At 40.1% G+C, this 121,441-nt stretch overlaps 7 protein-coding genes across 13 annotated transcripts; 5 read left to right on the top strand and 2 right to left on the bottom strand.

Moving 5' to 3' along the window:
- Positions 1-404: 404 nt before the first annotated feature.
- On the top strand, positions 405-10,029 carry LOC122765445 (SID1 transmembrane family member 2-like). The gene is made up of 19 exons (XM_044020072.1): positions 405-1,251; positions 1,335-1,456; positions 2,772-2,936; positions 3,055-3,100; positions 3,470-3,571; positions 3,776-3,859; positions 3,962-4,127; positions 4,484-4,577; positions 5,035-5,093; positions 5,325-5,351; positions 6,153-6,191; positions 6,284-6,361; positions 6,498-6,560; positions 6,894-7,009; positions 7,130-7,203; positions 7,681-7,747; positions 7,829-7,902; positions 8,012-8,346; positions 9,971-10,029. The coding sequence occupies exons 1-19, from the start codon at positions 1,000-1,002 to the stop codon at positions 10,027-10,029; spliced, it is 2,022 nt and encodes a 673-aa protein (XP_043876007.1). The 5' UTR covers positions 405-999.
- Positions 10,030-22,661: 12,632 nt separating this feature from the next.
- On the bottom strand, positions 22,662-51,954 carry LOC122766367 (solute carrier family 12 member 7-like). Of its 5 annotated transcripts, none has more exons than XM_044021190.1 (27): positions 51,140-51,954; positions 44,239-44,333; positions 43,610-43,744; positions 37,777-37,923; positions 34,718-34,772; positions 33,998-34,128; positions 33,787-33,911; positions 33,596-33,700; positions 32,035-32,246; positions 31,398-31,565; positions 31,125-31,223; positions 30,636-30,693; positions 30,352-30,526; positions 30,085-30,203; positions 29,889-29,987; positions 29,607-29,726; positions 29,051-29,155; positions 28,661-28,829; positions 28,387-28,582; positions 27,755-27,921; positions 27,061-27,192; positions 26,862-26,969; positions 26,572-26,661; positions 25,664-25,833; positions 24,285-24,299; positions 23,851-23,984; positions 22,662-23,650 (listed from the first exon to the last, which is right to left on the bottom strand). In XM_044021190.1, exons 1-27 carry the CDS (start codon positions 51,273-51,275, stop codon positions 23,559-23,561), a joined length of 3,357 nt encoding a protein of 1,118 aa, XP_043877125.1. In that variant the 5' UTR covers positions 51,276-51,954; the 3' UTR covers positions 22,662-23,558. The 5 variants fall into 5 exon arrangements, with proteins under 5 accessions (XP_043877125.1, XP_043877093.1, XP_043877082.1 ...); XM_044021158.1 differs by lacking the exon at positions 26,572-26,661 and having other exon boundaries at positions 51,140-51,380; positions 51,475-51,953; XM_044021147.1 differs by lacking the exon at positions 26,572-26,661 and having other exon boundaries at positions 51,140-51,953.
- A 13,017-nt stretch (positions 51,955-64,971) lies between these two features.
- Positions 64,972-79,636, bottom strand: LOC122766446 (cysteine-rich secretory protein LCCL domain-containing 1-like). Of its 2 annotated transcripts, none has more exons than XM_044021315.1 (15): positions 79,553-79,636; positions 75,100-75,413; positions 70,636-70,754; positions 70,377-70,509; positions 70,150-70,265; positions 69,754-69,854; positions 69,073-69,237; positions 68,922-68,982; positions 68,582-68,648; positions 68,317-68,447; positions 67,509-67,552; positions 67,334-67,406; positions 66,995-67,064; positions 66,722-66,855; positions 64,972-66,137 (listed from the first exon to the last, which is right to left on the bottom strand). In XM_044021315.1, exons 2-15 carry the CDS (start codon positions 75,364-75,366, stop codon positions 66,086-66,088), a joined length of 1,533 nt encoding a protein of 510 aa, XP_043877250.1. In that variant the 5' UTR covers positions 75,367-75,413; positions 79,553-79,636; the 3' UTR covers positions 64,972-66,085. The 2 variants fall into 2 exon arrangements, with proteins under 2 accessions (XP_043877250.1, XP_043877238.1); XM_044021303.1 differs by lacking the exon at positions 79,553-79,636 and adding an exon at positions 77,187-77,427.
- Positions 79,637-79,997: 361 nt separating this feature from the next.
- LOC122766416 (neuropilin and tolloid-like protein 1) lies at positions 79,998-87,079 on the top strand. Its single transcript, XM_044021255.1, has 10 exons — positions 79,998-80,142; positions 80,243-80,308; positions 80,735-80,869; positions 81,411-81,659; positions 83,743-83,784; positions 84,231-84,358; positions 84,501-84,729; positions 85,585-85,698; positions 85,774-85,918; positions 86,067-87,079. Exons 1-10 carry the CDS (start codon positions 80,115-80,117, stop codon positions 86,581-86,583), a joined length of 1,653 nt encoding a protein of 550 aa, XP_043877190.1. The 5' UTR covers positions 79,998-80,114; the 3' UTR covers positions 86,584-87,079.
- An 853-nt stretch (positions 87,080-87,932) lies between these two features.
- Positions 87,933-90,660, top strand: atpsckmt (fATP synthase c subunit lysine N-methyltransferase). Its single transcript, XM_044021468.1, has 4 exons — positions 87,933-88,338; positions 88,839-88,976; positions 89,677-89,727; positions 89,832-90,660. The coding sequence occupies exons 1-4, from the start codon at positions 88,051-88,053 to the stop codon at positions 90,027-90,029; spliced, it is 675 nt and encodes a 224-aa protein (XP_043877403.1). The 5' UTR covers positions 87,933-88,050; the 3' UTR covers positions 90,030-90,660.
- A 275-nt stretch (positions 90,661-90,935) lies between these two features.
- LOC122766394 (E3 ubiquitin-protein ligase MARCHF6-like) lies at positions 90,936-110,357 on the top strand. Of its 2 annotated transcripts, none has more exons than XM_044021231.1 (26): positions 90,936-91,189; positions 93,562-93,658; positions 93,760-93,833; positions 94,113-94,256; positions 94,803-94,875; positions 95,293-95,473; positions 96,262-96,490; positions 96,742-96,803; positions 97,470-97,502; positions 98,094-98,145; positions 98,369-98,427; positions 98,511-98,591; positions 99,648-99,716; positions 99,838-99,912; positions 100,105-100,239; positions 100,328-100,447; positions 101,109-101,209; positions 101,396-101,533; positions 101,832-102,033; positions 102,855-102,924; positions 103,034-103,215; positions 103,303-103,437; positions 103,932-104,021; positions 104,402-104,534; positions 106,698-106,833; positions 107,864-110,357. In XM_044021231.1, the coding sequence occupies exons 1-26, from the start codon at positions 91,171-91,173 to the stop codon at positions 107,946-107,948; spliced, it is 2,775 nt and encodes a 924-aa protein (XP_043877166.1). In that variant the 5' UTR covers positions 90,936-91,170; the 3' UTR covers positions 107,949-110,357. The 2 variants fall into 2 exon arrangements, with proteins under 2 accessions (XP_043877166.1, XP_043877156.1); XM_044021221.1 differs by having other exon boundaries at positions 93,559-93,658.
- A 1,731-nt stretch (positions 110,358-112,088) lies between these two features.
- ankrd33bb (ankyrin repeat domain 33Bb) lies at positions 112,089-121,070 on the top strand. The gene is made up of 5 exons (XM_044021268.1): positions 112,089-113,551; positions 115,199-115,328; positions 116,820-116,960; positions 119,597-119,760; positions 119,858-121,070. The coding sequence occupies exons 1-5, from the start codon at positions 113,066-113,068 to the stop codon at positions 120,512-120,514; spliced, it is 1,578 nt and encodes a 525-aa protein (XP_043877203.1). The 5' UTR covers positions 112,089-113,065; the 3' UTR covers positions 120,515-121,070.
- Positions 121,071-121,441: the final 371 nt, after the last annotated feature.

The raw sequence follows: 121,441 nt of genomic DNA, 5'->3' as shown, positions 1-121,441 counted from the left end.
TGTACTGCACTTTGGTCACCCTGCTATAAATGTACTTTATAAATAAAATTGGATTGGATATACATAGACAAATGTTAACACGTTACCAAGCTATGTACAACATGGAAAAAGCAATGCACAGGACTGTCTTTATGAGAAATTCCACTGATATACTGTATGTATTGCACAGACAGTTAATTCATCCTGTAGGAAACACAGAGGTTTACTCACTATCCATAAACTACGGATATAAGATGACATCAAACATGACTATAAACGTTATTAATGATGGACCTTTAGACCCCTGCTCTGATCATTTTTTTTGAATTATTGATCTGACAGAACAAGATCATAACCTGCACTCATACAGGGCAGCTGCATGACGTCATGACGTCTCTCTCAGTTTGTTTACTGTCTGAGCGTGGTTGTAGCAGTGGTGGCAGTATGGGGCGCTATCGGGACAGATTTGCCACACTGTAAACACACACACAGCCCGAGAAGCATTTCAACACGATGTCGTGGAACCGTGACAGCTGCCTGACGTGTAAACAAAATTAGTGCCGTTTTTAATTTTTCACGCGTTCCGCGACGCTGGACCTGAACTCGGGACTGACAACACGGACGGAGCTGCCTCACCAGCATCCACATCAACAATGCTAACGTTAGCACCGTTAGCTAGCTGCCTGCCAGGCTTATAATGTGCTTTCACATGAAGAAAGACAGGGTGTCGCTGTCAGGTTGTCTTGAAACTTGCGTTATCGCTTGATTTGCTGACAGCACAGTGTTTGTTACGGGTGTGAATAGGACGAGGGACGAGCCTTTGGTCAAAGTAAACACCCTGTTATCGCCCTAGCTTGTCTTTTAGCTCCTGCTGTTATTGTTTAAATCACCAGTGGAAGTGACACAGTTGAGCTAGCCAACAGGACGTCTGAATGGGGTGGAGTTTCTATTAGTGTCGCCGCACAGGCTGGAATAACTCGAGGTGTCGTTTGTCAGTACGGGAAGACTGTGTCAGACAAAATGTTATTAAGAAGTTGCTGGAAATCTCGTCATAAAAACAGCGCTGGACCTGCTCCTTGTTGTTGTATCCGACCTGGATTGACAGCCTTGCTCTGGTTATGTTTGACCCAGTTAGTGTGCGGCACTGGGGCAGTGATGGAGACCAAGAACGTGGTCCAAAAAGATGCAGAGTTTGATGTGACGTACAACGACACGGTTACAAGCGAAAATCAGACCATCTATGCTTTCAATCACACCATATCCAGGAATAAGGTGAGTTTGCGTGTTCGAAATTGTTTCTCATATAATAACATTGAGTCAATTGTGATCTCTTATTTCCCTTCTTATGGTTTCAGACGGAGGGAGTACGTGTGACTGTGGATGTGTTGTCACAGGGTTTGGAGAGTCCTATTTTGTTTGTGGTGCGGCAGAAGCAAGCTGTACTGTCATTCCAAGTCCCCCTCATCCTTAGAGGCCTGTGAGTCTTCCCTCTTTATAACATAATTCACTTGTAAACATGAATTGCCTTGAATCATATAACTTCTTCTTGATTCTAAACCAGTTCAAAAGAATGTAGCTTTTCTCTCACTCCTTTAAAGTCACTCAACTAAATCTTTTATAGTCCTGCAACATTGAATAAAACACTTGTGGACTCCAAACAGTCCAACGGTATTTACAGTTTGTTATACGAGAGAACCACTGTAATGCTTCATTGCCCTCTGTTTGCCACAGCAACAGCCCCATAACATTAAATCACCTGATACCTTACTCTCAGTATAATACTTTGACCTTATACCTTATTCTCAGTATATATATATATATATATGTATATATATATATATATATATATATATATATATGTTGTAGAATAGGGCAAAGGTTGGTTCTGGTATAAGCTATGCTTTGTGTATCATGAGAGAGCCATTTTGTAGTCAGAAAACAAGAGGGACACACACATTTAGCTTTGAGTATAGATTAGCTGTATATATTGGCATTTTGTTTAAATGTCTACACTGAAAAGAATCAGTTGCTATTTTTCTCCAAAACGGGGGCAAGGCTCATGTCTGTGAAGCCCAGTTTTATGATTAGTTCTTTACTGTATGCTAGATACAGTATTTACAGTAATATTCCCAGGCTCCTGTTTGAGAACACTTCTTAGTTCAGGTCATGTGATGGAGCTTTGGTTAATTATCTGTGTGAGGATTTACTCAATCAATGAGTAAATCTCAATTATTTGAGAAACCTTCAGTAGCCCGGGATTGCACCTTGGCACTTATAGGACAGTCACACCTAATCAGGTGGGATGTCATAACAGGTTAAAAGTTCAGTTCTGATTATTAGCCATTAACCAACTGCCAATCTGGGATGTGACCTGTGTCTCCGACTTGCTCGAGATATTCTCTGTGGTTGTGTAACATGGGAGTAACCTCACTGTAATGTTACATATGCAGTCCCACAGACTTTGTGCTTTTGCAAATAAACTTTGGACTTTCACTTCCTCAACTGAAGAGCCCAAGTTGTTGTTAGTGATTGAAATTACATCGGTTTCACCTAGCTATGACATGGCTCTATTAAAGGACTAGTACCACATTGTATAGAGTTTGCTTTTCATTGACTTTCCTCTGAAGTATTGGAGATACATTATGTTTTTGGGCCAGCAGATTCTTAAACAGCAATCATTTGGAAGATGTTATTGTCGTATAATAAATAATGTGATAGAAAATGAAAATGTAAAAAGTCAGATATTGTTTGTTTGTCAACCTCCTCCTCTCTCTTTGTCTTTGTGTTTTTAGCTACCAGAGGAAGTATCCTTACAATCATGTGGGCAGGACGTTGTGTCAGCCTCCAACACGGGCCGCCTCTGAAACACAGTACTTTTTTGTGGATGTGTCTACCTTGTCCAGCCTAGGCACAAACTACCAGCTTAGGGTTAGCCGGGTTGAAAGCTTCACCCTTCAGTGAGTGATATTTGATAAAATCACATAAACACACCCTGCTGTAAGTGCATCAATGTAGGTGGTGATCAACAAGTGACCTGCTGGTATGACAGCTATGTTATTTGTACTTTGATTTCAGGACAGACAAGAAATTCAGCTTCACCGCCTCACCATCCCAACCTCAGGTATCATTCACTAACTTTGGGTGTTTTTAGAAAGTGTGAGCTGTGTTTACAAGCTAGTTTAGTCATGGACTCAGATAAAAAGATGAGAAGCTGAGCAAAGTAGGCAATAAAAAAAGGTGGTGCATGATTGAAGGGAATTTCAGTTTTTACACAATTCAGCACGTTGTTACTGTTTTTGCTGACGTTTTTTCATCTGCTTTCTGCTTTCCCACACTTGTGATTCAGTTTTTATTTGAAGCTTTCAAATACGCATTGTCACTTTGAAATGAATGTTATTTTTGTCGAGAGGTAATGCAAGATACATCCCAGTCCCCTCTAAATACCCTTCCTTTTTCTTTCCTGCATGTTCTCTCTCTCTCTCCCTCTCAGTACTTTAAGTACGTGTTTCCAGATGGCGTGGACACTGTGATAGTTAAGGTCAACTCTGACATGAACTTCCCCTGCTCCGTGATGTCTGTCCAGGACATCCAGGTACATTTATCCCACTCTCTGTCTCCACAGCCAGACATCTGCTGTCCTCAAATGGCCCAGATGATGGTGGTCAGCATGTAGTAGTTCCTGTCGACCACACAAGGACATAAATGGGTTTCTGTGATGGTGTTGATACCCTGTTGATCTCTAGTTCTCTCCTTCCTTCAATCTTTTGATGTTCCATTTTTCTTATTTCATTTTCAGTGCCCTGTCTATGACCTGGACAACAATGTAGCCTTCACTGGGATGTACCAGACCATCACCAAAAAAGGTGCTATCACTGTGCAGGTACTGTTTCTGCAATTTGCCACATTACAGAAGGTTTTGAGTCAGAACATGGCATGACCACACGGACGGAGTCATATTATGTTTTTTCATGTCTCTTTCTAGAGAAAAGATTTTCCCAGCTACAGTTTCTATGTGGTGGTAGTGGTAAAAACAGAGGACGAGGCATGTGGTGGTCCGCTGCGCTACTACCCTCTGCAGCCTGATGAGCTGATTGACGCCGGCAACCGCAGCAAAGTCCTCGATGTGATCGTCTTCCCTGCCATCAACTGTAAGAAAATTACGACATGTGTATTGTTGCATTCAGTAAATGTTTGAACAAAGGTGGGCTAAATTTCTTTATCAAATCATCTGAGATTGAAAAGCCAACACAACTGTCCAGGCAGTGTTTCCTCAATTTATCTGCAGGGCAATGCCTCGTTGTCAGCAAAAATATTCATCCAATCTGTAGGCAAAATCAACATTGAACCCATTATTCTCCAGTAGCTACATCCAAAACTCTGAAAGTCATTTTATATGAGTTATATGTCCGTATGCTGAAGTGTTGCATTATGTCCTCAATGTATGGTCATGTCGTATTAGCATGTGAATTCAGCCTTAAATATGTCTCTCCCCCCCACTCTGCAGCCAATGTATATGTGATGGGAATGCTGTTCTGTCTGGGCATCTTCCTTTCCTTCTACGTACTCACCTTCCTGGTAGCCTGTCTGGAGAACAAACGGTAAGATTTTTGCTCCGCAGAGTTATTAGCATTTAGTTACCATTCACAATTCGCATATAGATGAATCCAGCAAAGAGAAGTGAGCAAGTTCTGTTTGCAAGCTCGTGAGATACAGTTGGAATTTTTTGGCTGTTGTCGTAACAGCTGTCTGACTATTACATTTGAATCATGTTATTCTACCTTTGTAATGGATTTCCATCGGTAATGGGGGATTTATCGACACAAACTCTTCTGACTTTTAAAACGACCTATCTGGAGTTTTCTGTCTCTGCCCTATACAACCATGACATCTCCTTTTACAGCCTTACAGTATGTCTCAGACTGATAATCTGCCCCATTTAACCCGGAGGTTTAACTGTTGGAGTTGGAGAATTCATTAAGCTGCTTAAGAAGAACAACACTATGCTGAATATGCATGATTTTCATTTGCATGATTTTCCTCTTTCTGTTTCTGCAGAATGAAAAAGAAGAGAGATGAGTTTGAGAACCCTGCTGACATGTCGCCTGCTGAGACAGGTAACCCAGCAACTAGCTATGATGGACCGGCCTATTAGGGGGTCTTTGGGGGGTGGGGGGGAGGTGTATGGAACATACCATTGTTCATAGTATAAATACCACTTTACAGTAGATAACATGTACTATGTTGTTTTACCTTTTAACTCTTAATCTTAGTGTGTTATCCTTACGTGTATGTGTACTAAATATTTCTTTCGCACTCTCTCCCTCTCATGCTAATACGTGGTTCAGCCTCTCTGCTTGGAAAGAATGGAGATGGTATTACAAGACGGTTCCTCCCTTTGTCCTCTTGCTACCTTTCTTTCAGGCTGTGTGACATGTCTGCAGACGCCCTGCATGCTTTACTCACACACGATCACTGCCCTGCAGTAGAACATTTGTAGAAAAGTGGCTTGTGGTGCTTTGTGGACCTAATTAAGTGGCATTAGTCCGCGATAGGGAAGCTTGCATCATAGAGATACAGATACACATGACAAACTAAGGTGTACTTGTTAGGTAGGACTGACTTCAAACTACTGTTTTCCCATTTTTGTATGATAACATCAAAATGTTAGGTTTGCACTGTAGCTCTCTACAACATGATTGACTCCATATTTCCTGAGATAATGTGTGCACCGTTGTGTTTCTTCAGCCTCTCAGTATCTGTGTCTCTTCACTGCAGTGTGCGCTGATATAGTTTGATTTTAAACTGCAGGACATTCACACTCTCACTACAGCAGCTCAGCACAACAAAGCAGCTTTAACACTCACATTTTCACTCCACCGCTAAGCTTTTTTTTTTTTAACATGTTCTTTTAAGCAATTTGAGCCTGAAACAAACAGTTCTTTAGACTCTAAATGTCTATTTTCTTTTTGTCCTCTGCATGTGTTGATGTCGTCTCAACTCCCTCGTGTTTATGTGCTAACAATTTAGCTGCATTGGTGTCTTAGTGTGCAGCAGTGAGTTACTAACCAGTTGGTGGTGTGGTAGCATCAGGGCTTGTTTGTACAAGTGCATTTCATTAACATGTTCTCAGCTCACCCGCCGTTTTAACTGTGTCTCTTCACATGTCTCCACAGGAAAGACTCCTGCCTCGCAGTATGAATACGGCTCTTTTGGTGAGTTTTGAGCAGTTTTTATTTTACGTCATTATTTTTGAAGCAATTTAATGAATAATCTTTTTTCTTTCTTTTTTTTTTCCCCACAACAGCTGACAACGGCAGCACGCTGAGCTCTGAGGCCATCACTGACAGTGCCACGTCTACTGATAACAATTACGGATACATGGGTATGTGCAAACATTGACACAGGTGTTTTCTCTGGCCTGCCACTCTCACTCCTTTTGCAGTATTTCTCCACAGCCTGGCTTGCAGTTGCCGTCGTTGCGAGCTGCTCACTGGCCCTTCTGTGTCTTCGTTTATCAGGACAGGAGTTTTTCAAACGTCGACCAATCGTCAGTCAGCTTCACCACATAGCCGTCCGCATTGGTGACTCACTGCCACGTAATTTGCTGAACCACTTCAGAGATTAAGTGCACCAAGCAAATCAGCACTATGTGAATCATTGATCATTAAACAGTGACGTTGAGAACAGGTCAGATTCCTGATCTGATTATGCTGAAATGAACAGCAAGACAAAATTGACAGTGCAAGGATCAAAGTACCAAGAATCATTTAAATTTCTGGTTTGATTTGTTGTTAAATTGCCTCTTTTGAAAATGTGCTGTTAGATCTGCCTAAATTGTTTAACTTTAACGTTAACTTTTCTTTTTGGTGCCATGTCCCCTCTTCTCTTCTCCTGTTCCTTGATCCGTTTATCAGAGCGATCGCTGGACAGCATTGGGCGCAGCAGGCAAGAATCTCTGAGCTCTGTGGAGGAGGACGACTACGACACGCTGGATGACATCAACTCAGACAAAAACATAGTTCGCACCAAGGTGGCGTTCAAACCTAACGCACAATAACACCAGCTATTAGACATGTGGTGATTTGCTCATGAAATAACGGCTTTCACCTGTTGACTGTCGGTAACATGAAGTACCTTTTTGTGATTACAGAAATTTCTGTGTGTGTCTGACCTGGCCCGCAAAGACAAGAGGATCCTCAGCAAGAAATACCAAATCTACTTCTGGTGAGGACACTGGTTAGATTAAGAAATACCATTACTTTATTACAAAGATGTCTTTATGTCCCTGTTTATGTTTTATTGAGCCGAGGTTAATGTATAAGTCACAGTTGATGACATTTTTGAACCAAGTTGTAAGAATTACAACTTCCATTACCCAAGTATCTACTACTGGGGCCTTAGCAAACCAGAAGAGAGAGTGTCATTCATTCTTCATTTGCGTAGTGAGCTGTAGCTTCAAATCATGACATTTTCAGCTCTCTGGCTGGTTTGTCGGACTGCTGTAGAAACATGGCACAGAAGATGGCTGCCTCTATAAACGCTAATGTGTTATATATTCCACTTCTACATACTTATTTGTACTTTCCTCTTCCTGAGAGTAATACATCTTGTACTCTGTCCCTGATACAAATCAAGGTAATAAACTAAAAATAAACTAAGGAAAATCAATCAGAAAGTCTAATAATATAATCTTCTCTTCAGGAACATTGCCACCATTGCTGTGTTCTACGCGTTGCCAGTCGTCCAGTTGGTCATCACCTATCAAACGGTATGAGAAGTAAACTGTTCCTGCATTTATTGTTTATTTATGTGCAGTAGCTGGATATTACAGCGGTCCTCTATTCTGCAGGTAGTCAATGTGACAGGAAACCAGGACATTTGCTACTATAACTTCCTGTGTGCCCACCCTATGGGAGCTCTAAGGTATGCATTTAAATTCTGAACAATTTGTTCCCACAGCTCACATCTAATTTAACGATGTACTCATGTTCCAGTTATGTCGTGACTCACTTGTGATTGTTGTCTCACACAGTGCATTCAACAACATACTCAGTAACCTTGGTTACGTGATGTTGGGACTTCTTTTCCTTCTCATTGTCCTCAAAAGAGACATTGTCCACAATCGAGCGCTGGTCCGCAATGATCTCAACGCACTGGTAAGTGCTCAGTGTGATGGAATTAAGCCTAAAAATGATAAGGACCAGAAAAAAAATGGCTTCACAGGAAGGAGTCAGTGTCTGAGTCATTTTACTGAAGAAAAAGAAAAGGAACAGTCAGTTCAAAGATTTGACAAAGGTCATGTTTTGTTTGTACACAGTCCCAGCTGTGTGCGTTCACTTATTTTAATCTTTTCCTGTTTACCTCATCGTGTGTGTGTGTGTGTGTGTGTGTGCATGCTCAACCTTCTCTCTTTAAATTCGCGTGTGGTTTTCCTCGAAGTGGGAACTCTAACAACACACGCGCTTTAGAGTCAGTGTGTTTATAAAAAAGGAACTTTTCCCTCTTCTTTTTCTCTTCTGTTCTTAAAAGGCATTGCACCATTTAAAAAAATGCCTTTGTGAAACCCACACATGAAACCCCAGAAAATGACTCTAAACATGCAGCCTGTGGGGCCAAATGAGGCCCTTCAATCAATCCCACGTGGCCCGCCACTTAAATGTCTGTTTGAATGTATTTATGTATTTTTAATTTCGCATCATAAATGTTTGAAATTATGTGAGATTGAATTAATTTTAAGGTATTTTTTTTTCACTTTACTGCACCCCCTAATGACCAGACTACACTGGACAGAGTTTGAGAGCCCTGTAGTATACATGCCAGGCCTGTATGTGGCGCTGTATTGCTACAACAACAACAATACACAATATAAAAATTAATGGAGAAGAAGAAGTGGATTATGCATATAAGATGTGAGAGGAAGAGGCGGGACTATGATGTCATCTTTTCCCCAAATGGTTACACACAAAAACAAGGGTAGTGGGAGTTTTGTGTTTTTTTAGGGCCCCTAAAACATAAGTTCTATGTGAATGAAACGTCAATAAGATACAAAACTCTTAGTGTCACAACGTCTCAGTCATCATTCAAAGCTGTATTTGCTTTCAGATCATAAATGTAAACACACATTTTAAAGCTTTGGTGTGGACGTCCACAGCCCTCCAAACCTCTTCATTATTAATTAAGATTAATGCCGAATTGAGACAGGAAGGAAAACTCAAAGTGGTTAAAGCAATTAGTTTGACCTGGAACACACAAACCCTGTGTTTCCCTGCTCCTCTTCACGAGTCACCACGTCATCTCATTAACTTTCTAAACACAATTTGATCTCTGCTCAGAGTTTAACTACACTGACTGAATTATCAGAACATGGAGGACAGTCTGGACGCAGCGGATGGATTTGGGCTGTACTGTACCACTTTCCCGCCTTCAGATTTTTACGATTTGACTGGCACTATGTCAGTTTTTTGAGACTGGAAGTTTACTGACGTCACCTGCAATGAAACATTTCCTTTGTTCACTACTTAAACGTAGGTTATAAGATGGGGTTGTGTGATTTTCATTTTCACCAGCTATATAAACACACCTGAGCAAAAGTTGGATTGAACTTGTGAAATTTGGAAATTTCACAAGTTCACTTGGCTTGTTTTTAGGAAACAAAATCAAAAACAAAAACTCTCTATTTTGTGACTTCTGCACCATTACTTTGATTAAAGATGCTGGCGCAGCATGGACTAAGGGTTAAAGAAGGTTATAAGGGGTTCACTTAACATTCTCATTTCCACTTACCACTCAGTAAAATATTAAACACGTCATCATGTCCTGATTGTCAAAATACAGAATAAAGCCTGTGTGTGCGTCTAAATCACAAGTTATTCCCTTCATAAGCTCCTTGTTGGCTTCCTGCTTATTCCCAAACTACTTTTTATTTTGTTCTGAACATATTAAGGCATGTTGGCGTGTCGACCATAAACACCTCTGTGCCTGCTTGTAACAGGAAGCCCCTTCTGCCCCACGCTGCCTCATGTTAGCACAAACAAAGCTTCAGGGCCTTAACAGTAAATTCACGCTCAAAATTATCCCAGTATCACACAATACTTTATCCAATCAGGAGCAAGGACGTCACCAAACACAATCATGAGGTGATTGAGAGAAGAGGGAGAGGAAGCTAATGGCAGCAATCGACAGGAAGTTAGCAAAAAGTTAGCAGCTTAGCAAACATTTAAGCAGCTTTGTGGATTGGATCTTATGCTGAAATGGCTGAACTTATCGTAACATAACTGAGGCCTTAGCAACTCTCGCTCAAGTCTCGCTCTGAATTCTCATGAGACTTAGTTGTTGCAGGATAATGAAGTGGCAAATGTGAAGGGTTTGGAATCTACTGAGAGATATGATTTACTATGTTATTATGGCTGAAAATGATGTGGAAACTGAAGATGAGCTGTTTGAATGCAAAGGCCTTTCCTGTTTGTTTGTTTGGTGGTGATGTTACTTGTCTTTTCTGTGACTCAGTGCCCACAAAGCCAGCATGTCTGTGTTGTCAAGAGTGTGGATGCCGGAGGTGTCCATTCATGCCTCACAAGATGATTTTTACTGGACCAAATCCACAAGTTAATGCTCACCTACACGCCCACATTTGGAAACATAGGGGTGTTGCGTTGAAAAATCACACTATTTTTCTGTAATATGATAAGAATAAATAGAGTAACATCTTGCAATGGGAGGCCAACAGCCACAATGTTACACTTACCATGGTGTTGGTTGGCCTTTGAGTTATTTCGGAAAGCAACACTTGATTATGGGACGGCGTTTAGTTGTAACCAGTTTGTTCACGTGTAAATCAGGTAATAAACACGTCATTAAAATAACAAGTGTAACGTTTGCACATAAATGACAATGACTGCCCCGGGAGCTCCACAAGTCAAAGGGAAGTCTTTGTTTCTGGCCCCAAAAAGCATGAGATAGTGTGGAACAGATAGACAATGATGATGATTCATGGTGAAACTTTTCATATGGTAACCACGGTAACATGGTACCCAAACAACAACAACAGCTGCCCAGCCTGGGGGGGGAAGGGGGCAGCGCAATGTTTCCTTTCTAAAGGACCGTGACTGTATGAGCAGTAAATCTGATGCTGTCCATCTTCTGATATTGGTCAATTTTTTTTCTGCAACCACACTAGAGCTTTTACTCTGGAATCCAAACACACACACACACACACACACACACACACACACACAGTGAGAACTACCACATCACCTCATGGAATACATGACACCATCTACAACGGAAAAGAGGGAGGAAAAAACAAAACAAAAGAAACATTGATTCTTGAATGTAAAGTTTCCAGGCAGAGATTTTTTTTTAAAATTCACATTAAAATCCAATAGAGCTGACCGTTAACACACCTTTTACAGTTGGCCCATTGTGTCCAGCTGTGGTCAAATCAAAGTCACTTTAGCTCATTGAGCACATTCCAGACAGGATGCCGCTGCTGTGAGAGCCGAGCGTTCAGACCTCCAATATACTGAAGACATTTAGGTAGAAGATCTATGACACGCTCCACTGCCAACTCTGCACACTCATAAAACACGGAATGGAACATGGTGAGAGTTTCAGTGGAGTGGCAGAGATGAAGTAAGGTCAGTGGTGGAAACAGTTGAGAGGATTGTGCGTAAAGACCTATTCGGATAGTACTAGTTTTACATGGCGAGGTGGAGTAAAGCAATTTTACCACCGATCTGTAATATTAATGGACAATTCGTACGAGACAAGAAATCTCAATTGGGAGTGGAAATTCGGTGTAAATCGATCCGTCTGTCCCAGGAGCCCTTTGCTTGTGGAACCACTGCTACGACCACCTGTGAATGCTCCAAAGAACATGTTCTGTCACCCTACTCAGTACCCAGGGCACCAGCAAGGGCACGGGCAAGGGGGGGTAGCAAACCCGGTGATCTCTGACCCGGCTACGCGCAAACAACTTCACCCCGACTTCCCAGACACCAAGTGGTGCTCTATTTATGCGCCGCTGTCACCTCCTGACGTCATGTGCGTACTACGCTGCTTCTTGTTATCACAAGTGCGGACACACATCGACATAGCGCCATGCTCTATGGCAAACCTCGAGTGTTTTCCAACATATGACGAACACCATTCCAAACTAAAAGAAGGTTGAAAGCGCATGTCAGAGGTACGGAGCTTCTGATTGGTTCAGGTAAGTGTCTATAGTTCCACCATCACCTACGACTCCTTGACCATTTCCACATAACATACAACATACACTGGAGTGCTGCAACTGGCGGAGGAGCCCAGAATTGAATCCTGCCTGAATACTGCTAAAGAGACAGCTACACTGTGCAGCGCACGTCACCAGGATGGAGAACCACCGCTTTCCCAAGGTCGCTGGTTGATTCCTTATTGTCCAAAATTGCATGACTCTCGTCGGAATAGTACTTGAGACTATGTGTAGTTAAACATCACAGGCATCTGCATGTGAATCAAGTGAAGAAAAGGCTACTAACTATGATGTTTTTGACATCAAGTGCTAAAGAATAATGTGACTTGGTTTTAAACTGTCTGCACAAACATCTAATCCCAAAACATCAAAACATGCTCCTACTGGGCTCAGCTCACAATCACTGATATTGGCTAAACATAGAATCCATTTAGAATCCATTCAGCGCAACTCAACCAGCTGTAAATGGAGAGTGAAGTTTCCTGGAGGTAAGAGTGTGTTTGAGGGGACATGGTGAAATTTGGTGTGTGAACAACAGTCAGGAAGAATTCCTGTGTTTCAGCTCAAGCTGCAGCTTCTCTGCAAAGGTAAACCCACAAAGAAGGAGATCTTTTGGTTTAAAAACCTGAATTTGCCACAGACTGATACTAGTGTCATAAAACATAAAAAAAACCCACAATTTTCACAATAAAGGCTCTGAAGGAAAGCAAACAATTTAAATTACATTATTTTTAAAATATTATTTTTGAATTAATCTACCGGGCCGGATATTAATGCTGGCGGGCCAGTTTTGGCCCATGGGCCACCAGTTGCTGACCAATGCAATAAAAACCAATGTGGCAAAAGAAAAAGATTATTAGATTTGTTTGACTAAAAGACTAAAAGACAACCACGACAAAAACATGGTGACTGAATTTATGGTGTGAAAGACACAAAATGGCGCTTGTCATGGTACCGTCAGCCTGGTGTTGTTTTGGTCTGTGACATAAAAAGTCAACTGGAAAACGCATTCTAACAACCTAAAAGTGGACACCTAGAGTACTGGAGGCGGCAAAACTAGAGCATGGTAACTTGATAAGATACAGTATTATTTAAAAAGTATCACATGTTTTGTGAGTATGACTGGTCCTATCGCTACTTGTGGTACGTGTGGGTTTGCCCACAGCAAAAACATGTACAACATACTGTATACACCTAGTGTTTTTGGAGGATAAAATAAGTAAATTTTGTAGTGTACCAAAAAAAATTGGATGCAGCTTTGCTTTAGCAATTTGCAGCTGAGATGATTTGCTTAAGGCTACACTCATAGACATGTATGATATTTAAAGCTGGTTCGGGGATTTCAGCTGTTACAGTCACTATTGTGTCTTCGCCATTCATCGTTGCCGGTGGCAACGAGTTCAACTATGTTCAACAGAAAATTCCTTTGTGAGAGAGGAAACTGTTTGTTTGCGCTGAATCTGGTAAAATAACAAGAAAAAGTAAGAAAACATTTTTTTTTTGCCACAAACACACCTGCACACATACAGACATTAAAGTGGCACAGGATCAAGAATGTTCTCAAGGTCCGTCTTCAAAGCTCAGTTTTAACCCCCTCTTCATGCACACACTATACACTTAATTTCTCACCCTGGTGCAGCGTTTGACTTGTCTGCCACTTCCACACACACACACAAACACACTGGATAAAGAGGGCAAAGGAAGCAGAGTCCGTTGCCAAACAAAAACACTCTCTCTCCTACAGAGAAGAGTCACACAGCGGGGGGGGGGAGTGAGTGAAAACCACAGACAGACGTGTGAAAATGGAGATGGAAACAGGCTTTGACCTGCAAAGAGCAAAGGATGGAGCTCTACATGTAGCTTTTTTGTGCTTTTCAAAATAAGACCACATTATTTGGTGTTGGAAAAGGATTTGAACGGCTCGTTCACTTTAGAGACTGCGACATAGCAGCAATTATGATAACAGCAAAGATACGAGAAATTGAAATAAGTCATAAGATAGTTTTTACAATTATAAAATGCATCTGCTGTGTTGCATGCAGCAACAGTAATAAATGTGAACCACTTTAATAATAAAGCCTTCAAAATATCAAGTCGCTGTTGAATTTTGGAGCTTGAGGACAAAAAAGCCACCAATTGGTACATTCCACCGACACAAATAGACTTGACAGGCTCATAAACATGAGCTCAACTTAAGCCGTAGACTGCAAACAAAAATGGACTTCCAATAGTCCATTTCCAAAGATCAGGAAGTAGGGCAATAGTAGCAGATAGCCTCCAGGGGGCGACTCAAAAAGCTTGGTTTGAAGGGAAGTCTGTGTGAAAATGACCTTCTCATTTGATTTGTAATGCCAGTGGATGTTTTCCTGAGGAGTTAATGGACTAACTCAATAGTTTTTATCTCTTCTTCAATACAACATGGTGTCAATATTTATGTTCCTATTTAGAAGAACCTAGATACGATAATGCCTGAGTGGATAACACTAAGATTCACAGCTGATATTGTACAACTGTCAACAAAAACTTGACAAAAACTGTCACAGCGCCGGTCAAATTTGCAGAAAATGGGAGTTTCTTGTGCTCTGTGTGACTTTGTCCATTTTTATATACAGTCTATTACTCTAGCCAATCAGAGAGCAGGACATTGTGATGGCAGTAAGCAGATGCCTAAAACAATAACACAACATCTGTTCAACAAAGAGAAGAAGGAGACGGAGAAGGGAAAGTGCATAATTTCCCAGTTTGAACTGTAACTTTTTAAATTGCTTAGTGTGAACAGCTTAATCCCACCAATCTGCCGGAATAAGGCAATAATCACATAATCACTTGGTCACACTGATGGAGGGAGGAACAAATCTGGTTAATTTAAAATAACAGCTCGGGTATGTTACCAAAATGGCTGCAGAGTGATAGTGACCAATTGCAGGCAAATTAGCATTCCGTTAAATTTGCGCTAAATTTAAATGTAAACCATTTGAACTGCAGATTCACAAGACTTTATAACTATATCAACTATTAAGCTAACACCAGCATGACACGTTGAGAACAGATAAGAAGCAGTTTGGGTTGTAAGGTAGCTACAGACATGCAAACACATTTTTAAAGCTTTTATTTTTCCTTTTTTCAGTGGATGATGAAAAACCACCTCTTAAACTACTTACTACACATCAGTTATCATTAACTTTCCTTAATTAGGCTAGGACTGCCAGTGTTGTTTTGCAGTTACACGATGCTAATAGGCTAGTTTTGCGTTTGCATTTGACCCGATAATCCTTAAACAAGTCAACTTCACCAAGGAAAGAGGGAAAATAGGAAAATGCCATTTCTTTTAATAGAGGAGATTTTTGTGTTTGACGTAAACACATTATCCTACATACATGGAGATCATTCAGTGTCAAACAGTTCTTATAGGATTCAATCTAATCAGAGATTATCACCTGGGAGAATAAGGAAGTCTGCATGATCAAATTTGTATTATTTACCTTAGATAAGCCATAGATTTGCATTCTTGACAAATATTTAGAATTGTATCTGGTCAAATAGTGATATACTGAATTAAAATGTCAAAACAAAAAATGTCATTGCCTTCCATGGTCATCGTGAATTCTAAAACCACTGTCAGGTCCATACTATCAATGTGAGGAAGATTCACGTATCACTCATTAATTTCTGTGCTCTTTTAAGTCTTTCATTGAACCATCTGAACTGTGTAATGTGTTTATAGTTAATGTATGGAAGGAAGAAGTGCAGAATTAACATGAACATTACCTGCTATAACCTGCAGGGAAGCAGCCAGCCAGCACAGAAGAGCCAGATGCAGGGCAAGAGACCACCTGAGGAGACACATCAGTCACTGAAGCTGCACTTAAAAGTTCTGACTTGGAGAAAATATTAAACTTTGGTATAAAGACATTCATTTAAATTAACTCTTGTTTGAAAGTCCTCCTGAGTGAATGAGGAAATTGGATTTAGCGAAACAGCTGCTAAATTACAGTTCTCCTCTGAGGTGGAACTGAAAAGTGCTTAATGAAGGTGTCAGGTCTTTTGAAATGTTGGTCCCTTTTTCGTTTACATTCAAAAAAATGAATACATGTATTAAATTGTCTTACCCTTGAAACATCTTAGCAAATGTGTGAATGAAAATCCAGGTTTGGACGTGAACTCCAAGTGCATGTGTGTGACGAAATTCAGGCAAACTCCGTGTCCCTCTGCCCCACTGAGCAGACCTGAAAATACACTGCTCTCTCTCTCTCTCTCTCTCGCTCTCTCACTCTCTCTCCCAGTACAAAGACTCTCTCAGTTATGGTCTAAGTCACTGTAAGACCCACGAAGTTGGGAAATTCGACTCCCTTGAAAGGAAAAAAAAAAGGGACCCCTCCACCCTCTTTCACCCAGTGGACCCTCCAATCCTCTTTCAGTCACTGTCTTTTAATAATTTAATATAATGTATGTTATTATTACATTCTACTCATTCAAGAAAAATCTACCCATTTATCCCCCAGTGCACTTATATGTATTCATTTCTAATTTACTAGAGATATTTTGTGTGATTTTATCTTCCAAAAGTTTTATTTTAAATCTAAACCTTCAATAAACACCAATGTGAGAACCGGGTCCCATCAACATTTAGAATTTAGAATGTCCTAAACTATGTAAGAGCTGCTCTCACAGCGCTCTCTGCTGGACAACTGGGCCATTTCTTCAAACATTCTGATGGACTTCTAGGCTATGTATGTTGAACTCATGCTGTTGTTTTTTAAGATTTAAGAGTTTGAAAACCCGTCTGAATATCAGATAAAAAGTGACACCCTTAGTTTACACTAACTTCTGTCTTAACTATGTATGCACTAACATAATTTATGTTTTATATCTTTTATTTATTATTCTGTATGCACTTTGGTCCACTGTGGTTGTTTTCAAGTGCTTTACAAATAATGTTGGATTGGATTAACACCAAATTCATGGGATATTGCCTTCAAACTGGAGTTGGCACGGGGGGGGTGTAGGGCCTCCTTGGAACTTCTTTTCCAGGGCTTCCAAACACCTTAAAAACACCGCCCCTCATCTAATTTTAAACCATGTAGTTTAATTTCATTTTGTTTCGTTTTTTGCACACACCAATTGATTAAAATCCAGAAGGAAAAATAATATAAGAATGTTAAAAAAAAAAATAAAGAAAAAAACCAGCAACTAAAAAGTAACAAAGACTAAAACCAAGTTAGGGAAGTGTAATGGGTAAAATAACATAATATATTAATTAACATGTAAAAAATATTTAAAAGTCACAAAAAAGTTTAAAAAGAAAAATACACACATCTTCATAGTTACAGAAATATACAAACAGCAGCTACAAAATATTGGCCATTGTTCCCAGAGATTGAAGAAAATAGCTGATTATCTGTTCATTATCTGTAACCTACTCATTGTTGAGTTGTCTTTCTGTGGCTTAACGGCCCTAAAATCCTCATTTATATGGTCTACATGTTGATTTCCCCGACCCCCTTTTCAGGTAAAATTCTCCAGAATTGTCCACTTACTGCTGGACTTTCTTTCCCAAACAAACAGACAAAGCTTCTGGGGCTTAACAAAGTCTCATGGAGTCACAGTGAAATTACCCATGTTGGGATGTTCACACCCTGCTATTAGCAGATGGTGGAATGATAATGGGATGAAGAGAAAGAGAGGTGTCCTCCCTTTCCTCCTCCTCCCCCTCCATCCTCTGTCCCTCTTGTGTCTTTACAGATTGCATTCCCTCCCTAATCTACTTGTGTTTTCCCTCATTAGCTCTCCTCCCATATTAAGCTCTCAGATCATTTCTCTTCAAATTCCAATTAAAGGGGGAAGCTGTTGAGGGGGAATCAAATTCACAGAAACTATTTTTTAGCTTAGGAGTTAAGGTTTGTTCTTCTTCTTTGAAGTGTAGTTTTATGAGGTACTGACATAATACAGTATGTTTACGTGCACAATTAAATCAAGCTAAGGCCATAGTCCGACTAAGACAGGCCACCAAAGTTGTTGTCCAAAGAGAGATGCCGCCGTCATCAATACGTCGCCTCCTTCTACTTCCGGGTCGCCAAGTCCAACTCCAGTCCGATCAAATGTATACATACACGAGTAATTGGACTATGAATTGTATTATCCAGGTATGTTAGTCCGACTAAGACAAACTTGATTTTAGTGGGACTAACGTGTTTACATGATATTAAGAAAACCGAAATATTGTCTTGGTCTGACTAAAACTGGACTTTTAACAAACACACTGACTGACTTTGTATGTAAACTTGCTGCACAAAAAATTGGCATCATGTCCTGTATCTGATCACCAGGGGGCGCCCCCAATAGTGTGTGGAGAAAAAAATAACAGTAGTTGGTAGGAGGGGGGCCCCCGAATCAAATTCAGCTCAGCACCTCATAAAGGCATGGGCCGGCCCTGGTTCCAGTCATCCATCACATCAAGTCCAGTGACAGCAGTGAGTCACTATAATTAATTTTGTGGGCAACTGATGCAAATCAACCATGATACTAATCAGTGGAAGGTTGAGCCTCAGTTTGTGCCGAGTGAGTTTGCCAATGTGTTCTGAAGCAGATCACAGGATTTAAGGGAATTCTTACATGATTATCACAGAAAATAATCAGCCATTCCCTCAGATTTCTCCGCTTAGTGCTAAAAATATCTGACTGAATTGAATCACAATGGCTCCAGTAGTTGCTGAGGATAGTTTAGTGTGAACCAAAAGTGATGACTGATTTTCTTTCTAGAGAAGGATTCACTGTACTGTATATACATAAACCCTTTTCATTGAAGCTTTTGAGGATTATCTAGTTTAAATCTTAACCTGGCTTGTGATAAGTACATCATTGTGCACTTGTGAACAAGCGTCAATATGATCTGGTGAATGACCAAACCTATTCAGTGTGTCTGACTGCAAAAGCAGCATTTTTTGGGAAAATGATAGACGGTGTGTGGCAGTGTCAAAGAGCCTCTGTGTGGGGGCCGGTCATGAGGCTTGTCTTGGGGAGATGATGTCACATCCAAAGGGCCCCTGAGGACACATACATGTTCTCTTTCTACGCGAAACAGCTATTTAAATAAACTTACCAAGGTCTGCCATGAAGGGAAGACACACCTACAACATGTTCAAACTTCTTTGGTGAAACAAAGCAAAAGTGTTGATATTGGGGGTTTTGGGGGGGTTGTTGGCCAAAAAACAAGATTTTCATTGAGGAAACAATGAAGAAGTGGTTCCCAAACACTGGGTTGGCACCCACAGGGTCGCAGGACTTTTTTGGGGGGGTCCTCAAACAAATGTGCTGAATTTGTTCAATCTTTTTTGTCAAGATTTATGTCTATATAATGAAGTAATAAACACATTTTGGAAATAATTTAGTTACCAATTAAAAATTATATGAAATTAGTCAATTATTCGGTCCCCTTAGTAGTATGTTTGGGAAACACTGCAATAAAGTGTCTAATTTAGAGTCTCAGTGTGTGTTTTTCAAATGAAATAAACAGGACAGATTACACACAGCAGACACACACTTAAAAGTCAGATTTTAGTCAAACTAAGACTATAATTTGGTTTTCTTAATGTCATGTTAACACATTAGTCCAACTAAAATCGAGCTAGTCTTAGTCAGACTAACAAACTGGGATAATTCATTGCCCAATTACTCCTGCATGTAAACGCTTAGTCAGACTGGAGTCGGACTTGGTCGTTCTGTGCATGCACGAAAAAAGTTGTTTAGACTGAGATCAGAGGAGCATCAGAGCGGCTAGTTTGTTGTTGTTTGTCCTGCGTGTGCTGACAAACAGGAAGCCATTTATTCAGGGCCAAGTTTCCAGACATCTTTGTATTACAGCATGTTCTTTGTTCTTTTGTGAGTATAAAGAGACAATGATGAGTTCAGAATTAAACACAATTTTGGAAAGTGAGGCTTCAGGGTCAGTTATGTAAGAGGTGACAACAGTCCAGCTCAGTCATGAGCAGTCACACAGGAACGGTTTCTATTTGAAAATATTGAAGACATGAAGATCAAACAAACAATAACAGAATCTTTTTATGTAATGTGAGCAAAATGAAGGGGGAGTGTTGGCTGTTAGTAGTTGTAGTTATGGAGTAGCATTTGTTTTATGTGTATATATACATATGCTCCTCAGTGTTTCCAGATTTTGATTTTAAAACACTGATAGCTTGTTTGACATCTTTTCTGTGAAAATGAAATGAAACTTAAATCAAAATACAAACATTTCACCTAAAGAAGGAGCAGTGCCAACAATACGTATATAACTGTCTTTGGGTGCTTGTTTTGTCATTTAGCATTAGTGATAGCCTGCTACAGGCTAAGCTACATGCTAAGCTACACGCTAAGCTCGTGTTTCACTTGCATGTGTGTTTATCATCTCTGTAACCACAACGTTATCCAAGTTATGGGTGTCCTGCAGCAGTCTTTCACTTGTCACAGTGTCTTCTGACTCTGGGTCAGACTCCGGATCAAATGTGTAAGGGATTACAGCATTACTCAATGTTTTGATAATGCTAGCGGTGCATCTGCCTTTCCAGAGGGGGAGCTGCAGATCTGAGAGCTGACATGCCAATTACGTCACTTCCAGGTAACAGGCCAATCGAGAATGTCTGGACCTCGAGAAAACTTGTCTCAAAATGAAAGAAATTTCCAATCACCATTCTTGCGTTTTCACGTTCACAACCAGTACGCAACTTTTGGAAAACATGCTTCATGTCTTCTGTTGTCACTGTTAGCTTAGCAAGCTTCTTTTTTGGGAAAGGTTTGGACACTTTTACACTTTATATTTGTAAACCACATCAGTGAGTCTCTACAAACCTTTTCTTTTAACAGACTCATGCTGTAATAATATAAACACTATCTGCTCTAGAGTTCATGTATTAAAGTCAATGCAAAGATGCTAATGTCAATGTTAGCTAAAATAGCAAAAAATAAGCTAATTCCGCTTTAGGAGACAGACTGGACCTTTTGTTTCAGCGCGTGCCAAAAGAACAGGAAGGTAAATTAGAGCTAAGACGAGAAGAAAGCAATCAGAGAACTAACAGTGCTTTAAATCTGCCAGAATCAAACAGTCATTCAGCTTCATTTCCTTTGTATGATGACTTCCTGCTTGGATATTTCCGGTCCTTTTGTCTATGTGCGTGTTGAGACGAGTGTTTTTGTGACATGTTATGGGTGGTTTGAATCAACACTTCACTATGGGTGATCCTGAAAGCTATATTTACTACCCGATAAAGTGACAATCAACTATTTTTCTACCAATTTATAACTTTAAATTCGTCTTAACATTGAAATCAATCAAATCCTTTTTTCCTTTGGACAGGTAGCAGTAGCCATTTTGTGCATTGTGACTTACCACAGGAGCATTACCACTTGTAAACAGTTTTGTATCACGAGAACATTATTCTTTTTCTCTATACACACACATTATAAACAGTATGTGCTTGTTCAAACATATGAATTACAATTTTACTTACAATGATGATTTTAAGATATCGGGACTATAGGAAAATTTGAAAATAATGAATTGTTCAGCCCTGTTCTGATCAATTCCACTTTGTTTCTTTATTTTGTGCTTTAGCAACTGCAAAAATTTATTTTGATTAATTTCTGAAAATAAAAAATTATCTAGGCAAGCAAATTTGCACTAGAAAAATAAAATGAATCATCAAAGATATCACAGCTTAATTTAAACTTTACTACCAGTAACAAGCTAAAACTTGTTAATGGTTCTTGAACAAACAGGAACACCCTTTGTACTCCATACAAACAGTGCTACTTTACTGTTAAAAGCACCGTTTCACAGAAAATCAGTCACACACATTGTTATCAACTGATATTGCTAGCAATGGCTAGCCTAGGATATGTTTGTGTCCATGTTTTTTTCCAACTTCTCTCTGAAACTTGTTCATGTCGTCAAACTGTTGAACATCCAGGGTGGTTTTAGCAATAGAATCCACTCCTGAAAAGTTTTGTGGGCACCAATTTTCTTGCCGTCTTGCTTTACTAGCGCAATGTTGCCGTTTTGCGTCCTCGTATTGTCTGTTAGTCTTGATGTAAAATCAAGATGTCAAAGTGAAGGATATCTTGATGTCACTTCCTGTGTGCAGTACGGGAACGTCAATAGGCGACATGAGAGTCGGAACATTGCTATACTGCGAAACATAAAAAAGATGCTTTTCTATTATACAGTTGTAGCTCTACTCGACTCGCAAAGCAGTTGTTTTCGGTGTACTGAATTATTAAAATGAGTTAATTAATTTTTTCCGTACGTCCTGCATGGCTGTAGCGCAGACTGAAATATGTCTGAACGGGTTGTTCAGACAGATTTGTGACTAAATACACCAGACTCCTCTTTGCGATGCGATTTTAGACATTTCCTTGCTAAATGTTGGAGATTAACGGATGTTTTCAGGATTTTTATGTCTTTTTAACTGATCTACAGTTTGGCATTGCGCGGTTTGATTCTTGTGTCGGACGTTGTGCTTATGACTCTTCCGATGACGTCACTCTCTGACCAATTAGTTTGATGATGTCACATTTTAGTATCGCTTAAAAAACTCGCCAGAGCACATACCAAAAAAAGGTCCAGGTACCAGGTACTATCCCTAATGGAAAAGCAAAAAAAAAAACAACCAAAACACTAGAACTGTATAAAGGAAAAGCACCAAAAGAGTCATATGGTGCTGAGAGGCTTAACGGACATATGTTTATATTTAAAAGTGGCACACTGCAGTGTTGATTCCTTTGGATCAATAGTGTCACATTTACCCGACGCTGCCCTCACAAACATCAGTTTTCCTCTGACATCTCACTCTATAAAAGATTATGATTTAAAAATCAAGTTTAACTGGTTTCCTCTACTGTGCTGAAATAAAGACTCTCGACTACTTGTATTTCAGCGTTCCTCATCAAAATCAATAAGCTAATCCAGTAGCTACGGAAAGGCTATGAAATGCTAAAAGTAACTACAAGGTGGAGGTTCATCTCAGAACATCTCAGGGCGACTTCACAGTTGTCATCTCACAATCTAGAGATGAGAAGGAGCTCAGGAACCTCCAGGAGGACACGATGCAGAGAGACAAGTCACTGAGTCCAGGCGGTGGAGCAGGAGGCTTCACCAGTCCTTCACAGCCACCGTAGTTCTCTAGAATGTTCCACACTATGTGGGCTTCCTGTCTCCTGACAAGTGTGAGGGCGTTTGTACTGAATTTCGTCTGCCACTTGTCTCTGTCCATGTCCCAGCTTGAAGCCATGGACAACGCCCTCCTGCCCTCTGGGTTCCCACCGCCCCAACCGCGTTAACATGTTTAAGAACATATAGATGCTACGAGTAGATGGTGATGACCTCCCGACCTCCTCCACGAACCAAGAGGACACGATCCAAACCCTCCATCAGAACCTCCAAGAACTCCATGTCTGAAATACACGTGCTGGTTAAGGAGACAATTACAGAGGAACTGAGTACAACTTACTGGCATTTCTCCATCTACTAAAAACCAAGTCTATGAAAGTATAACTGAATACTGCAAAGTCTCTGTGACAATATCTTCTTGTTCTAGTTCAAATCAAGAAACGTCGACATACAAAGGCATTTTCATTGGTTTGACAAAGGATACAGTTCTCGTCTCCTTTCTTGCTCTTCGGCGGTCCGGGCATGTTGAGCAACACTAGCTCTGACGTCTGGGAATTCTTGACGACGACCTCGTTGAGCTTCACGGCGGTGTGCATCCTCCGAACGTTGGACTGGCTCCTACATTTAAACCACACACATGTTAAAAAAACAGCTTCAGTATGTACAGTAGCTGTAATGCATCGGTTTGGAGGATCCAATCCAAATGGAATGTGATCGGGAATCTGATGAGGCTGTGGACAAACACGGGGGAATGACACACACACAGCTTTGGAGACGACGGTGGCATACGGAGCAGAGGGCGAATGGAACGAGCGACACCAGCAAAACCCAGCAGAGGTGATTCTCACGCATTCTCAACATGCTCATGCACACAAGCGAGTTCATGCACAAGCAAAAGTGAAGGATAAAGTGACTTACAGATTCTCCCACTCCCTGGAGGAAGACAAAAAACCACAGCAAATAAACAACAGTGTATACAAATCCATACAAAAACAACACTGAATATGACACACATCCTTGGTGAGATGAGGATCGATTTCAGGCAAAGAGTGCAGTACAGTATATAGTTGAGTATTCACGTTATAAGCAGAAAGTGATGTCACACTGCTTCTCTGCTTGTTGTCAGGATCCCTGAACCATTAGCTGCAGGAAACACCTGTGTATGAATACACAGCATTCACATTGGGCTGTTTGCCGTGTTCACGAGCCAATTTGAACAATCGCCGTCATGTTCACAAGCTGAAGACTTTTCTGAAGGCTCAGAGTTCAGGATGTCCCATAAACGATGTGTATATACAGTATATGCAAGTATATGTTGTGATTACGGGTTTACAAATTCTCCTTGATTGCATGAGTTCAGTATCCAGATTTGCTTCTCACAAAAACTAATGCAAGCTCTTTTTTGTACCTTTTTGTACCTTCAGACAAGTAGAAAAACAAGACCAGGCTTAATATTGTTATAATATATTATATTGTTCTGGTGTTTCCACTCTATGAACCCCAAAAGGCCTCAGAAATGACCCTGAGCTCGGACTTCTCCTTTTGGACTTATGATGTTTGAAGTTTGTGCTCAATTGCAATGACCAGTCTATTTGCCTTTCAAGTGTACGTTAACCTAAGAATATACGTATTTGCTGTTAGATATCGGCATTAGACTGAAATTTGTGTCTCTCCCACAACTTCTTATTCTCGCTTTCATCTGCCTCCATCTTCTCCTCTCCCTTGTGTCCCCTTCTGTTACACCAACTGTCTCCATGTCCTCCTTTACAACATCCATGATCCTTCTCTTCCACCACAAATGCTGTGTTTCCATCATGGTACAGTACGGTTTGGAATGGTAAAGAGCGCTGGGTCAGGCTTACTTGGTAGACGGGGTGTGGGCTGTTTAGTGTGATGCCATACTGGTGCGAACACAACAAAACAGAGAACAATGGAGGACATCCAGCAGCTCTTTTTTCCTGACGTCAAGCGTTTGTCTCGACTTCCATGGAATATTAACACCAATCAAAGGGAGTAACGTCCAGTCAGTTGACTGTCGTGACCGTAACACACCGTATTTCACGTATTTGCCAAAGAATGATATGGATGGGACTGGTTGTTTTGGTACTATTCCTGATGGAAACGCAAAAAAAACCGTACCGTACCAAACCGAACTGTTCCACTCGGTGGACACACAAGGTTAAAGTCAGTAAAGGAAATCCCCGTCTTATGCTGCCTCATCTGGTATGTTTGTGTTACTTAAATAAACCCTTTACTGCCACTTTAAGAGACATTACAACTGAGCTGGATCCACTTACGGTTTCATATTAAACAGGTCCTTCACTGCCATGCTCTCTCGCTGTCTGTTCCTCTCGTTGATCAGCTTGTCTTTGGTCCAGGTCATGTGGACGCGATCGGGTGTGGTCCCCGCGGCTTTGTCGTTGGCTGTAGAGTGAGACGCCGTGTTACGGTCGTGGATCAACTGGGCCTGATAACAGAAAAAAAAAACACAGGTCACAAGATTAAGACAGGGCAGCTTGTCTTTAAAAATATAATGGCGATGTTATCAGAGCGGTGAGGTGAGATGCAATGAGATGGCAGTGAAAGACGAGGCAGTATTACATGAACAGAGACACACATTGAAGTTAAAATGATAGTTTGGTTTGGTTTCCAAATCAGATTTTTAGCAACTTAAGAAAAGGTTAGAATCTAATCAAGTCTATATCATCTTTATATTAGGAATATTGCTGCGTTCCACATGTACTCGGAAGTCGGAATTCCCAAGGTCTCAACTCGGAATTCTCGGAAACTGGGATCAAATGGAAAATAAGATTATTTTCTGGGAAATAATTTTTCATGCTTTTGCCTAAAAAGAATAACCTTGCTTGACTTTTTGGAATTTTTTTCCCTCATTTTAAGACAAATTTTGAACGTAGCAAAATATACAGTGCAAGCTTGTTTTTTGCAGATTCTTTTTCTTAATACAAGGACATTTTAAATCAATTTAAGAATAGACTTTTTACTGTATATTGGCCTCTACTACACTGATTCTGGTGCACAGATAAAGACCTATGAGCTTCAGTGAACAGAGGAAAAGAATCTTCAGCCTATTTGCCCTTGTACTGGTCATGAAAAGTTGGTGATGGCGAAGAAATGAAGGTCATGAAAAATGGACAAATGGCTAGATGGCGGCCATGGTCGAGGGCTGTTAGTTCGCCGTGGCTACCTCGTCCTCTGGTATGCTCAGCGCGTTGAAGGTAGGCGGCGACTTCTTCCTCCTAATGGAGCTGCGTGAAACGTCTGAGATGCTCTGAATCTGAGCCCGTCGTCCAGTTGTGGGGGGGGGGTTGTGAGGGGACGTTGGGGAAGAATTCAAAAGGTCAACATGGGCAGAGGTGATGCTACGCCTTCGCTCGAGTTAAGTTTCTATTTTTTGCTGCACACTGTTAAAAGAATACAGGCAAGGACCTCATCCTATGATCGAATAAATGTGCTGTGAAATGTGTGTCACGGTACCTCTCTCTCCCTCTCAGTGCGAGACAGCTGCATCTGCTTGAGCATCTGCGACCTCTGCTCCATCCTCAGCGTCTTCTCGTAGGTGAAGGCCGAGATGTCGCTGTCGTGCTGCAAAGGCGACGGAGAGGAAAACGATGAGGAGACGTAAACCACTGAGAGACGCCGTGTGACCGCGTGACAACATGAACGACTCGCTCACCATTTCCACCACCTCCACCTCCGCGTCCAGACGTAAATGGTAGAGGAACATCTGCAGGTCTTTCTTCATCTGGATGGAGTTGTCGTCCATCTGGGCGACTGTGAAGATTCTCATTTTGCAATTCCTCCACACCTGAAGATGATTATTTTACGTTTACTTTAATACAAATACATTTGCTTTATTAACATGTGAAGGTCCCGTGTGGCAGAAATTGAGATTTATTTAACCATCAGTGTGTTTGTATAGGTGTATAATTCTAACCCTAACACTGTGATTTTCTACTTCTGAAACTCAGAGCAACCTCACCAACCCCAACACGGGATTCCAAGATGGCTGCCACTACTACGGTTTAATTTTTAAACTGTGTGCAAAATACCATGTAAAGCGTTGTTATCGACCAGTTGTGCTAATAATGGCTCGCTTGAGCTACATTTGCACTTCCGACATTCCAACTGGAACACGTTGAACTTGGGGGGTGACATCACTCCCAGTTCCAACATCCGAGTTCCAATGTTAATGGAACAAAGAATGACATTCTGTCTGCTATGTGAAGGCCACCGTAGTTTTCCGACACCAGTTGGAAAGTGAAGGATGAATCTTCCGTTTGTTGCAGTCTGCAGTCTCACCACTAGATGTCACTAATTGTCATACACTGGACCCTTCAGATTCGACTCTCCCACACACATCAACGCACCTTGTGTTGACTGATTAAGAATGGCAGCAACATGAGGAGACCGCCGTCGTGAACAATCCACCACACGTCGATGTTTCCCTCCAGGCGATCCGTGTTGCTGGGGAAGTGGTCGATGTTCTTAGCGACCAGCAGAGCCTGCTGCGCCGAGGTCGTCTCTCTCACCGTTTCTGGGGGGGAAATTAAAGCTGGGCTAGGCAACATGCTATTTATTTGGCATTAATAAACCTTTGAACATAATGTAAACAACTACTGACACATTTTTTTGGTGATATATCATTGTCCCTCCTCGCGCAGTACGATAATCGATAAGTCAGGGCAAATATCAATATTTGAATTAACAACATTAAGGCACTCTTACGTAAACAGTTTCACTAGCCGGGCGTCACTACTTCACTACACTTTTAACTTCTCATGTCAACGTTTTGTTTTCTCACACAGACACCGTGATGATGATATCGATTATCGCAGAATCATTGTATCGTGATATTATTGGTATCGTGGACCATGTATCGCGTATTGTATCGTGAGGTCGCCTGTGAGTCCCACACCTAATTAAAAATGTTCTGATTAACCATCTCATTGGGAAGAGGAGTTTATTTTCTCTTTGTCAGACTCCTGTGTGGTTCACATACCTATGAAATTCCTCCTCGCAGAAGAGCCCAGGGCCTGTTTCCAGCCCGCTGGCCAGGCCATGAGGACGGCGTTGTGTTTCATTCCTCCCAGTCCTGCTGACTGGATGAGCAGGGAGAAACCGTCTCGCAGGTTGGACGACACCACCACGTGGGAAAAACCCTTGGTTTTCTCTGCAGCCATGGCAGCTTTCATGTTCTGCAGGAGGCAAATGGAGGCTTTAGTTCAGCCAAGTTCACGGCATGTGAGTAAAATACACAGTAAATGAACAAAAACCTGTTCTCCAGTCTTGGCCTCATTGCCCCGGGTCATGTAGGTTCCCTCCAGGACCGAGCAGACGATAGTCAGTCCCTTCCCGGCTTTGAGCTGCGTCGTGAACGTCAGGAGACGCGGATGTTTCACCGCCAGGTCTGAGTCCAGTTTACACAGCACCAGCACCTGAGGCCTGAAGAAAGACAGGAATGTAAAAAGGACAATTAATAATAATAATTAAATTAAATGTCTATATGTATATATATATTATTTTTATATTGTTTTAGGGAATAATGTATTTTGTATTATCAAGGTTTGTATTGTACCAGTATCACCATTACACTGTACAATCAGTTTTAAAATCACAGTGACAAGTTTAAGACAAAAAAAGTGTCTAAATGACAATAAACACACCTCCAGTTTTTAGTGTGTAGTGGAACTTCCTCTAGGCGGATGAGAGCATAGCGTGCTGCGTTCAAGGACAGGCCTCGGATTCCGTCTCCCCACTCCTTCTCTGCTCTGCAAACAAAAAGAAAGAAAATAAAAAGAAAACATGATTTACTTTATTAACGGCTGCTGAATTCGACACTTAAATAACAACTAAAGGCAGTGAGGGCAAATCTAAAGCACGTTGTTCTCATCTGTGACATCAAGAAATCAACAAACTGTGTAAAATCTGTGTATATGTATTCTATTTAAATCAGGTTCCCATCAGTTGTTTTTATGATTTATTGCTCTACGGCAATAAATCATAAAGTAAATAGTAAATTATTAGCATTAGTATACAGAGTAGTTCATGTGGTAAAACTACCACATGACATTTATATGTATATACATGACTGATATTTTATATCAATTACATGGATAATATTGAACAGAACTTCAACATTTATTAACTTATAACACAAATCCAATTGTAATATCTGTTCTGTTTCTGATTTGCATTGATCCCTTGAGCCGTCATACTCACCCTCTGTACTCTATATACTTGTAGATGCATCCTGCGATCACCATGGCAACCAGGGCGTAGTACCAGGACGAGACGAACATAAGGGAGAGACACAGGCTCATCCCCAAAAAGGACAGAGTCCTAGAGGACACACGCAGAAACAGAAGCTGAAGCGACTGATCAAAACATTAAGATCAGAAATGATGTATTAAATTAAGTTAAAGTTCATTTATGTAGCTTTTGTGAGTCTGGATTAGAGGAAGAACATGTTGGAGACAAAGTTGAGTTGGACGTTGTTCTTACCAGTGATAGAACTTGAAGCGAGGTCTCCAGTTGGGCGTACGGAGTAAAGTCTGAACGGCACAGGCCAAGTTCACAAACAGGTAACACATGAGGAAGAATCTGAGCGGACAAGAGTAAAGAAAGTTTATGACAATTGTTTTCATTTTTATTTCAGTGGTTAACTGGTTTAAATGCTGATTTTTTTGTTTTTTTGTACATGGAGAGAATGGGGGCGACAGCGTCCAGAGACGCGATGAGGACTCCGATCTCACAGATCCCGACTGTCAGTAACAGAGCCCACGTCGGCTCACCGTTGGCTTTTCCATGACCAAAGACCTGAGAGACACAGAGGACAAACTGTCTATCAAGACAAAGAAAAGGCTCCATGTATTTTTTCTGACTGCAGTCTTACTGAAGTCAATATGTAGAACTAATGTAGTGAACATGTGTTTGGGTAAGATTGGACTATGTTTGAAAAACTGACCTGTAAGAACGGGATGAGGCCGTCCCGAGCAATAGCCTGCAACAGCCGGGGGGCGCCAGTGAGGCTCTGAAGCCCCGCCCCACAGCAGGAGAAAAAGGAGCCGATCACAATCACCCAGGGTGACGGCCACGCCAGAACACCAATCACTGGGTTTTTCTTCACCGAGAAACCAAACCTGAAACACACACAGTTGAATTACGTGTGCTGCGTCCATACACATACACACGTTTTACGATGCTAATGTTTGTTTTTCGATATATTTTTACAGTGAAGATCAGACGTACTTGTCTCTCAGCACCACTCCTTCAATACAGGCTCCAAACAGGACCACGCAGGACAGGTCTGAGCAGGACGTTAAGAAGAAAAGACTCAGCACAGCTGACCTGAGTTTGTTCTATCAACTAGTATTAGTACATATTAGAGTATTAGTACGAATATTAGGGCCAAATTGAAGAGAAAAAAATACTTAATATTATGAGAATAAAGGTCAGTGTTTACGACAGAACTTACATTCCAACACTTTTGCAAGCAATTTGCACAGCTCTCAATATTTATTTGAATGTATATACTATTTAGATACATTAAATAGTTAAACACTATTTATCTTTAACTCGTCTGTGTGTTGTAAAACTGCCCTGTGTGCCTTTAATTGCCCACTGGGAACAAATAAAGTTGTTGTTTTTAATTGAATTGAATAGAAAGGGTCCTAAAGAGGTAACAAATGCAAGAACACACACACATACACACACTACAAGAGAGAGTGCAAAGGATACAGATAAAGGAGGTGGTGAGAATAGCCATTATGGTTCCAATTGGGATCGACTTCTGGGCATTTCTGAGGTCACCTGACCGATTAGAACCAGCCATTATACCTGAAGACACACAGAGAGAGGGAGAGAGTTTCCCACAGTATCAATAAACTCATCCATCTCACATTAGCAAACAACTGTATCTGAATTCAAAGTTACACCAAAATGTGACACTTTCGACAACAACGTCATCCAAATCTGACCTTTTTACTTTCTCAGTGACCTCGGCTCAGTTACCTGTGACCGACGGGAAGTAAATCCCCACCAGCAGAGTGAAGTATGTGCTGATGTCGTTGAAGACATAATGTTTATTATATGTGTCCACAGCTTCCTGAGCTGGTGCTGACGGCTGGCTTTTCTTCTCTATCAACATACCAGCCGGACCGTAGGTGCTCCACAGGTTATCTAACACACACACACACAGAGGGAGAAGAATGAATTAGGAGAACATAAGAGTCAGGCTATATCCACAATAATCCATCCAACAAGTGTTTTAGCTCTGAAACTATGTGAGACAGAACATAAACATTCAAGTACAGTGGGCAGGCGCGTGTCAACAGTGTTAACAGGAAGCTGATTATCTCCAATGAAATCGACCATTCCTTGCTCCACAAAAAGGGAAACCATTGCCGTTGTATTCTAATTTTAGCGTGGCATCGAAATAACCGAGCAGTGTGTCTGCCTCCACGACACTAGGTGGTGACACATCCCCTTTTAGCTTGTTGGCAGTTTCCGGTTCAGCTTGCAGCTAGTTGATAGCAGGTCCGACACTAAAATTTGTTTTGTTTTTTATTGTCTGCTGTGATAAAGTGGATAATTTACTGCATCTAAAGGTGAAACTCCCATTTATGCCGGCTCAGGATTTCCTTCTCACCTTTGATAACTCCACTCAGAAGACCCGGTATGGCCCGTATCTCCGTCAGGTTGTTCAAGTTGAAGTATTCGTCGCAGGTAGCATTGGAGAGTTGACTGTCACAGAAGAGTGGCCACAGCTCGGTGGTCATCGTCTTGTTTTTCACCATCTCCGTCTTTGCACACGTTTCAAACTTTTCGTTCTTCAGTGAGCGGTTGCCCAACAAACAGACGCTGGAACGAGACGGAGACAAGTGTGGTGTGGTTAGACGTGTGCTGCTGTATCTCAATCTGAACTTCTCTCTAATCTGAAAGTGCTGCTTTATGCCTGTAAAGGACTTTTCGAGGTCTTTCAAGGACCAGTTCCCTCAAATTCAAGGACAGAATGTGCTGACACAGATTAAGATGGGAGGGCAACTTTTATTGAGTTTTGTCTAGACAGCCAGAGGCAACAGCAACATTGCCCTAGCTAGACAACTGCGAACCAGCTGGAGTTTCACTAAAATCACAAAGAGGTGTCTATGAAAAACTTTCAGAAGTAAATTCTACTGCTCGAAAAACGTTCAATCGTCAATCAATTTGACAAGATAAATGTGTCTTGCCCCCGCCTGTCCCTGCTCTACCACTGCATATACACAAATGCTACCTCACTTAGGTCTGATAGCAGGGGTTAATTTAAGCCGGATCCTGCCGGAACAAGATCCGTCACCTCTTAATTTTGGCCTCCCTGTGTTCCGGTACTTATTTGGGCAGATCCAGTACCTCTCACAAAAAAAAAACATATGTATAGAACTTGGAGGGCCGTATGTTATCTCAAGGATAAAACTGGATATAACAAGTTAATTGAGGAGTTGAAGGTGCTTTATGCACAGTACTGGCCCGAGGACGCAGGTGCACGATATGGAGGGACTGAGGTTGAGTCACATTGCCAACCCGCGCGCAGTCGTATGATCGGGCATACAGATGAGCTGATGGAGTTAATTGTTGCTGTCAACAGCATTCCCATTGCAAGTGCTGAATGTGAGCGCGGATTTTCTCAAATGAACTTGATTTGCACTCCCAGGCGTGCCTCTTTGCTCACATTCACCATATCAACTTTACTCTTCCTAAATCTTGTTGGACCCCCTCTGGCCAAATTCAATCCAGTCCCGTACGTGAGGTCGTGGGTAGCCAAAGGACACAGAACTGCCACAGACACATGCAGTAAAACCCGAAAAAAAGAGGAGGAGGAAAATCCGGACATGCTCGTGATGTGGGGTGTTTTGGACAACTAAATATGGTGAGCATACTGTCTATTAATAGGCCGCTGTACCAATCTTTGAATAATAATAATGGAAGATATGTGTGATTTATTAAAAGCCCTTTTTTTTTTACACATTAGACCTGTTGAGAAATTAATTGCTGACTGTATACTGAAGGCCCCCTTGTGGTGATGTGGGCCATGGATATTATGTGAAAGTCCCTTCAGTGTCGCAAGTGGGCCCATTTGCAAATGTCATATCATTTCTGTTTACGGAGACCAAACATCATCAAACATTGCACATTAGAGCGTTAAAGCTTGAAAACATGTCGCGGTAACTCACTGAAACTCGGGTGGTTCGATGATGGTCTTGATGACTCCTGCGTACGTGGCCATGATTGAGAGAACCACGCAGGCCAGAAACACCAGAGCCAGTTTGTTCACATACCTGCAGAGAAACAAGGAGGAACGGGAGTGAGTTCATCTGCTGGAACGTAAATACACGATGTACGTATTATGTGCGTGTTAACGTACTTCACCCCGACAAACACCACCAGTGCCATAAGGACCAAGCAGCCCGTGCCATACACGCGCATGTTATTGCGCATGGCTGCATCCTCGCCATCTTTAAACACTGTCGCTGTTGGAATGATGTACGTCTGCCAGTGAGGAGATAGAAAAATAGTGTGAAATTATCGTAAAAGGAGCAGCAGAAGGATCAACTTATGCCCACGTGAAAACACACCAGCAGGATCTCTATGGTTCCCAGGATGTACATGGATCCAGCGAAGGTCGTTCCCAGGTAGAAACAGAGTCCAACTGCTCCTCCAAACTCAGGACCCAAAGATCTGGAGATCATGTAGTACGCGCCACCAGCTGTGGAGACATAAATCCCACTTAGACTGTTTCCAGATTCATTGTTTGGTATTTTAAGATTCTGAAAAAAATAGCTTTCTTAAAAACGTTGAAAAACGACAATGAGGAGAACGGAGGAGTGTCAAATTTGTCTTGTGGTCGTCTCCAGACGTATCTGCTGAACCCAGAATCCCCCGCTCTCTACAATAACATTGTGATTATCAAATCATCTCTTGGCTCTTTCAGAAATACTCAAATAAATTATTGTGTGTACTGTGTGTGTCGTGCCAGAGTATTGCCCACATTTTCCCAGAGGAAATCTCTGGCACAATTTCTGTTAGCCTTTGAAATTACAGGGTATTATAACAAAGCTTTTATATATTTTTTTTCTAAAATAATTTGTGTTCAACTGCACATAAAAACTCAAGGACTTGGGGTAAAACTGCATTTATTCATTTGATATTACTTGGTTTTATGTCTATAAGTCTTCATTGCTAGGAGCTTATGTTTACATCAGCGTGGGTTTATCTACGTTTGTCAAATGCTTTTTTAAATTGTCTTGGTCTTAAATGCAATTGTGGGAAATAAAATGCAACATCTCATAATGTACCTGGAACCACGCCATTGGTTGCTATGGCACTCATTGATATGGCTGTGAGCAAAGTCTGCAAAGAGAGAAAGAGGACAAATGTTAGGTTAAGGGAGGAAAAACTGGAAAGACATTGATTGTGTCGGTTATTAGTAGGACTGGTGTGGCAGACATGGTTTTTGAGGCTCGCTCTAAATAGACACGGGTCACTGAAAGTGCTTGAAATGTGTGCACCCATTATTATATTATCATTATAAGGGTCTCAAAACCTTTCAGTCAAGATTTATATGTATATGTTTTAAACAATATACGTAAAAAAAATTAAGGTTTGAATAATTTACCAAACATTTCTTTGAAACGATTTGTTCACAAAATCAAACTTACTCTACTTTGTTGTCCTTGGGCTAAAATGTGTGGCTTCTGTAGTTCAGGTTTGTAGAAATCATGTGTGATGTCATGTGATGGGGAATGCACAGTGCATGTGCATGTTGGGGGGCGTGGCCTCAACAGCCCTGCGGTAGTGCTATGTGCCTGTGATTGAGCAATAGCATGAAATCTGATTGTTTTAGCAAAAATGAAATCAAATTTGTATTAATTAATTCCAATGGAAAGTTTCCAGAATATTGCAACCCTACTCTTTCACAAATGTTATCCAGGGTTCCCACAGGTCCTTGAAATCCTTGAAAGCTTGTGAATTTGGAAAAAAACAACAACAACATTTAAGTTACTTAAGTAGACACAGGTCATTGAAAGTGCTTGAATTATATGCAAAGAAGTTAAGTTGATGTTTAGGTAAATGTCTCCCTTGTTTGTTACGACGCCACCTACTGTTAGGAGTTGTAATTACGAGTGGTGTTGTGGCCATTGTCTGTCTCTTCCGTTGCAGAACAATGAGCGGGTAACGTTTAGCATGAGAGAGCAAATGATGTGATGCCTGGGAAATGCAAATTCCAAAAATCTCTGGTTCACCAAAGAAAATGACAAAGACTGACCAAGACTCCAAAGACAATCACTTGTCCAGATTCAGCGTGCTGCAAATCAATAAAAGTGGACGCCGTGGACGCCATGGACGAAGAGCCCCATCTTAAGCTGTGTCAGCACATTTGGTCATTGAACTTGAGGGAATTGGTCCTGGAAAATGTAATGTCAACCAAGATGTGGGAACCCTGGGGAGATTTTCTCCGCCACCATTTAAGAACCAAATGGTGGAATAACTTTTGTAAGAATGGTGTTTGGACTTCAGCGAGTTGTAGAATCACCGTCTAGTTGCATGTAAGCAACGACTCCACACCTTTACTGAAACACTTTTTCCCTTGAATTTGTCGCCCAACTGTATATAGTAAAAAAAGAGCATTGTCTGAGGGAGGGGATTCTTCATATCACATCACATGAGTGATGAGCATTTAAGTTCAAACTTTTTCAAACAGTCAGCTCTCTGTTCTGTTTGGCCATCTGGAGCTGCTGACGTACGAGTTGTAAATAAGACACCAATTTTTTTTTTTTGTTGCTTGTTTTGGGGGAATCTCCCCTGAACTCACACGTTGAAGATTAATGTCACTGTTAATCAACCCACCACAGTGTCAGGAGAGAGAGAGAGAGAGAGAGAGAGAGAGAGAGAGAGAGAGAGAGAGAGAGTATGTGGTTGTTTGCTGGTCTCTATTTCTTTTTAATACACCGTAAAATCGCAGACTCAACCTCAGATATATTATTGCTCCATTCAGGCGTTTGATACAAAACAGCCTGAGGGGAATGTTGTTGATTTGTGTTTTAACAAACATCAATCACAGAACCAGTGACTCAATATCACGTTTGCCTGTCCTGACACCAAAATTCAAAATATCAGTCCAATACAGTCATTTTACACCTTTTAAACTACATTTGTGCATTTACCACCTAGTCATTTCAAGCTATTTCAAAACAGATATTCTTATCCTATAAACAGGGTCCCCACACCTTGGTTGACATCAAAGTCAATGACCGTTCCAGGACAAATTCTCTCAAATTCTAGCACCGAATTTGCTATCACAGCTTAAAATGCAAGGCCAACTTGATTTCGATCATGGTGTCCACTTTTATTGATTTGCAGCACGCGCTACATCTGGAAGCATGTGATAGGATTTTTGGATTGTATAGATTAAAAAAAAGAAAAGTGTCTTTCTGATATCCGATCAAGTGATTTTTAAAATTATCGGACAGAACGATCGGTTTTAGTGCATGGTCCCTATATATGCAAATGAGACACAGGCAAACACACACCCACTTCTTCCAGGGGGTTTCTGATTTGTCCTCTTTACAGCGCTCACTCGCTCAGCTCCATTCCTCTCCCCCTCCCTCCACTAGTTCTCTGACAGTATCAACATGGCAGCGTGCGCAGAAAACAGCAAGAGTGCCGTCACAGGAAGAGACGTCCTACATAAGGATCGAGCCGAACACTGCCCAACTGCGAATCATTTAAAAGCACTTGGGGACAGCACTGCTGATCGCCACCGCTGATCGCCAGCGGCACACGGCGGGCTGAATAAACTGCCGCTCTATGTGACTGTATCAGACTGAGTCTGTGCTCCGGTCATGGAGGACATACTGAACAAATATTTTTAATTAGGACGTGTCAGAATGGTCAGTTATGAGCTCTATGTGACCTTTTCTTAACAATGTGTGTATTTGTACGTCGGTGAAATACGTTCGCTGACTAAATACGGCAACTGCTGGCCTGCACTCTCGCAGGGACAAAGTGGAGCTAAGGTGGAGCTCTCCAAGTAAACTTACTGGTGGGGCGGTAACATTCGCGGTGAAATGCGCATGCTGCCGTCATAAGCGCAGGGAATTCAACATCGAGTGTTTTATCGCCTATACTTACACTAAGGGGGACCACGAAAACATGACTGAGTATTGTTTTTCCACACTTTGGCGACTGGTAGTGCCATCCGGAGTCCCAAATATAAGTATTAAAATGGTTAAAAAGTTGATTTTGCATAATATGTCCCCTTTAAAACTACTTAACAATCCTAAAAAGGTCTGAACTGGATCTTCCCGCTCATCATTGTCAGCGAGTGTTGTTGGTGGATTTATAAAAGACTCACGCAGATGCAGCACATGCTGACGATGGCGAAGGAGCCCAGGATTCCCGCCGTACCAACAATCCAGGTGAGTCGCAGGAAGAGAATGACGCCCAGGATGTTCTGCATGCACGGCAGGTAAACTCCAATGAAGGTTCCCATCTGGGGGACCTGGAGGTGGATAAACAAACAACCAACAAAGTACATGAGATCTTTAGTTGTTAGCCCTCACTGAACACCAGCAAAACACCATCTTTATACAACGATAATAAAATACAGTTCCAGGACGATTACAGCATCTCCCTATTGCCTGTCATAAAACAATAATACACTGTGTTCCACGGTGTTTATGAACCGATTGTGCTCTATTACTGGTGTACAAAATGTCAGGAAAATAACCTTGTTTTGTGCAAAAGTGAGCCACAAAACTTTGACCAAAACAGTGTCAGCAGTTTAAATCTTTTTTGTTGTTGTCATGTCTCGTGTTCAGCTTAGCAAGGAAATGCTACTGGAAAAAGAAAGAGGAAAATGTGTCCAAAATGTCCAAAACATTGTGACGTACCAACTTGTATTGACCAGCTCTGGCTGCTGAGACCTCATATGAACCTCAGTGTTTTCTCTGCTTTTCCTAACACAGAGTGAAAACTGAGGACTTTGCCCTTAAACTATAGATAGATAGATAGATAGATAGATAGATAGATAGATAGATAGATAGATGGATAGATGGATAGATGCATTTTTAAATCTCTATTAATCTACGTTATAGAAGAATATTGACTTTTAAGATTGTAAAAAGTACAGTAGGCTGTGGTAAACAATAACACCATTACATGAATTGACTATGGTTTCTTTGATTAAATAATAAAAGTAATATGTTCCACAACATAGAGCTGTCGCCAAAAAAGCTCTGTCTCATCTAATTTTGTAGCCACAATGTAGGCAAAAGTATAAAAGCAGTTTGTTGTCCGACCTCAGAACTCCGGCTGGAGTGTGAGGCTTTAAGAGAACAATTAAGACACTTAATTTAAAAAAATTTAAAATGAATTCTGAATACACAGGGAGCCGGTGTAAGGATGCCAGTACAGGTGTAATATGTTCCCTGAGTTAAGCTCCGGTTAATTTTGAACAAGCAGTAAACGAAGGAGTGAAGACTGATTCAGACTTACATACAAAGGTATAATATAATAATCTAAGTGAGAGGTGATAAAGGCATAAATTACCCTCTTACGATCAGCCGTCACTGTAGTTCACTCCTACAGCACCAGCTTTAAGCTGCAAACTAACAGTAGTAATAATTACAGTGTTCATATCAAAGTCTACAAAACAAGCGCGTACGTACCATTTTTCTAAATAAAACCACTTTGTCCCGGGACGTGTCCACTGCTCTGCACTGATGTGAGGGATTGGGACACCCACATCCTTTTCTTTTACTTTTGCTACTCATCCTCTTCTTGCCTCAGCGTTAACTCCCCCTCACTGACGCAGTATTGTCTCTGCGGCTCCGTCTTCAGTCTCAAACCTCACATTTCCCTCTGTTCACTCACTCATGAAGGAGGAAAAAAAGAAAATAACAGAGCTACCAGTCTGGGGGCGGGTGTTAGTAAAACACCATCAATGCTTCTACACAGTCCAAGGTCCTACTGTCTCTTTTTCAAAGATTCTTCATGTTTGCTGCCAAGAAAACCCACAGAGAATGGACGTGTTGTTTTTCACAATGGTTTCATATGATCAGACATGCTGAAATAACTGTTGTATGTGCAGTTACTGTCACCAGGCATGCAGCTTACAATATGAGTTTTTTTTTTTATTATTATCATAATTATTATTATTATTATCAATAGTAATAATCATAGTAATTATCATTATAATTATTATTATTATTGTTATCATTATTATTATTAAGATGAATATTATTATTAATAATAATAATCTTGTGGGGTGGTTGGCTTTCAGTGTCAGCTCAGCAGAGAGGATACAAAAGAAAACCCAAAAAGAAAAAGCCACCACATGGAAGTAATTCAGATTCCATGGGGCACTGGGCAGGCTGACGAGGATGAGGATGATGATGATTCTGTTCTACACTGCTTTATACAGGTTTTGTTTTTATTATTTATTTAAAAACAGCTGATGAGTGTTGTGTGGCATGTGTGGCACCTAATATACAGAAAAGTCCAATTCAGCAGAAGACACTAGCTTGTGTTAGTATTATTCCTCATGTTACGTGACAAACAACTGCCTCTACTTTTCTTTAAAAAAGGAAAACACCCCGACTGACTCTTCCTGCTGACTGTGGAGCACAAACACTGTCACTATTTGTGTTTCCTTGGGCTTATTGCACTTATTTTAATTTGAAATGATCACATAAATCTAAACCCAAAGTCTATAAAGTGAATTTATTTTGTATTTGTGTGGTTTTTAATCAGGATGCACTGATAAAAGTTGCTTTACATCGTCAATATGGACACAAAAACTGTTACTGCAATTGCGAAATAACAGTTTAGTTTAGTTTTTGCACATTTGACTTATATGTGAACATAAAAAGATAAAACCTTTACGAATAACTCTTTAAAAAAGGACAGAACAATATAAAAATATAATACAAATAGTGGCAAAGTAATAAAGTTTAAGAAAAGGAATTTAACAAAAATAGAATTGAAATTAATAACAACAAATTAAAATCTCAAAAAGATTAGTTTACAGAAGATTAGTAGACAGATTAATTTAAATTTAGTATTCAGTCAGAGAGCTATCAAATAAATCTCAAGAAATCTCACACACTTTTCCAACCTTGAAAACAACAGCCTTACATTTCAAGCACTTTCAAGGATTTCCATGCAGCACCGGTACAAAGTCAGCGCCTCAGGTTCAGACACTCTAGACTACACTGACCCTCAGCGTGAACCTGACCGACAGGGACCACCTCCACTGTCCGCCTCCGTGCAGCCTCTGGCAGAGCAGCTTCCTGTTTCACAGACACTGTTGTGTTGTGTTCAGGAAGCAGTTCACTCGCCAAAGTCAATTCTTGCTTTTTCAATCTGCGGCCGTGTGAAGGCGAGCGTGTAGGAAAACATCTCCATCTGCAACAAGTTCACAGCTGCACTTTGTATTTGAGCAAAAGATGAAGATTTTTACGACTTAAACATGAATGTAACTTGTCAAGTACATGAGATTTCAGGCTTTTTGGCCTCCTAAATATATGGGGGTTAAATTAAGATTTTTTGACATAGATAGACTGTAGATATACTGGTGAGATAAATAGTTTTTTGTTAATATAAAATGTTTAGGAGGCAACACTTTAGAACAATTAACACTGAGATTCCTAAGTTTTTTTTATTGATAAAACAATTTTAGTTATAAATTCCTCCTTCAAGGAGCCGAGCTCTGAATTGCGGTGAAATTACGTACGCAAGTACAACAGTACAGTATCACAGACCCGGTGATCTTCATCTTTATTTACAGTTATTTATTTTCCTTCACTGCAAGAATGAACAGCATGTTCAAACACTGTCAAGAAAGACTATTTTCACTTAAATTTACAATATTCACTTACACTCATGTAATTAAATAAAATATAACAAAATGTTGCCGTATTGTTATGACAAAGGATCAAAATTCAAATGATATTCTGAATTGCCCAGAGTTACTTTATGTCTTTAGTATTACAGGAAATAAAAGCATCTACTCATAATAACTTGATAACAAATCTCAAGATGTGAGACCGATTTATTTATTTCCTCACAATGAATTGGTTCTTCAAATTTATTTTAAGAACAGTTTTTTTTGTAATATGATCAAAAAGATCAACATCTGAAGCTGGGACCCACTTTTTTATAGATTTTATAGATGTGAGCAAATGTGCGTATAGTGTAGCAACTCGTTTACAGCCACATCTATAACAACATTTTGAATTGTAAATTAAATGTCAGTCAGTCAGTCATCATCTAACCGCTTTATCCTCCACCAGAGAGTTGCGGGGGGTGCTGTGCCAATCTCAGCTACATCGGGCGATAGGCGGGGTACACCCTGCACAGTTCGCCAGTCCATCGCAGGGCCACACACACAGATAGAGACAAACAACCATTCACTCTCACACTCACTCCTATGGTCAATTTAGAGTGTCCAATTTACCTATTCCCCACACTGCATGTTGCATGTAAATGTATGTTACTTAAAACATATACACATAAATCTTAACTAACGATTGGAAAAATTAAAAAATCAAAATAAATTGAGACCTATCTGTGGGTCCCGACCCAGAATTTGGGAATCAGTAATCTTAAAGAAACTCTATAATACTAATTTCCAATCTATTTTACCCATTCAATTTTACATAAACTATGAATTTTGATGTGTTAATATTCAAATTAAATAAGGAATTATACAATATACAGTGTGGATTGGGCAAATTACTTGTAATATCGAGTAAAATATTATATTACTGAACGCATTCATCACACTAACCTCTACTGTGACGCCTGAACGTGATTCTCTTGAACAAAACCGTCTGATGTCAGATGGTAGTGATGGTGATTTCAGCTGATTCTCCAGGTTCAGGTCAGTAAGTTTTATGCCCAAACCAAATATTTGTCGTTGCCAGAAAAGTAACAGGACATTTAAAAGCCCTTGATCAGAGCGAGGCTGTTGTATCTACTGTAGCTTTGAGCTTCGAGCTCGTCACTCGTTTGCAGCTCAGTGATTTCGTGTTGTACATTTACCGGCCACATCAGCTGGTTCCACACTAAAAGGCTCTACGGCATCATCTTAACACAGTTCCTTTTGTTGGCTCCTGAAGTCCTTAAAGCCTCTCGTCATGTGCCTGAAGCAGATCTTCAGACTCACCAGTGTGTGCGTGTGTGTGATTGTTTGTTTGTCATAGCAGGCTTGTGTTTGAGGAGAGCAGAGAAATGCACAGTGTTTGCAACAAAACGCACAAATCTCTGCGCTGACCCCCCCCCCGTCTGACTGAAGTTTGGGTTTGTTTCGCTCACCACAGAGCGTGCTTGTGTAACGCTGCCTCTGTCAGAATGTGGTCTCATGAAAAATCTGTGTGAAGGACACCAATCTTTGTGAATTTTTTTTGTCCTCTTTCCAGCTCTAATGACTGAGGACGTCCATGCACACGAGACACGTATGTCAACGAAATGATTGTAACGTGACAAACTGCACTGACTTTTCCCCAAAGGAACCACGCTGACGGACATGTGGCTACTTTTTCTTGTTTATTACAGATGATTATTTTATCTTTAACATTTGTTAACATTTATCCAGAGTGTCCAGTTAAAATTGAGCGGCCAGTGGGGATTGGGTATCTTTTAAACATGTGATTAACTACTGATTAACTGTCATTAAGACAACATTAATCATTTGAAAGCCTTGAAACACCCAGGCAGGCAAAAGTGAGGCCACTTTTTCCTGTTTGTTGCAGATAAGAATTGTGTTTTGTTGTTTGTTGGGTGAATTGAATGCAAATTCCATTACGTTCCTGTCACTGAAGCAGAACTTGCGTTTTTCCATGGTAACAGGATGTGAATCCCCGCAGGCATGGTTGTGAAATTTAACATTTGGGAAATCTCAAAGAGAATGATTGGAGAAAGGATTTCCTTCTTCCTTATTTGAATCGTGAGCTTCAGCTTTAAAACATGTGTCCTGGCTGACGTGTCCGTTCGGTCTGCTTTAGAAACATGGCAGCACAGATGGCAGCCCATTAGTAGCACATTCAATTTGTGTCAATAAACCCTCCTTTAAGGACCTTTAAGAGTTTCATCAAAGACTGTAAAACCTGCAGGAAATTCCTGCTCAAAAGCCAAAATAAGTTAGTGTATCACTGTTTCAGTTAACTTTTAAAAGAAGTCCTTACCATGACCGTGACCCTCCTGACCCCATCCTCGTTCTCCGCCTCCTCCTCGTGCTCACGGACGCCCTGGGTCAGGTTGGTGTAGTTGGCGAGTTTGTTGAGCAGAGACGACACCATGGGGTTACTGTCCATTTCCTCCTGCAGAGAGAGCACGAAATCAATGTTAATAAAAGGATAATAATAATATTTTAGTTCTATTTTATCTCATATAAATAGATATGGTTTCATTTGTGTGACTATAACCCTCAATAGCCTTCTAAAAATGTTCTTAAGTACTTCTAACCTGTGCTTTTATCTTTAGTACAGAATACAGTAGATCTTCACTGTCCTTTTATTATAAAACAAAATATGAGGAAACAGTTTAGCAGCTCTGTGATATCGGCAGCAGATGGAATACATCGATAAAAATCAGTTTAGAGCAAAAACATGTGACACATTGACACCGCGCCGGTTTCTTCACAACAATTACTCATTATTAGCTTTATTCTACCCTAAAACATAAGCGACATACTGTGTGATTAGTTCCATACAATACAATTATCTTCTTGATACCATTAAAGACATACAACATGAATTTTCTTTTCATCAGTCAAAGAGGACATTGTGTTTTTTATACATGCAGTTGGACTTACCTCAAACAGGGCCATGTTCTTCCCTTCATAATAAGGTTCTTCATCGTTCTCCGAGTTGTTGATGAATGGACTGGACTCACCCTGGACGTCATCGCCTAATGAGACATGAAGGACAAATACACATAATTCATGATGTGTCATTTTGTATGTAAATTGTCCTAAACTTCAATTCAGATGAGGTTTTCAGTCTCCATGAGGACTACGGTTTGATTCTGATTCGGACGTGTATTATCTCAGCCACATCTTAACAGATGAGGATGAATTTTTGTCATGTTTATGAAAGATGGTAACAGCTATAAGCAGGTAAAGTTCTATACAGATCCACAAAGATCTTCTGGAATCCAGAAGATGGAAACAGTGTTTATAAGCCTTGGTTCATCCTACACCTTAATTAACTTGACACAATAATGCTTTATAATCCAAAGTACAGTTGTAAACCTTTGCAGCTTCTTGTTAAACGTTGGCACGAGGACATTAATTTGTCTCTCAAAGGACAAAGGTTTCAGTTTTCGGACGACGGGCAAATTCAAGATCTGCCCACAGAGTTTTACAGACGGAACATAGATTAACATTAAAAAAATATGTCTTTCAAACTGCTCCTTTGGTTTAGTTTTATGTTGCCCCCGTGGCTGTCAGCCTTTTAGATATGGTATATTATGACACTAGGTCACACTGTTGTCGGCTCGTCTTTATGGCCTCGAAGAATACGAGGCCTGACAGTGGTGCAGGGATCAGCGAGGAGCCGTTGATAAGAAAGACAAGAAGTGTGCTGTGTGGACGCACATGACGCGGTGGAGATGGAAAATGTGGCGTGCAGTGATGAGCGGGGGAGATTATTGAACCCTCTGTATTTTTTATTCAAAGGAGAATCTGACACCTGGTGAGCAGAGGTTAAGCTCAGTGGTCCGTTACACTATGTGTAATCACTTTATTTCACATCCATCATCATAAACTGTAGATTCAACTGATCTGGGGGACATGGGTGACATAAAAGACCCCGGCACTGACTGACTGGAAATACCCTAACATATTCTTCATAGAGAATAAATGACTTATTTATTTCTTTACCTTGTGACACTGGCTGATGTGCGAGTACATTAACAGTAAAAGAACAAGATTTGTTTGATAACGGGGGTCAGAGAAAGTTTTAGTGAGTTCTGATCTGCACAGTTCAGTGTTTTAGTCTGATAAAGGGAGGTAAACGCTTTTACATACTTTACCGAAATAGCATAATTCCAACCTGAATAGCAAAATTTCAACTACACTACAAGGCAATCTAAAAACTTTATCTAAATTAATAAGAGATAAACTGGTGTTGTTGATACTTTTCCAGTCAGGTTTGCCTGTCAGCAGGGACACAAGGAAAAACATGGATTTTAACCATTAAATAAAAGGCTTTTCAGAAATTTCAAAAAAGTTGTTTGAGTCTATGATATCTTAAGAGAATGTCAACAGCTGGATCTCATCATTCTTCTGTCTGAAAACTAAAGAACTTAAGTGTAAAGTGCTCACGCTCCTGCACCAAATTCCATTGAGAAAATAAGCATTTTAAGCTGACAGCAACAAAGGAGCTGCTGGTCTGCTGCTGCCTCCTTGGGTAAGTTTGTGTCACTTAGGTAAATCTGAACAAAGGATTTGAAACACCAAAGTCATAAAATAAAACAATTTAACTTTCTCATGGAGGCAGCAGTGGATGAACAACTCCAGTGCACTGTGATGTAAAATCGCTGATTTTCTCTATGGGGTCTGGTGAGAGGTGTACAAACTTTAGTTTTCAGATAAATAAGGCTGTTTAACTGTAAAAATCTACACCAGGTTTTCATTGTCAGGTTCCTTAACTATATTACACCTTTGTGCGTATAAGCAACACAAATATTTAAATACAAACAAATTAACACACATCTGAAATCCTCTTGGGATAAATAAAAGTGTTAAAAATCACAGTCATTGTTATCGTTTACCTAAATTTCCCAGAGGGATTAATAAAATATTTCTAAATGTTTTGCTTGCACAAATTTCCAAAGAGGTTTCTTCATGCAGTTCCCATCTTAGCCAGCAGATGTCCATATATCATCATGTACAACGGCACAGCGTCATGGACGCTCAGCTCATGAATCCACTACATCACTGTATGTGCAACATCCAAATCACTTAACACGCCACTAAATGATTAACACACATAAATGCAGGAAACTGCCATGAACTGTCAACACAGACTACACTATATGGACAAAGGCATTTGGTCGCCTGACTATTACACCAACAGGGATTGTAATGACATATTCAAATACATTTACAGTGCTTTAATATGGAGTTGGTCTCAATGTTGCAGCGATAACAGCCTCCACTATTCTTGGAAGACTTTCCTCAAGATTTTCCGCTAGTTTTTCTATGGTGAATTTGTGTCCATTCAATCTGTATAGCATTTATGAAGTCAGGCATTCTTCTCGCCTTGACCTGGCTCACAGGCTCTGTTTTAGGTCATTTCAAAGGTCATCCCAAAGTGTAGAGGAAACTAAATAGAGCTCAGCCACTGCTAATTTGATTATTTACGCCTGTGTTTTTGCTGCTAACAACCTCTCAAAATCACTGCCAAGCAAATGGTCCATAACCTATTTTTAAAAGGAAACTCACAAATGATGACACAGTTGTCACCAGTGGAGAGGGTGTGTTTCTTTTGCCTGTATTTGGTTTTTGTCAACTGTCTTTGGTGTAAAACAAGGAAAACCTGTTGAGCTGTAAACACGACGTCTACTGACTAAGGAAACCTTGCACGATTTTTGAAGTACAGTAAAAAAAAGAAACTGCTACTGCCATTCCGAGCGGCTTGCCAAAACTATGAAGTAACATTATTATTACGTGACACAACTATGTCAAAATGAGTCCATCAGATGTAATAAAAGTAAGTCAAAGGCCACAGAGCCAATGTTATGTCACAGCTAATCCAATACTCTAATGGTAAAAATTATGATTGAATAAATCAGCTGGTGTCAAACCAGATTAATGAGGCTTTACACCAGTGATAAACAAAGTAAACAAATGGGTTTCCCACAAGTGCTTCCTTAAGAGCAGAACCAGAGGGATCATTAACTTCCTTTTCAACTTTACTGTGGATAAAAAGTGTTTTGTCTCATTTATCACAACACGCTCACTCTCTCACACCAGATTCCATGGAGAAAATTTTAGCTCACTGAGACACAACAGCTGTTGGTCTACGGCTGCCTTGTTTGTAAAGTTTGTGTCACTGAGGTAAAACAGAACAAAGGATTTCAAAAACAGAAGTCGCAAAATAACACATTTGAACTTACTGATGGAGGCAGCAGTGGATAAACAAACTCCTATATGCCATCATGTAAAGTTGTTGATTTTCTCTATGGAATTTGGTGCAGGGAGATTTACAGTCAGATTTATAACCAAATTGAATTTTAAGTAATTTTATAGGTTCTTCCCGACTTCCTTGACATGCTTGACAGAATTTTGAAATGGTTTCACTAAACACAAAGATGGGTAAGAGGGAGAAAATTGTACATTCCTGAAGGGAGCTTGCCTTCCTTCTTCCTTATGTGTATACATGCTTGGGGAAAAAAGCAATACTACTTACTTATAAGTAGTCTTACTGTTTTAAATAGGTAAACCAATAGTAATGCTACAGTACAGGCAGAAAGTGAGGCAGCATGAAACCTGATGCTGGCGACAGGATACTGCTTTGGAAAATGATGGTTCTGCGATGTTATTGTTTATACAGATGGCATCATGTCTACTCAGCAGCACTGTATTTGCATGTGGCTGAGTGTCTTTTACTACACTGCTTTTTCTACATCTATCAAATAAAGAAGGTGCCATTGTTCTGCAAGTTACCAAAGTCCTAATTAAAAGTTGGTCTTTGGCATTTTAATTATAGTGACAATTAGACTAATAAGACAAAAACAACATGCCATGCAAACCTCATGATAAATCATCCATTCAGAGATCAACCAATCTTCAAATAATGATTCTTATTAATGAATAGAACACATCATCAGAGGAGTTGAATGATGTCTGATGTCCTAGAACATTCCAGCAGGTTGTAAAGGCTGTATGAACACTGATTTACTGCTTGTTAATACTTGACTAGTGAGATCAGTTTTTCCTACCATTTTAATATCCCTAGTACTGGGCTGACAGGATTGACCTACTTTCAGGATTAGAGTTAGTCTGATTAATCATTTGGGTCAACTAAATCTGGCCGATACTTGATCATTTCATATTTTTGGCATTGAACAGTTATTATCGTTTAAATTGCCAATTATTACAAATAACACTTTTTTTTCAGAAATGTTGACTATGTCATCAGAAACTTTCTTCTTTTTAGTTTATTTGACAAAATGTCATTTTTGATTAACTGCATTTATTGTATTTAATATTTACTTTTTTTAATTGAATACACTATCAATAAACAGTCATATTTTATCTGATGAAGAAAAACAAATAAAACTGTTGAAACAGCTGTTCACCAGAGAAAAGAAAGAATGGGGAAAAAGAGAAGAACCAGGCAGATCACTGACAGTACTGCCATAATAAAAGATCAGTGTTAGATATGTAGACACAAAGCCAAATTTAGCCTTGTTTTGCACATCATTTCCTATGTCAGCTCTCATGTGTCTCTGTGACAGCATGTTTTCATGATGAGTCAGAGTAGTCGTGGCTCCTCCTGGTGAAAAATTGTCTTGTGTGAAATCACAGCAACTAAAATCCCTCCACATCGATCATAAAACTCCAGGCAAGTCCAGGTCACGGTGTTGAATCTTAGCCAGATATATTAAAACTCCAGTTTATGGCCTCTCCTTGCTAGAAAATTAAGTTTATTTACCACTTACTCTTCCACACCAAAGTCCATAAGGAAAGTCAGCAGTTTTAGCTTTATAGGTCTTCTGTGGCCTAATTTACTAAATTGTGTCACATAGGAGAGTCCAAACAAAGGATTTAAAACACTGAAGTCTCAAGATAAGACTTTTGAACTTTCTGCTGAGGGCAGCAGAGGATCAACTCCAGTGTGCTGTGATGTAAAATCATTCTTTTGCTCTATGGACTTTGGCTCAGGGAGAGAGCAGTTGAGGCTGTCTATTAGCAAGAAAAGGCAGCAGATATTCTTTAGATATCTTTAGTAGGTAAAGCTTTTATTTGGTGAGCCTTACATCAACAGTTAGTTCAACCTACGTTTGTAGCTTGACTGCACTGTTTCATAGCACACCTGTCCTTGTCCCAGTAATAGCAGGGGATCAATTGAGTGATTGAAGTTGGCTCCTCTATGCTACCCCCTTTCAGCTTGTTAATATTAGGCGGTTTCCGGTTTAGCTAGTAGCTAGTCTTTGCAAGTTGAGCGCCGCGCCATTTTGAGTCTTTCTACCAGTCTGGATTTCACCATGATTGTCTCACTCTTTGTCGCTTCCTCTTTTGTGTATGTGTTGTTCTTCTGTTATTTGATGGCCAAAGCTATTACACTTATCTTAGAATTAGTACAACAATACAGTAAACTTGGGACACACAGAGCATCTACAACAGCTGTAGCCTCATGCTAAATTGGAAATCACCTAATACTGACAAGCTGAAAGGTGGTGTTTGACCAAGAGGTGGACACACTTCACCCAACAAAGCCAGGTTTCAACTGAGTGGACAGTTTGGTCCATATTTTGGCCTGGTAGTGTATATGGTTTGGTCCATATATGGTTTGGTCCATATATTTTGGCCTTTCCATTGGGAATAGTACCAAAATAACCAGCCCCAACCGTTTAATTTTTAGCACCCTTACCATGGGGTACCAGAGTAAAATAGTACGGTATAGTCTGACAGTCAGCTGATTGGGCGACAGAAAAACCATAACTCCCTTGCGACCGTTCCTTCAACGCCTGCACTCTATTCTCATACAAGGCTTTGACGTCTTGTTGAGACAAACAGCCACAAATTTAGCAGGAAACAAAAGAGCTGCAGGTTGTCCTCCTTTGTCCCGTTTGACATCATTGTCGTTTTTGTTGTCATCGCACCTGTATGATATCACACTACGTATCTTGCTGACCACACTCCGCTTATCAAGTAAAGAAACTGTACTCAGTCGTAATGCAAGCCTGACCCAGAGCTTTACCATTCCAAACTCAACTGTGCCATGACGGAAACCACTAATGCTTGTATACAGGGAAAAGGCCAGAAGTGAAATTGAATGGCGTAGCTCGACGTAACTGTGCATTAAAACATACTTAGTGTTGATAATGAGTCAACACTTTATAAGAAAACAAATCAAAAAACCTGACCTATCCCGTAAAGTTTCAAGGTTAGTTTCTTTCTCTGAGCTTTTGTACCTAGGATCTTAAATCAGGTTTGTCCTGGTTGAGCTTTAAAGTCTGTGACATCCAGTCTGTATCTAAAACACAGCTATGAATGAGTCAAAGCCTGCGTTTCTCAACCTCAGTGGTTTTCATCATTGTAGGGTTTGTACTTTTGCACTGGAAAGACCCCCAGAGCCTGACTATCAATCAGGGCTTCACTGTCATTACTAACAACAATAGCATATAGTTCCTCCTGTCCTACCCCTCCCTACCACACTCACCAAGCTGCCAGCAAGTTCTAGCTGGTTGAGCGGTTGAAAAAGTCAGCATGTGTGTGTGTGTTTTTGTTCGTGTGTTCTGTGAAGCATGTGCCTGCTGTGGCATGCGTGAGACTGACGACTGTTTGTGTCACTCGCTTCCGTTTGCACACGAGCAGTTTCACAGTGACGTATCCAATACAAGCGTAACATTTTAATCCATAACTTGGGTCCCAGTGCATGCTGGTCCATGGACTCCACCTCCAACAGGACCCCAACCAGGAAGAAGGTGCTAAAAGCTGACCTTTCTGGGCAGATATGTTGTCTCTCTGTGTAAACTCCTACCTTGTGAGTTGTCCTCATTAGCGTCCTCCCGAAATATTTTGTCCAGACTGACAGGTTTGGCGTCTCCAGCTGCTCCCGCACCGTTGCTGCCGCCCTCTGCATCCTCCACTGGTACTACAGTGAAGTTAGTGGGCATCTTTGGGTCTTTAATTCCCTCTTAGGACCAGAGAAGAGGACTCCAGTTGTGAGGACCTGGGTGGCTCTGACTGCTAAGCTTCCACTCCCCCCCAAAAAAAGGAATCTACATGGAGACAAATTAAAGTAGTACATCCATATTGAGGCCTTGGTGAAGAAGCAAGAAGCAGGATTCAGTTTGACCACAACATGGAACTCACGTTGAATCTGTTGGTTCCTTTGCTTTGTGTAATGTGATCCTGTGGGCTCTAACCTCAGGGTGAAAAGTGCCGCCTCCTGCACATGGGGCAGGCCAGAGTCCTCCAGTATGTGTGTGTCCTTTCTCATTCACACACACACACACACACACTCTCTCTCACTCTCCTCGTTCCTTTCCCTCCCTTTTCTCCCCACTGCTTCAAGACTATTGCCCCATGTGATTGTCTGTTTACCATATGAAAGGAGCTGCAGTCCATACATGGAAAACCCTGCAGCTCCTCCCTCGACTCTGTCTCGCTCACACCTTCCTGATGCCAAAAGTCACACAAACAAACTCCAAACCGATAAAAAAACCAAAAACAAAGACATAACCCAGCTTTGAGCTCACCCTGTCTGCTCAGTTATCTCTCTTCTCTCCTCAGACAGGTAGTAGTTTCCGTCTCCACTTTGCTCCAGGTCAAAAAAACATGGGTGTTACCTTTCCCACAGTGCATTGTGGGTAGCAGTAAGGTGTTAATGTTCTACACACACGTGCATACACTCGCACACACATATTGTGCCAGAAAAGGAAACACCTTGAAAATCCAAGGACACTGTAGCTTTCCTCCATGTTCTGAACACCAGTGTGGTTTACAATAGACGGTGGGAAGGATTGAGCTTGAAGTAACAATAGGGACAAGTAAACAAGATTGTTTTAAGTTTGTGGGAATGATCGGTTTTACTGGCATGGCTACGTAAAAGGTTTAAAGAGACGGAGTTTATCTTGATGAAATGGAAGCTATAACGGGGCAAGAATTATTTACTTTATTCTTTATTTTATTATTTATAAAATAAACAAAGGAGGAATATTTCCACAGTAGAGGATGTGAGCACTATACAATAGTGTCATTACTAGAAGTAGTATAAGTAGTAGGGGTGGGTCAAAATATCTATTTGGTGATTTATCGTCGTCCTTCCTCCTGCAATACTATAATCATTATGCCAGGGCTAATATTTTAATTAACAAATAAAGGTGCTTTAAATTTAACAGTCCCTGCCAGTTTCACTCACGAGGGAAACTGTCTAAAGCGGGATAATGGCAAAGAAAGCTACGTCAAGAGATGCTCCATCCACGCTCAATACATAGACTTTATGCACTTTGTTGTGAAGAAATAGAGAAATCCTGCACTTTTAACGTTTTTTGTGATGTATCTCTGTATGATTGTCTTGCAATACATTGATTATCACATAATCTTGATTTTATTGGTATCGTGGACCATGTATCGTATCATGAGGCACCCCCATAGTTTTCGAATTTTATCCAACAGTATATATTCTTAAACGCAGCGTAATCAAGAAAATAATGTTTTAAGTAAACATTTCTAACATGACAGAATTTCTTAACTTGTGATTTCTTCAATTTTGCACCCTTTCTTTTTTTTTTAAAAAAAAAAAGACATTTTTAAAAAGAGATTTTTGGTACCCTGTATGCGAAAGACATCGTACTCAATTGTAAGTCGCCTTGGATAAAAGCGTCTGCTAAATGACATGTAATGTAATGTAAAGTATTCTAGCCAAGCAAATCTGGCTGACTCCATTGGTAGATCATTTAAACCAATTAAAGACTATTAGGTGTATTTATTTAGGGTGTACTGCTGACTATTCAAATTATCTCAGGGTTTTTTCTGCAGCTAGCAAATATTTGCTATCTGCTTTCCTGTAGTTAGATTAGCTAAATTAAGGTTAACTTCTGCATTACGTAACCACAGCTTCTACTCTTTGTTTCCAGTAACTTTGCCTTAACAATTTTAGGCTAACTTCTTTCCCAGTGTTTTAGCTAGTTTAGCTACGTTGTGTATAACATTTAGTGGTTTCCTTTCACAGTTTGGTCTGTCTGTTCCTTTATTTGTGTTCTTTGACAGTTTAGAAATAGCTGAACTGGTATTTAACACTAAACTCACTTGACTATAGTGAACTTATAAGAAATGGAATGTAGTAAATCATCTCTTTTATGTTTGGGAAAAACCCAGGCTGCGCATATGGTGTTGGCCAGGTGTCGTCTCTATGGACAGAGTTTTCATTCCCAGGCCTATCAAAATTGCTGCGTCATGGAATACTTTCATAAAGTGTACGACATACCATTAAAAATACAAATGAATACAAAAAAAAAGAAAACATGGCTCTTGTTTAACCCGGCAGATAGAAGATAATCTCTCAGCCACAGAAACCGCATTACTGGATTCCACACAAAGAAAAGGACCTGTTTATTCAGCTTTGTTGGTAGTGGTGAATAAAATAATGTAAGTATGTTTTATTTTCATTTCTCCTCTTTTTCCTCCTCCTCACTGGCTTCATTTTACACACTGTGCTTCACTTGATTCCTATGGGTGTGTCTTTAGTAGTTGTTTTTAATTACTTCTCCACAAAAGTATGGAACTATGCCACTACCCACCATTTGAATTTGGATTATTTTTTGATTATTATGTATCTTATCTGTGCTGTTTGTCCTTTACTTTTCATATTTCACTGTCCTCACTTGTCCTGTAATCACTTTATTATGGTTGTATTTAATATTCCCTACAAAATATGGCCATGTAATGGTGCATAGGGTACCAGCAGGGGGAGCTGAAGACTAAATATTCCAGCCCAAGTAGAAACTGAGTTGATGTCAAACACTAGGCAGAAAATTACAAAATATTTCTTTTAGCAGTGATTGACAATAAGGTAAAGTAATGAGACAGAAGGGTTTATGGACTAATAACTGTCCTATTAAATGTTAATGTATATTTACATGTACAGGAGAAATAAAAAATGCAATACCTGAAATTACATGAATTTATGTGAATAAAAAAGTTGTTTTTTTTCTTTTCTTGGCCCGAGACTGAACTATACCATAGCTTCACCTTCCAAAACAAAACTGCCATTTTATTCTCCTCAGATGGCTTAAGTGTGAATGTAAAAAAAAAAGTGAAAGCGAGAGAGTTGGAGGTGAAACCCAATCCCTTCAGCAAACAGCAAAAAGGTCAGTGCTGACGCAGACCCAGGAACAGGCCGACCTCCTTCAAGACTATATTCTTACGTGGCCAGATTCTATTTGTAGCATTTTTACCTGTTTACAGACCCCCCCACCCCCCACCCACCAACCAACCAACCAGCCCCTACTCCCCCTCTCGAAAACCAGGTAGCTGCACAAACATGCTGCAGGGTTTGGCCGACCTCTTGTGTCATCACACGTTTTAACTGCCTACTCTGTGCTGTCAGGCCAAAAACTGCAACATCAGGGCAAAGGGACTTTATGTTTATCACGACTAACGTGCACTCATTCACTTCAGAGCGTCGACTTCACCTCCTTAATTTCTGCAGACTGCAGTGGTCTGTTGGGTTTCCCCCCGTTGGACGTTACCTAAGTTAGAGGTTGTAAAAACAAAGTGGATTGAAATTGGACTTTTACAAGAGGCTGAGGGGCCTCTTTATAAGCTTCATAAAGTTGTGCTATGATATAAAAACTCAAATTTAAGTTCTTGGTTAAATCATGATGTTAATCATAATGCTCCTGGCAAAGCTGAGGAAAAATAAGAACTTAATAACTATGACCCTTAGTGAGGACACCCATAGCCCCTTACCCATGACTTAACTTTAACAGACACCTAATTCTAAAACAAAATCTTAACTCAAAAACAAAAAAAAACACAAAAACTTAACTACTGGCCTAATCCTAATCCTAACCTCATCCTAATTTATACATGTCGTCACCTTTTTGTCCCCATAATGTGACTGTGTAAAGAGATTTAGGACCCCACAACATAAGGAATACCGGGTTACACACACACACACACACAAACAAAGGTCTGAGCAGCTATTCTTAAAACACTGCATTGACTTCCATTCATGTGCACAGCCTAAATAAAGCTTTGTGACCCTGACCTTGACTAGAATTAACGGTTAATAATTAAAATCTTAGCCCTTAACTTAACCACTTCCTCAGAAATAAGGTTCTGGCTCATTAGGGCCAGGTTTTGGTCTCCATGAGGACTACTAGTCCTGACAAGGTCGATGTTTATGACAGAAAAGGTTCTACAGCAGGGGTGTCAAACATACGGCCCAGGGTCCAGAACCGGCCCGCTAGAGAGTCCAATCCGGCCCACAGGATGAATTTGTTAAAATTTCACACTAATCTAAATGTGATGTCAAATGCTCCAGATACCCGTGACTAAATATTTGTGCCTTTATAGATCCAGTGTGCTGTGTAAATAGTAAATTTAGGCATGATATTGTTGAAATTGCACTTATATTTCTCAAGAAATGTCATGTTTTGTAAAATTATCCTTCATTAAATGTAAAACAAAGGAGTTGTTCATAGGTTATTATTCTATTATTTTGTTATTTTGTTATTTTTACTGGTCCGGCCCCCTTGAGATCAAATTGTGCTGTATGTGGCCCCTGAACAAAAATGAGTTTGACACCCCTGTTCTACAGTAAATAGGTAACACACATTGAAGTAAAACACAAAGCAGTAATACTACTATTCTTAGTAGTACTCCACTACTACTACTACTATTTTCACACCAGTACATCATCATTACATCACTATTTTCACCTTCGCTATTCCAAGAGGATGCCAGAGTCTTGACATATTAGATCCTTTTGTGTCAAACCCTCATTAGCCAAGGAAAAAGCTCTGTAAAACACCCACAAAAAACATTTTCATCCATTCTCAACACAGCTCCAACACCAAGCAAGTAAACTAGCACATATTTACAAGAACACATTGGCGAAGTGCAACCATTCATCAATCATCTATCTCTGACAACAGAAGAAGCAGCAAAACACTGTAAATCAAACATGTACAACGTCTTACCTTTGTTGATTTATCATCATTATTCACATTTCAATTAAAAGTCTCACTTTTCTGTTTTAATTCTTGGTTTTCTAAATGGCAATAGCTTTTAGCATTACTGTTAGCAAGAGTGTACTGTCTTAAAATGTCCCAACATGAGTGAGGACAAGCCATGACAATATCTCCTTCCTTCTTGAGAGTTTAAATTATATTAGTGTCACAGGAAACTTGAAATTCATCAGATGAACACAGACACACTTTTAAACAAAATAAAAATAAAATAAAGTTAAAACATCTTAATATAAAAGAAACAGATGTAATTTAAATCTTTGTAGAATGAATACACATAATGAAAACATTTTCAGCCATCCATTAATTAATAAATATACCGTACACTACTGAGGATAATTTACAGTATTGATATTGTCTCAATCCCGTCCATTTTTAGGTATTACTGCTCAGAACACCCAGCGTTTTTATTTATTTACTATTTTCCTGAAGTCACGCTCTCATGAAAACTAGATATTGTTTCATTAAACTGTGGGAAAAAAAATTAATAAAACAAATGTTGTCATAACTATTAAGATGAAAATAGTCTCATCGTTAGTTTGTGTACTCAAGTCTGCCGGCGACTTCAGGGCACCAGAAGTCAGACAACTATATTAGGTCCAAGTGGAAAATTTCAATGGGGGTTCTATGGCGGTGGAGGGACCGAGAGTGGAGGACGAGGGGGTAAGAAGAAAGTCTGTGGACTGTGTGGGACTGTGGGGAACGACGACCCTCTGCCACACTCTGCTGGCACTGAGGGTCTGCATGTGGGTTACCAACAAAACAGGAGGAGAGGGAAAGATGCCAAGGCCATAATTTGACTTTGGGATCAGTCATGAATGTGTTTGGTCAGAGGGAGGGAGGTGTGGAGCCAGTAAAGTAAAGACAGACATTCTCATCTTCATACATTATATGAAAGAAATTACAACTGTGGAGTAAAGAGTGAAAACAGTTTCTTTTCCGTCTTAGATGATGGAAATAAAGCAGAGAAAAGAACAGGAAGAACAGCAGAGCAGTCCACTGTGAGGCTGCAGTACCACTGATGGAGGAAGAGGGAGACAGAGAGCAGGACTGTAGCTAAAGCAGCTCCATGTTTTTGTACATTATGTTGTTAAACTGCAAAAAATATAAATTCTCTACATGTATGTGAAACAAGAGGTTTGACATTGAAGTGTTTACGTTTATATTCTATACATTCCATACAAACCAGTAGGTGTGTGGCTTTGAAACACTTGGTGACTGTTTGAATCATTCATATTCAGTAAAGTGGTTGGTAACATATTTTCAGATTTTTTTTCCTCACACAAAGTACAGAAGTGAGAATTGTATCACTTTACACAGAGGTCTCAAACCCGCAGCCCGAGGACCACATGTGCCCCCCAAATCAATTTCATGTGGCCCGCTACCCGCTATTTCTGTCTGTTTTTGTTATAAATAGAGATAAAATTGACATAATTAATGTTTTTTTGAGCTATTTATCGTTCCATAACAAAACAAATACATTTTTAATGAAATTAAATATCACTACTGAATATGAATATGATATTGATATAATCCATCCATCCATTATCTACTGCTTTACCGGTCAGGGGGGGTGCTGTGCCAATCTCAGCTGACATAGGGCGATAGGCAGGGTACACCCTGGACCGTTCACCAGTCCATCAAAGGCCACATATAGAGACAAACCATTCACTCTCACATTCACACCTATGGTCAATTTAGACTGACCAATTTACCTGCCTGTTTTTGGACTGTGGGAGGAAGCCGGAGAAAACACACACACACACACGGGGAGAACAGGCAAACTCCATGCTTAAAGGCCCTTGTTCCAACTGCGGCTCAAACCCGGGTCTTCTTGCTGCAAAGGCAAGTTTGCTAACCACTAAACCAACCATGTGGCCCTTGATACAAGTTCAAGCTTATATTGCCCACCTTACTGAACAATTGTTTTTCCCCCAATCTCTTGGGACAAAAAAAAAAAAGTGAAAACAGACCATCCTTACATGTACAGTAAAAAATAAAAATGAAAAATTTAGTTACTTGATTTAAAGAAATGAATAGTCATCATCATCTAACCGCTTTATCCTCTACCAGAGGGTCGCGGGGGGTGCTGTGCCAATCTCAGCTACATCGGGCGATAGGCGGGGTACACCCTGGACAGTTCGCCAGTCCATCGCAGGGCCACACACAGCTAGAGACAAACAACCATTCACTCTCACACTCACTCCTATGGTCAATTTAGAGTGTCCAATTCACCTAATCCCCACATTGCATGTTTTTGGACTGTGGGAGGAAGCCGGAGAACCCGGAGAGAACCCACGCACACACGGGGAGAACATGCAAACTCCATGCAGAAAGGCCCTACACCACCGTGTGGCTCTTGATATAAGTTCAAGCTTATATTGCCCACCTTACTGAACAATTGTTTTTCCCCCAATCTCTTGGGACAAAAAAAAAGGTGAAAACAGACCATCCTTACATGTACAGTAAAAAATAAAAATTTAGTTACTTGATTTAAAGAAATGAATAGTAAAGGACAAAATGAAGGTGAGCAGTTGAGAAATAGGAGTCTGAAATCAATTTAACTTCATGCAGGGGGGATAGATTATACGTTACAAGCCAAAAAAACAGGTATTTGCCATCTTAAAACACAAGCTGAACATTTAGGTCTTTTGCAGACCAGGGCTGCGTGGTGTAAGATGTGCCACTTTGAACTGTCAGACTCCACTGGTCACAGTCCAGCACAAGTGTTTGTGCAGGGAGTTGAGAATCGCGTGAATGAGTGAGATATCTATGTCTGATACTGTATATTTCTGTCACCTTTCATCACCCACTCACTCTCTGGCAGAGTGTGCCGAGCTGTTGGCAGTGACCTTGTTTCCTACATGTACCACCTGGAAGCACAAAAAAAATGTAAACACTTTCTTGAGTTTTGCAGAGCTGCAACTCGCAATTATAAAAAATAATATCGAAAATGGTGAAAAACATTAATTGGTGATCGTCAAACCTTACCAAACCATGTTTCTACAGCAACATGAACGGACAAACCAGAGCCAGAACATGGATTTTGCATTGTGAAGTGGACGTTTACGACATAAATAAACAAGGAAAACATCCTTTCTGATACGTGAAGGCTGGGTCTAGTAGTTCTCAAAGAAAATGAGAAAATATTGAACTCTTCTTCTTTTCCTTTTGGCTGCTCCCTTCAGGGGTCGCCACAGCGAATCAACCTCCCTCTGCCCTTCTCTGTATTTCTCTACCAGCATTCTTAAAGCAAATACTGCATCTGTAGTAGTCTTTCTAGGCATGAAACCATACTGTTGCTCACAAATGCTGACTTCTGCTCTCAGTCTAGTCTTTCCCATAACTGCATTGTATGGCTCATCAACTTTATTGTTCTACAGTTACTGCAATCCTGAACATCTCCCTTATTCTTAAAAATGGGCACCATCAAACTTCTTCTCTATTCCTCAGGCATCCCCTCACTCTCTAAGATCCTGTTGAATAGTCTAACCAGAAACTCTACTGCCTCCTCTCCTAGACACTTCCATACCTCCACAGGTATATCATCGGGACCAACTGCCTTTCCATTCTTCATCCTCTTCAGTGCCCCCCTAACTTCAGCTTTACTAACCTCTGCTACTTCATGGTTCACAGTAGTCACCTCTTCTACCCTTTGCTTTCTTTCATTTTCCTCATTCATTAGTACTCTTTCCATCTTCCCATTACTTCTGTGGCACCTGTCAACACATGTCCCTCTCTATCCTTAATCACCCGAACCTGCTGGACGTCTTTCCCGTCTCTATCTCTCTGTTTTGCCAACCTGTATAAATCATTCTCTCCCTCCTGACTTTCCCACCTAGGATACAAGTCATCATACACCCTTTGTTTGGCCTTTGCCACCTCTACCTTTACCTTGTTCTGCATCTCCCTGTACTCCTGTCAGCTTTTTGTCTCCTCAGTGTCCCACTTTTTCTGATTTTCCTCCAAGTACCACCAGAGGAAGCTTGCGTACCACTAGGGGTACACGTCCCACAGTTTGAGAACCATGGTACGTCAGCATTTAGAGTCATTTTGTGGGCTTTGTGGATGAAGGACTTTCACTATGCAATATTTTTTCCATCTAAACTGTCTTCCTGTAACTCATTCCACATAATCAGACCGTGGACTGAACAGGTGGGACTTCTGTGACTTTGAGCGGCATCTGTGTCGTGTCATGAGAAAGTGAAGTGAAATGGTCTCCGCAGTTAAAAATACGCCTCCAACCGACAGAAAACCCAGCGTTGGGGAGATAATCACCACGTTTGGCCACCAAAACACAGCTGCTAACTATGTCAAAATAATAATAACGTCTAAATCTATGAGCTGCGGAGGGCTGAGAGCAGGAAGTCGAACCACTCACTCACACACACTCTCTCCTGTCTGCAGCCATTGTTAGCCCACATGCACAGTGTGTGTCCGCCCAGGAGCTAACCGCTTGCTATAAAGCGTAAGAGTGATTGCACGAGTTATATTTAGGAGAGCGGCTCACTTCTACACACACATAACGACACATCCAGCTGTGGAGGTGTATTCATACACAAACACACACACACACACGCACACACACACACACTCTATACACCGGTGTGTCTCTGGCACGACCAGCTGGGTCCAAATTTCAAACATATCTCAAAAACTCCCCGTAATTGCTACGTTCGTTTTGACGTTTTCCATATTTTTCTGACCAACACACACAATCAAAAAAGGTTTTATCGCTAAAACTGGCAGCGCAGCGGTGTGTCGTTAGACTTACACAAACACCAGCCGGGACTATTTATTCATTGGCTATGAAAAGACTCACACGTTCCCTTGCAGCTAAATGTCATGGATTAAGTTCTCCAGGTCTGTAACTAGCATTATTTAAAGACGCATGAGATGACAGTTATGACTTTCGGGCGCAAAATATAGAAGCGGATTCGGAGCAGGGGGACTCAGTTTAGTCTGGTCTGAGTGAGGGCTTTTACCAAAGTATCTAATGTATGCAGTGACTGGCTGAGAAGTGTGGTTCACATAGGGCACGGTACGTTCTTGACCTCAGCGGGGGCTGTTTTCAAATTGTCAGGTTATATTGTGCTAAGTTCAGTTCTTTAAGGTCATGCAAGCCAAGTTTCCTTTCTAGTCAGGGGGCCTGGAATGTCGTGCAGTGCACCTGGGCCTCTTTAAATTATACGTTGCCATGCGTAAAAGGTATGAAATGTATTATGCAGACATAAAACGACCATGATGTGTCATCAGTGATTAAGGGAACATGGTAAACTGAAGACACTGGCTTCACATATGCTGTGTTTCCATCATTGTTCCTTGGTCAGGCTTGGGTTTTGACTGAGAACAATACCTTTACATGGAAGGCTGGGTGTGGGATGTGCCCGAAATTCGTACTGAACAACACTGAACTTGGACAGCCTCAGTACCCCTCTCAACAAGGAATTGACCATAGGAGAAGACAAACAAGGGTTTGTGGTGGAGAGGAGTTAAAATATGAACGGATGAAATAGGAGGTTGACAGTGATGGGGACGAGACCGCCTACGCCGAGTCCGAGTCAAGACCGAGTCTTTGAAGGGTCGAGACCGAGTCCGTTAGTTTTCGAATACAGTCAAGACCGAGTCTTTGAGGAAGCAAGTCCGAGTCGAGACCAAGACCATAAAAACATGTCAGTTTTCTTATTCATGATTTAGTATCACCCCAGTTAATAATCAACAGTTAGGCCTACAGACTAAGCTAGATTGGGAATTGTTTAGAGGAGCAGTCTTAATGTCTTAATATGGACTATGCTTTTACTATCATTAAAAAAATCCCTACCACATGCATCATCTTCTGCCTATTTTTATAAACTGCTTCAACAGTGCTGCTCTGTCATCAACATGTTAAGCCCACCCTGACTTTTTTAATCATAGTTAGGACATAACATGAACATAAAAAAATGCGTTGGTCTCGAGGACTCGGTCTGGAGTCCTTCTCCTCCCACTGTGGTCCCACTCCGAGTCAAGACCGAGTCTTTGAAGGAACGAGTCTGAGACGAGTCAGAGAAAGCAAAAAACAGTCTCGAGTCCAGTCAGACTCGAGTACTACATCACTGGAGGTTGATGACAGACATGCTGGAGCAGAACTTCACGTCTGACTGATGTCTTGGGGACTTTATGTTGGGAAACTGAATTCTCGTCATCTGCTTCATTTTGCCACTGGCCACAATTCTTGCCTATGTTTTAATTGCCCAATTTTAACATTATGGTGATACTGGAAACTCCACCAAAAGTGCAGAACTATCCCTTTAGTTAAGAAACTGGATTCCTGAGAGCCAATGTAAAGCCATTGTTTGATTGACAGCCTTAAGAAGGGAATGCTTTTTTGCTACTATGGACTTTTTGGCAAAGTGGGTGGTAATTTGTGTGACCAGACAAGCTGTCTGTGTGTCTGTCTGACTGTTGGTGTTATGATTCACACACTGGGTTTCATGCTGATGGAGAGCTGTCTGTCCACTCTCGGTGTTTATACTGCCGTTTGACTGACACTGTGGCTGACTGACTGTTTTCTCAATGACAGACTGACTAACTGACCCCAGCAGGTTACAGGAGACTGGTGCCAATGGTCGCCTCCGCAACAGACTCCTGTGAATTTTGACAGCGCTGCAATGTTTTCCTTTTTTCTGTACATCAACAACATAGAGAGACGGACAACCATTCACTCTCACATTCACACCTAGAGTGTCCAATTAACCGCAGGTTTTCGGACTGAAGCAAGTAATAATGGACTGTTAAAAAGTTTCTTCGATTGTTAGGGCACAAAATCTGAAATAATTATGTTATAACATTTTAAGAATCAGTCAAAACGTCAAACAAATGTTCATGTGTTCACCTTTGTGAGTTTGTGTGTGTGTGATGGTTATTCACGTGTGTAAACTTATAGGTGACTGACGTGAACGCCTCAGCTGGCGCCTCACCACATCTGTGCCCCATCCGGAGGAAGGAGAGGAAATGCATCCTGGGAAGCTGAGAGATGAGATAAACAAAACACAGAGTTGCTCTTTGTTCAGTCAGTCGCTGGCACGGCGACTGAGTGTGAGCACTTAAGAATCCCTTAACTCTCAGAAGGGACATTTAAGGTTATTTAAACTTAACAAATAGTAAGTTATTTACTGTATGACTTGAGAAGCATTTAAACACGGTTAACGCTTAAGATATCATGTTAATTCATACGATGAGGCGGAAAATTGTGTATTTATTCCTAGAAAACAAGATTTTGTAGCTATTGAATCCATGAGAGGTTTAGCTTAAAAATGTTGCTCACAGTAGCTTAACATGTAACTGTAAAGAGAGTTAGATTCTTCAGAGTGATGCTAACTATAGCTATAAAAAGAGTCAACTTATTTAGAGTGATGCTAACAGTAGTTAAACCTACAAAGAATTTACTTCCTCAAAATGTTGCTAACAGTAGCTTAACATGCAACTGTAAAGAGAGTTAACTTCTTCAGAATTATGCTAACAGTAGCTAAATATAAAGAGAATTAGCTTCATCAAATTGACGCTCACAGTGGCTAAACATAACTATAAAAAGAGTTAGCTTCTTCAGAGTGATGCTAACAGTAGCTTAACATATAACTATAGAGAGCTAACTTCTTCAAAGTGATAGGAACAGTAGCAGTTTAAACATGACTGCTAGCCTCATCAGTTTGATGCTGACATCAGATAAATACTTTTATGAGGCGTTAGCTTATTCAAAGTAAAGCTATTAGTAGGAACACATTTGACTATAACAAGTGCTAGCATTGTCAAAGTCATAGGACACAGAAGCTTATCATGCAACTACAACAAGTGTTAGCTTCTCCAGAGCTACGCCAACAGTTGCTTAACTGTAAACCAGTGATAGCTTGAGTCACTATAGTTCTGTTAGCAGCAGCAGCAGCAGCAGCAATATCTGCTTTGTCATATCAACAACTCCAAAGGTAGTATTTTAGACTTTTGGTCCAAAGCCTGACAAAAATTAATTTTAGCTGAGATTGACAGGAAGTGAATAGTTTGTGTGTTAAATCCAGTTGGTAAATTGTAATGACATCTGCTGCTCTGACTGCCAACATTTACTGAATGCAAGAGGATAAGATCTGCTCCCTGGACCTGAAATAAGCAGATTTCTCTTCCGCTGTTCCCCCACAGTTCCTGGAAATACCCACAGCTTTCGAGAAAGACAAAAATTTAACTTCAAATGTTTCGGCCCACAGCTGAATTTGAGACAGCGGGAAGCAGCAGGGTCTGATATTTAAAATGAGGCCAATCGACCGCACTGTACTATATATCTGAAACCAACTTCATTCAAAAGATAGAAAGACAGATAGATAAACGCATACAAATTATATTAATACACATTAAAACTTTATTTCAAAGTATATTTATGAAGATTCTGCCATGCACATTCCTGGCCAGCCAGGATCCATATTTATATAAATCTATATTTATATAATGTGTGTGTGTGTGTGTGTGTATGTGTGTGATATGTATGTATGTATGGATGGATGGATGGATGTATATATATATATATATATATATATATATATATATATATATATATATATATGTATATGTACATATACATATATATACATACACACACACACACACATATATATACATATATAAAAAAGCTAGGACCTGTTCCATACATAATATTTACAAGCATATGAATATAACAAGTTATTTGTCTTCTACAAAAAAATTAAGATCTTGTGTGATAAGAACATGTTTTATTGTTTCAACATCTACTCATGTTATTATATTACTGCTTGTTTGATTTGTAAAGCTGGAAATGGAAAAGAGTTCAACATTATTTACATCACTATGTACAGAAATATACAGTCTGTATTTTCACCACCTGTTTTGTTGCTGTACTGTAAATAGAGATGAAGAAAGTTAGTATTTCACTGGTTCTCTACCAAAATAAAGCCTCATGGGATTGTTCTTTTAACTTTTAGGTCATTGTCGAAAAAAATTTGTTGAAGATGTGTAGAATCGTGGACACTGTCAATTTTCATCGTACTGTCAATTTTCATCGTACACTATCACTTCACCAAAATGTTGTTTTTTGTTGATTAAAAATATGTTAAAGTAATATTTTTGTCATCCATTTTCTGTTCAACTGGTTACTAAAGTTTATTTAAATTAAACTTAGAAAGTTTAGAAAGAAATATCATAATTTTTAAAGTTTGTTTTCTTTTTTTAAGTTTTGTGTTTATTTGTGACCTATAAGTATTCATGATATTATGTAATCTTTTCCCTTTGGGGTTGCATTACATGCATTTTTAGACAGTGTCCTCACTTTTATGGAAATGTTTTTTTTTTTACATTTACTCCACGTCTGATTTAATTCCGGTCAGAAGCTGTTATAATATTAAATTATGGAGTGATTTTAATCTGGTGGCATTACGACATGATGTGTGGTGGCCTGATGTGATTATTATGGCCGACTCTAGAGAGACGTAAGAAGAGAGAGATCCAAGATCATCACTCACCGGGAAATTCTTCTCAAAGCTAAGTTTGGAGTCATGACCAAAGTTAAAAGTGAAGCCTTGATGAAAGTCATGTTACAGTTTTAGTGTCAGAGGCTGAGGCTTATTTACTGTAGCACTGATGTAATTGCAGGTTGTACGAGTGTAATGAGTGGGTTTGCTGGTTGTTCAGTGGCCATGTTTGATGGTTCTCTGGCCTTTAAGAGTGGTTTTTCACATGACTGCGAACACTCTGAAGGCTTTTCCTCCCGATGGATTCAGTAAACTGGATGGAGAAGAGCAAGAAAAAGAGACAGAGAGTGAGTGGTACACTAAGGTTTTGTGATATAAAGATGTAATTTGGGCATATAATATGCTCCATTTGTAGTTGGATCCCAGAATTTCCAAGTTGAGAGCAACCTCACACACCTTGACATGGGATTCCGAGATGGCTGCCACCCTAAAAACACTGCTACTTATTTATTCCACAGTAAATCACTTGTTCACATAGTACTGTTTAATTTCCAACGGTAGTCATGTTGCTACACTGTCTGTGTGCACAAAATACCACGGAGAGTGTTATCGACTGGAATCGATAACAATGGCTAGTCTGAGAAACTTTTGACGACATTTCAACTGAAGCACGGCAAACTTAAGGTGGGTTACTCTCAGTTCCAATTTAGCCCCTACCACTAAGTTCTCATGTCGTGTGTCCCCATACTTGTTGAGACACAGGGGGTACGGAGAAGTGTTTGGGCTAACTAGCAAACTAGAAACTAACAAATTAAGCTAATGTTAGTTAGCAAGCTGTGTAGCTATGCCGGACACAACAAAAGTAACTGGGATTGGGCTTCAAATATGTAATTGTACCTCTCTGAGGTGACGCCATTCTGTGAACTGCCACTGTACTGCTGTCGTTTGTCCACTGGCATCACATCGAGGTAACCTCCAGACTCGTTCTGGATCACTCCAGCGTGAATGGCCGCTCTACAGATACTGGATTTCTGTACAAGAACACAACAGTAACATGTCCGTTTGTCTGGTATGTGTCGGCAGACATTTAAAAAAAAAAACCTTAAACCATACCTTTAATTACAAACAACTATTTACAATGAATTTCAATTAACAATTCCAGATACTCACATCTGAGTAATAGTTTGTCCCAATGACACGGATTCGACTTTCACGCAAACAGTTTCTGGGACAATACAACCTAAAAAAAGATATTTACATACAATTTATTTTTGAAAATTGGACTATTAATAATATAATAGCAGTGTCTAAATGTCTGTTGACAAAGTATATCTCTAAAAACATTGCTTGATCGATGACGTCAAAGTGTCTTGGACAAGACCAGGTAAATAACCTCTATTATAAAGCCAGTCAATGTGGTTAAACTTCAAAAGTGAGATGTTTACAGTCAACATGAACCTTCCACAGCTGTTCCACACATGAATGAACTTGAGGCGGACAGATCGTTACCTGGGACAGTGTCTTACAGGTTTCTTGAACGGGCAGAAAAGAGCCACAGTGGTTTCACATGTTACTGCTTTGACTGAGTGAAAGAAGAAGAAGAAGAAGATGCAGCAAAATTACTCTAAAAGTGTCATCCCTTCTGGGTCATTGTTGCAGTCAGATGTGATTGTGTGAATCTTACCTGGCACTGTTTCTACTTTGAAGGAATTTGCACTTCTGTTTTTCCTATGAAATATAAGAAAAGCCATGAATCATTACTTAAACAGCTCCAATTAAGAAAGCAAATATACTGTCTATATAAGGTAACTAAGACACATAGTAAGTGCCAATTGTTTAGTGCAGTTCTTCACAGCAAACAAGCTTGAGAGGCGTCTGTCAGCAACAGATTTTAGCCACTTAACAAAAAAACTCAACTAATTAATATAATTAATAATAATTAATATTAAAATAATTAATATATATATATATAATATCTGCCCATGTTTACGATATCTGAAGAATACTTTAAACCCCATTCTTCTCCCTTTTAGTCTTTTCCAACATAAAAACCCAAGTTCATCTCACTTTGTAAACCTCTTTCATTCCTGCACCAAATTGTTGTTGATCCACTGCTGCCTCCAACAGTAAGTTTAAGTGAGTCTTTTTTGTGACTCGGATTTACATAAGTCACACAAACCTACAAAACAAGGCAGCGGTCGACTAGCAGCTTGTGCGTTCCAGTGAGTTGAAAACTGAGATTATCTCAATAGGCTTTGTTGCAGGATAAATGGTTTGCAAACTGCATTTTCCTGTTAAAAGAGGTTGTCTAATGACAAGATCAAGTGGCAAATATATTCTGTATATACCACAGACTTGAATCGATTGAAGGGGCAATCATCGTACAGTCAGCACTGACTATGCGTCAGTATTTTATACAGCCACACTTCAATAAAGCCTGAACTATCACTTTAAAAATATCAAAACAACTAAACACAGAAACGGTGTCATACCCTAGAGACTGAATACCATTCTTGTATGATTTGGTGAATTGCTGTTTTCTGCCCAGTCTGGTCACATCCAGCCATCCACCGTCGTCGTCAATAACACCTGAATGTAACGCGGCTCCACACACGCTGGACTGCTGCAGGAGAGACAGGAAGACGTGAATGTTAATGTAGAAAAAGTGACTTCATTCTGTCACCACGCAGATGTACAGCAGCTTAGATCATACAGTGAACGAAAATAGAGACGTAGCTGTTGCTCGTGAACATTTACCATGTCATAATATCCAGTTCCAACTACTTTTCCGTGTCTGTGGAAGCAGCCAGGTGGACACTCATATCTAAAATCCAGATAAAGTAGAAAAGTGAACAAACTACAGTGCTGCAATAATGAACTGCTTATTAACCTTTTTTTAGTATGTTTCAGTACTTTTTTGAACAAAATATTCTACAAATGTTGCTTCTTTGTCGTGAACATGATCTGGTTTCTTGATATATACTTGGTTTATATTAAATGAATAAGTATGAAAAACATAACATTTTGAGGTTGATGTATATACACACACCATCTGATCATTTTCGTGTAAAATACAGTTGCAGTGTGTGTCTTTTACCTGTTACAGGTTGTCCCCTTGCACTGGTCTCTCAGTTTGGTCTCACACTCCACCTGTTGAGCTAAAAAAAAAAAAAAGAACATTTAACAAATGTTCCTAATAATGTGAACATTCCCGATTTGCCGCACTCAGAGCTGCAGTATATCCTTACACATCTGCTCTGTGCTGACAACCGGGTTTCTTCCCTGGGCGTCAGAGGGCGATGGATCTGGCGTCTGAGTCCTGGGTTCTGGATCTCTGTCCTTCACTGGCTCGGGTTCAGGCTCGATGTAGTTCTCCTCGATCTCAGGAGGCGGACGCCTGTCCACGCCGCCATCTGAAAGTGTGGATTCCGTGTTAGCAGGACCTTTTGTTGTTGTGTGGAATCCATGGTGCAATGCATATTAAAGGGATAGTCCCTCCTAGAATAATTTGTCTATATTGATGTGTTTGAATGCACCAAAGTCCATTGAGAAAATCTGAGTTTTTAGGTCATTGGGACATGCAAGCTTGTCTACTGCTGCCTTGTTTGGAACGTTTGTGTAATTTAACTAAACCTCATTGAAGTATTTCAAACGCTAGTTTGAAATACGCAAGTCACAAAAAAACATTTGAAAAAAGGCAGCAGTAGATCAACAACTCCTGTGTGCTGTGATGTAAAATTGCTGGTTTTCTATATGGACTTTGGTGCAGGAGAGTAATCGGGTCACAGAGCAAGGAAAAACTTCAGTTTTCTGTTGGAAAAGACTGTTTTTATGGCGAGATGAAGCAGCCAACAAGTTTTTTTTCAAGACACTGTAGATTAAGTATAATCTATAAAAGATATAATGCACTTGATGTGGCACAAACTCACCCTTGTAGCAGAGGTTGTCCCTGCAGCCTCCAGCATAGCTGGCCGGACAAGCAGAGCAAGGAGTTCCATATTTATATGGAGCATGACCCCACCAGTTACCTCTGAAAAATACAGGGTAAATAAAAACAATAAGACTAATTTAAAAAATACAAAGTACACAGCAGTTTCATCTGTGCTGACGATGAACCATTTTTCCTTATATAGGAAATTTTTTGGCATAAACACTGACTTTGTCAGGACCAGTAGTCTTTATGGAGACCAAAATCTGGTCCCTAATGAGGCAGAACCTAATTTCTGAGGAACTGGTTAAGTTTAGGACTAAGACTTGAATTGTGGTTAGGTTAAGGTTGGGGATAAGGGTTTGTGTAGGGTGTCCAAATGTGTGTGAAAACTTACGGTGGAGAGTAGTTGCAGACCAGATAAACAGCTTTGGCCCAGATCATCCCCCACACGTTCATGTTGTAACACACATTGATGGCACAGCCAATGCGATTACTGGTCGCCCACACCAACTGGAATCCAGATAACCCATAATGATTTACATTATGCTGAGAGATCATGTCCAATCCCGGCAAAAATATGTTGCCTACCCTTAGCTTTAAAAGGTAAAAGGTGCCGTTTACCTGAGTGTAGTGAGTGCATACAGGTCCTGAACATCTGAAAGGACAGTGTGGGTTACACTCCTGGGAGTAGGGATAGCTGTAATGCCTCACCTCATCATACCAGGCCTGCACATGGTAGGTAGGAGGGCGGTCCCTAAAGTGAAAGAAAAGGTGTCACATTTTATATATGTACTTTAATTTCAAAAACACTTTTACATTGGACATTTACGTAATGTGAAACAGTTTTCAGTGATTGTCAAGACTAGAAAAGTGCCCCCACCTGCCCCAGTGAGCTCCAAGATTTTGGCCTATTTGAGTCAACATGTGGCTCGGTCCGTGTTCCCAGCGGCAGGCGTGTGCCCAGTGCTCCGCACTCCTCTCCAGCTCATAATCCCATATCTAAAGAGAGCAAACACACACACATGCGGAGAAAGACGTAGGTTCTGAAAGGTCAGCGTGGGTAAACGCTTATTCCTTTCAGCACACAGTTTAGTTTATCAGCTCTATAGCAGATTAGATTCCTGTGAGTCCAGCGCAGCTTTTCCTGCACCAGATGTTTGCAGACCTGTGACTCCACACTCTGGATTCATCTTCTGATTTAAGTGGGAAAAGTGGCCACTTACCATGTTTGTGGCTTTGGTCGCTGCTCATTACACTTTTCCAGATATCTCATCATTCCCTGCGCTAACCATAAATACGCGGGGCAAAGTGAGCCTGAAAGATCAACCTGCTCTTTACTTTAAAGGGATAGTTCAGCTCTTTTAACATGTGGTTTTATGAGGTGCTGACACACAGTCAGCGACCAGCCTGAGACGTGGAAAGCTCACTAACAACGTGGCCGCCAGTGAGATGCAAGGAAAAACTAATTTCAGCTACTTCATAAAATCTATGCCTGCTAAAGTTTATATCATAATAAACAGCCTTTTCCAACTGGAAAACCTAAAGTTTGCAAACCACTCACTCCCACACCAAAGTCCATAAAGAAAATCAGTGATTTTACCACAAGGGGACACAGCAACTGCTGGTCTTCTGCTGCTTCTTTTGTGCTACTTATGTTAGCCCAGATAAAGGATTTCAAACCCAGAAATCGGAAAAATGTCATATTTTAACTTATTTATGGGTGCAGCAGTGGATCCACAACTTCTGTCTGCTGTGATGTAAAAATCACTGATTTTCTGAATGGAATTTGGTGCAGGAAGAGAGCCATTTAACGTTTCTGCAAACATATTCGTATTTAATCTGGCATATATTTGTTGTCGTCTATTGTTAAGTGACTATGATATGCTTTTTCTTGTGTCCCCCACTGGCAGCAAAGTCAGCGCTAACCATGCGTCGGTACCTCATACAACCAGACTTCAAAAAAAAACCTGAAATCACCCTTTAAAGCACTGCGGTTGTATGCACACTGCCTGCAAATTTAACACACTATAGCCAAAACGAGGCCTCACCCATTAAACACACACGTAGCCTCTCTAACACACAGACACGTATATGAGAGAAGAGAAACAGTGAGGTATCACCACCACATCAGTGGCAGCTTTGTGCTTCTATTCAGTGCGGTTGTTTAAAAAGTGTGTTTCCAGTAAGAAAAGCTGCCAAAACAGAGAGTCCCTGTTTGGGAGCTTGATGACGTCTTTACTCTTCAAACTCAATTAAAGTGAAAATACCTGAAAACTATTCACAAAAGGAGAACGTAGGTATATATAATCAGATGTTACTGCTGTGTTGGTAGAAGAATAGCTGCAGTGTGTGCGCACGCCGCTGTTTAACACACGGTTTAGTCGCATTTCACACGTCAAAACTAATCGGATAATGTTTAAATGTGGTGCTGCAACTGCTCTGACCGACCACCATAATGTCTTCCATATGTTTAAGTAAGGCCAACACACTGTGTTAGTGTGAGTGTTGCACTGTTTTCCCATTCACTTACTCTTCATGTTTGGTTGGAGATGTGATTATTTGGACATTTTAATCCAGCTGGGACTCAGACACTGTGGCTCTGTGGTGTTTTCAGTCCATCACAATCATTCAATTACCATATACACATTGCGTGGAATTTGATTACCATTCTCTGTGTTTAGGGTTCACCCGGAAGATGGCACGAGTGTCTAATGGTGTGTTAACACCTCCTTCCACTGGCTTCCTTTTCATTTTAGGATTGATTTTCAAATTTTATTCTGGGTTTTTAAAGTTTTTTAAAGGATCGTCTGAGCTCCTCCATCTTAACACTGCACAAGTACAGCTTATGTACTTAGCTTCTGCATCAATATGCGAATCACCCTCCTCTAGGTGGCTTGTGTTTTTGGGTTGCTGTAAGAAAAATGGCGTCACAAGATGGACGCCTCGTAAAGCAAGGTCCTTGCAGGAGTAATCGGACTATGAATCGCATTATCCGATTAAGACTCGCTTGATTTGAGTTGGACTAACGCATTTACATGACATTAAGAAAATTGAATTATTGTCTTAGTCTGACTAAAGTCAGACTTTCAACATGCATGCAAGCGCACCGATTGATTTGGTTGTTCGTCTTTGTGCTTTGCCCTACGACAGACTGACGACCTCTGCAGGGTAAACCCACCTTTTCACCCTATGTCAGCTGGGATTGGCTCCAGCACTCACCACTGAACCACTGTTAAACTCTTAGATTCCTTTGCACCAAGCAAAAAAAAAACATCAAAGAATGACCGTCTGACCATTCCACCAGCCCAGTTACGAAACTCTCACTTGCAACAATCTTCAGCAGGGACTAATAATCTCTGCCAGCTCATTATTCTCTCAGCGTTCTTGTTATTCTTCATCCTTAATTATCCGGCAGAGGGGCAGATGGACGACCCATCAGCTTTTGGAGAGAGAGGTCACAGTAACTACCACCGGGCTCTCGTTTGCATTCCAAATCCCATTAAGTTCCCCAAGTGCAAACCTGTTTCCAGCCATCTGCCATGCAGGACCCTCTCTGCTACAGAGCATTGGGGTTTATAATCTGGTTGACGTACATTTGTGTAATCCATATTCAGTGTAGTAAAGAAAGCCCCTGTGATCATGTTTGAACTGAGTGGAGTGCAGGCCCTTCTGGCCTCCGGAAGATCCTGCGATCTGAAAACCAAATACTTGGCCGTCATCAGTTCCCTGCCTCGCCGCATCATTATCATCAGTAATAGTATCCCTCGCTGGAGAAACACAGGATTAGTGTACATAACATACATTTACACTAGCATGCCCTGCACTTCAAAGATCAGGGCTCGACATGTTTGAAATAGATTCACCGCCGTGGCACCCAAAAATGAGATGCATGGAGGATCAAACAAAAGATAACATCGGCCTCGGCCAGAGTTCGAGTGAGCCACGGCGGACGGAGGAGAGATGGAGGTGGAGGAAGGGAGGGAGAGTGGAGAAGAGGGGAAAAAAAGCAGTGAAGAAGAAAAGGAGTGATAGAGTGAGGAGACGCAGGGCAGGAAGAGAAGGAGGGAGGGGAGGGATAGTTGAGGTAGAGGGCAGGACAACACTGTGGGGGTGAAATCTGGAGCCAGGCCAGAGTCAGCGATGTCAAAGCCTGCCAGATGATAGACCTTCTTTCCCTCCATATTCTGCTGGCTTCAGTTGATAGACCTCCACTGGCACAGTCACATAGATGCTTTACTCACATCCAAGACTCAGGACTTAAGTGTCAAACCACTCAAATATAGCCAAAGTCACTTCCCTGTGTTGAATCTGTACCATTGTAGACATTCAGCCACAAGGACATACGCTCCTCACCCAGATTATTCATCCAAATGTAGTTTTTATATTTGCTTTAGAACAAAAATAATAATTTATCGTTTAAGAATCTGTGACCCATCCATCTTCTACCACTTTATCGATCGAGAAATGTGGGGTCACACTGGACAGCAGACAAACACAGGGCCACATAGAGACAAACAACCATCCACTCTCACGGTCAATTTAGAGTGTCCAATTTGCCAAATCTGCATGTTTTTGGACTGTGGGAGGAAACCTGGAGAAAGCCCATACACTGGGAGAACATGCAAACTACATGCAGGTCTTCTTGGTGCAAAAGCAAGAGTGCTGACCATTACACCAACCATGTGGCCAAATCTGTGATCCCTTACTATCAAATATACACTCATCAGCCACTTTATCAGATATGCAGGATGTCTAACAAAATGAGTGGCACTCAGTGTGGTCTTCTGTTGCTCATCTGCATCGAGGTCTGACGTGTTGTGCATTCAGAGTCTTTTGGTTGTAACTAGTGATTATTTGACCTACTTTTGTGAGGTGTGGCTGCCTTTCTATGCTTTCAAACTGCTGTGCACTGGACATCAGCTCACTTCATCTTTGTTGGACCAATCTCTAGAAACCCTTGAGATGCCTTCCAGCACAATGAACCAAAATCCCTCAACTCTGTAAAGTGATATAAAAGCAGAACTCCTTGGCCTTGGAGGTAATACCGGCTTTCTGCTGTTGGTAGTAAGGTCAGTTGTAAATTGTAACTTGGTTGAAAACATATAATTTGGTCGACGTCTTGAAGTTTTGCTTATGTTTTTGGTTTTTGGACGCCCCCAAAAAAATCCCTCTCAAAACATTAAAATGTGGAGTATCGCTTTTCCTTCATCCCCATGTTCACTCCTCACGTGTTTAGCATTCCAGAGCTTAACAAGCCTGCCATGTTTAGTTACAATCACTGAAGTATGATTGGACAGGGTTAGGTTGTATTCCAGTGAAGATTGTACGAGTCGACAGCACTCACCATGTACTCCATGTTGGAAGCAGGAGGGTGGACCTGACCGCGCAGCTTGTTGTGCAGGTCCAGAATGAGGTGCATGTCTCCCTCGCTGATGGCCCTCCTCCCTCGTGACCTCGCCGTCCACCACTCCTCGTCCCTGTCCCTGTACTTGTCCAGGAGGGACTCGAGACGTGTGGAGTTGGTGAGGACCATGGTCAGGACGGTCTGGTTCAAGTACAGGAACAAGCTTGCCGCTCTAACCAAACCCAGGACAGGAAGAGGACTCTTCATGACGGGGAAAAGAACCGACCACTACAGAATGAAGAGGACTTTTATAACTGCAAAAGAACCAGAGAGAATGCATGCTGGAGATGAAAATGATAATATAATACAGCTTTATTTCTTAAGACACTTAAGAGAGTGAAGTAAAATATATATATATGTATATGTATATATATATATATATATATATATATATATATATATATATATATATATATATATATATATAGATATATATATATATACACATATATACATATATATATACATATACTTTGGTGTGGGCAGTAAACAGTTTATACACAAACAAGTTTCCTAAATACTAAAACTAAATGACTAAAAGTATGTCATGCAACCACACTTCAAAAGCACTTGTGGCCAAAGACGCATTTCTATTCACACCGTCTAAAGAATGTAACCCACTTCTGAATGTGGTCTGATCCCAATCATTTCACAGATACACCTGTCCACTCAAGACAGATAAGACCATGTCTGAATGGAATGGAGTCTTATTATCCTTTAATCTTCTTCCTGTAGAGCTCCGGTAGCTGATGTAATACAACCAAAACAACTCCATTTTGGCAGGAAGTGGTGCTATTCACATATATAGACATAACAGACAGCATATACCCACATATAGTGATTCTACTTGTAGAGTGATCTAGTCATAGCAAGTACTGATGTGAATCACAAGTCCAGATTTAATGCTTTCTGATCAGTAGTTAAGGGGATACTTAAGGGAAAACAACTTAAATTGAAAGTGCATGTTATTGTTGTGAAGGTGCATTGGACTAAAATCTAAAGCCTTACTCTATTTTAAGACAAGCTATGGCATTTCTATGCTATGCTATGCAACTTAAATATGTTGTTAATTTTACATGCTTTTATTGTGACGAGGGATCATTTCCATACTCATGAAATCACCCGTAGGTATTTGGAAGTTTTAGATATATACACAGAAGAGGATTAGGGCCACATGTGTTTATTTTCTTGAAAAAATAATGAAAAAAAAAAGACAGATTTTCTGGCCTTAATCTCACAAATTTGGCTTATTTATTTAGCTCTTTTGTTTCTAAAATGTGTGGTCCTAGTCCTCTAGATGTATTCAGCCACTGGTACCGTTCATCTTTCAAAAGCTTTTCCTGCCAACATGGCGCTGTGAGCAAACATGTCACATGACGTCCGAAGTGCTACAGCAAATGATACTGACATTAGAGTTTGCAGTGTGAGTGCATCTACAGGTCACTGCATCACTGCATACAGTGGCACCAGTGTCATCTCTTGCTTTTATTTATATATGTATATGTATGTATATATATATATATATATATATATATATATATATATATATATATGTGTGTGTGTGTGTGTGTGTGAGTTACTATGGTGCATCACTGCAGGGTGGCAGGCAGGATATGAATTTATATGAAAAACACTTTCTCAATGAATAAAATGCATTATATTATTTGACACTACAAACAAAAAAATATATAAAATGAAGGTACAATAAATGGAAAACAAAAGACACAACTAAGAAATTTGTTTTTGAATGTGTCACATAAATATTCCCAAAGTAATATGTTGATTTTTTATTATTATTTATTTTTCAAATAGTAAATATTCTTCCACTAACTTCTAAATTAACCCGTAAATATTAACCTGTAACACATTGGAGTGCAAAATATACCAATATGCACTTTGTAAAATAGCAAATTCTTAGAGTTTTTCTTCTAAATGCTCTGTGGCTCCTTGAATTGCATTTTAATATATGATATTATTTTTTAATAGAATTTTAAAACAAAACACACACAGGCAGTGTTGAAATGTACCTTTAAAATCCGTCAAGCTGGTCAGAAATAAATCCCAGGTGTAATATTCCAGATGCAGATGATTACAGCGACAGTTTTCCTTCCATCTATATCTCACACAGCGCGTGCTCACTCTCTCCTCACTGTGAACATCCACGCAGTGAGGACACGACACGAGAGTCCACACGGGTCTATTATATAGAGACCTGTGGAATTCCTCAGGTCTAGTGGCGCACTGCTGGCTGCAACGCTGCTCACTTTTTGCGCTTATATGCCAAAATTTCCGCTTAGCAACGCGCAACGCGACGCACCACGCCTCCATCTCCAAAACCCCACCACTGCAGCTCCACACACACATACACACACACACGCACACATACACACACACACAAAGAGTGATGTGATGTAACGTGTGAGGGTGAAACCTGTGTGGGTATCAGGACAGTAAAGACTCGTGCTGCAAATATTTGGCTGTTTCCAAGCACTTTACAATCTTCAGGACTCCAGAGGGGATTTTCATTTGTCCATGTGCAGACTATACTGGTGCGTGAGAAAATCACTGCACATTAACAACATTACCATATACAGTGTCAATTGATTATTAGTGTTGGGTTAATTATATGGTAATCCTTTCCTTATAGAAAGGGGACTTATGTTATTTCTAATGCAGGTTTCAGTTTCCAGCTCACTATGTGATTAATGTGATAATATCAGAGTATTACCGTGATATTCCCAAATAATGAATATAAAGTACATAGTGATGGTGCACGTATGAAAGTGTGTGTACATGAATGGACTGAACTTCTGTGACAATTTGTTTTGATGAAACACCAAAAGCAGCAACATTAGAAGCAACAACACAAACAATAGAGGCAACAACAGCAGCAGCAGCAGCATCACAACAGTTGAAGCAACAGTAAATGCAACAGTTGAAGCAACAGCACCAACAACAGTAGAAGCAGCAGCACCAACAACAGTAGAAGCAGCAGCAAAATAGAAACAGCAGCAACAGAAGCAACAGTAACAACAGTAGAAGCAACAACACCAGCAACAATAGAAGCAGCAGCATCACCAACAACAGTAGAATCAGCAACAAAATAGAATCAGCAGCAACAATAGAAGCAATATATCACTGTCATTTCACATAGTGAAATTAAGTGCAATATCTCAAATGCACTCCTGTTTTACACTGTAAATATAAAGCCCATTCTGTAAATATTCAGGTTATTTAATTCATATATACACTGTACAGATAATTCTAGTTTTTAATCACCTTAATAGTCTATATGTTCTATTATGCATGAAGTGCATGCTTATTATTTATTATAAAAACATAATTTAACACTGCTATTTCAGAGTTATCTTATCATTATAGTGTCATTATAATGATCTGTTAAATTGGCAAGAACAAAACCAGTTCACCAAAAAGTATTTTTTCCCTCATACTACTGTCATTTTAAATGATTATGTTACTATTTTTTATGCTTTGGTACTAAAACAATCTACACTATGATTCAATGACTTCTCTCTGTAACTTCACTAATGATGGACTGAGCATGTGCTGCCCCCTCTTGGACACAGCAGGAAATATCCTCAGTAGCACATCCATGCACCATGATAAAGGTCCAGTAAAATGTCAGTGTTTCTAATTTTCACAGAATGAGCCTTTCATTTTGATATCAGGAGCTGTGTCAGCTCTACAGAGGTGCCCATTTTGGACTATCTGTTGCATTTTGATGCTAACTTAAGGCTACATATTATTTTCAGGTATTCAGCTGCAACGTGTTGTGAAACTTCACCAGTAAATGTTGAGAAATTGTACACACTGGTTCCTTAAATTAAGGGAATTGAATATGTTTAAATAGTTTTTGCTCTTGCCAAAAAACACATTCTTCCACGTTGGAATTAGCATAATCTAAGATAGCATACAGAGAGAGAAGCTGCTAACTTGTGACACCACACACTCTCAAAATGTTTGTTCCTCGATTAAACCGCGATTAAACTTCACATTAAGTCGATCAAACACTCTAGACCGAGTGATATTTCACTAAAAAACACATTCCAACATTTAAATTGTGACTGTTGCAAGAATGTAGATGGTTTTACACCAAAACGATCTCAAAATGTGTTTGAATTTGAGCAAAAACACCACAGGGACTCACGCAGTAAACCATCTGACCCAACAAGACCCAGTTGACGATCTCTGTTTAGCTCACGTGTTTTTAAACCAGTAAAATCATCTCACAGTTGTCTAGATCTCAGCGATTATTTGCGTATTTTTCCACGTGAGTAAACCATTTTAACAAACAAATACGATCTGCGATCACCTGTAGTGTTTACTTGCAGTCTCGTGGACAGGTGTGTGTGTGTGCGGGTGAAAGACTCACCTGTTACTGCACTGACGATACATCATTATCATAAATTATTACTCATACAAAAACATGAACGTTTAGGGTCTCGCGCAGCGCAAGTGTCACTGTCTCCACTCACTGCCACAATTTGCGTTGATTGACAGATGTTTAAATTTAGACATAGCGCCGTTTTTCCTGACGCTAGAATCCCATTAGCTGAACAAGGGACACGTGACTGGGGGCGGGGTTAATAGGTCAAAGTGAAGTTTATTTTGACAGAAATATATAAAGAATTGTTAAAAAGTAAATGTAATTTAATGTAATATGAGCAGACGTTTTTGAAAAATAAAAATGCAGAATTAAGAATGATAGACAAATAAGGAACCAATCACATTTCAGTTGGCCCCGCCTCTAGACCCGCCCACGTGTACTCGCAAAGGATTAATGGGGCACAGACTGTGTTAAATGCAGATTTCTCAGAGAGTGGGATCAAAATGTCTGAGAGAACATCACAGGATTCTCTCTGGAACGTGACTTTATTCATTTTTATTTATTTAAAGTAATTGAATGTCTTAATTTGTGAGACAGAGCTGCAGAAATGCTGCACAAACTTCTACTGCTCATTGGTAAGTTCACAATTTTTTTATGTTTAATCATCACTCAATGATAACTCACAACTATTCGAAAATAAATGATCCTAATAATAATATGATTCTCTTCTTTCAGTTTTAGCAGCCAGCCTGGTCTCACCTCAGCCGTCTGCTGCCACAGCTACCAAAACAAAAACTCAAGGTATCATCTCTACATCACACACTGTTGTATTAATTAATAACACATTTATTAAAATTGTTTAATATATACTTTTTAAGTAATAATTATTATTATTGGGGCTGCAAAAAACGAATCGATTAAATGTTTAATAATTGATTACTAAACAACTATTTTGATAGTCGATGAATCGGTTTGAGTGCTTTTTTATACCATTTTTAAAAAATATATATAAACAACAAATTAATTAATCCAGAAATTATTGACCATAACAACAAATAGTTACAAATTGTATAGAAGATGATCAAATGTATCAATACAGATACATCAAACTATGACCTTGATTCTATATTATGATTATTTTATCTTCAATTCCTGCAAAATGACAATAATTTCACCTTAAGTTTATATACTGAATGTTTTGTTCATTTTTCTTCTTCTGGTTCCCAGTGAAGAACAACTCAGGTGTGACTCCAGCAGACAAGTGTGGGACATGGGTGAAAGAGCCTGACGGAGGTTACTTCACTTCACCCAACTATCCTGAGAGATACCCACCTGACAGAGAGTGTGTCTACATTATAGAAGGTATTGACGGGAAATATCCCGTCAAATTATTCTTAAGCGATTTGGTCGTGACGACACATTTCAGACCCAATTATGAACGTTGGGTACGATGAACAGAGATTGTAGAGTAACATAACTGAAGGACGTAGATTTGACGTATTTCCCTGCCTATTCTGAGATCTACGACGTGCTCCTCGGTGTTGACCAATAGGAATGCCCTACATACAGTGCTTAACATACAGACATGAACAGAATACAGAATTGTTCAACTTTTTCTGAAAAAAAAATCGCACTTACACGATGGCCTATCTGCGTCCAGACTTGTACCGCCACCTAATGGTGAAGTAGGATACTACAGAAACCTGACGCGGGAGTATACCAGGGTATTGCGCGTCACATTGCGGGGTTTAGCAGCTTGAATACATGATGCTGCATTACTGCCATCTACTGGATTTAGAAAACTCCTACATTACGCAGTCCGTCATATTCTTTTCATCACAACTTTAACTTTTGTTCCTCCTGGTTTCCTTCATCTTCCGTTGACCTCGCGTGTTTCCTCCAGCTTCTCCTCGCCAGTGCATCGACTTGTTCTTCGAGGAGAAATATTCCATCGAGCCGTCGTGGGAGTGCAAGTTTGACCACATCGAGGTTCGGGACGGACCCTTTGGCTTCTCGCCCATCATCGGCCGCTACTGTGGACAGGAAAGTCCGGCCTACGTGCGCTCCAGTGGGAGGTACCTGTACATCAAGTTTGTGGCTGACGGGGAACTGGAGGCCACTGGCTTCTCTGCTCGGTACAACTTCACACAAGGTGAGTGAGGGAGGTTAAAGGGATAGTTCAGGGTTTTGTTTGGCTTTGGTGAAAACATGAAAACATTGTGAGGATTTCTTTATTAGTATATTAATAAATATTTCTAACAAGTTTTACATCATTTGAGTCATTGTTTTCATAGTATCTTACCTACTTTTAATGTCACAACTTAAGTATTTGAAAAGTATCCCTTTTGGACACTTATGTCCCTTTATTTTATGTTTTCTTGAGCCTTCTCATGAATTTGACTGTCCTTACAGGATTTTTTTCCCCTAATATTTTTTCCTTGAGGTTTCAGTTGTCCTGAAAAAGCCCTTTTAAAGTTGTCAGCACCAGCCAGAATGTCCTCACTCCCTATGGTTTATACATTTCTTGGTCCTCACAAAGCTACACATACAAAAACACCCACACACGGAGTTAATGAAAGCTTGTTTTCAGGGGAATTCAGCTTGTCAATGCTGAGCCACCGCAGCAGCAGCAGCCGCAGCTTAAGAGACTCCAAGTCAGAGGGTTTATTTATGAACAGCAGATTTTTTTTATAGGGCACCTTCAACTGACAACAGTCAGAGATTAAACTGCATCTGTCCCATCCTTCACTCCTGTCTCTATTTACCATGATGGAGCCTCATTATGTCGTGTTTTTTTTTATTCCTTAAAGGATTCGTTCAGTTTCAGACGACACTTTTTTAGATACGCAAAGGCAGAGTCAAGGCTATTTGAAGTCATTTTGTGACTTAATAGACGAGCAGTAAAAGTCTCTCATTTCTCATTTGTATTTTATAGCCATAGTCATCATCAATTCATTGGTTTAAGTGTTTTTTAAAGAATTAAAACTAGTTTTCAGCTGCTTAATTTCCTGATTTCTTTGCTCCGTAAAACAAATACATAATAAATAACCTGACAATCTGACAATGTATAGACCCAATAATCAAAATGATTGTTTAATAGATTATGAAAATAATCTTTAGTTGCAATTTAACAAAAGAAAAGTGTCAAAGGTATAAAATAAAAATAAAAAAATCTTCAATTTGAAAAATGATGGTAGTAGCAGACATATTTTTGTACAAAACTCATACATAACTTAAGTAATAGAAGCCGGAATGCAATGAAAACATACACACAGAGAGAGAGAGAGTGGATGAATGGGAATAATCTGTATCTGGTCGAGTCTGAAGCAGAAGCAGTTCAGAAATGAGAGGATTAATCTGAATCTTTGTTGATTTGACTCGTCTTACATCACACCTTCTGGAAACTCTTCATTTTTAAACGCAGTTACACATTGCTTCTTTTTAAAGCCAAACATGTTGTGCTTTGTTTGTCTTGTTTGTTTGCTATATACAGATTATAAAACCAAATCATATTTATATGGTTTTATAATCTGCTCCTGTATTGGGGCTTTTATGACACATAAAGGATTTTTTCCTTCGCCAGATATTAACGTGTGTGTTTGTAAGATACAATAAAAAAATAATGAAAGAAAATCTTCTTGATTTTGATCACTAGGTTGTTGAGGTCTAATCTGTCTTGAACTAAGCTGCCAAATCAGGATTTATAATCCACCTAGCAAGTAAATTCATCAGCACAAAGGTTTAGAGCACAATATCTTTTCCCTTTCTGTGTGTGTGTGTGTGTGATGTACGAGATGAAGGTTTTGGAGTGTTTGAATGAGGGCAGAGTGAATAGGTTGAGATTATATAAACCTCAGTCAGCCGTGTTTTTGTCTGTTTTTAATAGAAATCTAAATCTAAATATTTTTGAGAATCAAAGGTCAGAGATTTTCGTTTTATCTCCACCATTTTCATCAACACACAGCATATGGGACGTTTTTCTACTGTTGTATTTATTACATATTTAATATAACTTGACAACAATACACATTATAAAATAATAGAGAAAAAGAATGAGAATAATCTAAAAACAAATTTTACATTCTATTCATTTGAAATTTAAAAATGTCTTGGGAATAAATTAAATGTGGGTGATAATGTTGAAACCATCTAAAAAGAAAATGGAGGAAGGAAAAAAACGGTTGAAAATGCTAACGTAGCATTCCCAGCTAGTAAATGCTATATTTTTCTTTCAGATCCCGACTTCCAAGACCTTGGTGCACTCCCTGCTCTACCACGTGAGTCTGTAACTGATACTTGTAATATAAGAGTTTAGGAGAATCTCCAAAAGTTTTGTGTCAGTTTTTTTATTTAATCCCTGCAAAACAGATGTTTATAGAGCCCAAAAACACTCTTTTTCTGGAAAATGAGTCTGTTTTCATGTTTACAACCAAGCGAAACAGCACCACATACAGGCCTGGCATGCATACTACAGTGTTTAGTCATTTTGGGTGAAGACATTTCTTCAAACGATGCACAACTTGCATAGTTGAAGTGTGTGTCATATTTCAGCAGATAAGACATTTTTAAATTTGTGTTCATAGTTTTATCAGATTGCCTGAAATGAAATGGTCCTTTTGTGTCTCTGTTATCAACCCAAATTATCTCCACAACTTAAGAGTCATGATATCATGATTTGAGATCTTTATGATTAAGTTTTCATGCAAAAGATTTGTCTCCCCAGCTTGTGAGTTTGAGCTGAGCGGTCCAGAGGGATTCATCGAGTCGGCTCAGATCGCCAGGGACGGTCAGGTGCAGCAGACTGAGGCTGTGGACTGCAGGTGGTACGTCAGGGCTCCACCCAGAGCTAGGGTATGGATATCTGTCACAAAGCTGTTGTTGATATACTTTACTTTGCTTCTTCTCCTCTGGTCAAGACATATTTGAGAGGGGTAGTGAGGCTTTTTAGGTTCAGACTAAATAAAGGTAAATGTGGTTCCAATTTCCCCCACAGATCTACATGCGTTTTCTGGAGTACGAGATGCACAACTCCAACGAGTGCAAGCGCAACTTTGTCGCCATCTATGATGGCAGCAGCTCCGTTGAGCACCTGAAGAATAAGTTCTGCTCCACGGTGGCCAACGATGTCATGCTGGTGTCGTCCGTGGGTGTGGTGAGACTTTGGGCAGACGAGGGGAGCAGGAAGAGCAAGTTCAGGATCCTCTTCACCACCTTTCATGAGCGTGAGTGAAGGCCTTTCAGTGGTTTTTGGGGTTGCACAAATGGTGTGTTCCAGTTGTAGATGGAAGTCAGGTTTGGAGGGCCATTCCAGTTGATAGAACACTCCCTCAGCTTGGAAAGTTGAATCAACTCCACAAACCATGACACAGGAGCATACAATGGTTGCCATTCATTATTAGTAATAACATGTTATATGCGAGTTCCTGGGTTGGATCCTAAGAAGGTCAACAAAGTCACTACCAAATCAACTGCATCCTGCAGAGTGAAATGATCCTGCTGAAATGAGACGGTCTAGCCCATAGAGAGCATCACCAATTCTTCCAATTGTGCTCAAAGAATTCTGGATGTCGTCGGCCATGAAGGATACGTCGGGTGGATCCTTCTCAGCCGATCATTATCCCAGAATTCTTTGCGTGCCAATGGAAGAACTGGCAAAGGATACACCTCTGACGTATCCTTCAAACAAACATTGGCTGCATTTGAAGGAGTCAACGAATCAAATTATAATAGCACAGCCTACGTCGCAGCACTGTTTCGATGAATGCACATCCCGGAAGATCCAGCCTGTGGATTGGGCATTGCCAACATTGGCCCAAAATACGTTTGCACCCATGGTTGTTTAAGATTTCTCAAATGAAACACGGTCAACTAGGAGGTGACGTCACTCCCAGTTCCAATTTCTGATGTAATTGGAACGCACCACAAGCTCTCAGTGAGAGATGAGCTTCATCTATGGGAAGAAACCTGCAAATAGCACCTCTAGAGGAGGAAATACGTTAATGCTCAATTCTGTCAGAGAAACAAAACGCAACTAGTGTTAAGAACATCTTTATCCCGTCTTTGCTTTTGTTTTCCAGCTCCATGTGAAGGAGACACCTTCTTCTGCCACAGTAACATGTGCATCAACCACACACTGGTCTGCAACGGCGTCCAGAACTGTGTTTACCCCTGGGATGAAAATCACTGCAAAGGTAACCTGACACACCTTCAAACATATCGTGTATTTGTCACATGTCTTTTAATTCTATGCATTTCCCCCTCACCAGAGAAGAGGAAAGCCAGCATCCTGCACACACTGGACAACACCAACCTCACCATCATTGGAGTGACTTGTGGTCTGGTCGTCATCCTGCTCATCATCTCTGTCGTCATCCAGATTAAACAGCCGCGTAAGAAATACGTAATCCGCAGGTGAGATGTTACAAAGGTCACTACGAAATATTTTTCTTGTGAAAGGAAGTAGAAGGTACAATACCCAACATGTCACCTGCAGGTGTAAACATTTTATAGACACAAACATCAGCTTTTTACTGTGCTTAACTGCTTTTGTTGTCTTCAGAGATGACTTCGACTCCGCCCTCCTGCACCCTGAATTCGAGCCTCCTCACTACGAGCTCTGTACTCTGCGCCGCGCCCCGTCAGGTGACATGAACGACGCCGCCATGGCAGAGGACTTTGAAAAGTTCCAAAAGCTCCGCCGCTCCTCCAGCAAATGCATCCGTGACCATCACTGTGGCTCTCATCATGGCAGCGTGCACGGTAGCCGCAGCAACCTGAGCATGAGGGACACCACTATTACCAACGACGGGGGCACTCTTGTGCCGCCGGCAATGGCGGGCCAGCAGTCGCCACGACTTGCCCACCACACAGCTGCTGCAGCAGGTCAGCGGAGCATCCTGGTGATGAAGCACAGTTATTCTCAGGACGGGGCAGAGAGGTACCGAGCAGAGGAGGAGGATCTGATGATGGAGGACGGTCCCACCACCAGCCAGCACCACATGCACCCCCATCAGATCCACCACGGCATGTCAGGGATGGATCACACCGTCCACCGTACACTCTCTAATGACTTTTAATGGGCGGCAACATGGACATGAAGTACATGAAAATAGACGAGACACAAATGGAACTGCACTCAAACCATCTCAAGGCCCTTGAAAGTGCTTGCATTGTGTGCAAGAAAGAAGTTAACTTGATCTTTACGTACATTTCTCCCGTTTGTTATGACGCCATCTACTGTTTCATGCCCTGCATTGCTTGATGTATGTAGACTAGGCCTACACAGGACCAACGTTGAGTCATAATTACTAGCCATGAGATTTCGTGCAGAACGAGTAATGTAATGTTAAGCAAGAGAGAGCAAATAATGTGATTCACGTGAAATTCACGTTTCATGTTTGGCTTAAAACACTTTGTTTTAGTAATTTTGTGTATAAATTATGTATTGCAGTGATAAAATCTTGGACGTTATTCCCCCATTAGGCTTAAAAGGAACCAAACTGAGACTTATATCAAACTAATTTTCCTCTTGTTGTTTAAAATTGTTCAATTGTTTATTTTTTGTTGTTTGAGAGTGATTTATGATGTTTATTTGTGCATGGATGGTCCAGCTTTTTGTTCATTAAATATCTCTATTAGTCATTTATCTATTTCATTAAATTATTTTCCTTTTTCATTTACCCGTAATTTCTGTGTGGTGTCAGCCTTTCACACAATGTGGAAGGCTGACAAAGTTATTCAACGAAAGGTCATGATAATGACAAATATGTCAAAATTGTGAGATAAGTCAAATTTAAAAGAAAAGAGGACAGATATAGAGAAGAAAGAGAGAATGTAATGGAGTGGGTGGTGTAGGAGTTTTCTTACTCCAGAAGATGGCAGTAATGCAACATGGATACAAGCCCCATAGAAGAAGAGGAGGAAGCAAAAGAAAACTAATAAGAGATTAGTTTTATTAATTACCAGTTAAAATGTATAATGTGATAAAATGTCCAAACAAATAGTTAAATAGTGGGAATTACGAGTTGAAACGTAATAATTATGAGATATAAAGTCCAAATAATTAGATATATGGTGGGAATTATGAGTTGAAAAGTCAGAATTATGAAATCAAATGTCCAAAGAAAGAGATACATTCTGGGATTTATAAGCTGAAAAGTCAACTATGAGACCAAAAGTCGAAAATATATAAGTCTAAGTTGTGAGATAACAGTTACATATTGTGATAAAATGTAGAAACTAGATCAAATGTTGCTGGATAAATCATAATTCCACTTAAAAAACAACAACTAGATTATTAGGTTAGGTTAGATTATAATAGATTATCAAGGCCACGATTCTATATTTTCCCTGTCTGTCGAATAAGCAAAATTTCGACTGGGCAAATGAAGAGCGGAACCATCGTTCTATTCGTTGTAATCCACTCGGGCTTCTGACAGCGTTGCACAGGTCGACTGTCAACGTTAGGACGTCGGGGTTTTCGTCGCTACGTCTTTGTTAGTTGTTTAAACATTGAGTTCAGTAATATGTGATTTTTTTTAATCATGTCACAGCAGGAGCTTTTTGGCAACTCCGCCGCAGAACCTCGCGGTGACAGCGCTCCTGCCGTCGGGAGCAAGAGCAAAAGCCGCCTGGGTCTCATCGTCACCGGGGTGGTGGGAGGCTCGCTGGTCGCCCTGTACGCAGTTGCGACACCGTTTGTTGTCCCCGCACTGAGAAAAATATGCCTCCCGTTCGTTCCGGCGACCACCGCTCAGGTGGAGAACGTGCTAACGGTGCTGAGAGCCAGGACAGGTTCTCTGGTGGACATCGGCAGTGGAGACGGGAGGATAGTAAGTGTTTCAGCTGTTATCCATTTAAAGTTGACTAGAGGTAGACCGATTAGTCGCTGATATTAGTAATCGACATTGGCCAATTGTTATAATAGAATATGGCACATTTTTGTTCTCAGAAACTTGATAACTGATGCTATGTCAGTTTATTTTTGATTTTCTACATTACTATTTATTGTATGTGTTTAGTTTATTAACCTCTTGTGTAATAGGGACAGATAATATAAGATGATTCTTCTTTCTGCTGTTTGTTCATATTTTGGGGATTTTCTTCTGTGTGCGTGTATTTGCTTTGTTCGAAGGTTTACAATAAAATGAATTAATAAATAAAACATTTTATTGAAAATTCTACTGCAGTGCAGACTTGTACATTGCAGAGACTTTCTGTAAGTGTTGTTCAATAACTAACTGGTTACTGAAGTTAAGCAATTTATTCATTATGATATGTTATTTAAAGTTGACAATCTGAGTTGCATTTGTTGTCCTCTTTTCTGTTGCAGGTGATAGCAGCAGCCAAACGTGGCTTTCAGGCCTCAGGCTTTGAACTCAATCCCTGGCTTGTGTGGTTTTCTCGCTACAAGGCATGGAGAGAGGGAGTTCACTGTTCCACCACATTCCACATCTCAGACTTGTGGAAGGTCAGTGATACCTCATTAGTACACACAGTATATTTATTATTATTATTCTGGAAATTACACATTACTCTGATTTTAGGAACTTGGAAACTAGCCTGAGACATGGAGGTTTGTTCTCAGTGGGAAAAAAAGAAGAGTTTTTAGCCATTTTACAAACAAAAGGCTTGCCTAATAAAACCTACACCCACTTAGGTCTATAATAACTTAGGGATGTATTAGTTTTTTTCACTGCTTTATTTGTTAAGTTTGTGTCTCTTTGTTAAATAGAAATGAAGAATTTCAAACACCAAAGACACAAAATAACACATTTGAAGCCATTAATAGAGGCAGAAGTGAATCAACAACTCCGGTGTGCTATGTTGTAAAAATCACTTTCTTAATGGACTTTGGTGCAGAGAGTAAGTTGATTACAAAGCATCACAAGCTTCAGTTTCCAGTGAAAAAAGGCTGAATAAAAGTGCCAGACAAATTACTTAGATTTAAGCAGGTGTATATATTATTAGGTGACACATTAGGAGACCCTCTGTTTCTCAGGCTGGTTCTAGGTGCAGTGTTGGCTCTGACTGTGTGACAGTACCTCATATTATACCTAAACTATTCCTTTGAACCCCATGAGTCAGTAGCTTAAGTTTGTTACAGATATCAGGTATTGCTACAAACCTGATATCTTTTGATTTGATTATTTGATTCCTTCCTTTGTCAGGTCAGTTTCGCTCAGTTCTCCAATGTGGTCATTTTTGGAGTTCCTCAAATGGTGAGTTCTTCTAGTTTGTATTTAATTAGAATGTATGTTCATAGAATATGAAATTATGTTTGCTCCTGTCCCATACGTATTTTTTTCTGTCTGTGTGTCTGCAGATGGAGCAGCTGGAGCTGAAGCTGACAAGGGAGTTGCCGTATTCAGCCAAGGTGGTGGCCTGTCGCTTCCCTTTCCCCACCTGGGTCCCTGAACGCATCGTTGGCGAGGGCATAGACACTGTGTGGTTGTACGACGCCAAGACATTTAAATCACAGCAGCAGCAGCAAGAGACAACAAGAAAGACGATGCCAGAATAAGAGGACACATGAGTGTGAACACTGGGAACTGTGATTCTTCTGTGAACCGTTTTTAAATCCGCAAAGCTTCTACTCTTTTTTTTTGTTTTTTTATTCCACCTTAAAGGCACAGTATGCAGCACTTGAAGACTGCTAATTGTTGCAGTTAAGCACACACGTCAGATCAAAACAGAAGCAGCTTGTGTTAGTCACCAATGAAAACAGACGTATAATGTCATCAAATTACTTTTAAGTCCAGAAGGAACGAGATCAGCTCCAGATCATGGATTAAATGCAAACAGTGGCGATTCCTAGTTGTAATAAAGTATTGCTCTGTATAACTTGATATCATCAAGGAAGATAATTTTGTTTTAAACTTTGAATGAAATCTCTTATTGTTTCCAGACAGATAAAGGTGTTACCAAGAGGTCAGTTAATGTTTCGAGGCTGTTTAACTACATTGTTTTGAATGGTATCATACATCATGGGTGTGTGGTTTTAGTATTTATTAACTAGAGAAAGCACTCAGCGAGCACAAACCTTTGCCAAGGCTGCAAAAGTGAGTACATTATTGATCGATTGTCACCTATTTTAATAACCGTTTAATTGGTTTTAGTGTTTTTAAATAATTAAAATGAATTCTGACTTTTCACAGGATTGACTATTTTTTGCATTATTATTATTATTTTTGTGTCCTAATCCTTTCATCCCAATCCTTTTATCCTAATCCATAGTTGTTGTTTTGTTTTTTTAGTTTTGATGAGTTTTAGTAAATATTTTTAACATTTGGGGTTACCAGACAAAAAACTAGTAAATGCTTAATCACTTCCCTATTTTTGATCTGAATTAAATTAAGAAATATTTGAAAGAAACTTCAAAAAGTTAATAAAAAATAATAAGTGGGGATGAAATGGTCATGACCGAATTGCTCTCAGGCGCCATCTAGGGATGAAAGACTAACTTGACGTGCAAGTCTGTCCTCTTGGTCGCTCGCTTGTGTTGAAAGCGAGTCGTATATTCAGTATCAAAAATGCTGTTATTTTAAACTGAGAGTCACTGCGAAGATAGTCGGAGCTTGAACAAAAAACTCGCCTCAAATGTCTACGTGTTAGCCGCTGTCGTTTCTACTACCTGGCTGCTGCTGTGGAGTTGTAGAATCAAGATGGACAACGCCGATGAAGGTAGCTCATATTTCAACCAATAATTTCCCCCAATTATTAGCAGTGATCGGTAAAATTAGCTCGTACCCACAACAACCGTGTCAAACTCGGAACCCGTGTTTCGGTTACTGTTGGAGTCAGAGACCGAGTCAACGTCCCGGCACACACACGGCTGGCTAATTAGCGTTAGCTTGCTCGTTAACTAGCGTTAGCTTGCGTCCGGTAGCGTTGTAGCTGTTGTGGTAAAAAAAAAAAAAAAAGAGTAGCAACGCCGCGTTTGTGTTTTTGCCTCTATTAGCGCACTGAAAAGTTACACTTAAAGTCGACTTAGTTGTGCTGTTTGAATTTGAAACACACGACAATGTCGTGTAAAGTATAAAAAGTGACACGTAGTCTAGTTAATTACCCACTTCCACGCTGGCCTGTGGTACATGTTGGTGCTACCGTTATGAGAACAGCTGTTCGCGATGGTAACCAGCTAAGTAAACTGATTAGCTTTAGTTACGACACTTAAACTGGGTTATAACACTGCGAAAACTAGTATGTTCCACACATGCTACACACTTCGCTATGACACAGTGTTGTAGGAGTAAGTTAGTAATGTCTAATCGGATTCTCAAATATTGAATGTGAATTTTTCCTGGTTTCAATGCTTCATATAACAAAGAAAATCACTAAAACTTAATCATTTTTGGTTTGGGGACCAAACAACAATTACTCAATTTATCGACACGGTTTAAAAAAGTTGCATTGTTATATGGTTTATGTTATTCAGGGCTGAACAATCACTGAGTTAATCGATTACTAACTTTATCGTCAACTACATTTGAGAACATGTCCAGGTTTGGTCAACTCTGAACATTTCATTTTTTTTCAGACATTTTATGGACTAAACGATTACTAAGTTACTTTAGGAAATAATCGACAAATTGCTTATAAAAATAACGATTAGTTGCAACCCTACACTAGTACACACTATTATTCTTGAATAATACTTTGTTTAGCTATGGAGACTGTTTTTGTTAAAATATGTTAGCGTTGGTTGATAAAAGTTTATTTAAGTCTAGCAATTTTGGGTCTATTTTTGTAAGTAAACCATATTTCCTCAGATGGGAAAAAAACAACCAAACATTCAGGCCAAAAACATAATCTGTATCATTAATCTGTATTTTCTGCAGGGCCACTAGTAAAATGTGATATTGCCTTTCTTATAATTTGTATTTAGCTGCTTATATAAGAAGCCACTCACCAGTGAGTACTCTGTATCCCAACTTGACTTGCATTACGTTCATGCATCCTGGGCTAATTATAGTTACTTTATTTTGAGCAGGCAGTGACACAGGTAATCCAAGGATTACAGTTTGCTCTAGTGTAAGTGTATGACCCCGTCCTGCTCTTCTCACTGAAGACGTCATGGTTTACCCAAACATCCCCACGTTTAAGTTGTGTTGTTGTGTAGCCTGCAGATAAACAAGGGGTGAAATAAATTATTGATTAATAGTGAAGCTTTTTATGTAATCACTTTCTCATTTAAACAGGGCTGCAACGATTAATCGATAATAAATTGATTACTAAATTAATTGGCTACTGTTTTTAGAGCTGAAATGATTAATCGATTAATAAACGATTATTAAATTATTCGACAACTATTTTGATAATCGATTAATTGATTTGAAGCTTTTTTCATGATTTAAACAAGATTTCTGATTGTTTAAGCTTCTTAAATGTGAATATTTTCTTATTTTCTTTGCTCTGGATAAGAAAGGATTCATTAAAAGTTAATCATTTTGGTTTGTGGACAAAACAAGACATTTGAGAACATCATTTCCCGGTTTGACGAACATAGGTCAACATTTTTTAAGGTTTTCTGATATTAAATGGACCAAGCGATTAATTGAGAAAATAATCAACAGATTAATCGATTATGAAAATAATTGTTAGTTGCAGCTCTAACTGTTTTGATCATGGATTAATGGGTTTGAGTTTCTTTTTCTCATAAGAACAAGGTCCCTTATTTTTCAGCTTCTAAAATTTGAAAATGTTCTGGTTTCTTTGCTCCATATAACAAATAAATCATTAAAACTTAATTTTAATTTAAAAAAAATTTATTTTGAGGTTTGGAAAACACAGATCATGTTCAGAACCAAATACTTGGTGAAACTGATGAATCGAGAGAAGATTAATTGATTATTAGGTTATGTAATAATTGTGAATATGTTCTGGTTTCTTTGCGCCATATAACAAAGACATCATTAAAACTAAATAAGTTTGGTTCAAAAACGTCCGATCACTTTCTTAATCAATTGGTAATTAAAATGTTGTTTATTTATGAATAATGAATTTTTGGCAGCCTTGTTTTTATGTCATGTCGCCATGTGTCACCCCTACAGCAGACATCTGCCGGGTCTGTCGATCAGAGGGGACGCAGGACAAACCACTGTACCACCCGTGTGTCTGCACTGGCAGCATCAAGTTCATCCATCAGGAATGGTGAGTTCACTGGCCATATTTCAGACTTTTGAACAAATCTGTAAGGCAAAGATTGATGATGTAAAGAGTAAAAATCACTAATCACCGCCGTCTTTTCACAGCCTACTGCAGTGGCTGAAACACAGCAGGAAAGAATACTGTGAATTATGCAAACACAGGTTTGCATTTACCCCAAGTAAGTACTGTACTCAATCTTCTGGATATTTTCCACAGCTCATGTCTGGGCAAAATAAAGGTGAATGGTGTATTATTATTATTCTATTGTGTGATTTTTTTATTCCTTCTGTACTGTGTGTCTTGGACCTTGAGTCTGAAAATAAAGCTTATCTATCTATCTATCTATCTATCTATCTATCTATCTATCTATCTATTCACTGGTCATCAGCATCTTTAAGTAACTCATTATTGTGTCACTTTGGATTAATGTTTTTATTCTGCTTCGTCTCTTCTGCAGTCTACTCTCCAGACATGCCGTCTCGCTTGCCTGTCCAAGATATCTTTTCAGGGCTGGTCACCAGTGTCGGCACAGCCATCAGATACTGGTTCCACTACACACTGGTGGCCTTTGCCTGGATGGGCGTGGTGCCTCTCACAGCATGTAAGTCCCATCAATCCCATCATTGTATTAACAAAACAATAGAAGACTAAATCAGCAGGTTTCCTACTTTTACAACACTAAAACTAAAAGAAATTAGCTTTTACATTAAAAAAACTAAACACTGAAAAGGTGGTTTTACGAAACAAATTTCAATTCAACCATTTCACTGGGCCTGCAGCTGCAATTGCATTTAAAATGTTTAAAGCCACATCGAATTACTGCTTCTGCTCAAGTGGAACTAAGTTTTTATTGTTTTTACTGGCAAAGAATATTCAAACCTTCATGGTGATGCACTCACAGGAAAACATCCAAGGACATTCAGTGAATTAACCTGACAAAAATTAACTTAACTTTTTTTCATTTGACAAAACTTTCTTTTTTTAATTTTCAATAAAGCATCAGCTCAGTCTTGTTTTTCGTGCCACGGTCTTTTGTCTCTTAAACTATTTTACACCAAAATGAGCAAATATATGCTTGAACCACAAATAACCTACAAAATCTAACCAAAGCTTATGTTCTTGTTTTCCCTGTTTCCTTTTCTTACAGGTCGTATCTACAAGTGTTTATTTACTGGCTCTGTGAGCTCACTCCTTACCCTCCCGTTAGATATGCTTTCAACGTAAGTTGACAATTAATTACTCTCTCTTTTTAGTTATTAATTTAATTATTTATGTATTTGCCTTTTCTGTCTGACAATATACTTTGCAGCTCTTTGTGTTCTTCACACACTCTGGCGTTTTCAAGTGATTCTTTTATTTTTTATTATTTTTATTTTTTACTCTTTTTAATTGCTTAGTTAACAGGAACAGCTAGCTGTACCAGAGTAAGCTGTAAGGTCATTTGCATCTGTAGTGTAACATCTCATTAATACTTGAATAAAACACTGTTTCTGAACCATACAAGGATAAAAAGCCTTTACAACATTTCCATCGCACAATACTCACTCGTAAATTGCTCGGCTCAGTGTATCAAATTAGTTTGTTAAAAACATATTGTGAAATATGAATAACCCATGATATGTCCTCTCTTCTTACAGACAAAACCTGCTTGCTGACTGTCTTCAGGGTTGTTTTGTGGTCATCTGCACGCTGTGCGCCTTCATCAGCCTGGTGTGGCTCAGAGAGCAGATTGTACATGGTGGCGCCCCTCAGTGGTTGGAGCAGAATCAACCTCCTTTGGTTCCCAACCAGCCGAATGGCCCCGCACCAGCTAATGAGGTGAGCTACATTAACGCCGAATATCCAACTAGGTTGTTTCTTAGTTCTACACTTAGTACAACTAAAACTGGAGTGTTACCCAAAGTAGTGGTGGCTGCACATGGACGTACTTGGCTGCCACTAATAAAAAAAAAGTCGGTTCACAGAGGACGAAGGAGACAACAGCGACAAAAACATGGCAAAATACAGACCAGTGCATTTTTGGATTGATAAGGAGACCAAATTTATGGTTTAATACCAACGGGCTGAATGGGGGCATATTGCCACCTAACCTAGTGGAGGTGGACACACTTAATTCAATAATTCCAATGGGACTAGAGCATGGATATCTGACCCAAGAGCAAGTCCTGTAATGATTGGACGGAGAGTAAAATAGTGTGAATTCAAAAGTGTGTTTGTTTTTTATTGCTTTATCGAAAAATAAGATGGAAACCTTTAATAAATACATGTTTTACATGTTAAAAAAAAGTGATTGAGAGTAGAAAAGTGATCATGATTTTTCTGTTTAGAACTGGGGTTTACCATTTACAAACACAACACACAGGCTTAGAGGCCATGATCAATAGATGTTATCCTTTTCCTCCTCAGCAACTTAAAATAATAATTTTGTATGATTCAGCTTACTCTGACTGTGTCAGGCTCTGACAAAAAATACAGGATGCTTGTCGGGTTTCGGGTCAGGTCAGGTCAGTATTCTCTCAGATTCGGACAGAAACAGGTGGACAAGGACAGTGGTACCATTAGTAGTAATAGTCAAGCTCCAACTCACTTTCTTTGTGATTCCACAGGCAGCAGGTGGTAACGCCGCAGCCAACGCCCAGGCCGAGGGAAACGGCGCTGCGGCCCAGCATCCCGCAGATCCCGCTGTAGGCGGCCTGGTTCCTGCACACGAAGATGGCAACCAGGGAGACGAGGCCGAGCTGGATGACGACGAAGATGACGACAGGGAGGAAGACGAAGAGGAGGAGGATGAGGAAGGCAGGGAGGAGGACGCCGCTGATGCAAATAATGGACAAGGTGAGTGTAAAACCACAGAAGTGTGTATTTCTTAAATATGCAAGTATTACTGCATATTTGCTGCTGTCAAAAATAAAGTGAAATATCCTTAAGATTAAGATTGAGCAGCTCTAAAGCATTTTGTGAGCTGGTGTTTTCCTCTATAATGAAATGTGTAAATTTAAACCTTCTCCTACATGGTTATGGATCTACAGAGGGATTATTGTTTGGCTTTTCTGACCGTTTTTGTTGTTCCTCGCTGTCCTTTGCAGAAGATTTGAACTGGAACGCTCTGGAGTGGGACCGTGCAGCAGAGGAGCTGACCTGGGAAAGGGTGGGAATCTCTTTATTTGTATTTGAAATACACACTGCAGATGAATTAGGGTGAAATGGCTTTGACAGAAGGAAAAAAAACTCAGTTTTAACCTCTTTTTAAAAAGTCTCACTCAATTAAACCCACACCTGCACAAGTCTATGATATTGTAAGGAAATGTTTACCACTTAATATCTGCGTTTTAACAGCTTTTTCTGACTCTAAAATGAAGTTTGAAAACTGGTCACTCTCCTCCACCTAAAAAATCAGCATTTTTAGCTTGTGGGGACACTGGAGCTGCTGTTCTACTCCTGCCTTATTTGATACAGTAAGTTTGCACCACCTAGATAAAGCTGAACAGAGGATTTTAAACACCAAATTCAAGAGATGACACATTTGAAGATACTGATGGAAGCAGCAGTGGATCATTAACCTCTTTGTGATGTGAATTAAAAATCGCTGATTTTCTCTATGGACTTTGATGCAGGGAGTGTGTGGTTTAAGCCTTCCATAAATCATGGAATTATTTGCCTTATTCAGGGTGGTTAATTTTAGCAGATCTGGGTTGGGATTAGACCATTTCACGTTTTGTATGTTAAAAGTAGTAAATGTGTTAAAAGCAGTAGTTTTACTATGTTATGCTGTGTATTATAATGCATCATTGACACCATTTTCTTTGTGTTCCAGATGCTGGGGCTGGATGGCTCCCTCGTGTTCCTGGTAAGTGCCTTTTAAAGGTATTCAGTTATCTTTCAATATGGTGTGTGTCTCATTAACGTGGCCACCGGCACTGTAACTCACTAATCTCTGGTCGTGTGCCAAGCATGATACATCAGAGCAAGTGGAGCAAAGCTTTCCACGAAAACATGATTTTACATCAATATTTTAAAAACTCATCTCTCTCCCATTGTGAAGACTAATAATGCAGGCTTTGTTCAATATATGCATGTTTTATGTGTATTTGTTAGTGTGTTTGAATGGTCACTGTCACTATTGCACAACAAAAGTTAAAATACAGATATTTAAATACACAATGACATATTGAAAAATTCAGTAAGCACGCGTGAGATGGGCTGAAGTAGTTCTTTTAGCGATATATACAGTAAATAACGGTCACATTTCTACTGATATCTCTTGTATTTCAAAGTCTGAACTAACGCACACAGGTGCCCTGAGTAAGTCACGTGCCAAGTCTGAAGCCTGTCAAGCGACCTGTTGGACAGTTATGTGATTAACAGAGACAGCATTTATAGATTGATAGATAGACCTATCATTACAGCAACATGTTTGTGTGTGTCGTTTTTCCTGCAGGAGCACGTCTTCTGGGTGGTGTCTCTTAACACACTCTTCATCCTGGTCTTTGGTAAGTTAAACCTGCTGCGGGACAACACAGTCGTTATCTCAGAACTTTTTGCTTTACTGAGGTTAAAAATAACAGTCTCTTCTTTTAGAGTGAGGGAATCTGCATGATGTACATTGTGTCTGTCCATGACAAAAATCAACAATGACAGTTTTAATTAGTCAGTTATTCTGAAGAACGGAGTTCATTCATGACCCCTAACCCTCAGTGTTTTCCTCTCCTCTAGCCTTTTGTCCATATCACATCGGTCATTTCTCCGTGGTTGGCCTGGGCTTTGAGGACTATGTAAGTGCACAGCAATGCCTGATGGGACTTCTCACTAGTATTTCAGTTTGCCATGCAGTCATGGAATTCATATCTGGTTGCAGATCAAAGCATCTCACTTTGATGGCCTCGTCACCACCATACTGGGATACATCCTCCTGGCTGGAGCTCTCATGGTCTGCCATGTATCCTTTGCACTCATCAGATTACTTCATTTTTTTTTATCTCTGATACTGAGCGGGTTATTGTGGTTGAAATTTATATCGTTCTTGTTATTAAATTATTTTATTTGTTATATTTATCGAATGCATCTCCTATTTCCAAGAAGATCATAGTTTTATTCTTGAAAAACTTCCTGTCTGGAAGGCATTTAATTACCGACTTTACGAGTTGGAAATCTGAGTTCAGGGCTCGTTCTTGTTGAAGGAACGTCTCCCACAACCAGGATATCCAGACTTCGGACTACAACTGTAATGCACTGTATCATCACGTTCAGAAAAGGCCACCTCTTTGTTGAGTTCTGGCTCGAAATTGGAGCTCAAGCTCAAGTTCAACTATTGCAACGAGAGCGACAGACGTCAATGTCACAGATTGCACGTCTTTGTTCTGGCGTAACTGGTGTCAAAATATGCATCTACCCACATCTTATTGTCATCGTATGAAAAAGGCATGTTCTTTTCTCTGAGAGCAAACCATAAGATGGATACTGTAGTAATAATAATAATAATAATAATATCTTAGATTTATAAAGCGCCTTTCACAAAACCCAAGGTGGCTGTAGAGCTACATTACCAATCAAACACACCAGAACAGTGTTCGCGATCAGAATAAATAATTATTCAATGCGTGTTTCCACTAGGGATGGCATGATGCCACTTTTTCATGTACAATACCGATGTCGAGTATGTGTTGACATTTCTTATGTAATTCTCCAACTGTTTATTTTTTCTTGGGAGAAGAATATTTGTTCAACAGCCCACAACATGTGGAGCATGTAATACATAGGATTTTGAGATTGTATTGGACCAATATCAGTACTGAGTATCGTTTTAGCTCATCCATAGTTTTAACTGACAGAAGGTTTAATATTTAGACAAGAGAACACAAGGCAAAAGGGTGGGTAAATGGCTACATTTGGTTAATGCAAGTTCTTGGAGCCAAATGTCTTAGATGCTAAATTGATGAAGTTAAAACACTGATAAAATATTATATGTGTCAGTCCTTAACCGATCCTACTGCAGTTAATGGCTTCATTAGTTAAGTTTCAGCGGTCCAGACGACTCCTGGGTGTCTGCTACATTGTTGTCAAGGTAATCAACTTTAGATTCATCAAACTAAAAACATTCATTTGTCACAGTAATTAGGGGGGAAAAAAAAATCATAATTACTGAAACAGAAAGTGATTTTTTTGTACAATGTGTCATTTCACAGGTGTCCCTACTGGTTGTCATGGAGATAGGCTTGTTCCCACTGATTTGTGGCTGGTGGCTCGACATTTGCTCACTGGTGAGGCAATTACTCAGAGTGCAGTCACAGTCTGTGCTGACCTCTTAATAACAGACTGACTTCAATCACACAAACATGCAGTTTATACAGAAAAAGGATTAAAATTCCTATTGTCATTCCCTGGAACATAGTTTTTGTAATTATGTGTAAAAACAAAACACAACAACAAAACTGTCCTTTTGTTAATTGCAGGAGATGTTTGATGCCACATTGAAAGACAGGGAGCAGAGTTTCGACTCTGCTCCTGGTACAACCATGTTCCTCCACTGGCTGGTCGGCATGGTCTACGTCTTCTACTTTGCCTCTTTCATCCTCCTGCTCAGAGAGGTAAACGCGGAGGAAACGCAGTCAGTCACGATCACTAATCGCGCGAGTCCACAAACTTCATAACAATAGTGGATGTGTTTGTGCTCAGGTGCTCCGGCCCGGTGTGCTGTGGTTCCTGAGGAACCTGAACGACCCAGACTTCAACCCAGTGCAAGAGATGATCCACCTGCCCATCTACAGACATCTCCGCAGGTTTATTCTCTCTGTGGTCAGTCAAACCATCTTTGTTTTTCTGTTTCACACTAAAACTACACTGGCATCAACACTGTCAGATTTGCTTACTTAAAAATATAATTTTCTTATTCCGTCCAGAAAAGTTAGAGCTATAAAAATTTAATTTTAATTAATTGAGGAAATTAAGTATTCATAGAAATAGCACATTAACTTAGAGTTGATGGAAGTTAAAATAACATTGAAATATTGAATAGAAAAGGCACTACAAATCATTTTGACTGGAACAAGTTTCCATGAAATAAAAGCTCTTTGTGAATGTGGATATAATGGAGAATATAAATGGCTGGACGGACTTTATAATTAATCCCCAAAACTGGGGAATTGTGTTACAGCAGCACCGTTTCAGGCACTGAACAACTCTTAAATGTAAACGAAATAGAATATAAAATAAAAATTTAAAAAATGTACATGTGAGGAAATCAAAATAAGATGTTAAAGACGATATAGACAGCCATACAAGAAGTCTGCCATTATATGTTTTAAGGTAGAAACTGTGGAATAATGATGGAGATTAAAGTTAAATGTTAATCAAATTAAATGTCCTGCACCATGTTTTCAGCACTTAAATGTGTATCATAACTATTGAAGTTGTTATAAGAAACTTAACTTGTTTAACACAGTGCTTTTTTTTCCAGGTGGTGTTTGGTTCTATAGTTTTGCTGATGCTTTGGCTTCCCATCAGAATCATTAAACTTCTCCTCCCGACCTTCCTTCCCTACAACGTCATGCTCTACAGGTACACATGATGAATTAACTTCCAAAACCCTTAATGTGGGAGTTAGCAGAACCAGAGATGTTCTGCTAACAAAAAGATGACGCAGTTGCCCACAGTCCCTTTCTGATGCTGCGATTCCACTCTCAGGTCTTGAAGCACTGTATATCTATAATGAAGAGAAGGCTAATTGTTTTTCTGTCACTGCAGTGACGCCCCGGTCAGCGAGCTGTCACTGGAGCTGCTGCTGCTTCAGGTCGTTCTGCCGGCGCTATTGGAGCAGGGTCACACTCGCCAGTGGCTCAAACGGCTCGTCCACGCCTGGACGTTCACAGCCGGATACATGCTGTAAGCCTGACTCACACACACACACACGCGCACACTACACATTCAAATGTGTAGTGTGATACCATTTTCAGCAGCAGAAAACCTTTAAACAGAGTCTAGAGGAGTTGTAGAAATCTAACGCTCTCTCAGGTCACTTTATTTACCTTTGGCTTAAAAGGTTATTATGTTAACAATATGTTCCCTACCCTTAGGGTAACCATTTTTTTTTTCCTCATCTATTGTACTTTGCATTTGTGGCTTTAAAAAAAAAAGGGTTAGGGTCTCTTCATATCCTAATTATTCACCTGGCTCTTCACAGTGACCTTCACTCATACTTGCTCGGAGAACACGACGACGACGACGACAACCTGATGAACAACAATCCGCCTGCTCGCCATAACAACAACAACCGGTTCCCCGGCTTAGGGGAAGGGCTTCACGCGGCCCATCAGGCTATTCTGCAGCAGGGCGGTCCTGTGGGTTTCCAGCCGTACCACCGACCTATCCACTTTCCTCTCAAGGTGACTGACCACATAATCTTATTAGCACGAGTGAAACTTAGAAGTGGGGTGTGTATGAAGTGTCCAGCAAGGGCAGAAGGACAAACAAATTTAAGCCATGTGACTAAAATGTAAAACGTATGCCTGCTTTAGTCTACAATATCTTAATTATACAGTATGTTCATCACTTTATCTCACCTTTACTGGCTGGAAACTGAACTTCACTCTTCCTCACCAAAGTCCATTGTAAAAACCTGTGTTTTTAGCTCACAGGGACACAGGAGCTGCTGATGCTTTATTTGTTAAGTTGGTGCCACTCAGCAGATCCAAACAAACTAAATTCAAATACAGATGTCATGAGATAACACGTTTGAATTTATTAATTGAGATGACAATGGATGAACAACTCCTGTGCGCCGTGATGTAAAATCACTGATTTTCTTTATGGACTTTGGTTGGGGGAGAGAGTGCTCGACTCTCTCAACCACACATTAGAGCTCTGTTTTATGAACTTTTTATATGGCGAGCCGCTTTTTTAAATATCCTGTCACAACCCAATTTACAAACAAATTGCATATTATGACATTTTTACTTACATTTCACCACTAATTTTTCAACTAATATCATATATCATAAACTGGCCAATTCCAAATAATACAGGTTTCCATAAGTGAGTTACATCTTTATTGTTGTTACATGTTGTATAATAAATGTCAAGTTAAAGGTTTACAAAAAAATCTCCTGTGAACCATCTGTGGGTCCCAGCTCAGTCTGTGAGAACCACTGCATTAAAGAACCTGAACAAGTAACTGAACCTTGTCTGTGTTTGTTTGTTTGTTTAGATCGTCCTGCTGGTTGTGTTCATGTGCGTGACGCTGTTACTGGCTAGTCTGCTTTGCCTTACTCTACCAGGTGAGTTGTGGCCCCTGGACAGGAAATGTCTGCATTTCACTCTTCCTCTGCTCTGCCATGTGTTTGACTTGAATTCGGTCCTGTCTTCTTCTTCTTCTTCTTCCTCCAGTGTGTGTGGGTCGCTGGCTGATGTCTTTCTGGATGGGCAGTGCTATGGTTCACGAGCTGTACACAGCAGCCAGCGGTCTGTACGTCTGCTGGCTGTCCATACGAGCCGCCACAGTGATCCTGTCCTGGATGCCACAGGGGCCAAATGTCATCATGCTCAAAGTCCAGGAGTGGACACTCATGGTAACATTATACGTGGATGTCTCTGCAGTTTTTTCCTTCAAGCCTGTACATTATACATTCTGACATGTTGTTTTGAATCTCAAACAGATTCTAAAGACGCTTGTGGTGGCTGTGCTGTTAGCTGGAGTGGTTCCTCTGCTTTTGGGTCTGCTGTTTGAGTTGGTCATTGTGGCTCCTCTCAGAGTCCCACTGGACCAGACACCTCTCTTCTATCCCTGGCAGGTAGGTGTGAGTCGTAACATCCTCCATCTAAAGCTTCAGTTGTACGCCCTCGCAAAAGACACCACGGACTCACACTAGTCCTGATCAAACCGTCCTGTTTCGGTTTAGGTCACTTTGAAAACCACTCACTCTCCTACACCATAGTTTGTGGAGATGGTGTTTGAAATCCCCAAGTGACAAATTAACCAAACAAGGCAAACTATCAGCAGCTCTCATGGATCTCTTGAGCTAAAATTGCAACCATGGAATTTGGTTGGGGAGGGTTTACAAACATCAGTTTCCAGCTGTAAAACAATTCTGAACTTCAGCAGATCTAGGCTTGTTCTCTTTTGTCCCTGCTGGCAGCGATGTTTTCACTGAGAGCAAGCATATGTCTCAGGCTGGTTCTTGGCTCTGTGTTAGTACCTCATACAGCCACACTCTGATCTATCACTGAAACAAATGGGACATTTAATCTTGTTGTGATTGTTGATTTGTCGACATCTGTGTTGCAGGACTGGGCGCTCGGCGTGCTCCACGCAAAAATCATAGCTGCCATTACACTGATGGGCCCACAGTGGTGGCTCAAGACTGTCATTGAACAGGTCAGTTACACATCTGAGTTGATTTGATTCAAGTACAGTGGAAAATACTCTGTCCCAAACCTACAGAAGGTAATTCTAACTGTGCATTTACACTAGGTACACGACTCATGGTGTTCCATGTTTTTTCAATATTTCAACTGGTGTAACTACACAGTGTAGAATTTTATGTGATTCGTGTATTTGTGTCTTTGAATTGATTGTGTATTATTTTGATTTTGATATTGTATCAATTAATTGCACAGAAAAAATTCGGTGTAAACACCATAAGAATTGTGGCAACTTTCTTGGGGTTACTTCATTATTCAGGACAAGCTATTTATTTATTTTTTAATATTAATTCAAACTGAAGCTTTTTCGTATCAACCTTCTCACTGCTACAGGTTTACGCTAATGGAATCCGAAACATTGACCTTTACTTCATCCTGAGAAGGCTGGCTGCTCCGGTTATCTGTGTTCTGCTGCTGTCTCTCTGTGTGCCCTACACCATCTCTAAAGGCATCACACCACTGCTGGGTAAGTAAGAGTGTGTGTGTGTGTGGTGAGCCTGGATTCTCACAGTGAGAAGGTTAAAGGTTGTAGATGAGAAAAGAAGAGATTTATCTCCTCCCGTTTCTGCTCGTCCTTTATTAGGGCATTGTGGGAAGTGTTGAGAATTTTCCTGAATCGATTAGATTCTGATTCAAAGTCACAAGCTCAGTTCAACTAACAGCTTGTGATCACGTCAAGGTATTGTGAGACTTTTGAGACACACAGGAAATGGCATATATTAAAAGAACGATCTACGGATATTATGAATCATATCCCTCGAGTTGTCCATCCATCCATCCATACTCTAGGTCTACCACATTTTTTAAACACCATATTTCAAGAACATCTTAAAGAAATCCTTTCAAACAATCACTTAGATTCAAGAATGAACTGATAAAATTCTGCCATCAAAGGTCAAGAGGTTACTATGACATCACAAAACATTATAAATATGGCCCAAATGCTCACATGGACTTACAGATAAATTTTTTTGATATCAATCATCAATTGGTTCGAAACTAAAACTATAATCAAACTAAACCTCTTGGTCTTAAAGGGGACATATTATGCAAAATCAACTTTTTAACCATTTTAATACTTATATTTGGGACTCTGGAGGCCCTACCAGTAGCCAAAGTGTGGAAAAAGAATACTCATATCATGTTTTCGTGGTCCCTCTTAGTGTAAGTATAGGCGATAAAACACTCGATGTTGAATTCCCTGCGCTTATGACGGCAGCATGCGCATTTCACCGCGAATGTTACCGCCCCACCAGTTAGTTTACTTGGAGAGCTCCACCTCAGCTCCACCTTGTTCCTGCGAGAGTGCAGGCGAGGGAGGAAGAGCGGTATTATGTCAAAGCGGAGGGACAAGTGTGCTGTTGGTGGCTGCACCGTGGAGCACAGTGTTTTACACAAACTTCCAGCCTCAGAGGATTTTATATATGAAGCTAATGTGCCGGATAAAGTCAGCAAACGTGTGTTCATGTGTTCGCACCACTTCGCATCAGACTGCGGCCAGCGGTCGCCGTATTTAGTCAGCGAACGTATTTCACCGACATACAAACACACACATTGTTAAGGATCACACAGAGCTCATAACTGACCATTCTGAAACGTCCTAATTAAAAATATGTGTTCAGTACGTCCTCCATGACCAGAGCACAGACTCAGTCTGATACAGTTACATACAGCAGCTGTTTGTGCAGCTCGCCGCTGGCGATCAGCAGTGCTGCACTTTCTGTTAAAATCAGTTAAAAAGACATAGGGACAGCACCGCTGATCGCCACTGCTGCCTAAACTGGCGCTGTGTGTGACTGATCGCCAGCTCCGGAGCACAGTCACCGGTCTGATACAGTCACATACAGCGGCAGTTTATTCAGCCCGTCCCCAAGTGTTTTTAAATGATTTACAGTTCGGCAGTGTTCGGCTCGATCCTTATGTAGGACGTCTCTTCCTGTGACGGCACTCTAGCTGTTTTCTGCGCACGCTGCCATGTTGATATTGTCAGAGAACTAGTGGACGGAGGGGGAGAGAAATGGAGCTGAGCGAGTGAGCACTGTAAAGAGGACAAATCAGAAACCCCCTGGAAGAAGTGGGTGTGTGTTTGCCTGTGTCTCATTTGCATATAAAGGGACCATGCACGAAAACCGAGCGTTCTGAAAGGGGCGGGTTTAGCAGGGTTATTGAACTGCTATGATGCTTCATCCTTATGGTATTTTGACCAAAGCATGTCACTGACATGTTCATTAGGACACCAGGGAACTATTTTAATGGGGGAAATAGGGTATAATATGTCCACTTCAATGTTATTCAGCGTTGTGTTTTCAAAGGATTTACCACTTAAATTCAGGAGCAGAGACTCTTGACTCTCATAGATCATGATCAGGACACTGCACAGACAAATCCACATTCATTTTTGACACTGAGCTGATCTTAGCTGTGATTTTCATGCAAAGTCTGTCCACAACACCAATTTGACTTACAACAATTGTTTCTAATGTTAACCAAGAGAAGATTTGCATTTAAATGAATGAATTAATTTGTAGCCCTCGTGGAAATGAGGGTTTTTGTTGTTGTGCAGACAAAAGAGCATGTTTTTTGATTTACTTTTGTTTCCTCCCTCTGTCTCTCCTTGATTTTGGCACAGGCGTGCAGCCAGAGATGCAGACACTGGTGGAGAGGAGGATCTATCCGTTCTTGCTGATGGTCGTCATACTGTTGGCCATTCTCTCCTTTCAGATACGACAGTTCAAGCGCTTATATGAACACATCAAAAACGACAAGTCAGTACAATACGATACAACTCCAAAGTGCCACTACACAGTACCAACACGGCTTGACATTAGTGATAGTACCTGTTACTTTTTTAGTGCCTCTGGCGAGGTTCCAAGGGAGCTAAGCCGATACTAAAATGTGATGCCGACAGACTGCCGGCCACTGATTGGTCAGAGAGTGTCGTCACTGGAAGAGTCATGAGCGTGACCTCAGACACAAGAATCAAAGTGAACAATGCCGAACTGTAGATCAGTTAAAAAGACTTAAAAATCCTGAAAACATGTGTTAATCTCCATCATTTAGCACAGGCAATGTCTAAAATCTCAATATTTAAAGAGTCTGGTGTATTTAGCGACAGCACTGCTGAAAGCTGGCGATTGTGAGCCGAATCACAACCCATTCAGTTGTATTTCAGTTCAGTGACAACATGTCATGCAGGAGCGAGTCTGTGAACAAATCTTTTTTATTAACTGATTCTAATGATTCAGTTACTCTGAAAACAACTGCTAGCACTAGTTTTGCATGTAAAACGAAGTCATGGCAGTTTCACAGAGTCATGCCATGACAACTCCCATGCTGAGGAAGTACTTTGCTTTAGAAATGGAAAACAATACCAAACCGCTTAGAGTCAAGCTGTGCTGTGCTGAGCTGAGTCAAGGTGAGCCACGCTGGAACTGTGTAGTGGAATGGCGCCAGTGGTGATTATTTCAACATCAGCATAAACACCGATGGCTTCTGAGGATTATTTTTTATCGTGTCTGAGACGCTTCACCTGCTTCCAGTTGTGGTAAAAAACAACAGAAGAGGAAAATAAAGGATTAAAGGGAAAATCCCATTCAAAACAGTGATTATAAACGTACTTGTACTTATGCGTAGTATATTCAATTTCTGCCAATAAACCTTCACTAAATGTTACATACCATACCTTTTAAGCATGACTCAACAACACATGGTTCACACAAAGATGTTTCTTTTTAGGATTTTCAGTAATAAAAACTGTATTTCTAAACAACTGTCTTTCCTGTCTCCCTCTTCCAGATACTTAGTTGGACAGAGACTTGTGAATTATGAACGAAAGACGGGCAGGAGCTCGACGACGTCTTCCTTCAGCTCCTCCTCGTAAAACTGGATGTTGACTCACTCTGCAGTGAAACCTTTTATTATTTTTAGTTTCCTCTCTTAACTTCACTGTCGACTCCAAAATCCAGAGTTTTTCAGTTCTCCGTCAGGGTTTGGAGACAAAGATCTTAACGAGTCTCAACTTAATGTCTGAGCAAGTTTTGTCAGCAGAACCACACCCTCATCGTCGACCTGTGCGTCCTGGTTAACGTGTCACTGCGACATTTTAATGTGTGCAGGTGTGAGATGAAGTCAGGTCAGTTGAGCATAGCTTTTTTTAATTTCTTTTTTTTTACCTCAGATTGTGCTTCCCTTTGAATGATTTGTTGTGAAATAATGTTTAGGTCACACTGTGAGCGTGCATTTGTCTCTGCGGGAGACATAAGTGGGGTCGGAAACTTTGTGGGGTTGCAGCTTTGTCTCAATGAAGTTTTACGGTCAGAAGAGTTGCTATGATGTGATTTTATTTTGTTTTTATTAGATGTGTTTTTAGTGATACATTTCAGACAGTCTGGACGCAGCTCAGGACATTTTGTTTTTTTTAAGAACTGTTTGTTTACGTTTAATGTAAAACGCAATCTTCCCGAGCTTTCGGTTGGTGACGGACACTAAGAACGAGTGATGAGTCAACATCACACTCTGCATTGGGCCGATATTGCTCAAAACCACTGTTAAAGAAAAATGTAAACTCATGTGATCTAAAATCCCTTAATTTCACGTAAATGCTGTTAAAATGGAGCAGAATATTTTTGTTACACTGTTGGAACGATGCGTTGGCAACACTTTAGTACTTTTATTAATTAAAAATACTGTATCGGACTGATATTGTTATCGGTATCGCATAAGAGAAAAGTGGTATGTTCCAACTAAGACAGTTTAAAGCTGTGGTGTGTAACTTCTGTCGCCCCCCTGAGGAATTCGGAGGAATTGCCAAAACAATCACATATCAATCAGATTTGCGCCGTTTATTCCGTCAAACAGAGTGGTTAGCAACTGTAGATTTTATTTCAAAATGGACGTAACTAGTTTGAAAAGAGAAGCTGATGACATAGCAGTTAGCCACTAGGGCGTGACTTTACTGGTTCTACTTCTAACTTTAAATGTATAACGTAATATCGCCAGTAAACAATTTCCTGAGGAGTTAATTGCCTTGATCATGGTCAAATCGCAAATTTTGAGGCTTCAAAACTTTTACTCGTGGAAGACAGACGACTTACATTTTTTTATATACAGTCGATGTTACATGTTATTTCTATGAGGAGTGAGGAAACATTTGTGCCTCAGATTGCCGTTAAATCACTTCCTTTTGTTGATTTCATTCCTTCTGCTGAACCATCTAGGTTTAATTTTTTTCAGGAAAAGAAAATCTGTCCTCCTTTTGATATAATTATAACGTACATACATAGGATTGTCCTGTTGTAGCCTCCACTTTCCCCACATACAGCTGCTAAAAATAACCATATTTATGTTTTTGTTTATTGTCATGTATTCAGATTCAGTGTAGACACAAAAACTGTGATAGGCGTCAGTTTTATGTCGTGTTGCTTGCAGAATGTCAAAAATCGTTATCAACCGATCTTTTTTTCCTGTCTCGTCTTATTTTTGCTGGGAAAAATAAACTCTGCATTACATGTGAAGAAAAAGGTATGAATGTAATTAACATTTGTTTCTTATTAAACGTTACTCACTGCAGCTTTAATAACATTTAACCATAAGATTAGGCTCATCTTACCACCACCCTCCTGTCGTAGCTGAAAAATAATCAGTAACTGGAAAAATTCCCTGCCATTTTGTTTCATATTATTGTGGGGAGATTTTTTTTTTTTTAATAATTTAATGTGTTGCACTTTATCACTGAGTTTTTGAAATCATTTCAGAATCCGCTGTTTACTCAGTCAACATAGCAGGGCTTGTGTGTGTGTTTTTAATTTCCTCCTTCACTGAGACGTGTCCGTATTTCACTGACGGAGTGACTCGGCACAAAAAATCATGCATTTCACTTCAGAATCTTGCCGTTTTAACGCGAGTGAACACTTCAATACTTGTTTTTTTTCTTTTTGTGACTTAAACTTTAGTGCTGCCAGCCATAGTGTTGCTGTGTGGAACACGCTCACATTATTCATATATATGTATGAATGTGTACATATATGAATATATGTATATGATGCTATGAAGTGACCTTTTTTTTAGTATCTTGTTTTAAAACTGAGCTGGACATTTCTTCCAATTATGGTCTTGTCCAATTACGGAATTTCAATTTGTAGAAGCAAATCTTTTCTATTTTTATATGTGCAAAAAAAGAGAAAAAGAAAAGACATTGTTTGGCATGTACTGTAAGATAAAGGTAAATACTTTCAAGTCGACTAATTGTTGCTTCAATTGTTGATTTAAAAAAATAAATCATTGTATTTGACTTCTTTGTGGTGTTTTCTTCCATCTAATAGCTATTAAAACAAGCTCTCTCATTTTTTCAGCTCCTTTAGTTTGTGGACAAAACAAGACATCATTTTGGGGTTTGGTAAACACAGATCAACATTTTCTGACATTTGATAGACCAACCAAGTACTCAACAAATTAATTGATTATGAAAGTAGTCCCTACTTTAATTCCATGTGTACATTAGCTATTCCTTCTAAAGACAAAAAGTTTTGGTCATATTAGGTCTGGGTATTTTCTTGAAAAATAAGACACCCAAGGTAAAAACAAGCCACTCTGGATGAACTCCCTATAGTTGAATTTCCGGATAATATCCGAGTGCGTCTCTGTAGAAACAGTAAGAAAAGCTCTGGGAAAAATTCACCTGAATGTTCTGGACATTCTGCATTAGCATGAAGACTAGACTACAAGAACTAAGCATAAGTAATAGATACTCCTATCTCCTGTCTCCTATTCAAAACAAAAATAAAAAATGTACATACACATATATGTGTGTGTGTGTATATATATATACATACATATATATATATATATATATACACACACACACACACACACACACACACACACACACACACACATATATAATTGAGTGTCGGTGCAGCCAGATTTGGAATCATGTCTAGAAGTCTGTTGGAAAACGTAGCTTACAGGAAACAGGATGAGTTATTTCTGCTGAATCCAATTATCCTGCAGGCTAATGCACCGTCTTAACCGTTTGGAAAGCCAAGTACAGATTAGAAGCAAACAAGTGTGAAGCAGCAAACGAGCTAAATCTGACTTTTTCCAACCCTGTCTGTCATCTTTTTCTTTTTCCAGGTCCTTTGTTAACAAATACTTACAAAGTGTTAGTTATAGTATAGTTCAGATGTCAATTGTTCTAGTTTCTGAGTAGCTGAGTAATCAAAAACAACAGCTTCATTTGTTTTTTTTAGATAAGAGTTTTATTTGTGGAATTGTGTTTTAATGAGTTTATCACTCTCTCAACAAGTACACAAGGTAACAAAACAATCTAATCTGAAAAACAATTAAAAAGTGTCGCGAAACTTGGACCCAGCTCTCTTACTCTGGTAAATTATTATTTTAACAGCACCACAGAATTCTATGTGCACAGCGTGAAAATCACTGTACAAACTTTATCCAAGCGCAAGATGTGCAAAAGTGTGAAAATGTTACATTTACATGTCATTAAAACTGAATATCTTTACAGCTACTTTGTTCAGTGGCAGGAATAACAGTACTGCTATTAAACATAGAAAAGACAAGATGTCACTTTAATTAATTCAGCCTAGATCAGCTACAAACCAAGACCAGAACATTCCACATGTTCCTCAAACTGAAGTCTGTGCCGCTTTGTAAACTCTCTCTCTCTCCCCCATTCCAAAGTCCATAGAGAAAATGATTGATTTTACATCACAGCATAGAGGAATTATTCAGCCACTGCTGTCTCCTTCAGTAAATCAATATGAATTTCCCCTCACACCATCACTTTAACAACCACAACTTGGGTGACTTCAGAGTCAAACACTGCCCACTTGAGTATCAACTTGATTTAGGTTGACCCCCACTCCTACCACTGTACTCTGCACACAAATTAGGTCACGAGTGACAAATCCAATTTAATCTGGCACTGTTAAGAGCAGCAGAAGATAAAAGCAGAAGGTGGGGGGTTGAGCTGACTTGACCAACTGTACTAATGACTTTAATTCTCGAACAAGGATATCTCTGTCACAATGAGGCTCCCAAACAGAATGTTGGTGTCAACTGGATCACTGTTTCTCTTTGTTAGTCTCTCTCGGCCATTTATTTGGAAGAAGCGAAACACATTGCGCTTATTTTCTTCTGTGCTTGTGTAGAACATCTAAAAGATATAAGAGTTCAGACATTCCCTCTGCACTTCTACCATTTAATTTAACAGTTCCTTGTATTCCAACAAAAATGCATTCAAACTGTTTTGTCACAGGTTTGAGGATTGCACCCTAAGAGTTAGAGGGAGAGAGAGAGAGAGAGACACTAAATGGATTATGGTGCCTCAGCTGAACATCTCTCATCCCATTGACGGTGACCGCCGAAGGAAGCACAATGTTCCTCTAACCATTTCCAACTGAAGCGATTGCCCGTTCGTCAGCTTTCCAAAGGGACAACTGGGATGTGATCTTTAACTTCTTAATAAGGCTTCAAGAATTCAAGAATTCAAAGTGCCACATATCAATATTTGGATGACCATGATTATACAATGCAAGGCTTTTTGGTGTCTCCGTGAAGACTCCCAGACTCTTCAGTTCATAAAAATGGATTTGGATTTGTCAAACAAAATGTGACGCTGATAGAATCATCTTGGGACTTTTTGACGGACAGCTCCAAATTTCGCACACGGCTAAACCTTTCTGGGTGATATTGCCTTGAGGAGTTCTGGGGAATTGTAACATCTACTGAAAGCTGAACTTTTATTCAACCATGACGGATGACTGGCAGCAACGGCAATGACCCAATTCCTGACCTGTAACCTTTACTGACCCTTGTTTCCTGAACCGGACAAGGGCAATGAACAACTTTAGGAAGGAATCTCTCAGGATTCATGATTGGGTAGGATGGACTGTATAGCATAAATTCTAGATCCTTCTACAGTTCTCCTGGCACCCCATAGCCATTTAGAAAATTTTGCCGGGGTGCAGGAGGTTTTAAATGGTGTTAATAGTTGAGGAACAGGGTGATGGTTCACAGGTTAGAGAGAATGGAGCCGCTGGAGGAGTCGGGTTTGGCAAGAACGAGATTAAGATCAATAACACAGCAACAAATACACCTTCATTGTCCATTGTTGAAGTTGACAAAGATGGCAATGAGAGCGAGGTATCGGACGAGGACGATCAATGCACGACCGAAGTCGATTACACGCGCAACTACTGGGAGGATGAGGATGACGTCTACCAAGAGTTTGAGGAGTTGGATTTTGAGGCCCTGTCCGATAACTCCGACACCAGGAGCGTCGCCTCCGACGACTCCTTCTACCCCCCAGACAATTCGGCCGTCTCCGACTTGTACCGTTCGCCAAGTCCCGAGTTCATCTCCTTTTTCAAGGCCTGTTGCAACAACAATTCCATCATCGTCAAGATCATGATCAGACAAGGAGTGACCGAAGATGAAGTGAGGGAATCAGACAAGAACAGACGAGTAGGTGGCTTTAATGAAATGTTTGAATTCCACGCATTTGTAGGCTTTTTCTCTTAACTTATTATAGTGATCTTGGATATCCTATTGTTTTAATCCATTTGTGTGATTCACTCTTGTGATGACTGAGAGCAATAGACTTACTTACAAAATAAAGTGTCAATTTATTGGCATCCTTCCTTATGCGATACGATAATCAATACACCAGGGCAAATATATCGATATTTTAATTAATAAATTAGTTTCACTTGCCGGGCGTCGCTACTTCATGTCTCCGCACGGTGGCACTGCTCAAAGGAATGAAGGAAACCTTGGTGGAAGTTACCTGACCGAAGAAGAGGGAGTTTACATTGGGATAATGGTGGAGAAAGCTACGTTAAGAGATGCTCCATCCACGTTCAATACATAGACTTCATGCACTTTGTTTTCTATGTTGTAAATAAATAGAGAAATGAACTTTTCACAGACGTTTTGTTTTCTTCAGTTAGACAGATATTGTAATGTATCGCTATATGACTGTCCTGCGATATATTGATTATCACAGAATTATTGTATCGTGATGTTATTGGTATCGTAGACCATTCCCGCCCCTATAAGATATACTGAAAATAAACAAGGGCTAAAGACCTCATGTTTTCCCAGTCAGCCACACTACTAAGTTGCAGCACCTGTGCTATATACAAGAGCTGGGTCTTCATCATACACACACCACACACCACAAAACATGTAAATGGACAAATTTCAATTAAATAATGTTAGTATACAAGCGAAAGGAATAGGCTGCGCCAGTCTATGCCATTTTCATTGTTATAAATAATACAAAAAGAACAAAGTTCTCCCAGATGACTTCTAAAACAGGGTTCTCCTGGGTTCCCGGTTCAAAAACTCAGACTCTGAGTGTGGTCAGTGCAGCTTCTGCCAGGTTAAAAGGAGGGTTCAGAGCAGTTGGTTAAGCCAGTGAGAGTGTCAAGAAAGAAGCTCAGCCTTTAACAAGCTCCTTTAAGACACCGACCAGAGACTTTTACTGCGGTCACTGAGCCCAAACCGATTGTTCAGCACAGTCGTATATGTCGTAAAATTAGAATAATTATGTAAAAATGATCGTTCCCTTTTGATATCACAAATCACATCTCAATCTCAATTCCGGTCAAAATAATCGAATTACGATATTTATTCAAAATCGGTCAGCCCTACTTTACACCTGTGTATACCTGGTGCCACCTAGTGTCCAAACTGCGAACTGCAATCAACACATCACCATGCATTTGGCACTAAAATACTCACAGAAAGCTTTACTGGAATATAATTTTCCCATCATTTTGCTGCCAACTATCATTTTAAAACAAGAGCCAATAAACCACTGCATATTCTGACAGTTTACAGCTGCAAGTTCATGACTGGGCTGTGTTTACAGTCTATTCCACTATCTGTGAGTGGCTTCCCTTTACCTGTGTGCTGGCAGGATGATTGACAAGCATTATTTGTTGTTGTTATGAAAATCCCAGTTATGATTTTTCTCTGTGTGGAAATATATGTGACGAGCTTCACTGTGTCCAGGAGAAAACATACTGGTGTGTATTTTATTTTGGGAGGCAAAAAAATCAATGGCAGACACAAAAAAAACACTCTCGCTTTTCTTTTTCTTTCCAGTCTGGTCTGATTGTGGCGTGTTACCATGGCTACGTGGATGTGGTCATGGCCCTCTCTCAGTGCCCATATCTGGACGTCAACTGGCAGGATAATGAGGGGAACACTGCGCTCATTATGGCAGCACAAGCAGGTAAAACCTTATCTGACCCTGTCAGGACTGGATGTCCTCATGGAAACTAAAACCCGGTCCTAATGAGGCAGAACGTCATTTCTGAGGAACTGATTTGAGTTTAGGGATAATATTAAAATTGTGTTTAGGCATTAAGTGGTTAGGGATTACGCTTTGTTTAGGCTCACGCTGATGTTTATCAACACGTGTATAGTTTCAGTTCAAATACAGTTCTAGCACGACTAAGCTCGACTCTACTCAAGTTTTTTTGCTTTTCCATCAGTGATAGTATCTGGTACTGACAATGTTCCACGCGAGCTGAGCTAATACTAAACTGTGACGTCAACAGACTGCCAGCCACCGATTGGTCAGAGAGTGTCGTCACTGGAAGAGTCATGAGTGCAATGTTGGATACAATAATCAAACTGAACAATGCCGAACTGTAAATCATTTAAAATCCTGAAAACATGTGTTAATCTCCAACATTTAGCAAAGAAAATGTCTACAATTTCAACATTCAACAGAGGAGTCTGGTGTTTTTAGCGACAGGCGATAATGAGCAGAATCACAGCCCGTTCAGTCGTATTTTGATTCAGTGACTGAAGGAGTCTGTGCTCCGTTCATGCAGGAAGTACTGAACGATTCTGTGAACAAATCTTTTTAATTAGCTGATTCTAATGATTCAGTTACATCCGAAACAACTGCTTTGCTCGTCACTTGTTTGTGTCGCATATAAAACAATGTCACAGGAGTTTCATGCAGCCGTGCTATGGTGACCCCATCTGGAAGACAACGTGCCTGATACCAAACCGAGTCGGGCCGAGTCGTGCAGTGCTAGAACAGTACAAAAGCCCCACATGTGATGCAGCCACATGTATCAGACACAGTGGCCCCAGCCCCTTCATGTGCTAACGATGACAAACGGCTCACTGCCACCTGTGATGAATAGCTGTGGACTACTCTTCATTTTCTGCTCCATTAAAAAAAGTATTGATCACATTTCATGACTGAGTTCTCTGCAACACCTCGAGGGGAAACAGTGACCAGGTCTCTGAGCCCACATGGCTGCAGCCGAGTCATCGCCAGGATACAAAGAAAAACCTTTCCTGGCCCCAAAATAAAAAACAAAAACTTTTAATTACATATTTCTAAGAATTTGCCATTTCACAACATGACAATATCCAAAAACTAAGGTGATATCTTGTCCATTGTCATGACATTGATGTATCAATACATTGCCATGCAGCCCTAGAAGGGATTATATAAAAATACAATTGTTTATATTTAAGTTCTATGATTTAAAGCAGGAATGACTATAGATTCTCATTCATTCAAGTCATCGTTATCCAAAACACATTGAGTTGGTAGCAAATTGTAAAACCTGGACAAAAAAATGGTCTTGAAGACTTAAAGCATTACTTATAATTTCTGGACCGTGAGATGTCGTCCATTTTGTTCAAGTGCCGTCTATGATGGAGATACTGCATGTCCATGTTTCCCTCTCGTCTGCAGGTCATGTGTTCATCTCTTACTTTTTGCTGAACTATTTCCCCGGGCTGGACATCGAGAGAAGGAACTGTCACGGCTTCTCGGCTTTGATGAAGGCTGCCATGCAGGGCCGAGCCGAGTGCGTCAGGGCTCTGTTGTTAGCCGGTACATATAACATCACTTGTTTCTATTTTTACAGTAGAACAGTTTCCAATACAGTAGTAAAAAATATAATACTTCTTCATGTAAACTCACGAGTGGAGATATAGGCAAGAGAACTTTCTTGAGTTTCCTGGAATACTCTTGAAGATGTTTCAAATGAACATCTTCAAGAGTATTCAAGCAAGTCCAGTTCCCTAGGATAACTTCTCCTCATCCTCCTCTACAATGCTAATTTGGCAGTTTTAGCCACATTATCTGCTCGATCTGTTATCTATAGCTTCACAGGTAAGGACGGGTGTGTTTTTTTTTTGTTTTTTTTAAATGGACCTGTGAAAGTAGTAGCTTATTCTTTTTAGACTTCTTTGGATGGTGTAGTGACGTTATTGGTCAAAGGTTATCCACCACAGGAAGTAAACAAAATGCAATTTAACAAACTTCTGCTTCAAAATGTGAAACTGCTGTAGAAACATGGTGGCCACTGTACTGTAAAGCAAGGCCCTTGCCTAAAGTCCATAAAAGAGGCTTATTATATGGCTACAAAAAACTAACTATTATTTTTATCAAAGCATTCAATTTCCACCAGTAACCTTTCCTAAATGTTATATAGTGGACCTTTAACGTGGATCTACAACTGAGCAGAGACTGCAGGCAAAATCGAAATTTAACAGAGCGACAGAGCAATGCAAAAAAAATAGGTATCCGAGAATACAAAACTGAGGACAGAAGGGGTTAAATCACTGACAACAAAGGGTTCAAAACCCAGGAGAACACATTAGAAACAGACCAGTCATCCATATCTCCAAGTACAAAATTCACGTATTTTGCTATTTATATTTCCAACAACTTTACTTATTACTCCACTACTTTACCTAACTAAATTGTGTACTTTTATGACAATACTTTTCCCCAAACTATCTTTGTTACTACCAAATAAGATCAGGATATCAAGCTTTTCTAGTCTTGATGACCACTCAAAGCTGCTTCACACTACAGTTTTGCCATTCACCCATTCACTCTCACATTTATTCAGCAGGTAAAGTGTCTTGTCTGCAACTTCTACCATAAGTCATTTTCTGGTGAGATACTTGTACTTTTAGGTACTTTATACACCATTGCAGTTCAAAACACAATGGACGGAAGACACCAGAAATAGTCCTAGTCATGGTAAACATGAGGAAGAACTACAAAATAAACCTTTAATTAACTTCCTATGAATAAACAACACATTGTTATTTCACTCTGGAATAAACCACACAGTCAACAGTCATTTACACCACGGCGGGTGCAACATAAACAGATTAATAAACCATGTGTACTCACCACAGATGTTCCTCCACCAGTGTTAGTTAGCTTGATGTAATCACATTCAAACACTTAAGTTCTTGTTAGCTGCACTAGACGCTTCATTTGCACTTTATCCACTAAGTTTTCCATCCAGAAGACGTCAATGATATAAAAAGAGCCTCATATGTCCATATTTCAGACCCAAGAAAAGCTTGTATGAGTAGATAAAAGCAGAGGTAAGTAGCTGTTAGCCGTTAGCTCCGGCTGCTACGCAAAAAAAGACTGTCAGGAAACACTCCTGACCTCTTAATTTACCTCTTAATTTACCCACCAATCACAAGGCCCGACCATCATGATGCATTCACTGACCTCAAAGATAAGTCATTAACAAAGACGCACTGAAGTCTCATCTTACTGAACAGTGCAGATTTACACAAACCCAGGTCGGGTTTGTGTCTGACTATTAAAACAACCACTATTTAAAGAGATATATATACATATATAACGTTTTTGTAAAATTTTGTTTAAATTAAAGAACTACATAAGACTTTTTTTCATACGATAGCAGCACAACTAGTTAATTTTACAGGAGATGTTATGAAAATAGCATTTCTTTTTGTAACGCAGCCTTACCAGTGGCCTAACCTTTACACAAACCGTTTTCATGTGACACTGATTTGTTTTTCATTCATTAATTTTTGCTGACCGATCATGTTTTTCTGTGTGAGGACAATGTGAAGTCACATCCGCTGCCTGTAGCCACACCCACCTTTAAAGTACCTGCCCCCCTCACCTGTGGGGAGGGCATCTGTGGGCGGGCCTGGCCCTTCATGGCCCACAAATAGTGTCAGGTCAAGACACAAGGAAAAAAACAGAGAAAACCACAAACAAAAGAACTCAAAGCAAAGAACAAACACAACCTCAAACCATGTAAACACAAAACAATGCATCACCACCGTTAGTGGAAACTAAACAAGACATTTACATAAATCTGTGTTTCCCTAACTTTGTATATCAAGATCCATTTATTAGATCCAATATTTCCTGACTACTTTTGCTACCATGTCTGCAATACATACTTTTATTTGAAAGAAAGAACCTTCTGTAGACCTTCTGTAAATCTTCATTAAACGTTGGGGGGAGAAAAATCTCCATGTTTATTTGGCGACCCATATCAACTCTCCCCAGTACTCTAAACGTCCATAAAGAGAACAACTGCACAGTTCAGGAGTCAAATTGCACATCATAATTTTATGACTTCACGAGGCTTGAACACCTGTGATGTTTTGAATCGGATGTCCTCACAGATGTCCTCACAGATGTCCTCTCTTCCACTTTGTCCATGAATGTTCCAGGGGCCGATATTCAGGCGCGGGACCTTGGCCGCAGTCTGACCCCCAGGGAGTGGGCTCTCTTCACTGGTCGCTACGAAACAGCTAACTTAATGAACCGGCTGATGTTGAGACCATGTGCCGAGCAGTTCTGCGACGCCTTCCCCCTGGAGTGGCCCATGTTAGAGGTCAGTACATTCAGGTTTTATACATATATACATAAAAGGTTACAGTTACTGCAATCCATATACTTTTAAACTACACTGGTATGATATTCTTTTACAGGAGCTGGTGGACCAGGCCCAAGAACCAAAGTCCTGCTGGAGGCGTGTGGTCACCTCTCTGTCCTGCTGCCCTTACACATTCTACATCAACAACAAGGTGAACCCGGTGGACGACGGCGTCTTCGACCACATGGTCCAGGTCACCACCTGCATCTCCAGCCCGTTCATCGCCACCGCTTGCAGGACCGTGTGTCCGGGCAGCCCGCCGTGCATCGGGAAGCGCCGCTACGCCGTGCAGGAGATCCTGAGGAGGCAGCGCCTGGCTGAGCTGAAGCACCTGGGCCCCGACCGACTCAACCACTACAAGAGGTTCTTCCAGAACTCGCGGGTCCTCCTGATCCCCAAGGTTCGGGATCGCAGGGCCAGCCTGCAGCCTCAGCTGCTCAGCGACATGGCGGTGGCGTCGACGATGGCGTTCAGACGTGCCAGTCTCCTGCCGCTGAGCATGCTGAGGAGGAGCAGCGTGCGGCCCGGCATGGTGGTGCCAAAAGTGAGGCTCTGCAAAGCCCCGGTGCCGGTCTTTGTGCCAGAGAAACTGAGGCGGAGCAGGAACAGCAACCAGCTCCAGATACCCAAGTGGGATTACAAGATGAAGAGGGTCGAGAGGAGGCAGGAGGAGGAGAGGCAGAGACTGTTGCCTTTGACGAGGAGGAGGTGAGGATAAAGCCGTGGCTTCAAAGAGTCCGACTGTGGAGACGACGTGCTGCTGGTTCTCGTGATGCAGCGTCAAATGGACAGTGCAGAACTATTGATTCTCAGAGATTCCTTGCCTTGTTTCTACTTGAGTTGACATTATTTGTAAAGCAGAGTTTGTGATGCATTGTGGGAAACACGGATATTGGGGGAAATAATAATCCACATTTGGTGTAGAATTGTTTGTTTTTTTCAGAGCTAAAACTGAAGAGAAAAAGTTTGGTTAAATTCAATTTATTTTTGGACTGACATGGCCTCAGAGCGTTTGTAACTGGACTGCAAAGTAATTAAAAGGGAATTTTGAGCCAATGACATCACAGTATAAGCTGAGTTTTCACTCATACAAGGGCCAAATAACTGGTTAAACTGCCTGATAGAATATAATTACTATTTTTTTAACATATAAATAAAGACTACAGTGTCTTAAGAAAATGTTTCGTAGCCTTTTCTGACTGAAAACAGAAGTTTGTAAACCCCTCCCTCTCCCACACTAAACTCCATAAAGTAAATTGGCATTTTTACTTGGTTGCTGGTTCATTGCAGCCTTGGTTGCTAAGTTTCTGTCACTCAGTTGTGTCACATTTTAATTAAAATGAAGAGACTGATAGAGGCAGCGGTGGATCAACAGCTCCTGTGTGCCGTGATGTTAAACCACTGATTTTCTCTATAGGGTTTGGTGCAGAAAAGAAGAACAGAGTACAAAAAAGATTATTAAGACAAAGTAAACTAGATTAGAGATGAAAATATGCAACAAGGCAAGATGACAGACTTGAACAAAGTATTATATATTAGATTTAATAGAAAAGAGCACAGAACTGAGGCTTGAAAAGGCAGGAAGGTGACATCCGCCAGACTTTTTACAGAAGAGAAGAGCTGTGAGCTGTGTCGGCTG

This window comes from Solea senegalensis, linkage group LG1 (assembly GCF_019176455.1).
Source record: "Solea senegalensis isolate Sse05_10M linkage group LG1, IFAPA_SoseM_1, whole genome shotgun sequence".
Classification (NCBI taxonomy): Eukaryota; Metazoa; Chordata; class Actinopteri; order Pleuronectiformes; family Soleidae; genus Solea; species Solea senegalensis.
This window is presented reverse-complemented; position numbering and strand designations above follow the sequence as displayed.

Bases quoted from the DNA above. Each gene is read 5' to 3' on its own strand.
- LOC122766446 (XM_044021315.1), bottom strand. From the start codon at position 75,366: ATGAAGAGTCCTCTTCCTGTCCTGGGTTTGGTTAGAGCGGCAAGCTTG. The intron at 69,238-69,753 runs GTGAGTTTGTGC...CCACACTTTCAG, and splicing joins GGACAACCTCTGCTACAAGG to ATGGCGGCGTGGACAGGCGT. The intron at 67,065-67,333 runs GTAACGATCTGT...ATCTTTTTTTAG, and splicing joins CCTGTAAGACACTGTCCCAG to GTTGTATTGTCCCAGAAACT.
- LOC122765445 (XM_044020072.1), top strand. From the start codon at position 1,000: ATGTTATTAAGAAGTTGCTGGAAATCTCGTCATAAAAACAGCGCTGGA. The intron at 3,101-3,469 runs GTATCATTCACT...TCTCCCTCTCAG, and splicing joins CCTCACCATCCCAACCTCAG to TACTTTAAGTACGTGTTTCC. The intron at 7,204-7,680 runs GTGAGGACACTG...TCTTCTCTTCAG, and splicing joins AAATACCAAATCTACTTCTG to GAACATTGCCACCATTGCTG.
- LOC122766367 (XM_044021190.1), bottom strand. From the start codon at position 51,275: ATGCCCACTAACTTCACTGTAGTACCAGTGGAGGATGCAGAGGGCGGC. The intron at 30,204-30,351 runs GTCAGTTTTTCA...TGTGTCTCTCAG, and splicing joins GCCTCATCCCGTTCTTACAG to GTCTTTGGTCATGGAAAAGC. The intron at 26,970-27,060 runs GTGAGCGAGTCG...TCGCCTTTGCAG, and splicing joins AGGTGGAGGTGGTGGAAATG to CACGACAGCGACATCTCGGC.
- LOC122766416 (XM_044021255.1), top strand. From the start codon at position 80,115: ATGCTGCACAAACTTCTACTGCTCATTG. The intron at 80,143-80,242 runs GTAAGTTCACAA...CTCTTCTTTCAG, and splicing joins CAAACTTCTACTGCTCATTG to TTTTAGCAGCCAGCCTGGTC. The intron at 80,870-81,410 runs GTATTGACGGGA...TGTTTCCTCCAG, and splicing joins GTGTGTCTACATTATAGAAG to CTTCTCCTCGCCAGTGCATC.
- LOC122766394 (XM_044021221.1), top strand. The intron at 94,257-94,802 runs GTAAGTCCCATC...CTTTTCTTACAG, and splicing joins CGTGGTGCCTCTCACAGCAT to GTCGTATCTACAAGTGTTTA. The intron at 95,474-96,261 runs GTGAGCTACATT...GTGATTCCACAG, and splicing joins GCCCCGCACCAGCTAATGAG to GCAGCAGGTGGTAACGCCGC.
- atpsckmt (XM_044021468.1), top strand. From the start codon at position 88,051: ATGTCACAGCAGGAGCTTTTTGGCAACTCCGCCGCAGAACCTCGCGGT. The intron at 88,339-88,838 runs GTAAGTGTTTCA...TTTCTGTTGCAG, and splicing joins GCAGTGGAGACGGGAGGATA to GTGATAGCAGCAGCCAAACG. The intron at 88,977-89,676 runs GTCAGTGATACC...TTCCTTTGTCAG, and splicing joins ACATCTCAGACTTGTGGAAG to GTCAGTTTCGCTCAGTTCTC.
- ankrd33bb (XM_044021268.1), top strand. From the start codon at position 113,066: ATGGTGTTAATAGTTGAGGAACAGGGTGATGGTTCACAGGTTAGAGAG. The intron at 113,552-115,198 runs GTAGGTGGCTTT...TTTTCTTTCCAG, and splicing joins AATCAGACAAGAACAGACGA to TCTGGTCTGATTGTGGCGTG. The intron at 116,961-119,596 runs GTACATATAACA...TGAATGTTCCAG, and splicing joins CAGGGCTCTGTTGTTAGCCG to GGGCCGATATTCAGGCGCGG.